This window comes from Pygocentrus nattereri, chromosome 28 (genome assembly GCF_015220715.1).
Source record: "Pygocentrus nattereri isolate fPygNat1 chromosome 28, fPygNat1.pri, whole genome shotgun sequence".
In the NCBI taxonomy this organism is placed as follows: Eukaryota; Metazoa; Chordata; class Actinopteri; order Characiformes; family Serrasalmidae; genus Pygocentrus; species Pygocentrus nattereri.
The window spans coordinates 18,548,371-18,692,549 of NC_051238.1; the positions used below are offsets into that span (position 1 = coordinate 18,548,371).

General features: G+C 39.1%; 4 protein-coding genes across 10 annotated transcripts; 1 reads left to right on the top strand and 3 right to left on the bottom strand.

Annotated features, from left to right (window-relative positions):
- Nucleotides 1–1,582: 1,582 nt before the first annotated feature.
- ampd2b (adenosine monophosphate deaminase 2b) lies at nucleotides 1,583–38,657 on the bottom strand. 2 transcript variants are annotated; one of them, XM_037535898.1, is made up of 18 exons: nucleotides 38,433–38,657; nucleotides 18,654–18,775; nucleotides 17,285–17,415; nucleotides 16,237–16,305; nucleotides 16,029–16,137; nucleotides 15,383–15,569; nucleotides 13,014–13,155; nucleotides 12,761–12,850; nucleotides 11,541–11,670; nucleotides 10,892–11,086; nucleotides 10,402–10,533; nucleotides 9,005–9,168; nucleotides 7,905–8,031; nucleotides 7,348–7,511; nucleotides 7,004–7,124; nucleotides 6,512–6,685; nucleotides 4,303–4,413; nucleotides 1,583–2,750 (listed from the first exon to the last, which is right to left on the bottom strand). In XM_037535898.1, exons 1-18 carry the CDS (start codon nucleotides 38,515–38,517, stop codon nucleotides 2,535–2,537), a joined length of 2,469 nt encoding a protein of 822 aa, XP_037391795.1. In that variant the 5' UTR covers nucleotides 38,518–38,657; the 3' UTR covers nucleotides 1,583–2,534. The 2 variants fall into 2 exon arrangements, with proteins under 2 accessions (XP_037391795.1, XP_037391796.1); XM_037535899.1 differs by lacking the exon at nucleotides 38,433–38,657 and adding an exon at nucleotides 29,351–29,418.
- Nucleotides 38,658–48,394: 9,737 nt separating this feature from the next.
- Nucleotides 48,395–54,979, top strand: gnat2 (guanine nucleotide binding protein (G protein), alpha transducing activity polypeptide 2). The gene is made up of 8 exons (XM_017721999.2): nucleotides 48,395–48,770; nucleotides 51,571–51,613; nucleotides 52,318–52,459; nucleotides 52,643–52,800; nucleotides 53,327–53,455; nucleotides 53,865–53,994; nucleotides 54,356–54,509; nucleotides 54,756–54,979. The coding sequence occupies exons 1-8, from the start codon at nucleotides 48,653–48,655 to the stop codon at nucleotides 54,944–54,946; spliced, it is 1,065 nt and encodes a 354-aa protein (XP_017577488.1). The 5' UTR covers nucleotides 48,395–48,652; the 3' UTR covers nucleotides 54,947–54,979.
- Nucleotides 54,980–56,876: 1,897 nt separating this feature from the next.
- Nucleotides 56,877–76,839, bottom strand: gnai3 (guanine nucleotide binding protein (G protein), alpha inhibiting activity polypeptide 3). The gene is made up of 9 exons (XM_017722000.2): nucleotides 76,168–76,839; nucleotides 68,991–69,033; nucleotides 68,614–68,755; nucleotides 68,345–68,502; nucleotides 65,913–66,041; nucleotides 65,658–65,787; nucleotides 64,406–64,559; nucleotides 62,629–62,841; nucleotides 56,877–59,513 (listed from the first exon to the last, which is right to left on the bottom strand). The coding sequence occupies exons 1-8, from the start codon at nucleotides 76,283–76,285 to the stop codon at nucleotides 62,651–62,653; spliced, it is 1,065 nt and encodes a 354-aa protein (XP_017577489.2). The 5' UTR covers nucleotides 76,286–76,839; the 3' UTR covers nucleotides 56,877–59,513; nucleotides 62,629–62,650.
- A 6,397-nt stretch (nucleotides 76,840–83,236) lies between these two features.
- Nucleotides 83,237–96,297, bottom strand: gpr61 (G protein-coupled receptor 61). Of its 6 annotated transcripts, none has more exons than XM_017722004.2 (3): nucleotides 96,070–96,297; nucleotides 89,985–90,018; nucleotides 83,237–86,722 (listed from the first exon to the last, which is right to left on the bottom strand). In XM_017722004.2, the coding sequence occupies exon 3, from the start codon at nucleotides 86,445–86,447 to the stop codon at nucleotides 85,068–85,070; it is 1,380 nt and encodes a 459-aa protein (XP_017577493.1). In that variant the 5' UTR covers nucleotides 86,448–86,722; nucleotides 89,985–90,018; nucleotides 96,070–96,297; the 3' UTR covers nucleotides 83,237–85,067. The 6 variants fall into 6 exon arrangements, with proteins under 6 accessions (XP_017577493.1, XP_017577491.1, XP_037391510.1 ...); XM_017722002.2 differs by having other exon boundaries at nucleotides 89,964–90,018; XM_037535613.1 differs by lacking the exon at nucleotides 96,070–96,297 and adding an exon at nucleotides 95,714–96,055.
- Between the last annotated feature and the right edge of the window lie 47,882 nt (nucleotides 96,298–144,179).

Consider the following 144,179-nt stretch of genomic DNA (forward strand, 5'->3'; position numbering starts at 1 on the left):
TTTTCTCAGGCTGAATGAAGAGTGACTTACACAGTCTAAAATGAGTCTTTAAATGGTAGTCAGGGCTTAACAAAGTAAAAAGTAGCTGTTTCAATTTTTAATATACACCTAGACAAAACATTTATTTAACACGTTTATGGCACTTTAACATTGTATATGTACTGTTTGCCTTTATTATGTTCCCCTTCTTTTGAGCAGACTTGCTTTCAGTTTTTTCAAAGAAATCTGCAGGGTTATTTGTTCACACCACCGAAGTTCAGTCTTGCGAACTGGTTGCATTTCTTGCATCTCACCATCCAAATACGCATTCAGTGATGTTGAGGCTGGACTCTGAAGTGGTCAGTCCATTCTTCTGAGAACACCAGCAGCTTCTAAGTTTGATTCGCAACTTTGTTTCTTTTCTCAGTGAGGGCTTCTTGACAGCTTCACATCCTTCAGATTCAACGTGTTGAGTTCTCTTCTCACAGATCTGAAGCAAGATTGCAGCTTGACTTTCTCCTTTCTCAAAAAGATGAAAGCTTTAAGTACTGTTTATGTGATGGTGACACTTTTGCTTTTGGTGGGCTACCAGGTCTTGCACACTTGTTAGGAGTCACATTTTATCTTTTAATATCTTTTAATATATTTAGCTTTCTTTTTCACTTATTTTCTTTTCTCATGCAAGGTCTGTGTGTGTGTGTGTGTGTGTATGTGGGTGTGGGTTTGTTTGGGTGTGGGTGTGGGTTTGTCTATGCCATAGTTAAGCATAAGACCGTACAGCTTAACTATTATATTTGAAAAAGCTGTTTGTAGGCTATTCTTCAGTGTAACTGGAGCAGAGGTAACCCCAACCCACCCACTTTGCTTCAAACACACCTCAGCCAGGAGTGAAAACTGACTTCTAAATCCAGGATCAAGTACAACAGGAAATAGAGGCAGAGATGTATCCAAGGGGTGGCCATGGGTTGCCAGGAATGAAGCATGGCTCCCTTCTGGGCACCCCTGTCATGGAAAGTGAGATCATTTATGATGCAATATCTTTTTTTAGTTGAATACATGCAGGTATTGTAGATTACCTTATACAGTGCTGTGGGGCTAACCTTCTATCATTAGACTAACCTGCATTGAATGCAACCTAAATAAATAAGTTTAGTTGACTTGATTGAAATACATAATTTCCTCATTAATGACTAAAACATGTTACATCAACACAGTTTTGTTTTTCTTTGTTTACTTTCGGCAGTTGTTGTATTGAAGTAATATTTTATTCATGTGGAAATGATGGACAGCATAAGTAATGCACAGAGAAAAAAACACTGTCATTTTAATACAGTAATGCTATTTTATTTATTGATTTTTTTTTTTTCAATCTGCCACTCTAATAAAATCTCTGGGTCTTACATTGCTACTTTATTCTAAAAGTTCTCACTATGCCCCTGACTAAAGGTCTAGTTTGGCTAAAGGGTTGGTGGGTGTGAGACAATGTAATGAGTGTGAGATTTCTGACTAAAGTCTTCATGTTTCATTGTATACAACAACGTCAAAATCATGAACAATGATAAATGATAATGCTGGCATATAAAGATGGCAAAAAAATCCCAAATCATCTCAAAATCTTTTAATCAGGAGATAACAGACCAGAGGAAAATAGACTTGACTTTTGATATGAAATTCTCATTTGCAATAAATAGCAATGCAATCACAATAATCCAAGTGCACACATACAAAAAGAACTGATTCGAATGGTTAAATCCACCAATAAAACATACAGCATCTTCAATAATAAACACAGAGCACTACCAGGTCAAATCAAGATAAGAATACAACACACATTTATAAATGAAAGATGAGGGAGGTTTGTTTGTAATGAGGTTGAGATCACAGACACAGTGTAGAATAGCAGCCCTGCTGCATGGGAGCTTCATCCATGCCAGTCGTTATAAGTGTCCACAGTACACTGTACAATGTCCATGATCCATTAACTAAGTCTCTATTCAAGCTCTAGTCAGTATTGGCAGCAACTGCCAGACCAGTTTTATCATGATAATGTAATAAAATTGAATTGGAAATGCAATAAACAAACAATAACAACACAAAACTGCAGCAAAACAGCAATAAGTACATCTGCCATGCTTGCTGGTAATCGGCTTGGAAGAAGTCCTGGTGTTGCTTTGGCAATTCCTGACTGGAGCTTTGACCATTTCTGGAAAACTGACCACTAATTGTTGACAACATGAGGTGTTTCACCTTGAGGAATGACATTTGTGCAGGTAGTACTGATGCTAGGTTTAGTTATATAGTTCCGAGCCAACGCTGCATATGCAAAATGTAATTTCCACACAGTCTGCACAGAACTTACCTAATTCAAATGTGTACAGCATTTCTGCATGTGTAAAATACTGTATATTACATCACCACGGTTGTGCCTCTCAGTTTGCTTTTGACTGTGTTCATGTATTGTATTTTAATAATGTTGAAATGATGTACACATTTTAATCAGGTATGCTCAGTGCATTACATCACTTCAGTGCAGCCAACATTCATCTCTAATGTGCCTACTGTTCACTCGGCACTGCGCTCATGCACAGAGAGCCTTCCTCCTCAATAGTCTCCAGCTCCTCGCTACTTACTGCCTGTGTGATCAGATTCAGCTCCTCACACATTGTCTCGAAACGGTAGGCCACGCGAATGTCCGGCACATTGGTCCTGCGGATGTCGTTCCCTTCCGGGCCTTCTTTGATGTAGCTGGGGCCAAGCCAGTAACTCTTCACCTAAACAGAGAGGAAGTGCATTATATATACAGCATGTATCTTATATACAAGTAGTGTGTATTTACACAGTAGCTCTTGCATTTGTATTATCACTGATAATATATTGATACGTAGTTTGGTGTGAAAATCAGATTTACCCAGTTTTCCCTTTAGCCTGAATCTCCCAATGTAGTCGATCACTCATTTTATGTCAAAAGCTTGCTTTTTTGGTTTTGCATAGTAGATTTGTGACCACTAATTTGCAAACTGCATACCTAAATCACCACACTTGCCTCAAACCATTGCCGTAGAGGTGGACAATACAGGTGGACAATACAGCAAATCTAATATCACAATACTTCATGAAATTTTCACCACACAAGATGTGTCACATTATTTTTTTTTCAGTGAACAAAGAAAAAAGAACCAGTAGTGCTACATTTTAAAACATTACTATGAGAAACTGTGAACATAATGATTTTTATTCACTATTTTTGCTTACTGTGTTGCACTAAATCCAATTAACCAAGATGAGATTTGCTGTTGTTACAATGAAACATGCAGTTGGCCAGTTTTCTACAAGTAATTATATTCCCGATATGTTGAGAAAAGCATATTTTATTGTACTGTGACATAATTTATCAGAATAATCATACACATTGTGGTATTGCCCAGCCCTACATCGACGTATGCAAAAGTTTAGGCGCCCCTGGTCAAATTATGTGTTTTTTTTTTAGATTTTCTTAGCTTTAATAAATATACAACATACTTGTGCACATTTTAATATAGTTATAGGATAGGATATTTAGGATATTTAATATTTTGTGGTTTATTTTTTCTTGCAGAATGTTAAACTAAATAGAATCTGTGCAACAACATTTGCTGAATGCCAGATTTAAGTGTGTTCTCCGTGGAGAATGTGTTCCTCTTAGAAAATCAACAGAACATGTCATTTGGTCAGGGATGGTCAAACATTTGCCTTGGACTGTATGTGGTTTCTGACAATGTGGGGCACACTGTTATTTAGGACTGAATGATTTGGTAAAAATATCAAATTGTGTTTTTTTTAAACAATATTGTGAATGTGATTCAGAAGTGATTATGTTCTTTAGACTGAGCTTTGGGTGTTTATTTTTCATGTCATGTTTATTTTTCATCTGCATTTAAGATAAAGAGAAAATTGAGCAAGTTTGATTTTCACTAACCTCTTGCTTAAAAATGTAAGCCAACTAGCTTAATCTATACCCTGTACATCCCCTGGTTGCCAACCTCTGTACATTTTTACCACACATGATTTAACTTATTAGCTAATTATATAGCCCTCCTGGAGCTTAAGTGAGTCACCAGTAAAAATACAACAAAAGAAGAGAATGGAGTCTTTAGGTTTGAGAACCAGTGCTATACATCAAAACTCTACATGCCATATGCTATGAAGGTGCCATGATGCACTGCACTTTCATGTACTAGATAATTGTGCACTAATCATGAAAAAGATCATTCTTGTTGATTTAGGTGATGGGAATGATAAATGTTGAGTAGGTGTATGTGACTTTGTGTCAGAGTGAGTCGGCACCTTGTGAGAGAAACCACTCATGAGGACGCTGTTTCTGGCCAGTTCACACATATCACATGAACTGAGCTTCCACACCTGAGTGGCTATGCTGTATTCCTCCATCAGCGGCTCCTGCAAGACACGTTTGTCTAGTGAATATAGGCAATACATCCATCTATCCATCCATTTTCTAAGCCGCTTCTCCCACAGGGTTGCGGGGGGGGGGGGGGCATTTGGTCATATGGTCATTTTTAACGTTGAACATTTATTTTTAGGATCTACTACAATGGATTTACATGCTTCAAAAACACTTTTCTCACACTGTATATCTCTATTCACCCTCTTCCTGAGATGCTCTGTTAGAGCTCCTCTTCCCTTAAGGCATTCCACACCCCAGTGTGCTCTGAGCAGTTCTGACCCACACATTCTGTCTCTGTCTTGCTGTTTGCAGATAGACCCTTCTTTTCTGAGCAGCTAGAAACACCAGTGTGATTTTTTTTCCAATGATGTTGGTTGTGTCGAATCAGTTTGAGTCAGAGTCACATCCTGAAAGTCTTCTCAACATGGTTACCTGAACAAACTCTTCCTGGCCTCTAGTAGACAATATGTGTTGTGCGTTGCTGTGTGTACAAGATTGTGTCATTGTGACAAATGAAAAAAGAGCTGCAATTCCAATGTAGAGTATGAAAATAGTTTCTGTGGAAGAGAGTTTTATCCCTCTGGTATTTACTTGAGGTTTGCCACTTTGCAGACCATTTAAATCGCATAGCTGTATAACACACTAAAGGAAAGTGAAAAAACAGAAAAAGCACAACAAGCTTTCATATCAGCACTCAAAGCCACTCAAGCCCTTCAGTGGTTTAAAGGGGAATTCAACTCCATATTCAATTTCTTTACATTTTTTACTTCTGATTCGAACCAAAAGTTACAATGTTTACATTGCAAGTATTGGCATTTTATTTATAATTCAAAATAGTCTGTGAACCTACACGTCTTTTGAGTTTTTATGTAATACTTACAATGGTAAAATAGCGGTACATCTGAATTTTTCTTTTGTTTCAGACATAAGACAGTGTATTTGTTTCTCTAGACCAAAACACTCCAAATGACTATGGCAAAAATTTTAACAATCAGTCGAATTTGCCTTTAAACCAACATTGCTACCAAGGATTTCCAATATATGCTTTTAACAATCGCTTGAAAATGAAAAATTTCAACATATTGTTTAGGCAAAACTTACTTTTCATGAACCCTGCTGAAAACACGAAAGCTGAGTGTTGTAAAAATACCCAATCATTTTACTCAAAAGATTTCAAAAGAAGTCAAAGAGTAAAGAAGAAGGCAAAGAGCCTGCCAACAGGCCCTGGTCTGATAAAGGGTTAAGAGACAGGTTCAGCTGAAAATACAGCCATTGTTCCTGGTTTGACTGATGAACACAAATGGCAGTGTATCTGTACACTGTTTCTTTGGAGAGATGCCACAGAAGAAACACACTTTGCTTCCCAAAGAACCTTTCAATTAAGTGATTTCAAATGAGTTCTTTAAAGAACTATTCGCCCAACATTCTTTAAGTAATCCAAAGTGGTTCTTCTACGTCTTCTATCTCTCCAAAAAACTTTTTTTTGAAGAGTATACAAACACACTGCTGCTTGTGTTCATCAGTCAAATCTGGGGCACGTTCAATCTGAAAACTCTGCGCACCGCTTTGCTACAGTTTCTGGGTTGAACGACATGTTTTATCAAAATGGTGGACAACGGGCTTTGAGGTACGTTTTCTCTCATTTGATGTGTGAAGCAGCGACGTATATATAAACCCCACCATATTAAAAAGGCAGTGCACAGAGTAGATTATAAGAACGTCCTCTACAAATGCAACTGTGGCAGCATAGTGTACATAACAATCAAAGAGGCTAAAAGACATTTATCATAGTTTTTTTAATAGAATATGCTAGAGAGACACCAAGTACAGCCTTCTCAGCTGCCACAGTTTCAACACAAGAGACTGTCCAACAGACCACCATTTCTGTTTAAATAAACAACGTGGTACGTTTTGTCGGGGTTGAATGCAGCCCTGAACATACCGCAAACAAACTCCACTCAAAGAACTGCTACTATATTTTGAGCTAAGTCTCTTAAGTAAAGAATCTGAAATTTAAGTGACTGTAAACAAGTTTCTTCAGGGTCTAATATCTAGGTAGACGTACTTGTTGCTAGTTGAGAAGGTGCTCACCTTTGTGAAGTGGAACTGCAGAGGGTCATCAGTAGATAAGGAAACCATGAGGCCTCTGGACAGGTACTCAGGCAGCGGGTTACGATGGTAGCTGAGAAACAGGCTGTTATTGCTGAGAGGAGACATGGCAATGCCAATCTGAGCCAGATAATACAGATACTGTAGCACTGGAGCCTGCAAAGAAATACAAATATACACTATCAAGACAAAAGTATTGGGACATCTACACTTTTCACCTACAGGAGCTTTTGTGACTTCCTATCTAAATCCATATGCATTAATATGGAGTTGGTCCCCCCTTTGCAGCTAGTGCATTTTGCTTGGACAGAGAGACCACACTGGTACATGTGCACGGTTACTGGAATATTGGACCTGCTCACAGGCTCGTAACACTGATAATGAGTAAAATCATACAATAAATCATCTGAAAATTCTTTTTAAATGCTGTCATCTCAGTAGAAATGAAGCGTCCTGAACAGGTCCTCTTCTTACCTTCCTGAGCAGCAGCCCATGACAGATGTTCTCAGAGAGCATGAAGCCGGACACCAGATGGTGGATGGGTCCTGCCTCACCACAGTGTGGCCTCAGCACAAACGTGTTAAAGTTCCTTCTCCTGTAGGAGGGTTAATTTGTGAACACCATCACGTTCACAGTCACTGCACAATCATATATGATGATAAAGACAATTTTATGTATCAGTTAGCATTGTGTGAGCTGCATGCCTTAATTGTCACACACTTACCTCAAACATGCCTTGGCTGATTGACTACATTTAGGGAAATTGTATAAACCATTGTTTTATCAGCTTTTGTGGGAAGCAGTGCATCAGAACTTACCTGCGCAGGTGGTTGAGCACAGTCATGTTGACGTACATGTAGTACAGATAGTAGGAGTAAGGAGGATTATCCTCCTCTATCCAGTTGGCAGGTAGAGGACTGTCCAGGTTAAAGATGTGCTGCTCTGGTTTGGACTCGTCATCCACGCTGTCAAAGCCAACCACCTGAAGGACACTGCAGTATTTAGTCTTAGAGCACTGATGCGGTGATTTGTAAAAGAAAATGTGGTTGCCATGTTGTAGGCCAAACCACTGTAGCATAACTGTGGTTAGTCTAGATTTTTTTTAACAGTGTTATACCCACAGTGTCAGTGATGAAGCTGCATGAGATCAGAGGTAAATTGTGCCATGAGAGATGACCTAGGAGTAAAACACACATTCTACACTGCTTTGTCACAGGGTGAAATTTGAAATAAAATTAATTCATTCACTGACTGGTGAACGTATCACACACTTCATCATGTCTATAGTTTTAGACCAGGCAGTAATGGGATCTGGTTGGACAATGTCTGATGTGTATTGCTGTATAAAGCACAGTGCTGTCAGTTAATTACGTACATGCTGCAGGAAGAGGTGCAACTCTGGGTGGGTACGAGGGTTGATAGTTACTTCAAACAGGGGCAGAAATATGTTCTCCAGCATCTCCTGGAAATTGCAGAGCTGTTTTTTTGTGTGGTAGACATCACTGCAGAGAAGGAACAAAGGCAACCATGTTATCAAAAACCTTGCCTTGCATGTAAGTAAAGAGTGTAAGAATGTAAGTAAATGATCTACTATTGTCATCATTTGATTTTACATTTGCTCTCTAAACATCATGCTAGAACCTTCTTTTTAAAAGTGAAGACGCATGATGTGGTCGTAAAGATTCCTGTGAGATCTGACCCGATGCTCCTGACTTTTAAATGATTCTGTTTCCTGCATGTTTTTTCTGCTAACTTTAAATAAAAGCTACTTCTTTTATTTTAAAAAAATGTATGTAGTGTTACTTAAAACTGCAGAAAAATGTCAATTTAATCTGATCTACACTGTTGAGAATACCCTCTACATTTAATTTTATATACTGTGGATATGTATAAATTTTACAGACTATTCCCTGGAAATTGTGAAATAATAATTCAGTCAGAGGCGTCAGATTTCATGGGAGTTTTCATACCACATCATACGTCTTTACACATTAAAATCACACACACAGAATAAAACGAAGGTTTGGCTTTAGGTCTCAAATGCATCATCAACATTACACTGATGAAGATATGATGACAATAGTAGATAATTCACTCACATCCTCAGAGGACACATTCCTCACAGAGTTTTGAGTTCTGAGTTCTCTTTCAATACTGTTTTAATGTGCTCATAAATTTCAGATTCAGATTTATTTTAAAAATGTATGAGGGTTGGAAGTGGTCAGTATAGTGTAGTGGGTAACACCGCTGCCTGCCAGGCTGCAGACTAGGGTTCAATCCCCCAGCTGTACAAGAACCCCACATTATACCAAAAAGAGTACTTGGGCAAGCAGCTCTGGATAAGAGCATGTGCCAAATGCCATCAATGTGTGAAAACTGTTTACATTTATTTTACACATATGCATAATATATGCAATGCCCTTTTGGCTTTGTTGCATGCAAAAGCATTTATGTCGAATCACTTGAGGCACTCACAATAGCCGAGGCACCTGGACAAGCCAGCGGACGTTGTCGGAGTAGACCTGGTGTTTGACTGCCCACTGGGCCAGTTTATCCCACTCGTCCCTTGAGCGGCCATAAATGGAGAGACGTAGCTCAACATTTTGATATTTACTTTCCTCAAGGTCTGCCATCACCTCCTGAAATGCACCGACAAGTCATGGTCAGCAGAGGGAGACAAGCAATGCAGACGGACCACACAGACCACACTGCATGTAACAAAACATCACAGAAAACATGATATACATACAAACACACCAGATATGGCGTAATTATGCTTGATATTATTTAGATTATTTAAAAAGGTTAGAAATCTGTAATATAAAAAATCTATTATCTGCTCACAAAAACACAAGCTATAACCTTATCTAGTTCTATAAGAATCTATCGATTATTAAGAGACACTTTTTAAATCTTACAAACAGGGAAAGTTCACCTCTGCATCTAACCCATCTGTGAAGTGAAACGCCACATACACACACTAGTGAGCACACACACACACAGTAGGGGGCAGTGAGCACACTCGCACGGAGCGGTGAGCAGCCCTATCCACGGCGCCCGGGGAGCAATTGGGGGTTAGGTGTCTTGCTCAAGGACTGGGGACTGAACCGGCAACCTTCTGGTTACAGGGCCAGTTCTCTAACCTCCAGCCCATCTGAAAAAATTAACTGAAAAAATATAAGCTGTTTTTATAAAAATCTATCTAATATCTACTGAAGAAATGTATGCTGCAACTGTATACAAAAGTATGCGTGCCCGAGTGAAATTATGTTTTGTTGATTTTCTAAGTAAAAAGAAGTTACACATCCTCTATAGACAACACACTGCTGCACAGATTAATGCGTGATTACTGTGATTACTATTTGTGAATTTAACATATTAAGTAAGTTATCAAGTAAATTACCTAGTTTTATTCAACCTAAATAAATACTACTTGCTACTACATTAAGTAGTTTTTTTTAGGTTGTATAGTGTATGTAAATTGTGCTGTAATATTTGTAGGCAAATGCCATATTTAAGTTTGTTCTCTTGCTAAAATTATTATTATTATAAAATTATTATTAAACATAAGCTATTTCACTTACCTTCTAATGATACATAAGTTACTTGTAGGAGGAAGGTATGTTATTTACTATGCAATTTTACAATTCACCATAGCCTTTACGTATTCAGTGTTATCCAGTAAAGTTATCAAAGACATTCTACCAAACATGATGAAGAAAAGTATAACAGAAACAAACATCAGTGAGAAGAAGCAGCACACAAGTGCACAGCATCTCCTCAGCTGAAATGAGCTTTCATGCAAAACAACAAAAATTCAGCTGTGATTTGGTTGCGTCACTGTCCATTTACAACATAACTGCAAAAGATACCTTGATAATATGTCCAAAGTATTTCCCTTCGATATGGTTGTCTGTTTTGATGAAGATCTCTCGGAGGATCGACTCTCCAATGGGGTTGTATTTGGCATTGAATTTGTCAAAGCGATGGAAAGTGTTGCGATCCTGATCAGTGAGAAAGAATTCAGACATCTGGGGTTAGTTATATCTGTTTTGACATTGTACTGTAGCTAGTCAATGTATGAAGCCCTTATCTGAAGACAGAGGAGTGGATGTGTTTCCAGCAAATCATCACTGTCCAAAAAACAGTTTTTTGATATTTATTTTTCTACATTATTTGATCAAAGCAGCTGCCCTTTACACTGTGTGAACATTTCATGATGAAATGACCAATAGAAATACTCCAGAATTACTTGGACTAAAATCCCTTTACACGTCCTTGCCTTAGGTTTTCCCATTTTCAAGGTGACTGTTTTTTTTAGACAGTGATGACTTGTAAAATAAGCTCAAAGGAGTTCCTTACTGCATGCATGTCCAGTGTGTCCACGCTGAGGTCAAAGGCCGTGAGGTTCATGCTCTCAAAGACTTCCATCAGCGTCTGTTCTCGTCCTTTCTCCACATGGACAATCTCCTTAGGGTACTTCTTCATGGCTCTCTTAATAAAGCGCAGCAGGTGCTTCTGATTCATGCAAGATGAAGCATGGATATGAGTGTCCACCTGAGGAGAGAAAAGACCAGATGGGATCAAAGATGACAGGGTAGGTATCACAGTTAACCCTCCTAAGTTTATAGCCTCAGATACTTCTTATTACATCTGGTTATTTTTTCATAGCTCAGTGAAACAAGCAGAGAAATTGTGAAACTATCAAAACAGTATGTTCTAATTGTTCCATGCATGGGACCAAAACAAATTTTGACAGTGCAGACTCAAACTCGTGGTTTCCAAACATAAATGTAATAACATTGTAATTACTTATGTAATTACATATAATCATTTATCATTTACTGTAAGTTGAAGGTACATACAAAGAAAAATAAGACCTGTAGACTTCTAAGGGTTATGGGCATTGTCAGGAATTGTATACTGTATAAACAGTTGTTATACAGAAATTAGCACTGGTTCATTTAACTTTTACAGACAAGTGACATATGAGAGAGATAAAGAAGCTGACCTTGCGTATATTGTAGAAGTCTCTGTGAGGAACCTTCTTCTGCGCTGCCAGTTCCTTCATCTCATTTAAGAGGATGTGCATCTGAAACTTTGAGCTCAGGTACTGCAGGCGACGGTAGCAGAAAGATTTCCTGTGGCCAACAAACAAATGTCAAAAAACCACATCAAACTTAAAGACCAACCAGTAGTCCTGAGTATGGCTGCCAGAGTGGTTGATTTTAGATCAAAATCTGAACTGTAAGAGAGCAACATTCAAATTGTAAGAGCTGCAAATTTAGTATAGTGCATATGATCATTACTGTTGCCTTAAGGTGGGGCAACTAAACAACCACATGATGTGTACAAGACAGCTGCAAATAACTAGCAGTCAGGCACAGCATGTTCAAGTCTCAAGCCAGAAAAAGTGGATGTTCTGCTCTTTTTGGCCGAAAAAAATAAGAAAATAAAATTTATATTGTAGAGGTAACATTGATCAGAAAAACTGCAATTAGATATTTGCACCAAATCATTCAATCTTACTCCTGATAGTTTTATTATACCTTTATTAAATCAATATATGTGAATATATATATATATATATATATATATATATATATATATATATATATATATATATATATATATATATATATACACACATGGTACCAATTCACAATAAGGGTTTATGAACAGCTAAAAAATTGTTTACTAATGGTTATTAATTAGGTCATAAATAAAAACAACAATTTAATAAACAGTTCTTAGCAGTTACAACATATAAATTAAAAGGGAAACAGTGAGCTATTATAACTGATCATTATGAATAGCTTATGCCGTTGACAGGTTAAATGCTGACTGATGGAGAAGACAAAGTAAAAAAAAAATCTGCAAGATCTGAAGTTTAACAGTAGAGAAGCATGTGAGTTCATTATATGGCAAGCAACAGATCACCGTTTCCCTTTTTATTTATGTGTTCTAACTGCTTATTAACAATTTAGAGGTGTTTATGATGCCATTAATAATTGCCAAAAAAACTCATTTGAAACCATTCCCAAACCTTTAATAAAGGGAGCCTTATTGAAAAGTTGTACCACATCATCTCCAAATTTTAGGCTTTATTTTAATTTTGAAAATTCCTCAACATTTTATCATCAGTTCACCTCAGTCAGTCTCAACTGAACCTAGAATGCAGCTCTGCCCTTTTCACCCCAAAGTTCAACCTGAGGTCTGTGCATCACTTACACTGGTCCATTAATGATGAGGGCCATCATGACGTTCATGTCAACGATATACTCCTGCAGGTCAGGGTAGGGTAGATCCAGCTCCGTGGCCCTGGCAATGGTAAGGGCATTTGAACAGTACAGTACAGTTTTTATAGCAGATATTATAACAGTAGATTACATTAACAGTACTGAATGTGATCAGTGCTGCTGTGGTATATTTGAATATGATTTCAAATGGTGAAAATGCAGAAGGCAGCAGAAAGATTTCTTACTTCTCCATGTTGCTTTTGTGAGTGTACACATGTACAACACCATCCATCATCTTGCAGCTGTAGCCCATGTCTGGAGGTAGGCTAGCAGGGTCTAAGCCCTCATAAGGGTGCGTCTCTGATACAGGAGGGTGGACTGTAGCATCTGGGGAAAAATATAATCTTTGGTGTTTAGCTGAGAATGTATGGCATGTTCAACTGGCAACTTTCTTACATTACACATGTGCTTTTAAAAAGGCCTATACAAGCCCAAACTCAAACAGAGTTTATTTTACATGACCATTTAACAAACTCTCTTTATCCCTTACCATTAAACAGGATGTTTTTAATTCTCATGCATTTAAAACCGATTTTTGTACAGTAAATAACCTCTGTTCTGATCCTGACATCCTGAAACTTCTTTTGGATGTCAGGATCCTTTGGAAAGCTGCTGAACAGTGCAACATCTATTTGCTCTTCTAACATATTATGCATATTATCTGCAGTAACGACACTGCTTACCACTTCAGTTTTAATGGGTGGGCTAAACTGCTGCTAACTTAATGTATATGTGTGTGTGATAATATACATATATTAACAATATAGTAGCTGTAAACACATCTAACACACACCCTAACAAAACATGTGTATGCAACTTTAACATTCATTCATCATATAAGCTGTATATCCTTCTGGGTCATGGGGGCTGCTGGAGCCTATCCTAGCACAGAGTGAACAGAAGGAATGAAACCTCCTGGACAGGTCACTAGCCCCAGACACACAGACATACACAGTCACACACACTCACACCTTGGGGTAATTGAGTATCTCCAATTAGCATGACTTCATGTCTTTGAACTGTGGGAGAAAATGGGAGCACCCATAAAAAAACAATGCACACACATGGAGAACTTGCAAACCCTGTTCACTCAGCCATGGAATGGAACGCAGACCCTTCTTCCTGTTAATAAGTCTTGTATGGGGATAGGGGAATACTGCATAATATTGTGGAATATTACTTGCCAATTGAATATTAACATAATGGCTGCTACGTGTGGTCCTTTGGGCAAATCTTTTCTGGCCCTTCCTCATGAGAGAGGATGCCCAGGACATTGAGGGCATGCTGGTAACTGCAATAAGATGTTCCAAAAATGATGCGCCATGCCCTCTTTAGGACACGTTCTATCTTTATTGATAAGGTTTGAGTATGTCCAGCATGCCACACAGGCACCGCATACCCCAACACCAGTCTAATGCAGCCAATATATATGGCTACTAAGTTTGCCCAACCATGAAGCAGTTGATGTACTTAATAAAAAACAACTTTGTGCAGCCTCTTGCTGTCATAGAATTAACTTGCTCATTCCACCAAAGATTGTGCTGGATGTGTCCAAGTACTTTGAACTTAGGCATCACAGAAAGAGGAATGTTATTCATTTGAAGAAGTGATGTGGGTGGTGGATTTTTACTGAAGGTTATTTGCATGGCCACATATTCCTTTTCATTAAGAAGCATGGAGCTGTTTGTGGACCAGGTGTTCAGCTCATCAAGCACATCTTGCAGGGTGGAAGGCTGCAGCAGTTGGCTGGACTCCAGCTGGCTCATATCATCTACACATTTCCAGATTGAGCTAGGAGTATTAAAAAGAGCATCATCCATCAAAGATTAGGACAAGAGAAAGGATTGATTCAAGGAGAGTTGCCTGGGCCACTAGTGCACTCTTTGTGTTCTTATAGAAAATTCTGTAGAGTGATTATCTGAGCCTCACCACAAGCATTTCTATGCATAAATGTCCTGACAAGTTGTACAAATGACAAATAAACTTGAAACTTGAAACTTGAAATCATAAATCCACTGGATTAGTTCAACTTCAGACTCTACTACCCTATACTGGATTTTACTGACTACAGTGTTCTGTTAAACTCTGTTAAAGGCCTTAAAATCTGCAGACACCAATGAAGCAATGAATTGTCAAGAAACAAATGTAATGTCCTTGAGCAGCCACTGAAGGGCAGAATATTCAGCAGCTCTTGCCTACTGGGAAGTTAAAAAGATGATCCAGCTTTGCAGGAGTTTAGGGATGACCACTGCTTCTTTCCACTGACTAGCAAAGAGGCCCTCCCAAAAAGAAGAACTCAAAATAGTGCTTAAGGGAACACTGATCTCACAAGCAAAATCCAGGATGTTTTGAGGGAGTGCATCTGGGCCAGAAGCCGTACCAACAACAGTATGCTGTGAAACTGTGTCAGTGTTTATATAGTACATTAAACTTTTATTTTGAAATAGTGAGGAAAATATTTTTTTCCATCATTGAACTCACATCTATAGTATTAGTAGTCATTACTGTTATCATTAGAAACAGTACTCATCAAAGAGTGAACTACTTTCTTTACCTGCAGTTACGGCGGTCTCAGGCACCTCCTCATACACGTTAAGGTCCAGCGGCCTGTCGCCCAGCTCATGCAGGTACCGCGCTGTGGTCCTGCAGAAACTCTGTAAAGACAGAGCCATGTACTTCTCTCTGATGAACAGAGCCTTCACCACACACTTAGCAGCATCCAGCAGGTCTGTGAAGGGAACCTGGGGAGAGGAAGTTACATCACTTAATCGTTGACAATATTGTAAAGTAGATTATATCAGAGGCTTAACTAAATCTTCTGTAAATGAGGGTTAGGGGGTGGGAGCTATGTAGTGTAGCTTTGTTTAGCCATTGATTCACCATTAATCAAGCATAGTGCTCTCGTCCGCTGGAGGTTTCATAAGTAGCATTTTGTTTTGATGGTCCACTTCTTTAACCTACATTTAACTAAATATCTATGAAAACCAGTTTAACTTTTATCTAACCCTAAAATGAACACTCACTCTAATCCTAACCTGAAACGTAACCCAAATCCTAGCCCTAATGCTGTTGATAATCACTGATAGTTTAATAATTTGAGCATTTGATATGGTACAGAAGATGAAAAGTCTAACTAAAACATGACAATTTTGTCATTTTCTTCTTCATCATACAAGATGCAGTTTTTCTCTCTCACTCACTCCACATTTCTCCTCTCCGGAGATGGCGACTCTCTGATATTCTCTCTCTGGTATGAGCTCTCGTTCTGGGTACATATCAGTGGGCACCTGGTTCTGCTCCTTCAGGTACCTGAAGAAAGAAAAGAGGTGAAATGAGAGCTTCTCAACAGGTTTCGAGACACTTTTGAGTAAGAAGCGAACACAAGTCAAGGAGCATCAGTTAACTCACTCCAGATCCGTGGCACTGTCTGTCTTCATAAACTCCTGCTTGGCTCGCAGGAGGATGTCAGGCTCAAACCTGTGAGACGAGGACAGAGAATGACGTTCCTATGAATTTCAGACTACAGAAAGAACAAACCTAAAAGGGGAAGAGATTTGAGGAAGAAAAAAATGGGGATTTCAGCAGGCTCTGATGTTCAAGTCAAAATTAATTTTGAAGGGTTTTAGTCCAACATCACCTCGAGAAGAGAAGGAACGATTCCTTATTAGGAAAATCTTTTTTTTCACCCTGTTTTCCCACGTGGAGCACAAGTACTGTAACCATTTGACTAAATGGCCAATTACAAAATGTGTACAGCTCAACATTTGTGGCCTTTATAGACAAATCTGTTCAGGGAGTGCTTGCATGCTTTCTAACAGCTTTATAGAGCACTTTTTTGCTATTTGGCCAAAGAAACAGTTATAAAAAACATACATCCAGTCAGAGACTCATTATTTTAATCAGAACTTATCAGCTGTCATATGGTCATTGTGACCATGCAAAATATTAAATATATTTTATGTCAATAACATGCAGCCTGAATAGATGATGGGAAATATAATTGTGTCTTTCACTTGTTTGTTATTTTCATAAATAAGTGTTTTTATATTGGTGCATTTTAAAAGACTTAAGTTGTGCATCACTACTGTTGTAACAAACCAATTGGTAACTTTACAGGAGAAGGAAAAACATGCTGTACTTTCAATGTAAGTCAATAGAACCAGACTTTTTTGGAAGTAATTCTGGGCCATTTCTTTAGGTCCATTCTTCATTGAACTTACACACAATGTAAAGGGCAACAGATGGTGTTGTCAAAAACTGTGTCAAGTTGTGCCAAAACTGAAAAATGTACCACAGCCACTCAGGAGACAATAAAAAAGGAAAAAATGAAGGAATGGATGGATGAATAAAATAACATTCTTATTAGCATGCTGTGTGTTGGAGTTGTGTCTGCATGCTGTGGTTGTGTGCTGTTATGAAGGGCAGTGGTGAGTGAGTGAAGGATGGACTTTATTACTTCACATCCTGGCTGATCTGTCGCTCCAGTCGTTGTCTGCGCTCCTCCAGCTGCTCTATAGGACTGTCCTCAGGAAACTCATACGGAGCGCTGCGCATTTCACTCTCCGCCAGACTGCGCGAGAACAGCTCCTACACACACGCACACACACACACACACACACGCACACGCACACGCACACGCACACGCACACGCACACACACACACATACACACACACACATCCAGCACAAAAAACATTCATACATAAACATAATTAATAAATATTCATAAATAATACATACATAAACATACAATAACATATTAATAAAACTAATATCTCTACATTTATCAACACATAAATACTTATATATAATATACATATAAGTAAACACTTCTATGATTACAGTTTTAATCTAGCAGTAAAAGTGAATGTACACTCCCTGCTAACATTTTTGGCACATGTAGATTTTTTAAAAAAAAATCTACTACAAATGAGTAAGTATTTTTGTCAGCTTGCAAACCTAAGCATATTCAAGACTAGCTGGATTTATTATACATGGAAATATTACATGTATTACATATATAACAGTGCTATCTTGGTAATAATGTCAAACCCCACACTGCATCTTGTGATGTCAGCACTCATCAGCGCTCAAACGATTCAGCTGTGTAAACAGCCTCTGGGACAAATGATTTTCAGTATGTGCTTTTAACAATAAGGAAAAGAAAAAGGTCAAATCATTATTTAGGCAAAACATCCACTGCTCTTCATACTAGTGACATGCCGAAACGGGAATCGTAGGCCAATGCCAGGACCCAATCATTTTTGTGTACAGTTGTATGCAAACATTTGGCCATCCTTTTGTTGCTCACATTCTTAATGAAAATAAATTAAAGAGAACCCACTTAAATGTGTCATTTCTCTGCAAATTGCAACGCACAATATCTCTTTATTTGAGTTTAACATGTTGAAAAAATACATAAAATATGCCATAACTTCTGCACAGACAAAATTTTAGGTCACAATTTTTTTCAGTATATTAGATTAATCAAATACACTGTAATTGTGCTTTAAATGTGCAGAAGTGTGTTCTGTGTAGACGGTGTGTTAACTTATTTTCACTTACCAAATCAACAAACTTGCATTCAACTGTGTATATCTGCCTAAATATGCCTTCGAATCACAGAAAAATATAACATCTACTTCTGTAAGCTCACAGAAGCAGTATAATGAATAAAATGCAGATATTTCAGCCTTTTAGCCCAGCATCACCTACAAGCTTTCCTCTTTCACAGTGCAGTAAACACAGTGTAGCAGAATATTCCCAAAGTATTAGTGAATAAGCAAAGTGTCCCCACACTTTTGACACGTATGTTGTGGCAATCACCTCGGCAATTTCTTTGTATTTTCCATCCATGGAGGTCCGCAGGTCAATGGGTCCGTGTTTGGAAACTGGGATACCAGGCAAGGAATACTGAGAAGTTAGGAGATGACGGCCACCACGTAGATCTGCCAGCAAGAGAGAGAGAGGGTGAGAGAGAGCGAGAGAAAGAGAGGGAGAGAGAGAGAGAGAGAGAGAGAGAGAGAGAGAGAGAGAGAGAGAGAGAGAGAGAGAGAGAGAGAAAAACATTACTTGAGAACATTTCCAGTATGTCCAAATTACGGTATGACAAACGTGTGGAAAATAAATATCATTCCTGCTTTTGCAGTCATTCCTGTTGTCCCACAGAAGGGGTGGAGAGACAAAAAGGGTCAGACACTGCAGGCCAGCCAAAGCTCAACAGCTGCTTGTGTCTCCAGCACAATGGAGCATTTGGATGGAAGAACATTACTGTGTTTGTGTGGATGTTCTGACCACAGACTCAGGAACTGCTTGGTAGGCATTTACTAACCAACCAAGCCAACAGCTCTAATTCTCAACATCAAATCTGATGATGGGGCAAGATTTGTTGTAGATGGTCAAAACCATTTGCATCAAAATCCAGTACTATGGCCTAAATTCCACATTTCAAAGCTGCATTTTCAGTAAGCTACTGCTTACATCCAAGATCCATGTTTGTTTACAGGTCTATTTAAAATCAAGGCGAATTGGAACATAGCACATTGTTCTTTCTGCACTCTGATGTTTCCAAGTAAAACACAGTATTGGGGGCTCTTTGAGCTTGCAGAGTGTCTTTGCTGGATGGTAGGTGGGGGGTGATACCAGATAATACTGGTTAATATTATTTTTTGCTTTTATTACATTTATTACCATTTATGACATTCAGAGAAACAAGAATTGTGTCTTTTAATGATCATATTTAATGAGCCCTTTAACCAAACATAACGTGTATATAATGTGCTGGGAGAGACTTGATCAATCACAGCACCAGGTGAGGCTTTCACATTCACATGATCCAACAAATGTTTGGTCAAAATAATGCAATAATGCAGATCCTTAACCATGTTACATGATGAGTTATTCATTGTGCTTTATCACACTACAATATGAAGCAGTATCGCTAAAGTAAGGTATTTCGTCTATATTCAGTCCTGGGTTTGAACTTCTCCTCACCCCTCTGATCACTGCTGCCCTTCTGTGTGATATCAGCCTTCATACACTGCACTGCATAATCAACTATTCATGAGCCTCATGAATATTACAGTAGTCTGCACTCGCCCCTGAGCCACTGAGACACAGGAGCTGCTGCCCACCAACAAGCACACACACACACACACACACACGTATTTACTATAGATAGTGCTGCTTAAATGCTGGGTATAAATGCAGCGATATGGGAGTATTGGGTCGATGCTGATAATTTTCATGTACATATCTTACAATGCCAATAAACATTTATAAAATGCTTTACATATAAATGTAAATTGCATTTATAACATGTATGTAACATGCATTTATAAAACTGGGACTACAACTACCTGGATTAGCATGAGCAATATCACATGTATTTCTGTAGGATTCAGGTTTAGTTAATTACCACAATTATTAAAAAAACTATTACTAAACCTATTATTACTAGTTTTAATTTTTTCCCCTTTATTTCTGTAGAAGTCAGGACTACTGTAGTTAATTGAATCTATTACTAAAAAAAAAGAACTAGCATTGGTAAAAATGACAGTTAAAAAAAAAACAAGAAAACTAAATAAAACTATTATGTCCACTGCAAAACTAAAACAAAATCCAATTATTGAGAAAAACTTTAAGCTTTTCTTTTTCAGTGCAGGAATGAGAGCTTAGAAGTGTATTTTGTCTGACTTATTCAAACCTTAGCACATATACATTGACTCTGTGTTCATAATACTAATAATTAAAACTTAAACAAATAAAAACTAAACTACAACTATTATTTTTCAGAAAATATAAATGAAAACAAACCTGTTAATTCACCCCTAAAACAAACTGAAATAAAACTGAAATCAGCAGAATGAAAAACAAATAAACACAAAAACTAATGAAACTTTCAAAACTATAATAATCCTGGTGGGGCTACAAATACAGTAAAATTCATAAAATTTTAGCACAGCTAAAGTCTGTTCCTCTGGAGTACAATGAAGACCTCATTAAATATTCGTTTGAAATGTACATTTAAATTATTGGTCTGATGCTGAACTGTTTCTGTAAGCGATCATGTGCCAGCGCTGATTTAGTTATCCTACTGCTGATGCTAGAATGCATATGGATTTATATATGGGAAATATGAGAGGGAGGATTTCTTTTCAAACCAATATCAAGTAATACTAAGGCTATTCCAATTCCTATAACTGACGCAATATCAGTATGTTTTTGTGAATTCAAAAGAATTGGAGTTATTGATCTGCCTATCCTCAGTTTATTTGCAATGATACAACGTAAGTACACAAAAATGGTATTGAATGAATTGAAAAGAACAGATCCTGTTATTTTGAATAAAATCAAAGACACAACATGGCATGTTCTACTACTAATTAAAGGGAATTCCAACCCATTTTCAAAATTTCTGCATAATTTAGTTATTGAGATGTATTAAAATAATGCAAATTGCTTTAATGTGAAATGGTTTATTTTAGAGAAATGTACCATCTTACAGTGTTTTTTTACAGTGGTGGTGACTGGAACCAGGCATCTACAACACAAATGTTTTATTGTGTTTATAAAATTTTATGTTTAACCTACATATGTCCTCTGAGATTTTATATGTAATGTTGATAATGTCATAAAAATGTCTCAGGTACCATAATTTTAATTTTTTTTAAATTATTTTACCATTATCAGTATTACATAAACAAGATCAGAAGACGTATAAATTCACTGATAATTGTAGACAGCAAATAAAACGGCTATATTTGTTTTGCAGACATTGCGACCCTGGTTCCTACCACTACTGTACAGAAATCCAAGTTGGTAAATTTCTCTGGAATGGAGTATTTTACATCAAACCACTCTGAAGGACTTTGTTTACATCTCAATCACTGAATTAAGCAGATTTTCTTTTAAAAAAAAGAGTGGAATCCCCTTTAATCCCTGCATTTTCCTATATGGCAGTGCAGTTTCCAGTGCAGCAGGTATTAACCTCAAGCAGATTAGGGCAAACTACTGGGACTGTAATCATCCCAGCCCATCACTGCACTGAGCTTTAGATGAAAACATTTGCAGCAAATAATGGTGTTACTGCAGGGCGGTCTGAAAGAGTCTTTTAATACAGAAGAACAGTGGAACTCCACCTTAAGTGATTTCCAAGAAATTTAGCAGCTTGCTTGAATGAGTCATATCTTCTCCTTACTTCTTACATGTCTATAGTTTTTATGCCAAGTCCTTAAACTCTATAACCCGTGCACTTCTTCTAATAAAAGAACACTCAGAAATAAAGGTTCTATGCAGATACATTTTTTGTTCACCAAAGTACAAACAATGTAAATCTACCCTCAAAGATACAACAGTGGCTTTAAGGTCCAAATGTGTACTTTAAATATTTTGTTTCCAGTGTAAAATACATGTTTGTGTCTTTTCATAACCTAATGCTTTAAAACAATAAAATTAGAACAATAAAATAAAAAGCCTGGAGACAAAATGGGCTGTGTGGGGTCAATTGAACTTAGAATAGAATACTGAAATATATTATTGAAAATTCAATAGAAAGTATGATTTCAATGGATTCTGGTACAATTATGTTCCCTGACTAAAGGTACTGAGTTGTATCCTTGAAGTACCACCCCAGTGACGAGAGGGATACTGCCCAAGAGGCATCATTTGTATCATTTTTTGATATAGAATATATAGATATAGATATGTGTATAGAACTACAATGTACATATTGAGACTTTTCTACCTAATAAGAGGCCTAGAGTTTAATGGGTATGTCAGAATTGCCCAGGCCGCAACCAGCTAGAGCCAAAGTGATGAATAATTTAGTCATTTGGCCAAGCTAACTCCTACTTGTTGCTATAACCATATCCCTATAACTGAAAGTTTCAATCAATAACGCTATAGTTGATAACAATGAATGATAGTGACTGGTCACTGCTACTATATTTCAAATGACATCACGCTCATTCATGACTATTAGCTTTCATGTAATATTAGCAACATTAGCATTTATGGTAGAACAACTTTAACTACATTCTTAACATAAATAATCATAGATTCAACTCTGAGAAAGGCTTGTGACTCAACTTTGACTTAAACACCAGTGACTCGGACGCTGACTCAGAAAGACTCTAGACTCGTCTCACTGCACACAGTCGATTATGTTTCATGTGAATGAATTTATTTACTGCTGTAAACTGAATAAACAGCAAAGTCATCAAATGTCTGTTACTGTGCTTATGCTCAGTTTATTTTATGTCAGAATTTCAGACTTGGGACTCGAGACTCGCCTTCGATGACTCGGGACTTCATCAAGACTTGACTGTCTTGACTTGGGACTTGACTCGGGACTTGAGTGTGAAGACTTGAGACTTATTTGTTACTTGCAACAAGTGACTTGTTCCCACCTCTGGTAACAAATAAAGATATTACTAATTAATATTATTATTATACATCCAGAATGATTAACATTCACTAAGAATGCAGTTAAATCTACAAAACTTTTTTATATTATAGACTGCTGTGCATAAAAGCAGTGGTGCTGCAATATGGAAATAGCTGAAACTGTACAAACCGACTGTGCTGTTGAGAAGTTATGCAGAAAAGCTCAGTGACCAGATTGCTCACTGTCAGGCTGCTCTGTGCTGTGCAGTTGTGCTCTGTGATTTAATTGAACACGATTAATGTTGGGGTCATGAGGAGAGCACTTAGCTAGTTAAAACGTGGGGGCTGAATGTATGGGCAGATGGAGAGGATAATTATGACATTGACAGTTCATTATCAGAGACCATGGGGAGACAGAAGCACAGTAGGTGGACACAGATTGTCTCTCTGTCTAGCTTTCTTTCTTTCTTGCTTTCTCATTACACCCTCCCCCTCGCATTTTCATACCGCCCTATAAGCTAAATGCATTATTAGTTAACACAGGCCTATTATTACGCCTCCAAAGTACTCTCACACATTATTATATCATTTTCAACCCTGGGATAAGGGACAGTGGGGGAGTAAGAGTAAGAAGAGAATGCGTATGCTGACTGCAGAAGGCCAGCGTAGGGCTAGCCTAACGCCACAGACAGATGAGCCTGCTGGGTTATGTCTAATCTCTTAATGGCTGCTATATTTGGAGCCTCGGCCTCCATGGTTACGCAACACCCATCCTCTTCACAGGATCACCACACAAAAGCCAGAAATGAAAAACACACTTCACTCACTCCGACTAAGCCGGCTGTGGTCCATAAACATGAACAACAGAGGCTAAAAGAAATGGGATTCTACTTCAGAATCAGACCAGGACACTAACATAAACCAGTTTAGAAGGATGGTCTGCAGCAACCTTTGATGTGAAAATGCAGGTTCACTGGCTGGCCTTTGAATAGCTTATGAACAACCAAACATAATAGCTCACGTCTTACACATTTATTGTACTTTATTGTTTACCCCTGAGGTCCACTTATTACAAATATTCCTTATAATCAAACAGGCTATTTGATTCTAATGAATATTGAGGTAAGATGAATGGCTGCTCTGTTACGTCACATTAGAAAAGCAGTAAAAGATGAAACACTCCTTGGGACTTCAGTATGAATGGGCAGGTCTAAGCTGCTGTAGGCTTAATAGATGGAAATATGTAAATAAGTTGGGTCTTGTGACACCAAAACTAGACAGAGTATGTGAGGAGAGGAAAGGAGCAGGAGGACTGGAGAGAAGTAGACATATTGGGGAAATGGGACAGCTGATTCCTTTCAATGTCTCTACCACTCATGTCATGTACTGATGAGCTGAGCCAATCACACTGCTGGCTTAAAAGCCTCTAATACTCCTGCATCCAATCACAGCTACTACACAGAGATACATCTGTGTGGTTTTCTACTCCATACTTTTTTATTTTGTTTTACACCAAGTACAAAATTCATAACACCAGATAATATATTAACACAAACAACACAGAATTAAAAGTCTAGCAGGATTGCTTCATGTTTGTCAGTCCTCTCTGGGTGTGCATGCAGTTTTAAATCTGTAAACAACTTCCTGTGTAGAACACACTCGTGTGTCCTCTGTTGGAAGATCGGAGGGGGTTTGGAGCAGGGTTTTTTGCACTTGGAAAGCAGGTAAAATGGTGTCACAAAATCTGTTTTCAGGTCATGGAGGTGAGGAGGACAGTTTCTGGTCGCAGCCTATACCTTAAGTGCTATTCAGAAGGGATTGGTTTTCCATGGCGAGGTAGGGTAATGTAGTTTTACCACAGGACGTATGTAATATTAATGACTGATTCGCACTGTATAAGAAATCTTAGTATAAATTAAATGGGTGGGAGTTACCCTGCTATATAAGACCCAGCATAGACCAGCATAGCTTTTGCTTATTTTAAGAAATATGCTTGAAACTAACAAAACTTCCAATGTATGTTAATATGTAAAAATAAAATGATTTAACCCCTTAAATGGTTTGCATTAAAGTTCCTGTAGTTTTTAAATAATAAGTCTTATTATGCAATCAGCCTCGGATCATTATTTAAGGGGATAAAAGAAGTAAAATGTCTGCAAATAAGACAGACAATCTTATAATAAGATGAGAATAATCTCAAATTGAGAAACAATAGACATGTCAGCTAGATTTAAGATAATGTCACTTGCCAAGATATCATCTTCAATAAGAAAAAGTCATAAACCTGAAAAAATATTTTTTTTAATACTATTTATTTTTGGCATTGCACACTCTTCATGCGCATCTCCAGCATTAATGGATTTTAAAAATGTGTTTTAGGCCAAAAACCTTATCTCAAATCTATCATAAAACAATGTCTCAGGTATCAGGCAGAATATTCAAAAACATTTCATGTAACAGCTTTTTGTGAGGTAGCAATAAACTCTTCAGATTTCTGGTTCCTATCACCAACACTGTGAACAATTCTGACTCGGCAATTTTCCCTAGAAGGAAGCATGTGACATCAAATTGCCTGAATGACTTTGTTTACATGTTAAACATTTAATTGGAGATTACTGCAATTAAGGTACTGAGATGTACCCTTGAGGGTCCCAGCCCAGTGACAAGAGGGGTGCTGCCCCAGAGACAGTTTTGCACCTTTTTTCCTGAGAGTGTACAAACCAATTAATATTATACAAACTGCATGGGTAAATTATTATGTACTTAGCAAACAGGGGTGTAGCCAGATTGTTTACAATGGCGAGGCCAAGTTAGATCCAGTATTTTTAATAAGATGGCACACTACTTGGAAAAAACTAAATGAAACTGCAGTTGATAACGTTCCTCTGAATCTTATATTTGGCATACATTACCAAAACAACTATTTCTTAACTAGTTAATCACATTTTTAAAAACAGCTGAAACTATTTTTTTGCTTTTAAAAGGTTCGGTTTAAAATATTAGGTAACACTTTACTGCAGGGTACTGTTCATAAGGCTACGTGACAACTACATACTGACAGAACTCTAAACTTCACATAATCTCTCTATCTATCTCTGTCTATCATAACTCTATACTTATATATACTATATAAATGTTTATAATAGCTTATTCCATTAGGTATCATTCGCTATTAAAGTTACATTCACCAATTTTGATGACTTAGCTAAAGTTGGAATTTACAAACACTTATGTAGGCTTATGTCACCTGACAATGCAAGCTTATACAGGTGGCATGAAGCCTATATTGCTTGTATACTCTTAAAACAGATGTGTTAAAAAACAGCACATTCTGTCTCTAAATAGATACATCAGTTTGTTCAGTTGGAGACACACATTTTGTGATTTTAAGACTGAATGTTTTTGTCATTGGTTGAAACCATGTCATCCACTTCACAACTTTTATTTTGGTGCCTTTACCTGTGTTACCCTGATGAAAATAGTTTAATAGTGGATGCCTCTTTAAGCAAAACAGGGCTTTAAGAAGAAAATGATTGGGTAAGAAAATGATTGACATGCTAGTGGTCAGAAAATTGTGTGGCAGTCTACTACCCCCTCCACTATTAACATACTGTACATTTTCTATACCAGAGCATCTGGTGGGAAGATTAGAAAGATGAACATGAGGTTTGGAGACTTTGGTGTTCAAAGTAGAAGCTGTGACTGACTTCAGTTTAACCACTGAACAAGCCATGGGCCCTAAATTTAATTACACACTTCTATAACCTAAGAATAGCCCCAGTAGTTTACACTGAAGTCCCTGTAGTTACTGAGTAATACGCCTTTGTATGAAACAAAGCTGGAATGTTAAGGGTCCTGGATCAGCACTCATACTGTCAAAGCCACAATGCCATCCTGAGGCTAGGAGGGCAGTGGTAGTGTGCTGTCATTCTGAATCAGTCCAACCACTCTGCATCACTGTGGTGCCACTGTGTTATTGTATTCTTCCACACAATGGAAAAAGTTATTACTCAGATTCTCCATATAATCCAGAGTCCATGGGGCCTACACCCTATTTTTGCCCTGATGAAGAAGGTGCTTAACTATAGGATTGTAATGCTTTCTCCCTTAGTGTAAAAATAGAATCTATAGCCTTTGGGACTCAAATTCTTACCATAATATGACCACATCCCTTAAGCTTTACACTATTTTTACACTGATGGCGAAAGTACCAAATCCTCTTCTTAAGCTTGAGATCCTCTAATGGACAATAATTCAGAACAAATTGAACCTGACCCCGTCACTTAATTTAAAAACATGAAAACATGCAGTTTATATGCAAAAGGTATAAATAAACAGGTTTATAATAAACAGCTTTTTCCATCACTATTCCATGGAACCACATAAACAGTGGCCTACCATTCAGCTTTGATGCGTTTACATATATTCCAGGCTGTCTGACCTCAGGGCTGCAGGTGACTTTGGCTGCTAAAAGTGGCTTATTGATTCACTGCACTCCAATTTATCATCAGTATGGTTGACATTTAGCTCCTCTGTTTCTCCACAAAACGCAAACAAATCCTCCCCAAAGGCGTCAGTGTGAAAAACTGCCCACTGTTGCCCTTAGCAATCTGCAACTGACCAATAGCTTAGCTTAGCACTGGGAGCGCAGCTTGCGTGAGATGAAAGCAGTTTGTTTTGTTGGTTTTTCTGGAATGCTTTGTAGATTGTAGATTTTTAACATGGTAGTCTTTAACATGGGGTCAGAATTTTGTAATAAATATAGATTAATGCAAATGGTCCAAAATTACTTTGACATATATTAAAAGCACAGAAAACTTTTGCTTTCACGTATCATTTTTGCGATATTTGTTTCTTTCTTTTTTTTTTTTTAACCAGTGACAATATGAATTTTTAATGATTCTTTAAGGCAATCAAATTTATAGTTTTCCCCTGACCCTTAACATAGTTGATTACTTAAAAACTAAATTTGACTACTTGAGTACTTGAGTCAACAGCGTGTTGCATAGCACTAAAAGGTGGATAAAAAAGCTTCCATTATATGTTCTCTTCATTGAAAACTAAACTAGAGAAGCAAACTTTAGACATTAGCTATGTCTTGACTGATTGACTAAATTTCAGTTAAGGGGTGCCAAAGGCAAACTGTGCCAAGTAAAGTCTGGTATCTGATTTTTATTTCTTTATTTTGCACCTATGAGGCTAATGTAATAGAAGTCTACGTCACCGAGAAAATATATGGGGTGACAAACTTCCATTACTTATGAGCAACATTAGTTTTCTAGATCCAGCATGAAATTAAAGAAGCAAACCTTGGCCACCTAGCAGAACTTGACTGAGCGACTGCATTTAGGGTAAATTGTGTAAATTCTTTTTTTTGGGCCAAACAGTTTCTTTATTAATTTGGCAGACAAATGGTGATACTTTATACTGCTGCAGTCTCAAACATCAGCCAGTCCAGCTTTAGATCTGTAAAGATGTAGCACCATCTGTTCTTATGTGAAATTCGTACACACAAGCACAAAACAGGGCAGCACTTAATCTCTTTCCTCTCAATCTGCATCATTGTCATTCTCCATTAGGGCTTCTACTGTGTTGTCAGCAAGTGATACAGTGCTTGCCTTTTATTATACTCATAACTCTACTCTCATCACCTTCACAGAAAGAAAAGAAAGAGCACAATCAATACACATCACTGTGAAATACTCTCTCTCTCTCCCTCACACACTAAACTATATATCCCCAGGGAAGAGCATGAGCTGACAGCATCACAGCTGAGGGCTTAGAGATGTAGAAAATGAGGAAAGGGGGAAGAGAGAGGGATAAACAGAGAGAGGGGGGGCAGAGAGAGATTGTTGGAGAGCAGCCGTCTCCTCAAGGCCTCAACGACCCCAAGATGGGCTATGTTAGCCACTCAGGGAAGGCTACTGTACACAAGTTAACATGGTTGGGGGTGGGAGTGAGAGAGAGAGAGAAAGAGAGAGAAAGAAAGAAAGAAAGAAATAAAGAAAGAAAGAAAGAAAGGGAGAGGGAGAACCACAACAGACACGCACTCCAAAACAAACACATGTCTACAATAAAAGACGCAAACATTCCATTTTCACTTCCATCCATCCATCCATACATCCATACATACATACAGTAAACACAGCTGATGGGGCCGATGCACTCCACTCCCCCCTCTCTCCTCTTCCTGCTTCCTGCCAGCTGTCTGAGGCAGCCTCTGTCTCCCCCTTCTCATTTAAATATCTCTGACACACAGCCAGACTGTACCACCTGAGCTCTAAGCCGGGGGGAGCGAGACAGCATCTTTAGGAAGAATGGCCTCTTGCACTGCCTCACTCCCCCTCTATTCTTCCTCTCCATGATGCATTCTCTGATGACTGCAGTGCATGTGAAAATGCTGGAGCTTGTGTTTTCAAACACACACACACACACACACACGCACGCACGCACGCACACACACACACACGCACACACACACACACACACACACACACACACAGATCTCCTCGAGTGCAGGGTGGAGGTCAATGATGTTTGCTGGTCAACAAAAACATTTTACAGCAGGACATGCCCCTCTGATCCCCAAGAACCATCATCTGCTGAAATGCAATACTGTTCAGCTTTCTAACAGAGATCTTACAGTGAAGTATCTTATTATCTGAAATATTTATTAAAACAAGTCAGTATTAAACAAACCCGTTAATGAAGGATTATGTTTTCTGTCCACACTGATTTATCTTGTTTATTTTTTTACAACTACAAGCCTTTTGTCTATTTCTTGGCAACGCATAATGTCATTTGCACTGGTTTCTCATTTAGTCATACTATTGACAACAGTTTTCAGTATGACCATGAACAAAAAATATGACTGTTAATCGTTTCAGCGATTAATGACAATGCCTAACGTTCCGATCGAGGATAATCCAGTCAAAGAGAAACATTTTACATGTTATAAAAATGAACTAACTGCCTTTCATAGATGCCTGAGTAAATGATCATATTACAACAATGGAGCACCTGCACCCCCACTTTTGTTTGGGGTGGGGGGGTGGGGGCAGTTTTATTCTGTGCTTTCAAATGAAACAGTATCTTTATTAATTTGGCAGACAAATGGTGATACTACTGCTGCAGTCTCAAACACCAGCCAGTCCAGCCTAGCGGTACAGTAGCAGGCCTCCAGCGCAGTTCATTTTCTACTGCAGTGTTTGAACAATGCTGCGCAAACGCCTCAGCAAAGACATTATTATCTTCAGATTCTATGAAGTGCCAAATATGACAAAAGATGCACAAGGAAACACGAAGAGGAATGAAAGTTTAATATGTGAATGAAATCAAGGAATTGCGTGACTATATCTGTGCAAGAGATGCTGAAAGTTTGTAACTATGATAGACAGATTTTAGCACTTCTTGCTGTTTGGCTTGTAAGACAGAACTGTACTAATTCCACAGCAAACTACACCTGCTATATGTATATTATTATTATTATTAATAATCTTTCGTTTAGTGACCAGGTTTTCCTTTTCCTTCTCCTTCAGTTCGAGCCCATTTGGTGTGTGTTTAGTGAAGGCGTTTCTCTACTTTCTGAAAAATGAGTACTTTGTGTTCAGTGGAACTCCCTTATATGTTCCCTGTTACTATGGAAACCAGTCTTGCCCCCACTGATCTACAACACACACAGACTGGCAGTGACTAAGTAGCTAGCATGCTCTCTTCCTCTTGTATTCGAGTAAACCAAAGTGCCGGTCCAGACTGTTTATAATCAGTGAAAGCTAAGCAATAGTAGTGGTTCAGATTCATCAGTAGGTCACTGGGTAAAAATGTGTGAGAAATGTTGAGCGTGAGAGCCTGAGAATAGACTGAATTGTCAGGTCAGTCAGTTCAGTCACCAGCAAAGTGAAGTTAGCTCTTGTCTTGCCACTATCAATGTAACGAGTTAACTAGCTAGCTTTTTAATGCAGTCCAGTTTTAGCTAACAGCATTAGCTGGCTAGCTAGCTATAACTACTTTTTTAGGATGATTGTCATAGAAATAGTGTCAGTAATTAATACACACAATCTATTAATTCCCTCATATGTGTTCCAGCAAGATGAGATGGAAAGAATGAGACAGAAGAAAGAAACAAGGGTCAGATGATGCTCGCAGCATTTTTTACCTAAAAGCGTAGCTATGTTCAGTCAGTGAAATGAAGATCTTGCCAACATCAGTGCTAGTCTACTGAGTTAGCTTCCCAGCTTTTGGATTTACCATAGATTTTATTATTAATAAGTCAGAAAGAATAATTAATAGACTGAGTCAACATACATGGCCACTCCTGCATGTTTCAGGAGTTAGCGAAATGAGCAGGACGAGACATCACTGAAGTTTGCAGCTGTTTCAGTTCTAAAAGATAGGTCGCTACATTCTGATAACAACAGCTCTCATGCTGAGATTGAGTAGCTTCAGGTGTTTCTGAAGGTGGTAGTTAATCATTGTTTACATGAACTACACAGGCGAAGACACTAAGAAGGCCAGACAGGGTACATCATGTGCAGGTGAAACAAATTGGTAAAATACCCTTAACTTAACATTGAAATCAAAAAGAAGCACCCCTGCCTTCTCTCTTTCTCTGTGTGTCTCCTCTCTCTCTCTAGCAACTAGGGCTGGGAGTTGATATGATGGCTGCTTTACTTTTGAACATTTATTCAGGATTAATGCTTGAAAGCTTGGAAGGTGAATCGTTTTACACTGGCATGGCTTTGCACTGAATGCATAAACATAAATAGCAGTTTGCTAGAACAATCAATGCACTCAATATAAATACTAACACCCTTTCCCCTCTCTGTCTTGTTTTTTTTTTTTTTTTTACCTGAGAGGGTATTCCTGCACTTCAAAAATATGATGCATGAATGAATAAAGGTATAAGTATTATGTGATTTCACTTTTTAAAGAAAGCTTTAAGATTAGCTGGTGTGATGCCATGAGTCAGTAGCTCTTAAACAGAGGTAAGAAGCCTTTTATGTGAAAATTGATCCCCTGTTCAAAAGATCTGAAGGTGTCTAATCCGAGATCAAAAGGCAAAGTGTCTCTCATATCTTAAAAGGAACTAGGCCCACAGACAGACAACAGGCAGGCACAATGTGCACTCGTTCTGATGAAGTGGTAGGCATCCCCCTGGAGAGCACACACTTTTATCTGCTCTACTTAACCTGTAGCTGATGTCTAGTGTGCCAGGTGGACTGCTGAATGTTGAACAAAGACCTGAACTAAAGCTTTGCAAAAATGTTGCAGAGCCATCGCACAGCGATGCAGTGGTGGAGTGAGCATCAGTTTAAGTGTTCTCTCTAATACAAGTTTATCGGCCTTTCCTTATGATGAAATTATTCTAGACTTTGTCTAGATTGTTTTTTAAGATTTTAACTTTTAACTTTCTATGTTCACTTTTTGCTATTTGTAAAGAAGGCATGAACTGTGGTGGCTAGAGAAAAGATGAAATGGATGATTCATTAGGCAGACTATATTAAGTAGAGAATAAGAGTAATAAGTGCAGAGAATAAGTATCTACCAACTCCAGGATTTTTAACCTGAAGCAGAATTTGAAATCTTTTGAGTCTTTGGCATTTTGAGTCTATATTAATTTGACAGTAGAATTTTCATACTTTTCCAAAACATTTTCTGAATTTCTGTACTTTTCCAGAGGATTTTCACTTCTACAAACTCGCCAGTGTTTACAAACTCATGAGAAACTGCTACCTTGATTTTCATTTACAGACTTCAATTCCAAAAAAGTTTGGAGACATTATTATATTATGTATGTATTTTTGTAAAGGGGTATATTTACCATTGTGCTACATCACATTTCCTTTTGAAGACTGAAGAAAAGCACTGATCCAGTTTTAAAAGCTACATTTCCTGCTTTTCTTCCATTATGCTTGTCTTCAGCTGTGCTTCAACTGTAGGGGACCTTCACTGTCCTAATTTGCACTTCATGATGTGCCACACATTCTCAATGGGAGACAGGTCTGGACTGCACCCAAACTATCTGATTACACAGCCATGCTGTTGTAACGTGCAAAATGTGTTTTGCTGTCGTCATGTTGAAATAAGCTTGGACACCACTGAAAAGACTTTTAGAAGGCAACATATGTTCCCAAGGCTTTGGCCCAGTGTGCGAAATACCCCCTGGTATTTGGGAAGTCCCATGTTGGCTGGCTACTCACTCACTCACTCACCATAGCAGCACTGATGCTTCAGTGGCAGCAAAATGTTTGGTTTAACAATTCATCCTCTCTTTGGTAATGTGCTCTTCCACACATAACTGAGAACTTACACAACTCCTCTTCTGTCTTCAATTGAGTAACAGTTCACATTTTCACCAACCTTTTGGAAATTTGGCAAGTTTTCAGATTTACGAATATGTTACAGCATATTGTAAGGTTTTTCACCATATCCCACCATAGTTACAGTTGCTAGGCTAAGCTAAGGACCAACTGGGTAAGCCAGCGCCACTCTGAGGCAGGGTAATGTTGCATCACTAGTTAGTTAAGTTGGTAAAAATCTGGGCAGTGTTTTTATTTTTTGGCCCAGAGAACACAACATTCATCTTTCTATAAAGATTTCAATCTGTAAGACTGACCTGTCATACAATAATACACATTTCCACTGTGCATCAGTCAATTTCAGATGACCAGTGCTTTTTGACAATGTTTTTTCTGAGTATTTCTGAACCCATGCAGCGATATCCATCATGGAAGCATGGCAGTTTTTAATGCACTGCTATCTGAGGGATTGGTGGTCATGGGCATTCAGTCATGGTTTCCTCGCCCTTAACAACATAGAGATCTGTCCAGATTTCCTGAATCTTCTGACATTATTCACTGTAGAGGTGACATAAAATCCTTACAACGGCTCGTTGAGGAATCTTGTTTTTAAACTGTTGGGTCTGGGTCTTTGTGTCTGGGAAACCCACAAAATAAATATGTAAATATGCAAGATCCTAAAATAAAATCAATGTAAAAAACATGAAGTAATAGAATGTTAAAATTCAGTGGCAGTCAAAGACCCTTATAATGCACAGCTAACACTGTGAGCACTTGGAGCTTCCACCCTGCTAATAACTCCATCTAGTGGACATCACCACATATCTTATCCACATGAGCACAAAGTCTAGTTTATTCCTAAAATCTCTTAACTGCTCAATAATGAATCGACCAAACCTTAGCACTGACAAAAATAAGCAAAAATGATTGGTCACATTTTATTTTGTTGGTTAGTTTTAGAAGCCTGTGGGATAACAAATTAGCTTTTAATTATTTGGGTATATAAAATCAGACAAACAGATATTCCACTGAAGTAGAGTTGTCACCACTGATTATATAAGTAATCAAATAATTTAATCATTATTTTGTTAATTAAACTCAAGTAGAGTTTAAAAAGAGCAAAACAAAAATAAATAGACTAATCAGAATGATAGCAAACCATGCAGTTCTTCAAAGATTTGGAAATATTCTGTGAAAGATGCTTAAATGAAAAAGTCTTCATAAAAAATGAATAACTTTAAAATGCGTAAAAATAAATGTCAGACTTTGTTTCTTACAAACCCAGATCCAAAAAAGTTGGGACAGTGTGCAAAATGCAAATAAAAACAGAAAGCAAGGTTACTTTGACCTTCATTTAAATGAATAAGTAAAAAAAAGACAAAATACTTAATGTTTTACCTTTTAAACACCATAATGTTTTGTAAATACATGCTCACTGTAAAAGTGATATATCTGCAACACGTTTCAAAACATGTAAGACTAGAAATATAAAATCTTCCAAAAATCATGCTTGGGTATAAAAGGAGTATCCAGGAAAGGCAGAGTTGGATAGGTTGAGGCTTGCTTCTTTGCCAAAAAAAAAAAAAACAGTTTAAGAATATTGTTTCTCAAGGAGCATTTGCAAGAACTTCAGGTATTCAACCCTCTGCAGTGCAAAATATCATCATATGATTTATGGAATCTGGTGAAATCTCTGTGTGCCAAAGGCAAAGGCCAAAAACCAACAATGAATGCCATAACCTTTGATCCCTCTGACAACACTCCTTTAAAATGTACATGTTTCTATAATGAATATCACCACAAGGGCCTGGAAACAATTTAGAAAACCCTTTTCAGCAGACACAGTTTGTCTACAAATGTACTACGCAAACAGAAGCTCATATCTCTAATGGACTGACACAAAGTGGACATGTGTGCTGTGGTCGGACCACCTTTCAGATCGTATTTAGAAGTAATGAATGTTCTCCAAAGATGAAAAGACCATCCTGAATGTTACCAGTAGCCAGCATCTGTCATGGTCTCGTGGGGTGTTAGTGCTAATGGCATGGGTTGTACACATTTTGGAGCAACATATTCTGCCATCCAGATGACATCTTTTCAGGGACGTCCCTGCTTTTTTCAGCAAGACAACACCAAGCGACATCAGGCACATTACAACAGCAGCATGTCGATATAGTAAAGGAGACTAGGTGCTAGACTGGCCTGCCTATATTTGCATTTGCATCATCATGCCAAAAGTACAAGTAGTTGACAAGATTTACGTTTAATCGTTACCCCATCCTGAAAATTACTGTGCAACATTTATTATATGAGTAAATGTTTGCATGAAACCTGACAGATGGCCTACTGTTGCTTAGCGTACAGGGAAAACACAGATGACATCATAGCAGTGTTCATTCGAACTATGACATACATTTAAATGCCACACCTGAACACTCCCATTAAACATTTTATCAATTACATATGGTGCCTCCAATACTAATGGTAGTATGAGATTCTACTAAGGTCACATCAAATAGACTATTTTAACTGCACTAAATTGAATGACATTTAGGTTTGATTCTCCATTAAAATAAAAATCCACTGGACTTGGTGAGTTATGCTTTTGACAGCATTTCACAGCAGCTGGTTGGTGTCTACTGAAAGCAACCATTTTGTCCACCTTGTTCCTCGTTTCAGCCGTGTGATTCACTTTGTATTTCCTCCATAGACGGTCGTAAGGCCATTAAGATGTCAGGCTAGCCATGCTGTAATCACACATTCGGGAGGAACCTCCTACGCAGTAATCAGTGCTTCATTGTTGATTGTTCAGTGGGTGTTGATTGCCTAAGTGTTTCTCTAAACAGTTTCTAGGCATTTGGAGGTGTGAGCAGATTCTTTTGGTTTATAATATTTGATGAACTCTGTGAAGCTTGAAACCTTCTACATAACACTGAAATTACCATGCCATAAACATGCCATGGCAGCTACCATATGCTGTCATGAGCTGTTAACAGCGTCATTTCCAGTTAGAGGTATTTGTCATGACAGATGATAAAATGTCAGGGACTGATCTTGGTCTTGTGAGGACCCCCCTTAAAAAAAACAAAAAACATAAGCAAACAAACACAAAGACCTGAAAGATGAGATTAAACAATATTCCATGGTTATATGTACTTTACAAACCCTGGAATTTTGTTTATTTTTTGTTTTTTAAAAAGTATTAATTTGTCTTATTGACATGTGATATCCTATTGTGTCTACATTGCATTTTTTTGTAAGAGCTAAATTGTGATTTTTCTTTTTCTTCAAAGCAAAACAAAGTCATCAATATCACTAAAACCACTACTATATACTGTCTAAAACATCCACTTAGAAGAGCAAAAATCCCAGTAATAATAATAACTATAATAACTTGAGGGGCCTGAGAACAGATAACATTTCTTTTTTCATTTAAATGATTGTCTGTTGTACATATCCAAGGGCTATTAGTTCATCTAATCTGCAGTGAATGGTCTGAAGTATTTGGGCCCCCTCTAGTGTTGTGGTCTGAGACACTCCTGTTCAGTTGTCCATCCTTGGATGCTGTTACAGCCTGTGTCTAATTTTTGCTAAATGTACTATAGTTAGCTGTCATGACATCAGCATTTATGTTAGTGGATATAAATTATTAATCTGAAAACATATGACAGCTGCCATGAGATTCTATAGCATGGTTATGTCAATGTTATGTAGCAGTGTTCAAGTGATTCTTTTTTCTTCTCAGTGTTTATCTTTTTAGTAATGCAGAACAAAAAAACATTTGCTTAGCTTCACCAGTCATAATCAATTTGAATCAACAGATTTAGTCTTCTTCAGAGTGTGAAAATGAGGCACCTGCTCTGTGTTGTGGATTAGATAATCACTCCACCTCTTTACCAGCACTGCAGCGTGATCAGATAATTCACGCCTCGGTGCTGCAGACAATTTCGTTCACGAATGCAACCGTACCCAGACCATACTAAGCCTAATACACTTTAGACTTACCCATGGAAAAGAACAGACCCCATAGCATATCTTCATGTTTTGGGGACAAGGGCAGTAGTTACTACAGCATTATAAAGTGTAGGTCTGTATGTCTATGTTCTAAGAAATGTTTGCATTTTTGATGCCTAACTGGTGTAAGAAACCACAAAAACAGAACATATGAACATCTTTCTCTTCTCCTCTTTCTAAAAAGAGGGCTTGAGGGACTATATCTTACGCAAACCTTGTGTAATGCTCACTTGAACAGTCGAGGCTCTTGTGTACAATGTTTATTTGACCAGGTAAGGATTTATATTGTATTTTCAATGAACATCTGAAGACCTTGCTGTGACAGCCCAGGTAATACAAACCTGTGTTTCCGGCAATCACATAAGCATGAAAGTACATGTCAAAAATTAGTCATTCATGATGGCATGATTTAGATCATGTCAGCACCTGAGAAGGTGTAGATAAAAGCAGGAACTCTTGCGTTGCTACCAGGAGCTGCTCAGCATGTACAACCATTTGTGAAAGCTTTCTCAGGAAAACATTTATGACACATTGTGATAGCCACCCTTGGTTTTGTCTGCTAGTTTACTTGATTATGTTATGTTATTTCCCTCAGCAGAAACAGGGCAGGGAACATTCTTAATGGGCCAGATAGCATTTGCTTCCTCAGTAGAGCCCATCTTTTGCACTAATCAACAGGTCTGTTCTCTGTCATGCTAAACTCCATAGACAAGGCCTGTTGTGACTTTACCAGCACAGCGCACCCTTACATGCTTACTTTCTCTAAATTCTTACATGTAAAATAACAACAGTTCCTGCTCTGGGCCTCTACATACAAACTGTGCTCATGCATTCAGACGTCTTATGAAATACATGCAGCTGTGTAAAAAGCATCCCCTAAATGCAATCGGTCAGTGCTGAATCTTACCTGCACTGGCGGTGTACTGCAGGCTTCCCCTCTTTCTGAAGGGGGACGTGGGTTTCTGTTTACCTGGGGGCAGCTTCGACGACATTTTGCCCTGTGTTTGTATGGAGACAGCTGAAATGTTGGTCAGCAGGCACAGAGGAATCCTCAGCAAGAGAGGAACAGAAGGAGAGAGGGAGAGAGAGAGAGAGTCCGCAGGGGATTTCAATGCAGTAAAGGGGGGGGAGTGGGGGTGTTCCAGAATGAGAGAGTCCCCCCATTCCAGTGTTGTGGAGGGGCACTGGCTCCTCCCTCGCCTCCCTTCACCCACTCAAAGGCTGGCGCATGCTGCAGGCATGCTGTCACTCCCCTGTTTCCTTGGCAACCACCGAATCAGGTTGTACAAACCGCCCTGAATTAGAATGTTACTGCGAGTGGTAGTAGGCGCACTGGCTTTTGAGCAGTAGATGTGTACGAGAGCAGGAGGTGAGCATGAGAGCACAAAAGCAACAAGGCTGATGGCAACACTCTCAGTGTCTGTCTCACCAGTGACAGTGCGGTCATGCGGGAGGACGTGACAGTGAACATTTCCTTGACTGCAAGCACACATAGCAGGACGCTGGCACAGAGCTGACCGTACAAATTAGTCGGCCAGAAGTGATGGCCTGACTTGCTGGATTTATGGTGTTACCAAGGTGGATGGCATGTGATTTGAGCCACAACCTATAAGATTAGAATTAGTCTGCAAAACTGCCTGGTTTGGTGCACAGTCAGGCATCCAGTGCTGAGCGTGTGCCTAGTCTTTTAGCATATGCACACATGACATGAAACACGCTGGGCTGAGTAAGGAGGAGAGGATCTGAATAGAATGAACACCTTCCTGAAATTTAATGAATATATAATTTACACACATCCATTACAAACATTTATTCAGTACACCTACTTTGTATCTACACTGTCCATTTTATCTGATTCCCTTACCATCTGGTGGATTTTGGAGTTCTACAATTACAGTTGGTAGTTCATCTGTTGTTCTGGATCATTTGTTAGGCTTTTTTACCCCATTTATGAACGATCAGGGCCCCCAGTGAAGAGGTTTTTCTTGGGTGGTGGACTATACTGCTGATGAAAATCAAGTCTGCTCTGTTTTGTTGAGGTTCAGGCTCTTTCTTCTTCAGCATAAGGATCTTTATCCATCAGTCATTTTAGAATGATTAGATGTGTTGACATTGGTCAGCGAGCTTATGCCACTTGGTTTGCTCATGCTGCTCACCTCCACCATATGAACAGACTATTTCCTCAAAGGTACAGACTACCTATAAAAAGGAAATCTAAAGAAAATGGACAAAAACCATACCACCTTTTTCAATCCTCTTTGTATTAATGTGATATCTCCATTAAATCTCTATTATCTGTACTTTCAGTATTTGACACACTATGCTTCATATAAAACAAATGAGTTTTGATCAGGGCAGAGCTTGTGTGCATCTACAGAAGATGTGGTTATGAAGAGTTGAGCACTTTCACTTTTCATTATTCATGTTGAGAAGTGTTTGGTGCAGTGCAAGAACTAAACATCAAGGCTGCAAAGATTGTTTTTTCTGCAGAATTGGGCTAGTTTGAAAATGCTGTTGCAGGTGAAAATTGTACAGGTTCTGGGCAGCCTTTAAGCAATCCTTTGGATGACGATTTTTGATGGACCTGGCAACCCTGCCTACTGCAGGTAACAGTAAAAATACAGCATAAAGTCTGAGGATTCTTTAAAAAGAAAAAGAGGTATGATAGGCAGAGTTGAAAAATGTTAATGTTAATGTTAATAAAACTGAACAATAAAACCTTATAATCTTATATTATATCTCTATTTTATTAATATTTAGCTAAACAAAAGGTAAAAATAATATAAAAAGGCAGGGCTGCATCCCCAAAATGAGAATTGCTAAGCTAATTAGTTATTGCCAGAGGTGTTGCTAATTCTACGGTGATGTGTTAACATCATGCCTGATATTCGAAATATTGATTGGCAGGAGCTGCAAAGAGTTTTGTTAGGAAATAATATGCTTATTAAACAGCGAGAAACCCCAATAAAGCTACTGTATAGTAAGTACTGAGTAGCTCATGTCTTACAGTTTTCTTGAGGATAAAGGATGGTTAGGTTAGATAGCTGTTTTCCCAGAAACTACAAAGAATTGACGACTGCAGAGCTATTCAAAGCCACCGTTCCTTTTGAAATTATTTTACAATTCATCCACTGCAAATGAGTTAAACAAATGGGGAAAGTCACTAATATGACTACAGCAATTTAAACTCTAATTACAGAGTATTACATTACTGAAATGCATTACTTTGTAACACGATACCCCCAACATTGTGCAACACACACGTCAATACCATGTTAGTGTCAGTGCAGTGCTGAGAATGATCCACCACTTAAATAATACTGACTGGGTTGCTCTCAGGAGCTCACTGAATTTCAGCACAGCACTGTGACAGGATGCCACCTGTGCAACAAGTCCAGCTGGGAAATTTCCATACTACAAAATATTCCACAGTCAACTATCAGTGGTTTTATAACAAAGTGGAAGCGATTAGGATCAACACTAAGTGGTAGACCACATAAAATGACAGAGTGGGGTAAGAGGATGCTGAGGTGCATAGTGCACAGAGGTCGCCAACTTTCTGCAGAGTGAATCGCTACAGACCTCAAAACTTCAAATGGCCTTTATATTAGCTCAAGAACAGCATAGAGAGCTTTATGGAATGGGCTTCCATGGCCGAGCAGCTGCAGCCAAACCTTACATCACCAAGCGCAATGCAGAGTGCAGAATGCAGTGGTGTAAAGCGCTGCCACTGGACTCTAGAGCAGTGGAGACGTGTTCTCTGGAGTGACAAATCACACTTCTCTGTCTAGCAGTCTGATGGATGAGTCAGGGTTTGGCGGTTGCCAGGAAAAGGGTACTTGTCTGACTGCATTGTGCCGAGTGTGAAGTTTGGTGGAGGGGGGATTATGGTGTGGGGTTGTTTTTCAGGAGTTGGGCTCGGCCCCTTAGTTGCAGTGAAAGGAACACTTAATGCTTCAGCAGACCAAGAGATTTTGCACAATTTCATGCTCCCAACTTTGTGGGAACAATTTGGGGATGGCCCCTCCCTGTTCCAACATGGCTGCGCATCAGTGCACAAAGCAAGGTCCATATATATATATATATATATATATATATAAAAAATAAGGCATCAGTTTGAAGAGTTAAGGGTGAAAAGGGTAAATGCACTGAATTGTTTGGTTATTGACCACTTGACCACTGCTGACAATTAGGTCTTTTTTGTGCTGTGAGCCTGAGAGGGGGAAGATCAGAGATATGCAGATGCCAGCACATATGGAATCTCTCCAGTTGTGTTTAGCAAGGGCCGAACAAAGGCATTATTCTCGCTTGTGTCTGATTGGACAGCCAGTGGCAGTGACAGACTGGCTGAAAAAACATTGGCTGGGCCAAGAGCGTGAGAATTAACATTCAGTTCCAGGACCAGAGGGAGAACATGCTTCACCAGGCAATAGAAAGAAAAACAGGCACTTAACAGTATCTATGAAACTTGGAATTTACTTAATAATATGATATAAGAAACATTCTGCACTGACTAGCCACTTAATTAAGCTTACCTCCTTGTATCTACACTCATTGTTAATTTTATCAGGACCACACACCAGTATTACAACTATTATCATCTATTACAGATTTCAGCCCATCTGTTCTTTTGCATACTTTATTAGCCTCCTTTTGCCCTGTTCTTCAGTGGTCAGGATCCCCACAGGAAAACCACAGAACAGGTACTATTTGGGCAGTTGAACACTCTTAGCACTGCAGTAACACTGATATGGTGGCAGCGTTTTAGTGTGTGTTGCACTCATATATGTGGATCTGACACAGCATTGCTGGTGTAGTTTTTTTAAACACCTCAATGTCACTGCTGGACTGAAAAGAGCTCAGCAACCAAAAATACCCAGCCAGCAGTGTCTTGTAGGCAGCATCCTGTGACCTCTGATGAAGGACTAGAGGGTAAGTAACACAAACTGTGCAGCAGCAGATGAGCTATTGTCTCTGACTTTACATCTACAAGGTGGACCAACAAGGTAGGAGTGTCTAATAAAGTGGACCGTGAGTGGACAGTGTTTAAAAACTCCAGCAGCACTGCTGTGTCTGACCCTAAACCTAACCCTACCAGAGCAACACCCACTAACAACCACCACCACGTCAGTGTTACTGCACCAACCAAATAATATTTGCTCTGTGGTGGTCCTGTGATGGTCTTGAGCACTCAAGAACAGGGTGAAAAATGGCTAATAAAGTATGCAGATAAACAGATGGACTAAAGTCTAGAATTGTAGAACTTGAAAGTGCACCTATATGGTAAACTGACCTTACAAAATGGGCAAAGAGTGTAGATACAAGCAGGTTTGCTTACTGAAGTGGCAGGTTGGGGTACTTCTATAAGCAAATGCTGTTAGAAGTGGGTAAAATCACAGGAAATATTGCAAACGAAAATGTGCAGAAAAATGAAAGGAAAAAAATACTCTAAACAGTGACGTTCTGAGACACAGACACTTCTGATCCAACAGTTTACTCACTGAGAAACAAATAAGCGTGCAGTTATAAATATGAAGCGCTGCTGAAGCTGTGGCTCCCTCTTGTGGAAGATATAAAGGGAAAGGAGTGGAATAAGAGAGAGAGATTGATATGTAGTGTAACAGTAGTGGAACAGGTCTTAATGTGCAGTCTATGCAAGGACCATCATGTCTTGACATATCATTTTCATCACACTCTTTAGCTGCAACCATGCCTCCAACATTCTAACCTTGAGGGTGAAACATTTCATACATGACACATTACAGTGAAAAAGAGCCAAACCCACAGATTGCTATAAAGGCAGTTCATTTTTGGCAGGAACAGTTATAGCTAATAGAGGTCCCTGACCACATAATGTTACTGCAGTAGAATAATTTGTAAAGGTACATTCACTCATTCAGAAACTTGAGACCTAATCGGATAAATCTACATAACCAATGGCTTTAATAAACCTACTCAAAGCTCTGCTTTCAGGACATTCAAAGTTATGGGGTTAATCAGGGTTGCATCTAGTTATAGCAGGGTCTATTGTATTTGACTTCAACTGATGCAAACTCATAAAAATGATAATGTGCCTGCAAGCTTTTTCAATACTTCAATTCATGAGGCATAAAAATGAATTCTTATTAAAATTCTTTGCATGGTTCTTAATAATAAGAGTGTTAGATAAGTATATAACATATTAATGTAGTATTCTATTATGAATGAAGGCTGCATCAATACCAATTCTGGTACCGGGTAGCGCACATACTGTGCTGATTTTCTCATTCTCTTAAAAATTCACCAATACCAACAAAACAATACCCACAGATACCAGCTGTGACATAAGCTGAGTGTATACTGCTGCGCTAATGAACAAACAACTTCAGCTGGCAGTGAAGGAGGGTCTGAGGATCTGCTCACACAAGTGTTACTGACTCTGTGGAGGTTGGACACAAAGTTGCTGGTCCTTTTAAACATTCTGCCCTGGCCATGGCCCTGTTTGTAGCACAGTGTTAGCAACAATGCTCAGTTTCTCTCAGTGGTGAACAGTAACTAAGTAAATGTAATATGTTACTGTACTTAAGTCGTTTTTTTCATGTATCTGTACTGAAGTATTGGGCGACTTTTTATTTTCAGTCCACTACATTTCAAATATCTTACTTTTTACTCCACTACATTATGCAAAATCTCTAAAATCTCTCGTTCCTTTTTGTTTATGTGTGTATAAAAACGTAATGTCAAAGCAGAAGAAGCGTGAAGCAAGAACACCAATCAGGGCACAGGGGTCACTTTGTTTTGAGCCTGTTTTGACCCAGTGCAGCACACGGTTCAACGTCAGCGCAGCAGCGTAAAATTTTGGGAGAGTCTATTCAACCTAAATGATGGAACTAACCTAACTTTGTGTAAATAGAGCACAATATAGAAATATGTCCACATATTCAGTCGTGACAGACGTGTCTTTTTTCTGAGTTTATACAAACATGAATTCATTTTATAGTATAGTTTAGTTTTTGCTAGTTTGTGTTTATGAACAGAGACCTACAGATGCAATATAGTGAAGGAAAACTAATTTGTGAACCTGTGATTAAAGAAAGTTTTTATTAAACTTTAACTTGTAACTAAGTTGCAAATAAATCTGAAGCTGAAACTTTGCTTGTTTGTAAAAAGTGATTAAAAAAAAAAAAAGAAGAAAATTTGATTTGAAAAAGCTGCTGGTGTTCTCAGAACAATGGACTGGTCACCCCCCAGAGTTCAGACCTTAACATCACTGAATTTGTTTGGGATTACTTGGATTGTGATAATCAAAAAAAAAAAAAAAAAAAAAAAAAAAAAAAAATGCAACCAACCTCTAAGACTGAACACAAGAAATGTGGAAAAATATCTATGCAGAGTTCTTTGAAATGGAAGAACAGGAAGAATGGAATCTGCTAGAGTAGACTAGCAGTAAATAAAAAAAGAGTAGACACAATAAAGACTCAGTGGTGGTGAATACTTAGCTTTTGAGCTTTTTTTCTGATGCTGAAAAAAGATTAACTTGCACTTAACGGACATTTTTTGGGGAATTAAATAAATGAAGGATGGTGTTTGACTTTTGTATGGTATTTCTACTGAAAAAGAACTCAGGTGTCACTAGATATTGTTTCTTGCTTCTACAATAAGCACCATTTGAAATACAGGTTGAAAGACTGCAGAAGCTCTATAGAGACTGTCACCTGCCCAGCATTTAAGAGAGCAAACAAAAGCCCCAGAAAGTCCTGGAACTTGGCTGACCTAAAAGGGCAATGTTCTGGGGCTCAGCTGTTACCCAAATTGCTGAGATCTATATTCTGCTCGCTCCATTTTTCCAGTTCTCAAAGCTACAGCCCCTTCCTACACTCTCATCCAAAACGAGGAAGGTAGAAGCATCTGCCATCATAATTAGCCTCTTTGATTTTCCTTCCTCTATGTGGGACTCGGCAGCTAATCTTGTCAACAGCTCAGCAGCCATGATGTGGTGCGAGAGGCAGGGCTGGGGTAGAGAGACCTTAACAAGATTGGCTGTGAGGAAGAGAGGAATACCGTGGTTAGTTTGCTATATTCCCCTGTGAAGCATTTAAGGATTTGAGTCTCCTGCAAGCTGTCACAAGCAATAAGACTGCTTACAGAAAGTGACGTCGCTTTAAATCTCACTGTCAGTGCTTTGCTGACTTCAAGCTACTGCCCACAGAAAAAAGGGATTGGTGACTCCAAACTCAAGAAAGAAAGCTCCTTGACAGCTATGGGTGTCGTAATTGATGTATATCAAGGGAAAAGCTGTAACCTGAGATAATTTGCTTTTCTATTCCCAGCATGAGGTCAATGTGTGCTATTCTGTTTTTAGGCATTGGCAGACAATCACTTGAGAGACTCTCCAATCAAAGCTTTAATGTCAGGACACAATTTTTTCATCGGAACATGAAGTACTCAATTTATAGTAGAACTATAAAATTAATAACACACTAACGACACAATTTAGGCCAATTTTGTTTTCTCAAATATCCTTGATTGCATGTTGTGACATATCAGACATTCTGATATCACTGCATGTTGTAGCTGACTATGGATGTGTGAAAGTCTGCAGCACCACAAAATCTGCTCAATAGTTTGCTCGTAAAACTGTTATCATTAGAAAGGAACTGTAGAAATGAAGCTTGGTCTTGTTACAAATAATGCAACCTGGCTTAAATTGAACGGATCAAGAAACAACACAACACTAGGGCCAAGAAATACATTTACACCCTAAAAAGTAGCATCTGATTGTGTGACATACAAAAAGCTGGTGGCTAAAAGCATCTCAGCCTATCTAAAGCTGTATAAATAAACATATATTACATTTTAAATGAATGTAGCCTGATTACCATTCTAAAATAAGCTCTCAGTTAGTGTTACAATCTCATGTTACACCAGTAAAGGCTGAAGAAAACCTGATATGCCTCCATAGTTCAACATAGGAGGCCCTAAAAAGAAAGGAAAAAAGAAGAAGAAAAAGAAATCCAACTTATAATACTGTGCAAAAGTCAGAGACCTCCCTTCTTTTAATTAACTTTAAGTCAAAACGTAAAAAGTACAAGTTATTCATTCTTCCAGGCGATGTTTCTGACAAAATTAGATATAAGATACTTGCATTAGGAAGGCAAAAGTCAAAGTAAGTGAAAAGCCATTGTTTTCTGGACGCCAGGCGTTAACATCATTGAATATGTTTGGGACTACGAGCAGAAAATACAACCAACTTCTAAGACTGAACCTTGGAGGTGTGGAAATTATCCCTAGAGATTTCTTTAAAACTGAAAGCAAGTCTCCTGTAAAGAATGAAAGCTGTAAAGGAGACAAAGGGTGGTGACAATAAATACTGAACATTTTATTTTATATTGTGTGTGTGACCGCTGTGCTATTGTCTGTTAGACATAAGTCTTCTGCTTTTTCCCCTCCCTAATGCTGAAAATGAACCTTTGACTGTTGGCCACTGAGTTCTACATGAAACTGAAATGAAGCATTTCCTTGCTTTCTTACTCACTTTAGCCAAAATAGTATGCACATTTTCCATACAGAAATGGGAGCAGGTGCACAGAGTTCCTGAATAATCACTGTCAATAATAATTCACTGTCAGCAAGCAAAACGCTAGTGCAGTACTTGTAACGCTAGAAAATGAGACCCACTAACCTATCCAATTGCCCTCCATGTATAAGGTTACATAACCCATGAACCTAATTCCTTGCAGGGTGTACATGTGTATATATTTAAAGGGGGCAGCTGTACACACACACACACACACACACACACACACACACACACACACACACACACACACACACACACACACAAAATACCTTTCATGCCTTCACCTTGATGCCTTTCTGAATCTGAACAAAGCCAAAGAATTTACTCATTGATCATGTTTTTAATAATACAATACTTATTATGGCACTAGCACAAATCTACAGTTGCATTTTGACCTTTATGAGAGAAGAATGATTGCATTCCCATATTTATTGCTTCTGTGTAAAACAGAAAGTAATAGGCATGGGTGATATGGCAAATATTCAACATCACAAAACTTCAAATTTCATCATGACATTTATCTTTTGAAGTTTGATAAGTTGGAAGAGACCAAAATATTCACATTCCAAAAATATTATCAAAAACAATGGCTTGTATTTAATGTTTCACATACTGCACTGTATTAAATCAAATTAAAAAGGCCTAATTCGGCCTTCTTTGCAATGAAACATGTTGATCAGTGTTCTTTAAGCACTGATAACATCTAAGATATTATCAGTATATTAGACAAAATCTAAAATCTGAGAATATTGTGATGTAATATAATTTAACACGTTAACTATAACTATCTTCATACTGCCCACCCCTAAGGCATAATCTCCTTTAGTTCACATGAGAGGGTTAGGATAAGGACGTACTAAACATGACCTCTTTACCACCACATTGGTCAACCCAGTCTTCAAGACCAATGCATCTTCCAACCATATACCTGCAGAAAGCATACTATCACCCACAAATTGCGCAGAACATTGTGGTTCTGCAATTGCATTAACCTCCAGGAGACTTACAGGGTTCTGTCTTGACGAGAGTGTAGATCTGACATAATTGGATTCAGAGATCCATGCATATGCTCGTTGACAGATGACCATCTCCATAGTTATCTTTGGTCTATAAAAGCTAAAAACAACCATCTAAAATGTCAGGTGCAAGGTCTCCCACAATATCAGTGATACAGGACATACTGGACTTTCATCCTTATTTTAAAACCTTCACTTATGCCCTGGTTAGTCAAGCTAATTGGATTGGCTGGTTCACACAGGAAGATCAGTAAAACCCTCCCCAATCCTGAACTAAGGCATTAGGCTTGACAGGGAAGAATTAGAGAGGATAGACCTGCAGCTCGCTTTTGGCGTTTCAGCACTCTCCATCTGATTGTTCGCCTTGAGGAGAGTCGGGGCGCATCAGCCTCAACTAAAGCAAGTTTACGGACACTCTGCAGAACCATTTCCTTGACCAGGTGATCAGGAGCACCATATTCGTATCCATTTCGCCGCCCGCTAAAGCGCAGGGAAAGCCGGCAAAATTTTTATCCTTCAGGAGCTTGACAGGGAAGGGGAAGAGGAAGAAACATGGGTAGCGGAGCAAGTGCTGAGGATAAGGAAATGGCCAAGAGGTCCAAAGAGCTGGAAAAGCAGCTCCAAGAAGATGCAGATAAGGAAGCGAAGACAGTCAAGCTCCTGCTGCTGGGTAAGCACTCCAGTCATCAGCAAGACTCTTGTCACTTTAATGTCCATTAGGACTGTGATTAGCAATTCTCTCGTGAAGTCGCTGCTGCAAAAGTTCCGAAACGTACTGAACTTCAGCTGCTGACAGATCTTCTAAAGGTCTGCATCCCATCTGAATACTTGCAGAAAAGAAAATTTGGCTTTGAGTCTTTTACACATTTTCTTGATATTATCTTCTCAGTCAAACATCCTCATCAGCGCGAGCAATACTTAGATATTTGAACAAAGAGTTTTTGGCTGTTTGGCTTGTGTTCTCTAAACTGATTTTCTGAAATGCTAATGGAGGGGAAGTTCTGTAACAACAATTGGGTCTAGTCTGATTAAGTTGTACCGAGTTGACTGATACAACAATTTGAAAGGAGATGCATTGAGTAATATTCAAAGATGTTTTACTTTAACAAGTATCCATTTTGCAAGCACACACCCACTAATCTTAGTCCTGGACCTTATATAATTTTCACTGGAAAACCACCAGGAACAAGCATACTTTAGTCTTGGCTTAATCTTGAAGATCAGCTAAAGATACTAGTCGCACAGATTGTGCCTTAAACAATTTGTAAGCAGTGCAGCTCGCTTTCAGTAAGGATTTAAACCAACCAGATGTCCCCTAATTTTCACATATTATTATTCACATTTGCCATTTTGAGAGAGGGTCTGTTACTAGCATGGTTATCTCATGAGTATAACAATGCATAACATTAATTACCACAATGATTCTGTTCCTCCAACACATGGTGCAACACATGGTGCAACACATCACTACAGTTAAAAGAGGGCAGGCAGTGGTATTACCTGTCTGGAATGTTTCATAATTCTATCAGAGGATTATAAGCTTTTAGGGTTTTAGAGGACTTATAGGAGATAAATATTGTCTAACCAAAGAGATGCATATAGGACCATAAAGAAAGCTCCTTTGGCTTACTATACATCTCACAATAGTTAAGGGAATTATAGTTGAGCTAATTACCCAAACATATTTTCACACTACATTATTATCAAAATGTTTATACAAATTAATATATACCGACTGTGTTCATGTAAATGACATCATACTACTTTAGTTTACCCGTGTTCGTTATTCATTGTTCTTGTTGTTATTTGTGGATTCACATTTGCTTCAACTGAAAGTTCAACTGAATTGAGGGTTTTATTGCTGTAAATTTTTTTTTGTCTTTACAAACCCTCCACAATGATATCTGCTTAAAAGATCGCAACCTGAAGGCCCATGACATTTGTCAGTGAGAACAGAATCCGATTACTCTGATGATTTAAGCCAAGATCCTCTTAAGCTTCCGTTCAGCCAGTCTCACAGAAGTCCAGTGTAAAACAAAGAGACCTGTGACAGTCAGTATTCCTATCACTCATAAATATAACTGTTTATCAAATTAGTTGTCAGTTTGCCGACTACGAATTTCTGAAAATACAAAAAGGATGGAGCATGTAGAAAGCTGGCCTAAAAAGGTGCCAAAAGGGTTCTTTGTGTGATGGCATAGAAGAATCACTTTTCAATGGGTGGTTCATTAGAAAGCCATAACTGTAAATGAGAAGTGAGAGGGAAGAACCTTTTCAAAGTTAAAGGTTCTAGAAAGAACTTTTATATTACATATATAAAAAGGTTCACAGATCTCTTTTGCAAATATGGTTCATCAGGGAACTGGAAGTGTCTCTTCTTTGGCAGAATCCCTTCTGGCACCCTTTTATTATTTAGATATTGAACTACATTAAAATGGTGAAACGCTGATTCATGGTCAGTACATAGTCTCTTATAAAAGGAAAAGCCTATGCTAGGAAGATAGCCATGAGGTCAGACTTTACCTGTTGCCCTTATAATCCTCTTTGAGCTCCATTTCACTACCATTGTGCAAATGTTTACAGCCTACCTTATAATTGTAAAAGCCCTTATTGTATAAAAAGTAAAAAATCTTACAAAGTCTTACAAAAAACGAGAGATGGTGCTTGGAATAAATGTGAGGAAAAAAAAAAACATTGTCCAGTAGTATGCGTCAATATAATGTTTTCTAATTAGAAGATGAAATTAAGCCTTGCAGACTAAACACACAACAAAGCTCACATGGGATTTGTGTGACTGTCTTTGGATTCAAACTAAGTCTTTCCGATATCTGTTGACTTCATAGCACCAATTTCTTTCTCTACTAAGAATCTGTACAGAGCAGCAGCAATGGTTCTTAGAGTGTGAAAGTCAGGTAGTATAAAGCTGTTCCCCAGCTAATCTGGACAGTGAACTAAGCCGATGAGCAATCAGAATGGCACCAGCGATGACGCAGGTCCACTTAACATATCACCAAGACTGCTGTTCACTCAAGAAGTCATGTCAGAGTGACTGTTGCCCGGGAGATGCTGCAGTCCCGCCCCTGACCTGGCCTGACAGTGACACCCAAAAGAATCAGAAAGTCAGTGATCTCTTGAGACGCTTTCAGTACCACAAATCCAATTAGGTCATTTAATAAGCAGGTTACGAGTCTTCCTCCTGACCTAAACATCACTGGCAATCCAAAGGTGCTTCCATTAAAGGCTTACCGGGCAATTAATGCTGACCTTAAAATGGTCATTGTTGTGAACTGAATGTTCAGGAATGTAAATGTCAATGGAAGTAAAATACTGCACATTTAGGTGTACAATAATTTACGTAAAACGGTTCAGACTATGTATTAAGAGGTCAGCCATGACTTGGAAAACAGAAGATTATTCTGACCTTACTTTGCGGTTTGATGCTTCTTCATTGTCTGATTTTCTGTACGCAGGTGCTGGTGAATCAGGGAAAAGCACCATTGTAAAGCAGATGAAGTGAGTACATTTACTGAAGTAGTGCTGAAACAAAAAGATAATAGTATACACTTATTATATACTTATCATTTAAAGGTATATTTATAAGCAAATTCTATTTACTGTATAGTACAGTCTGTACATTCACATTCTGTTTTACTATTACTATATCAAAAGACACATAACAAAAGTGGAAGCTTTGTAATATTTATCTGCCGCCACCAGACGGCAGTAAATAAGTTTATGCTCAACACATAATATACAAATGTGAAAAGAATTATTCACACAAGGGAAGTGAAACATATATATGCTAACAGACCAATAGAAATAGTCTAAAATGGCATCTTGTTACTTTACTTGGTCTCAAAATGTCAATAAATATGTCCCTAAATAAGAATCATGCAGATCACACATATGCATGTAATTTGGTACACCATTGCAGATGTATGGACTATTTTTAAGTTTTTAAAAAACATTTAAAAATTACAAATATTACAATTACTAAATATTACAGATTACTGATATTGACCTTTTTTCACTTTTTTAATCAGAAAAAAATGAGTTTGTTAGTTTTAACTTTTGAAATGCTTCATCTTACTGATTTCCTCATAAACTATATCTTTAACACTAGACATCCCTGTTTTCATTCCCCCCACCCAAAAAAGCATTACATTTTAGTTATTTAAATTTACATTAGAACTTTACACATGTTTGCTCTTCTACAGAATTCTGCATCAAGGTGGTTATACGAAAGAAGAACAAATTGCGTTTAGAGCCATCATCTACGGTAACATCCTGCAGTCAGCTCTGGCCCTCATTAGAGGCATGGAGATGTTGGGCATCAACTACGGAGCACCAGCATCACAGGTTTGTATCTCCAGACAATTTACAAGCAAATAGTACAATATAAAAGCAAACATAGGGCACAAAGTGCCACAAAACAGTGACAAAGAAATAAACACATTGCTAGCACAGCCATTGAATATAATAAAAAATAACAATCTTGCATGCAGTGGTTTCATGTTTCCCCCTTTCCCTTTCATTGTGTAGGAAGATGGTCAGAAGCTGCAGAACCTGGCGGACTCCACTGAGGACGGAGCCATGCCCCCTGAACTGGCAGATGTTATCAAGAGGCTGTGGAAGGACACAGGGGTGCAGGCTGCCTTTGAAAGAGCATCTGAGTATCAGCTCAATGACTCTGCTGGCTAGTGAGTCCAATATGATGTTGACTTATACATCCCATTTTTATTCTGTCCAAATTTCAGTCCATTGCTCATATAATTAAAACTTGTCAAATGACCTGTAAGGGGAAAAAATAATTTCTGTATTTAAAATAACAACAGTCTCCTACATCTTAAACAAACACAATCCTACTGGATCGTAGAGCTTTGCTCAATATACTACAATGGTTCCCAAACCAGATCTAACGGCCCAGATGGTCTATATAATTACTTAAAGCCAACTTTAAGGAAAAACTAGGCGTGCCCTGAATACCAGGTTGGGGAATCACTGTACTACTTAATTAACTTCACATAATGATGATTATGCATTTGTCTGCCTCATTGCATATTACTGGCTAATTGCTAGTCCCTTCTAAAGATTTCTAAACTGGGCATATGAACCCTGTCACCCTGACCACTGCAGAAAAGAAGCAGCTCACGGACCAACACATTCTTTGAAAAAGTGACATCAGTTAAAAGGTTATGTCAGTTAACCCAGATGTATATTTTAAAGCTACCTGTGCGACATGGATAGAATCTGCAAACCTGACTACATCCCCACGGAGCAGGACGTGCTAAGGTCTCGAGTCAAGACCACTGGTATCATTGAGGAGCAGTTTGGCTGCAAAGAGCTGCACTTCAGGTAGGCCACATAAGAACTGAGTAATTGTTGAGGGCACTGATTTCTTCGTGTAACACAGCAACTAAAGGGATGCTTCCTAAAAGAATAAAAATGGAAGCATTGCAAGTATCAAATCAACACGAGGGTTTACCACAGTGGTTCTGAAACCTGGTCTTCGAGTAGCCTCTGCCAACACATTTTAGTGTTTTCTCTGCTCTGACACAAGCACATTCGTTCAAGAAGGGTTTGTTAATTAGCCCATATGTCAGGTGTGATGTGTTAGAGCAAGGAAAGTATCTAAATGTTCAGAAAAGGGGAGTATTCCACAACCAGGACTGTGAACCACTGGTTTAACATAACAGTAACTGGTTCCCATCTCCTTCCAGAAGTAATATTATACTGACCTATGCCTCTTTTGACCTCTTTTCAGGATGTTTGATGTGGGTGGCCAGAGGTCTGAGAGAAAGAAATGGATTCATTGTTTTGAGGGTGTGACCTGCATTATCTTCTGTGGAGCTCTAAGCGCTTACGACATGGTGTTGGTAGAAGACGATGAAGTGGTGAGTACCTTCACTTGCCCCAGAAATCGAGTCCGAGTTTGAGGTTGTAATGAACGTTTAAAAAAAGATCATGCCTCAAATATTATACTCTCTGAACCAAAGAAAGAATAGCTCGGGACCAGCCCGAAGTGGCCTCTTTCTGAGAGATGATTAAGCAGGGCCTGTACAGTCCCTCAACGTACTTCAAGTAGTTAACACTGCCGCTTCTGTGAAAAATCAACGTTCTCGTGCAGAGGACAATCTATGCCATTAAAAATGGCTAGAGTCAGAGCCAAAGCCACCTGTACCTGTTTTAACACGTGTCTTTGAGGGAGAAAGGAGGGATTCACCAACACATTTCTGTTTCGTATTCAATTTGCAGAACCGCATGCATGAGAGCCTCCACCTATTCAACAGTATCTGCAACCACAGGTTCTTTGCAACAACCTCCATTGTGCTTTTCCTCAACAAGAAAGATCTCTTTGAGGAAAAGATCAAGAAAGTCCACCTCAGCATCTGCTTCCCTGAATATGATGGCAAGTACAGACTTCTCTTTCAACACTGTTCAGTAGGAGTCTCTTGGATCCCTGTCTTGTTGAGTTTTATCTGCTTTTTTGTCTTTGATCTATGTTCATTTTAGCTAGATGATGTCCATCATTGCTGACACTTCATAGTAGTCAAGTATAAGCACAGTTCTGCAGGGGCATAAGCATTAGGGTCAAACATGATCTTTTGAGTCACAGCCAGTAGTTTTTTTTAAATGACCATGTCTTCTCAAACAGGTCCGAACACATATGAAGACGCCAGCAACTACATCAAGGCCCAGTTCCAGGACCTAAACATGAAGAAAGGTGTAAAAGAAATCTACGCGCACATGACCTGTGCCACTGACACAAAGAATGTTGAAATCGTGTTCAATGCCGTAACAGATATTATCATCAAAGAGAACCTTAAGGACTGCGGTCTGTTCTAAAGGATGCCCTCTTTTTAAGGTAAGTGGATATAATTAAGAATAAAACTAGCTTGTTGAGCAGTTCTGCTTATTAGAAGCAAGAACCTCAATAAACGTACAATAAATGTATAAACATTCAAATAAATACACTAAAATTAACTTCTCTCCCATTTCTGGCCTATTCTTCTAGAACCCCCCCCCACCCCCCCCCCACCCTTCCATCCTTGACCTGAATAAGTGGTATCGCTCTGGTGATTCAGCCAAGGCGATGACAGAGGACTCACAGATGGCATGACAGTGACCTGTACACTAAGGGCCTCCCGGAGGTCAGATGCCCCTCCCAGCTAAATGATATTCTTCATGAATTATAGTCTCTCTTTTCATTCACCATCATACCGAAGCAGCAAGTCACCCTCAATCCAAACAGTCAAGGATCTATCCGTTGTAGAGCTAAATAAATCATCTGTAAATGTCCGAACTGCTTTAAAGTCACTAGGAGGGGCGTTTGAACAGAAAACGAAGAACACGATGTTTTCAAGCTGAAGCTGCTGGTACAGACACCGAGTAGATGCTTTCCTCTGTTATAGTGTCAAAACCTGCCAGATATTTTCCTTTGTGTGTCAAGGACATAAAATGCTAATTTAACCCAGTCTAAGTGCAGCCATATGGTTCTGAGACATCATTGCATGACAACATTACTTGGACTAGCAATACAGCTGTTTTGTTTTATGTAATGTACAGATTAGGATTTCAGTTTCTTTGGAGTGACAAGTAACTTGCATTTGTAACTCAGATTACAAAACCACCTTTGTTTTCAGTGTAATCAGCATGCTAAAGACTGTGAAATATTTTTTTTCCCAGAATAAAATTACTAGGGGAGTGTATTTTGTAAATAAGAATAGCAGAGTGAATCTCTATTTCAGAGAAGATATCATATAAATATATATGAAGAAACTATGTATTTATGAAAGTCAGTAAGAACAAATACTCTAGTGGCCTGTTACTTTGTTTTGAATCCGAGGAAATGTTCTGGACTGTAAATGTAGGAACCTGAAATAAAGACTTGCATCCATCCCATGGGCTGTTGGTGTCATCTTATTAAATAAAACATTTTACATTACACAGATTATTTTTTTAGTTCACTACTGATACATTAAAATACATTACTGATCAATTTTAAAAGACCTTCAAAACTGAAATAGATGCTATTAAATATATGTTTTAAATACTACTGATAATTACAAGTTCAAAGCCATTTTGTTTCTGCCTAAACACCACAGAATGCACTCTACAAATTCAATTCAAACAAACTATTACCAGTAATAATTTCTGACCACCCAAGGTTTAAGACCTTCAAAACTGAGCAAGATGCTCTTAAATATTAACAGCTGCGTTTAACGCTACTGATAATACTGGTCTAGTTTAATTTTTATTTATACTTTTATCTTTATTATTACTAATACATCCTGTTTTCTGCTACTGCATGTATTTGTTGCATTTTTATTATTTGCTTATTTTCTATTGTGAAGCACTTTCAGTTGCATTTTTAAATGTATGAAAAGTGCTATATAAATAACGATTATTATTATTGACAACAATATCAAAACATACATGGATTAAGGTGTATTCCTATCTAGTCTATAGGGTCACCAGTTTTTGCACATGAAGCCCTTTTTTAAACCTAATTTAAATGACTTTAAATCATGTTTTTGTTGGGACACAAGGGCGCCAAAACATCCTCAAGAATACTTCTGAATTCTCGGTCAAGATATTTACATGTTACATGTATAACAATAACCATAGACCCCAATTTGATACCACACCACAGAATGTGTAAACTACAAGTACATATCTGGTTAGCTCTCACAAGAATCTGACAGAATCTTTCCTAAACCCCCGTCCATCTAAACGTAACTCAATCATCTGTCAAAAAAAAAAGCTCGTGACAAACTTTGGATTTTCTAATTCAGTGTTTTAATAGATATTAGTGGCCCATTATAGAAAAAGGACACAAAAAGCACTGTGTTTAAAATGCTCTTCAAGCAGTAAAGGAGTAGAGTGCTGTACAATCATAAGCACCTGCAGTGTAAAGGAGACTAGCTCAAAATCCACCTGTGAAAATGTGACTCATATTTCCAAAGATGGATAATAATACTATTGTGTGCACTGCATTATACTGAGTATGTGATTTTGGACAAAATTGAACCTGTGCGAAGCAGACGGCAAGCTACAGGCTCAATCAAATAACATGATGGAACATGTTCGCCAGTTTAAACGTGCACATTACAAAACACTTCATGTTCAGTCAGTATGGTTTACAGGACAAAAATCCACAGGATTAAACAAAGCATATACAACAAAAGACCTTAAAGGTGAATTGCACCTTTTCATTTCTGGGCCATTTATAACACTAATCCAATGGAAGTAGGTTCACCTCTCAAATAGTTAATAAAAAATTTAAATGTTTTAAAATTACAGTTTTCAAATATATATTCTATGCTTTAGCTTTTGCTGTGGAATTCTAGTGTGGCATTGTGCAAGTGTAACTCATGAAGTATTCTCTTTTTGGATTCTGTATTTAATATTACTGGTAAGAGAAAACCAGTACAACTGAGTCACTTTAGGCCATTTTGCAAAATGAGTAAAAACTATTTATATAAAGATAAACACATCTGAGATACTGACAAACACCCGGGTAGGTTATAAAGGGCCCAGCAGTTTAAAAAGAGAAGAAATAGAGGAAATTACCTTTAGAATATCAAGCCGTGAAAGCAATTTCTCCTTCCATGCAAGTGTCACAATTTCTTTCTACAATAATTATTACAATGGTCTCGGCCTGCGCGTTAAAGTCCCAGTACCATGCAGTCTTGGATTTATTTAACAACTATCCACACATACTTATTGTGAACACATACCAAATAATAAAATATGCTTCTCATAAAGTGGTCCATTTCTAGTTTGTCAAAAAGAAACGGAACAAAAGGCAAAAATAAGCAAAAGTATTTAGCTACAACTTTCTTTCTAGTGATGAAGCAAGTAAGAGCGATCAGAAACCTATGCCAAACTTCAAACCTGAAATACTGAAGCTGCAGTCATGATGAAACAAACGCTCAGCTAAAGTATACAGCTTGATGTGTTTCGGTTTCACTGAAACCGAATTCGAAAAAGATGGAAGAATTGAAAGCTACATCTTAATGTCAATAACTTACATATACAACTGTTGAGAAAAACAAGATGTGCTCTAGAGCAGGGGTCCCAACCTTTTCAACACAGACCGAACCGGTGCCCACACCACTTTTGATATACCATTGAGGGTGGGAGGGTGTATTTGTGTGCATTGTTTACAATGATGTAAACAATTAGCTCAATTGCCTCATTCAATATATTAAAAACTGTATTATTATTTAAAGGCCTGGCAATAGGCAAACTCAATTTTCCTCACTCAATTGAAAGAAAACTGGTGTAACATAAAAAAATGTTACTGTTTCAAAATGTACTGTTCACTCCCTCAGTCTATACAGCCCATATATATAAGAACTAACTTGCAAGTCAACCTGTTTTCAATTAACAGCTGTTGTGATGTTACAGAAAACAAAACATTTACATAAAATAGTCTATTCTGTCTACTGGCCATTCACACTGAATTTAAAAAGACTTTCAGGGAGGACTGCTTTTTGAATGAAGCACAACACATGACAGTCAGTCAGAACAGAGAACATTTACACAGATCAGTGTTAAAGGCACAGTAATGAAAACAACCTGTTGTCCAAGATAAAGAGACTGGAAAATAGTCATGTAAAATGAATGTCTGGTTCTGGTACAAATGTCATAAGTGGACATCAGAGAAAATAAGAAAACACAGGTAATAGGTAGGATATAGGCCCTTAAAAGTTCATTTATGGACATTATTTATATCAACAATTAACCATAAATAAAAAAATACTAATACTCATTAATTACATTAACAATAATATTAATAAATGGTGGAGGTTATCAGTTAGGCTAATAAACTCCCCACTGCTCTCTGCCATACTGTACTAAAACAACTCACGGCTCATTGGTTGGGAACCTCTGCTCTAAAGCTGTGAAATCACAGTTATGTAGCGGATGATACTTAGATATTCCTCTTTTAGAAAAAGAGCTGATGCATCTCAAGGAAAACAAATTTCCAAGGTGGTAACAGTCTAACAGATGTGAACATGTATGTTGATGCTATCCATTGTTTTTTGGATTTTTAATCAATGCGTGCATAGAACTACTTCATATACGTTGTATACTGTAATACCCAATGGAAACTCCATGGCTGAAGTGAACCTGGTAATTAAAACATGAACAGAAAACACTCACCCATCTTGACCTCACTATGTTCCAACAGGGAATTAAAGACAGACATAAGGACTGCCAATAGATGTGGGGGTATTAAGAGAGTTTCTCCAAAATGCACAGTAAGAACTACGGTGTATATGCAGCATGGTAGCAGCAGTCTGTATCTAGTCATCGTCCCCCACTGACTGGAGTCCAATACAGGCAGCACCAGTGACATCCATCCAATCAGGCATGCTCCCATTAGTCCCACTCCGTTCAGTGACTAAAATGATAAAAGGAAAAGAGAGGCAGTCAATTGAATTCTTTGAGAAGAGCCTTTGAGAGCCTCTACATCAGAGGAATACCATATAGCACATACAGCACTGTTACAGTTATCCATCTGTTAACTGGTTTCTGAACTCAGATAAAGCCTCATCAACAGCACTAAACATCAGGGGTGTAAATGGGTGTCCTCTAGACACGTGCTGGTATTTGGTCATTTGGTATACTGCAATACATGCTCAGCAATGTTATCGAGGACAAATGCCATTATAATATCATCAAACAAGTAGCAGCTTCACTCGCTGTCAGGATCTGATCACATGAGGCAGATCAGGGCAGGTAAACATGCATAGCGCATGCAAACATAGTACGGCAGAGTGAAGAGAAGTCCCAGAACTTTTTTTCCTAGATCCAGAACCTCATTCAAAAAAGGTGAAAATTCAAGTCTGTCTGGCATGGAGGAGGAAAGATGCAGAATCTCCTGAAGACATGTATGCTTTCAGTCATATTCTGTGTAAAGGAAGTAAATGGTTCAAAACCACAGTAAACACATCCTACAGAACAAGGTTTTGTTTACTAAGCATTTCAAAGTGAAGCTTAAAGAAATGTAAACTGGAAGATTCACAGACAGTACAAATATGTTACCTAAATGTCTGTTAAAAGCTGTGCACATCTATCCGTAGGCTAGATATGTGTAGCATTAAACCATGAGCTTGATGCTAATTTAACATGGGAAAAACCATTGAGGCTCTAGCTGAAATTAGCACTCTCTCAGCAGTGTTTTTTTATCATAACAGTACTTAAAAAGTACAGACTTCCACATTAAGCATGGTTATGACTGACGCACATTTATGACTAAATAATTAAAAATATTATAATTATTTTGTAGAATACTTCATAGTTCTCCAAAAGGGCTACAGTGCAGAGGTTTTCAGCACCAGTCCTAATTGTAAAGAAAATATTGATAATCTATGATAATTGAACATTGAGCGATAACTGAGAATTGAACATTATGTGGAGTTTTTAATTAGTTAATTTTTTTATAAATGATATTTTATTGCACATATGGTACATGCTAACCACCTACCCAGAAAAAGGACTGATAATGTCATTTAATGTTATTAAGCTTTAAACATTTAGCTTTTTAAGCTCATAAAATATTGCAATAACATTGTAAACTGGGACAAAAGTAAAGAAAAAGACAATTATAGTAATATAAAATGTTTACATCAGCACAAGCCTAGTGTCCTTATAATAATTAAATCTGATTACATTGATTTAAAAATCAAATTTTAATTTGATTTAATTATATACAGCAACAGGGTTCTTGGGCTGAGAAATAGTGAGCTGCAGTAGAGAATCCTCACTAAAAATAAAGAGGGCCAGGTAACTGTGAAACAAATCGTAATCGAATACATGTAGCGTTACGTAATCAGGATACAAAAGAAACGTAACTGTATTCTGTTACAGTTACAGTAAAAACGACTGATCTTTAATCAGATTACAGGTAAATTCTAAAATACATATTTAATAATATGTCACAGGACTCGTGAATATTTAAAGAGTATTTAATTTGAGGGAAGGAAGGGGGTCGGCTGCTGTCAGGACAGCTTTCTGAAGAACCCCTTGTCTGGTAGCAGGTCAAGGTTTTTATTCAGCCAATCTACATAAAATTTCCACACCACCAGATTCTACAGCAGCAGAGTGATCTGACACTAAACTCTTTATTAGCATTTGTTGCTACATGGAGCTCTACAGTTCGACTGGACATGAATCAAACCTTTGAGAAACTTAACCTGACAGGTCTACTTGCAGTCTAAAACATGAAAAGAGAGCAAATTAAGTCTTGAGGGCAGTAAAATTAGTCTCATTTTCACTTGTATGATTCCTTTCTTCAGTACTTTTTGAATGATGCACACAAAATGTTAATATGTGTAAATTATCATTAGTTACCTAAGACGATCAGCTCCACTTAAGTTTTGTCTGAAATTAAAGTCTTTCAAACGTGTAGAACAGTGATTTGTACAAGCTGCTGAAACTGCTAAGAGCTGATTAGGTGGTGCCTACAAAGTATGATCATCAAAGTCCAAGCATGATGCACGAACATGAAACCTTACAGACTAGTACAGCCGTATAGTACATAAAACACACAGTGGCCAGTCAGCGGTTTTAAAATGACCTCTATTTATTACTACTGTTGATGTGGTGTGTGAACAAGTTTTACTTGTTCCCCCGTTTTTTAGTCTAAGAATGTTTAGTCTTAGAATAAAGTTTAGACATGTCTACTCAAAGCTTGATTTCTAAACTTCAACAACAAACTGTACTGTTACACAAATTCTTCATTTTAATGTTTTAAATATTTCCATAAATTGCTCCAATTAGATCTGGGCAATTCTCACAAAAATGTGAGACCACTGACTGTTTCTGTGAAGCACAATATTTAAGTCACCTATAATCTATCATTCTGCTTCATAAGACAGTGTGTTTTTTGTGTTTGGTGTGTGTCAAGTTAAATTCTTGTTAAAAAGACTTTAAAAAAATATATTTTTTCCATTTTCTTTATTTAATTATATGTCTTTAATTAAAAACAAGTAATCGAAAAGTAACAGGAAGTAATCCGATTACATTAATAATGTAATCCTTTGGATAAGGTTATGGTTACATTTTTGATGGGTAATCAGTAATCTGTAACAGGATACATTTTTAAGTAACCCCTACAAAACAGTTCTAACAAATGAATGCAATTACACAGTATCTACGTAGATCTTCAAATAGTACATAGTAATTTGAACGAAAATTTAACATTATTTTACCCCTAGACTTATTATTCAGAAACTACTATTAATGATTTGGTAACTGCAATGAAACAAACATGTAAGTTATGCAGTTATAAAGTATGAGGAAGGGACATCTGGACCCATTTTCTGGTTTCTTGGTATTTAAGGGGTTGAATATTTAAATATTTAAATAAGTGCATAACTGTATTAATGTCTAAGTAGGTGCAAGCTTCCTCTGCTTTTTGGCTGACAATGTCTAACACTACTTCTCTCATGTTAGTCATTAACCTGCTGTAGCTACAATAACTACGCCGGGCTACTATGAGCTGTTGAGCATACCTTGGCACTAAAACATGATGCTTCAGTAGAGTCCACACTCGATTAAGTTGTTTTTGATGATGACATCAGTGACTGCATCAAAGACAAACTGCACATTCTTGGTGTCTGTGGCACAGGTAAAGTGGGTGTAGATCTCCTTGGTGTCCTTCCGCCTGTTCAGATCCTCAAACTGGCACTGAATGTAGGCTGCTGCCTCCTCGTACGTGTTGGAACCTGACCAGAGAAACCCAGGAGATTTGTCATCATCAGAGATGCGAAGCATGAAGAAAATATAAAGCATTACTGGTCCTGGAAAACAATGAGAAATGACACAGGTAAAACATATAAAGACAGCTATTTCAGTCTTGGGCAAGAGCCAAAGGAAAGAAACACCTGAAATATCGGCTCCAAGGCATTTCCCACAGCTGAACTGTCATAACATTCATCTAATTACTATTCCGACCATAGCTCCACCGATGAACTAACCATCCAAGTAACTACACAAGAAAGCGGTAGACATCCCTTGCCTGAATTATCTGTGGTGCTTCCTTGTCTTGACAGTGTATTTAAAAGTACACTCAAGTCAGGTAAACTGCAATAAATCTTTGATGTTTACAAAGATGGAGTGAAATACTAAACCATCCCCAAGGAGAAACACTGCAAGTACAAGCTTCCATTCGAGGATGAAGGATGATGACTAGCAGACACAAACAGACATTTTTCCACAGCATGAAGCAGCCCTAGGATCTGCCTTTTACCACAACACTTAAAACATGACCATGGATATTTACCCCTTATTTTATTAGTTCTAACAAGCAATAATTCTTCATTTTTTCAGGCAAGGAATGAGTCGGTCTAAACTGGCTCATAACAGAAACTTACTTGCGACTGAAAGAATAGGAATTCTGACTGAGGCCAAAGAGTGCTGACTGAGGTTTCAGTGTATGTCAGAGTTAAACAAGCAGGTTCCAGCACAAACAGTGTGATTTTAATACCATCTTTAATCTTTTTATGTAACATTTACTTCCATTATATATTTGTTGGAGCTCAGATCGAAAATGGTATGCTTTCACACTGCACACAGCAGCCTTGGATTTAAAACAGGAAAACTTTCATTTGAGAGTTATTATTAACCTTGGCTTAGAGAAATATTTCATGAATAAAACGCAAATTGGAACTCGCAAAAAACATAACATACTGAAACGATACACTTTATGAATAAAAATATTCAGACACCTCTTCTAATTAGTAAATTCACCCACTTTAAGGCGCACTCACTGCTGACAAGGGTAGTTCAATAAGAATGGAACGCTCTGGTGTAGCTGCACACGAGCATAAGGTCGTCATGCATGCTGCCAAGTGCCGGCTAGCTCCTCAGAACTGGACTGTGGAGCAGTGGTACTGCGTTCTCTGCAGTGATGGAGCACCTCTGGAGTGATGGGGAGCAGGGCAAACTCCCTTGTTTTCAGAAGAAACATTGGATGAGCAGAGGTCTACAAAATCTGGACATACAATGTATTATAGTATATTCTATTTTGAATTCACCACATTGCATTACCACAGAATTTTCATATGTTGAATAAGCTAAAAACTTCAGAATTCTACTTATTGATGTCATTTGAAAATTACTCCTGTTCATGTCAGTGTAATTTTCTTTGCAAATCGTTGCTCCTTAAATTCTGAGCAAATCATACAATCAGAAAAAGTAAAAGTGTCTGTAACCAGCCAAGGCTTGCCATCATTTTAATTATAGTACCTTCAAAATGGTATTCAAAATGGTAACAAACCCCACACTCACCACAGTATTCAGGGTAGCAGATAGTGAGAGGACTCCTCCTGATCTTCTCTTCAAACAGGTCCTTCTTGTTGAGGAAGAGGATGATGGACGTGTCAGTGAACCACTTGTTGTTGCAGATGCTGTCGAACAGCTTCATGCTCTCATGCATTCGGTTCTACAGACAAAGATATTTTCGTAGAGAAAGGCTGAGTAATGTCTCTAAATTATTCCTGATTGCAAGGGCAATTCACAACACAGTAACATCACATGTCAACAATGCTTCCTGAATTTTCTGGATCTTCATGGAACATATGTTTAGTTATTATTAAATAAAGTACTTACTGAAAAACACATGGATAAGGTGCTTATTGACAGGTGAGCATGTTTGTATAAATATTTCTGCATAACCACATTAGATTCCCAAAAAACAGCAAATGTCAGACAGCAATTCACAAAATACATGCTTGGCACACAGGCGTACACTCAGACACACAATGTACACAAACAAATCTGTGGACCATAAATACAATTATGCGCTTATGTATGATATCATTTGTATCAAATGTTCTATAGCTAAACATGTAATGCTTTAAAACATAATTTTTTGGATTATCATAATTTATGGTTACCTTTAGAATAAGAATAAGTCAAGATCACATTTTTGTGCCCTGAAATATAAATTGGGTCTCAAAAAATTTAATGTTTGGACACTGTGTGTTATCACTGGTTAATTACTATATACAACAAGCACTCAACTGTAGTATGTAAATAGTACAACCACATTCGATTAGATTTCAAGAAGACTGTAAAACTCCAACAAAGAGAAAAATCTCACTTGAATGTCCATGTTTAATGTTTATTATCTTGATGCTAATTTTACACAGGGATTCCCACAGATGTGCTAATGGAAATATTATGCAAGCTGTAAAAATTCATGTAAAAAAAACTTACTTATTAAGCAAATTAAAATAGTTTTTGGATTAAATATTGGCATATTACATATTACATTTAGCAAATTAATAATCACAGCAGCATCCCATGGTTGCAGCATGGCTTACCCAGGATGCTGGGATACCAGCATAAGCCTTGCAATGTGTATGAGTGCATCTAAGATATACACTGTACTATAGGTGCACTGTAGTTTTAATCCCCACATCTTATCAGGTGTTTGTCAGCTGGTCCAGCTGCAAACTAACAGACTAAGAACTCTAGATATGAGTTTGAGCTAAGTGTAGCTGCATGAGGTGTAACAGTTAGAGGAAGGAGTCAGTACCATCTCTTCATCCTCGGCCAGCACCAGGTCATAATCGCTCAGCGCCACGCAGAAGATGATGGCTGTAACGCCCTCAAAGCAGTGAATCCACTTCTTTCTCTCAGAACGCTGACCACCTACGTCAAACATCCTGTTAACACACACACACACACACACACACACACACACACACACACACACACTTATACATAAACATTCCCATTCACAAGTTACAATAAGTAAGGTAATGTTAGGAACAAAGAGGGTTTAACTAACTTGAAATAGAGCTCTTTAAAGGTAAAGTGCGTCTCTACGATGCCAGTGGTTTTGACTCGAGTCCTCAGCACATCTTGCTGCGTGGGCATGTAGCCCTGCTGGGATATCCTCTCCAGATCATTTAGATAACTGAGGGATGGGAAATCATTTTTAGTACATTAATCACACTTAGAAACCTTATAAATATACATATTATATAATGTTTTAAAGGCAAATGATTCAAGTCATTGAAGGTGATGCAAATGATTAAGGTTACGACATCACAATAAGTTATTTGTAACTACTACTCAAAAAAAGAAATAAATTGTTGCTCTCAAAACACTGTTGGCAGAGTAGACAGCCAATATGATCCTATGAAAACACCCATTTAACCTTCTCATGGCAGCTTGCACATCCCTCACAAATCAAAAAATACTAATTATCTACTATGTAAGGGCTGACATTTTGGTGAGATATGAAGAGATCAGGACCAATGGCTTGATATGAGAGAGAGGGAGGAAGGGAAGAGGAGAAAGAGAGACAGAAGAATGAAAGAGTTGTTATTTGTAAGGGTAGTAAATTGAAAAATTAGCTTATACATTTTTTCCATTACTGCAAATGTCATCTGTCAGCCAAGACATGTTTGGGGTCTAAAATGTGCTTTATTCGCACTAGAACTATGAAGAAAAGGTAGCTAACAAGCGATGGAAGCTTATACCCACCACCAATTACAATTATGTAAACATGCCTAAATCAGCAGACACGTAGCCCAAAGCATGTTGCCTTGTTAAGTACTTTCAACCAGACTTGCTTATATGGATTCTGACACTGACAAACTATTATCCACAAAATTAGATAGGAATTTTCCATAAAAGGACAGAAAAAATTCCATCTGATCTAGATGTGAGGCGGACTTACTGATTTTGATTTTCATAAAAAAACAGTCTGTCCTAGTCAGAAACCACAAAAGCAAGTCTTCTGCATGTGATGATTGTCATGCATAGTACTAACTGGTGGGGTATAAGTTTCCATTACTTGCTAGCCACAATAGCCTCGTCACTTCAGTGAAAAACTACAGAAGCACATTTCAGACATCAAATATATCTTGGATGAAAAGTTAAATTCTTTTGCAAATTACATTTTTTGCCAGTACATTGTTCTTGAAATATGCACACTGCTGCAAATGATCACCTCAGCACAGGTTAAAAGTCTAGCTAGTTCTCTAGTAAGTGCAAAAACAAAGATGGAAAAAAGGAACACTAAGTGAGGAAAAAAGGAAACAGTGAGAGTAAGGGAAGAGGTTAGGCTACTTGTCTTCTCAGCCGATGACATGACTGCTAAACACCTAATCTCACCATTCACCACAGACCAATGCTCTGCTGGAATGCTGCCAAAATAAAGACCTGCTATTCACAATAGGAAAGTTCCTAGCTCCTGCTTCTGCAGCACATCATCTCTGAGATGAACTTGGCATATAAATGTAAAAGAATGTATGAATTCACCCAGTGGTTAGAACTGTTCTCTCCTGATTATTATAACTGGAAACACTGCCGGCCATTCCAAAGCCAAAAACAGGGCAAGAACAAACCAAACCAAAGTTTAACTGGAACGGTGGGGATTGAGAATAGGAAAAGAGAAGAGGTCTGGAATGTAGCTCTGAAAGCTCAATTCCTCTTCTGAAGCAGCTAGCTGAAGACTCCCAAACTGAAATTCTAGAATGCTGCACTTGAGAACAAGATAGATCTTGTCTCAGTCAACGTGAGTAACTCCTTATCATCTGCAGAGATGTCTCAACTTGACAAGAAAAAAATGAAAAAAGAAAAAGATCTCAGCTCTCACTCAGTGACATTTCAATGCATTTCAATTAGCTTTCAGATCTTAACTGTTGTTGTAAAGACAAAGTTACTGAACCAATCAAGACTGCTTAAGCTACATCACATCAACCAAACTAACCCAAACCACATCATAAAGTGTTTGGTTATTTTTCTCTTGCACAAACTTCATACGTAGCTGTTATTTATTGTTACTGAACATAGTGTAACTCTCAATTTTATACACTGAATAATATTAGTGTTAGTGCTCAATCTGGATGGTATATTGAGCCTAAAAAAAAATCATAGGCTTATATCAGGTAAAAAAAAAACAAAAAAACTGACAGCTGGCATGTGACTTTTTGCCACAACACCCTTTTGTTTTGAAGTGTTTTCCTTAAACTCACAGCATTTCTTCCCTCCATAATTTGAACACTGAAAATAGCTAGCTAACTCTCTAACTCTCAGGGTGGTTTGCGCTGCTATAAGTGAACAGCTAGACTTCACCCTCCCTATCTGACAAATAAAAAAGGTGCACATCACAACGTGACGTACCGAAATAGCAATCTAGTAAACCAGACTAACGCTATTGTTTCACATGAAACCATGCGGGATGTCTTCTGTTTTGGAGTGTGCCCTTACTAGGAGGCCGAGTCATTGAGCTGGTATTCTCTAGACCTGGCAAAGCAGCTCTGGACTCCACCATCCTTCCACAGTCTGCGGATGACTCCGGTCAGCTCAGGAGTCATGACCCCTTCCTCCGCTGTACCGGCCAGCACGAATAACTGACGAGCGTCATCCTGGAGAACAAATGGAAAGTGTCAAAATGCTGCATTGTAGCTTGGCTTGCACTTAAAAGCCACATATGCTGAGGAACATGATTGCTTCTGTTTCAGGGCAAGAAAACTCACTGCTCTCGCAGGGTCGCCAAAGTCAATCTTTAAACGGCCCATGGCCCTGATGATAGCAATGATGGACTGGATTGTGTTGCTGTACACCACCACTTTGTACTGCTTACACTCTTCATCTGAATAGCCATCTTCATGGATGATCCTGAGACAAAGCCAATTATGTTATGGTTATACGAATATTAACCTTAATGCATGCCCACATCATAAGACTTTTTATTCAATAATAAGTATTACTACAGAAATGAGTGATATAAGTCTGGTCCATGAAGGTTAAAGTATTCATGGAACCAGTGATAGCAGGAAATATGATTTTAGCCTTATTCTTAGATTTGTCATTAGTCGTTTGAAAAAGAAGAAGAAGAAAAAAAAAGACTCACTTCATCTGCTTAACTATTGTGCTTTTCCCTGATTCTCCAGCACCTGGGGAAAAGAAAACCCAAAAAGAAGCAGATCGTCACACAAAGGATTGGCAATCTAGTTTGATAAATACAATATATCCCTCCGGCCCTGGATCACATGCTCAGGGTAAGGTCTGCCGAGAATGAATAGGATCTTTCAACTTGAGTCTCCGACATCACAAGCCCAGCATGAGCAGGAGAATGAGGTGGTCTATTTTGGGTTGTGATTGCCATTCGCAGAGATTAAATGCCAGGCAGATGAAAGGTTCGTCTGATGTTGGTATCCTGAACCCCACTGCTCCTGAGGATATGACAGAGATAGTGCACACTGTACATAGATCTTTTATAACCAAGTCTAATCACTGACTCTAAAAGCTAATTTCACATTTAGTCTGGAAGAAAAAAAAAAAAAGAGATATTTGACATAAACAAGCTTTTAGTGAATCGAGGGCATAATGCACAGAGATTTTCAATTTCGTGCCTGTATGCATCTACGATATGGGCAAGTTTACGAAGTAATTATGTAGGCAAACACTATTAATGAGATTTAACAAAAGAAATGGCACATCTACTGTGACACGGAACATGGCTTGATTTTTAATATGATTACTTTGCTGTAAATACGAATGTTTGATTTCATACTGTTGGAGACATAAAATCAACTTAAAATTATTGTTACATATTGTTATGTAACATATTCATTTTGGCCCAAACATCAACTGCCTCCTATGCAAACTACGTGATGGCATTAACCCCATTCTGTAATAAAAGTTAATGTACTCACAGCATACTGTACTGAAATATAAACTAATGTGTATTGAGTATTACATAGCATTAAGCTTGTGTGTTTCAGGAAGGCCATACAGGGCTACCATTAATAAATCATATATACAGAGTGACTCTCTTTGCCTCCTCCCCATCCCCTTTAGAACCATATGGCATAATTTATTCATAGCAGCATGTGGTCGTACCTGACATATAGCAGTTGGTTAACAGGGTAACACATCAGTATATTTTTGTGTTGGTGCTAAAACTAAATTGTCACAACTTCGCAATGTGACTGTTTTGTTGTACTATACTTCGTAAAGAATGAGAGATGAACTCGTTTGGAAAATTCCTCTGTGAGAGCCTACAATATAAACATGCTGTCCGCTAAGTAAAGCAGTCCAAATCACCGCCTATATCTGATGACGCCTTGGCACAATTCAAAGGCCATGGGTTACTCAGAAAAAAATTGAAACAGAGTACAGGAGGGCTGTTAGTTCTATTAAAAGAGACATCAATACAAAATAGTAAGAAAAAGAAATGGGACATGAAAAGATTGGGACATGAACATTAACTGCTCTGTCACATTCATTAAATAAAACTACTAAAACAACTAGAGGCATAATTTTAGCAGAACTGACAGCAAATTAGATTTTCTTCCCTCAACACCCTGGTAAAACTGTTTCAAACTTAGGATAAACAGGTTATGATAACATACAGTGCTGTGCAAAAATCAGAACCACACCTCTAAAGTTCAGTCTTAGAAACTAATTGCATGTGCACCGAGTTGTCTTCTCACAGTGGATGCATAAACAAACACCTGTGGATTGTTTCAGATCTGAAGCAAGAGTGGAGCTTGATTTTCTCCTCTTTCTCAAAGATGAAAGCTTCAAGTACTGTTTGTGATCGTGACAGTTTTGGTGGTCTACCGGGTCATTTTCTCTGCATCTTTTAAGACTTTTTAAACAATTTTTACTGAAATAGAAAATTTGTACTGAATGGCCATTTGAACTGGAAATTAAATGAAGGGTGAATTTCGCACTTTATGTATATAAATATTAGGGAAGTTAAGAAAACATGGCTGCACAAAAGCCTATATCCTCTTGAGTTCTCAATACATTTAAAATAAAAATGGATTAATCCAAAAATCTACTGATATAGGTCACTCAAAATTTCAATAAATACACTGTGTCCTAACACGGACACAACCTTTCTTTAAACTAAAGATATCTAGAATAGAGCCTTGTAGGCACATACCATAGTCCATGTGTTTTCCCCATTGAGGAACATCTAAATCCTGCTCAATTGAGGTCACAAAGACTAGTACAGTACATTGCAAAAGTTTTCCATCACTACTCTATGATGGAATAAGACCTAGGCATAGAGCCTAAGCAAATCATTAGGCAGTCTACCTACATTTTTCAGCCACATGAGGATATAACCTGAATCAGAAATAAAAGTATTATAATATGAACTATATATAGAGTCTTCCCAAGACTCTGATGTGCCACTGCACATATGGTTTCTTTACATATCTGTGGGTCAAAAACTCTATTCCAAGTTCTATTATAGAGTTCTTTTTCGTATAGCATAAACTTGTGGGAGGAAAATTCCCTTGCTGATGACAGAGTTTGTGGGACTGTTTAAGCAAACCTCTTTTGTGAATTCCGCATCCAAGCAGCAGAGAACTTAACTTCAGGATATGGGATATGGAGGAAAGTACAGGGATGCCAAGCATCTATTCTACAGTAGTAAGAGCATCAGGTAAAGTTAGGCATTTTTTGTAATTGATAGCCAGCATAAATCCTGCATGAAGCACACAGACACCCATCGGAGGTCCCTTACTGTAAGTGAGCGCAGTGGTCACAGTACATTAATTTCCATAAACATCTGTGAATGGTTTGAATGGGCGTGTGAATAGCTTCATAGCCCCTGTAATTACATGGTGAGTGCCAGTGGCATTTGCATTGTGGTTTAGGCCCCTGTTATTATAGAGATCAGCTGAGGAATTCGGCTCAGTTTGATTTACGTTGCGCTATTACAGTGGAGAGTTCTACACAGCAGCCCAGAAGACCCCTAGGGCTGGACAGAGGTAAGCCTAATATCCTCCTATGGACCACGAGAGAGCAATATACTCCTACGAACCATGCAGGAAGAGGCTGGTCAAAATGTTGATGTTAAATTTATTTTTGTTTGGTTTATAGCACAGCCGACAAAAACAGAAACCGGCTATTTATCAGAGCACAAAGCTTTAACATGTCTGTAAAAACATACAGCATTTTCATAAGAACAGACTGTGAGCATCACTGCAGGATCTGAAGTCTAAAACACCAAAGTCTGAAAGACTTGATGTGCCACAAAGTGAAAGAGAGACACTGCACAAAAACAAACCCCCACCCCCTATTTTTAGTATAAAATGTAATGTATGCACCACATTAAAGCTAGCATGAACTGTTCAAACGTAATTAGATAAGCAGAATTAGTGGGTTATACTGGGGGAGAAAAAATGATTTGGATTCTTTCGAAAGGCTGGATGGAGCTGCAAACCACCCCACATACTGAGCACGGCACATTAATTCCAGTCCAGCGGTAAGACTTCAGCGGCAGCAATGGGCCTGAAACTGCTGATGTCAGGAGAGCGGTGGGGCGCACAAAAGAGGGAAGCACTCCCCAAGAGTTGTGAGAATGAACCCATTCCCACCACCCTGCTCTGAAGACTAGCAAAATCAAATCCTAAACTGACTCATAACAAAGACATAAGTCAGTATCTGTTACAACACAGACATGGTCTTTGCTGCTTTGATTTGCATTACCTTGCTGATTTCAACAGAGATTAACGAGTGTTCACATTGTTTAAACAACACACCAGATTTAAACAAAGAATTAGTGTGCAATTGTGATGGCACCCAAAGCCCATTCCTCAGGAGAGCTGATCTCAGGCCAGCTAAATCTCAGTCCTTTAGGATAAACATTTGGACAGTGCAAAGGCCCTTATTTATGAATCGCATTCTGGGCTAAACGGAGCGTGCAATATCGGGCTCATTGAAAAGCGAGCCCTGCGTCCAGCACACAGCGGTCTCATGTATTCAGAGCATAAGCCAAGCGCCCTTACATGCTCCAATAAGCTGCACAGTTTAAACAAGAGCCAAGGAACTGGAAAAAAAAGCTCACAATGTTCCTGTTTTTTTGACCAGTGGGTGAATCTGGACCTCTTCAGTGTTACAGGACTGTTCAACTTTGAAATGAACTGATAACTCTGTATCTGTATTACTGAACAAGTTACAAACATCAAATGGCACCACAGCAGAGAACGGGACAATGCAGTACTAAGAACTGCTAACACTGTGACAAATACACAGCAGCATAAACACGGAGTAACTCCTGCAGGTTAGGTAATCTTTACATAATCTGCATACCACAGGAAAGAAGAATGCAGTTCCAAGCTGCTCACAACTTGTCTCAGCTGAAGATACATTTCTGGGGAAAAACAGGCTGTCCAACAATGAAATGTCACATGAGCATAGACAACAAAATTGCTATGAACATGGTTAACGCAGCAGGGGACGCAGCTTCCAAACATAATTGCCAGAGAAGTAGCATCTATTTCGAACCTTGTTGCTTGTACTCGTATGTGCTTTCTGCACACTGTTAGAAATAAAGGTTCAGTGCAGGTACATTTTTCGTTCATGGTACAAACAATGTATATGTATAGGTACAACAGTGGTTTTGAGGCTTTTTCCCTGAGGAAAGTACATATTTGTATCTTTTCATAACCTAATGTTTTAAAACAGAACAATAAAATAAAAAGCCTGGAGATGAGACGGGCTGTGTGGAGTCAATACAACTTAGAAAATATAATTTCAATGGATTATGGTACAATTACAGTTAGGCCCAGAAATATTTGGACAGTGACACAGTCTTCATGATTCGGGCTCTGCATGCCACCACATTGGATTTGAAATGAAACAACAGAAATGCAACTGAAGTGTAGACTTTCAGGTTTAATTCAAGGAGTTGAACAAAAATATCCTATGAAACGTTTAGGAATTGCAACCATTTTTCTACAAAGTCTCCTCATTTCAGGGGCTCAAAAGTAATTGGACAAAAAACTTTAACATAAATAAAATGCTCATTTTTAATACTTTGTTGAGAATCCTTTGCAGGCAATGACTGCCTGAAGTCTGGAACTCATGGACCTCACCAAACGCTGGGTTTCATCCTTTGTGATGCTTTGTCAGGCCTTTACTGCAGCTGTCTTCAGTTGCTTGTTTGTGGGTGTTTCTGCCTTAAGTTGTCTTAAGCCACTCCTAACATTTCTGCTATCTCTCTGATGGATTTCTTCTTTTTTTCAGCCTAACGATTGTTTGCTTCACTTCCACTGAGAGCTCCTTTGACCGCATGTTGTGGGTTCACAGCAACAGCTTCCAAATGCAAATGCCACACCTGTAATCAACTTCAGACCTTCTACTTTTCTAATTGATGATGGATTAATGAGGGAATAGCCCGTGCAGCCCATGAAATAGCTTTTGAGATAATTGTCCAATTACCTTTGGTCCCTTGAAAAAGAATCAGCTACATATTAAAGAGCTGTAATTCCTAAACCCTTCCTCCAATTAGGATGTGAATACCCTGAAATTAAAACTATGAGTCTGCACTTTAAGCTCTTGTTGATTATTCAACTGTACCTTGAATACGTTTTGGTAAACAGCTAAAATGCCAAAACTTGTGTCACTGTCTAAATATTTCTGGGCCTAAGTGTATGTTCCCTGACTAAAGGTACTGAGATATACCCTTGAAGTACTACCCCAGTGACAAGAGGGGTACTACCCCAGTGACAGTTTTGTACCTTTTTTCTGAAAGTGCAGTTTTGCAAATAAAAGCACTTGAGGTCAACAGAACTTACAAAATCTTTAGTGTGAATTTATTGCTGAAGCAACATATGCTGTCCCAGTCAGGATGTCTAGTTGATCAAAATCAATCAATCCTAGTGGAAAATGTTGTGAGTTAAAAATAAACCTGATTTTTCAGGTTTTCATGCACTGACAAATGTACATTTTCCCATGCAATACTTTCCAACATAATAACCCAACTGCAGTACATTTAGGCCTTTTTTGCAGCCCTAGTGCATCGACGTGTACACTATACTTGCCTTCTGGTCAACCTATTGTTCAAAATGTAAGCAGAAATAGAACATCATGAATATTCTCACATAAAACCGACCTTGCACCAAAACCTGAAATAAAGAGAGAGAAGTGATTCTAGTCCTGTCCATCTTGTAACCTTCCAGTTAACCAAGCAAATGATGGACTGCTACATTGTGGTTCTCCAAATTATGGCGTGTGGCCTCACAAGCAGCGCTTTATTGTAATTTAGGAAGGGAAGCCCACTGCTATCATTGACAACACTACAGCTATATTATTAGTTTGTGAGCGTTATATATAGCTGAGGTCTGACACTAAAGAAAAACAACAATGATTTGAATGACAGTGATTTACATCAACTCGCCTTGTTCATCACATACACCGCTTGCTCTTGGTCAATACTGTTAAATTAACAACGGTCCAGTTAACTCCTCTAATAGGCTACTGACCTAGCAGCTAATAGGCTACTGAATAGGCCCCCCCCCCCCATATAGTGGGCCTATTCCACCATCCTCATCCGTATCAACTGAGCCGAAGGTATGGCAGTTCACCAGCTTGCTGTCCAAGAAAGATGAAGTGTTGAGGAAATGGTTTGAAAACCCAAGATGTGCTCTTTTAAAATGACCCACTCCCTGTGACCTGCAATGAGTTTCCAGGCTTCAATGATTTCCCAGAAGATTTGCTTTATACAGACAGTAGTCACAATCAGTGGCTTCATTGATACAACTTAGAGGTGGACGATATGGCAAGAACATTAAATCACAACACTTTGAGATATCTTTATGACACACAATATGAATCATTATATTTAGTTTCATTAAGATGTAATAAGTTGGAACAGACAAAATCCACCCTGTAGTGATACATATAAAAATGCTATAAATGACAAAAAAAAATAAACCTATAACTACAATTATTTTTATTTAGTGTTTTACAAACTAATTTGCTCTAAATCCAATTAAACGGGCCTAAATATACTTACTCTGTATGAAACATGTAGACAGTCAGTGTTTTTTTAAGACTGATATCCACAATAGCCCAGAAAGGCATACTGCCACATAATTTAAGGAGAAAATATCGTTATACTGCCAACCCTTAATTCGACTCACTGACTGCCATCATGCCTGCACTGAACACATTCAAGCTACATTTCAGCAGTTTCTACCTGACTAGAGCTAACGGTCAGTCGGTCCGCATGGCATCCGGCCTCACTGAACCGAAGCACACGAGCATGTTAGCGTCTCACTCACCGAGCAACAGTAGTTTGACTTCTCTGGATGCCTTCTCTCCATCTTCCCTCAGATTGCGATCAATCTCTTTACTCCTCTCCACCGCCGCTTTGTCCTCTGCGCTTAATGTGCAGCCCATGTTCCGCCCGCCAGCCGCCTGCTCGCTGCTCCAAGGTAGACGCGAAACGAGTGAAAAGTGGTCGCAGCACCAACGTTGCAGTTCTCGCACAACAGCGAAGCGTGTCACAGTGAAAAAAGGCGTTGGCACGGCTCCTCACATGGGAAGGAGAGCAGGGCGACGAGCTGCCATGCAGCAGCAGCAGCAGCGAAACACACCAGCAGCTGCCGACTGAGCACACCTCAGAACAGAGGCTGAGGACACACGGAGCTCAGATGTCCGCGAAGACGGGCAGCTCCGGGGAAACCGCATGTGTTGGCTCGTTGGAGAAGATCCAGCAGCCCAGCTGCGAGTGAAAAAAGTGACCAATGATACGGCTCTGCACTTCACAAGCAGCGCGGGGGTCGACAAACGAGCTGAAAGCCCAACTGAGAACAGTTTAATTCAGTCCAAAGGACAGCGCATGTATATAAATAAGTTTTGAACAGATGGGTTAATTTGTTAAAGAAAGTTGGCTGCTCGCTTCAGCTCGCCTTCAGATCGCGCGCTCCGTCCACACTCGACGGCCACTCGGAAAAATGCAGAAAAGCGTGAGGAAAGGCTTTTTACCGAATGCTGGGAAATGTAGTCTCCTCTGAGACCGAGCGCCACATTTCTACCTGTCTTTTAAGACGATTATATGCATATTTACAAAATCTAAATCTATAATCTATCGATAAAATCTACAATGGCATAACATTGTTTTAATGTCTTAACAACATATCAGTGGTCAGTAAATTATTAAATTAGCAAGAATTAAAAAAAACATGAAACAACTTGGTATGCGATATATTTTGACTTATTTGTTTAAATGGTGAAGTCTTTTACAGAAAGTGAAGTCTTTTACAGTTTTACAGAAAGAAGAATTAATATTTGAATATTGTATAATTCAGCATTAATGGCTGTAAACAACTGAAAAACATTTTTCACTCTTTTGTGCAATAATTCAATCTACTGGTTTTGCTGAGCTAGTAGCTATTGGCAGCCTAATTTCAAAGAAATCACTTGGCCAACTGTGCATACAGTTTTCTTTGCGCACTTGAAACTATTTTAATGTCAGTCTGAAATAGAAACGGACCATTTTCCTTGGTAGTTAATGTTAACTGGTTCAGTTCATCAAATCATATTAAAACTCTTAATTTCCTGTAATCTTCTCACAAAATGTGATGACTTTTCCCATCTGCTATAGTGTCTTCTGATTTTTGGTTACATCATCATGTACCAGTGGGCAGGCAAAAATCACATTAACCAATAATATCATGTTTCACCTCCCACCACCTCCACTTATCATCCAGCAAAACACCCTGCTAGCTCAGAGATCCACGGCACAGAGGGAATGTGTTATGATTTCGGATTCATATTGACTTCAAACTACTGTAAAAACGTCAGATTGGCACTAAACTCAGCAGTACAATTCTGCCCCCCTGTGTTCTGATTGGCTAGTTGAAAAGTTGCTCCTGTAATAATATTGTACTGTTTTCCTTCTTACAGTCTAATAGGCTAGTTCAACGTCCAATCTTGCAATCTGATTGATCAAATGCATTTTCAGTAGTGTAATCTGATGGGCTGATTTCCCTCCCCTGTATTTTTAATGGATAGTTGATTTGTAGAGCCTGGAGTCTTAGTTGCTATTTGAAGTGTTCCTCTGGATACATGAACACAAATCCTGTTAGAATTATTAATCTTGTTGTCAAGTCAAATTTTTTTGCCCTATGATGTCATTTACTAGTTGAGTTTTCCCACATGCATTCGGATTAACGTTAGCCAGTTCAATGATCCTTCCTGGGGTCTAAGTGGCTAGTCAAATTTCCTGGAATTGACTGGGTAATTAAACTTTGCTTCTCACCTTTCTTCACAAGCTGCTTATCCTGGACGGGACAGGTTCAGCTGAAGCGTCGGTTGAACTCACATACTCGTACAGTTTACTGCTGCTAACTCAGACTTTGGGAGCTTGGGCGTCAGTTTGTGTTTGAAGTGCTGGGGACAAAAATGGAGTAAGAAGCTAGGAACTGTTGCATGATCAGGGGGAAATAAACTCAGGATGACAAACCCTGACAGTTCAGTCACACTACTTTTGAGGTGCTGCGCTGATCACGTGTTCAAGAAGCATCACATCCTGTAGCATGTAGCTCACCAAAGCATTGCTCTGCGATTCAAAAAGATGCTTTGCCTGTCATTCATGACTGAATATGCCTGTAAGTTACTGCTGTAATGGTGGATGCAAAGTGAACTAGCTAATTCAGTTACTGTTACAAACATCGGACACAAGCCAGTGCTAACATACAACTTTAAGTTAGAGTGACATTAGGATAACACACACACACACACACACTGAATCTGAAATCTTTAAATGTTTCTGATGGTTCCTGGTGGCATTGTTTGTATTCCTAATGGGTTAACATCACAGTGTAAAGGATTCTAATGGTTTAACATGAGTATCCTGGGACTGAGTCCAGATGCATTTGATGGTTTCCTAATGGAATCTAAAAGTGCTCTACAGAAACCTAGTGGTTTCTAAAGGTAAGCATTAAAAATGAAAATCATCATCCTAATGATCTATTTTGAATAAGGAAGTCATTATAATAAGATAGAAAAACAACACCACACCATAATCCTCCCTCCACCAAACTTTACACTTGGCACAATGCAGTCAGACAAGTACCGTTCTAATGGAAACTGCTAAACCCAGACTCGTCCATCAGACTGCCAGATGGAGAAACGTGATTCATCACTCCAGAGAACACATCTCCACTGCTCTAGAGTCCACTGGCAGTGCTTTACACCACTGCATTCAAAATTTTGCTTTGTGCTTGGTGATGTAAGGCTTGGATGCAGCTGCTCGGCCATGGAAACCCATTCCATGAAGCTCTGCTCTGTTCTTGAGCTAATCTGAAGACCACATGAAGTTTGGAGGTCTATAACGATTGATTTGCTACCTCTGCGCACCACGTGCCTCAGCATCCGCTTATAATACCACTGACAGTTTACTGTGGAATATTCAGTAGCGAGTAAACTTCACGATTGGACTTGTTGTACAGGGAGCATCCTATTACGGTACCACACTGGAATTCATTGAGCTCCTGAGAGTGACTCATTCTTTCACAAATGTTTGTAGAAGCAGTCTGCAGGCCTAAGTGCTTGGTTTTATACACCCGTGGCCATGGAAGTGATTGGAACACCTGAATTCAATGATTTGGATGGGTGAGTGAATACCTTTGGAATACATTGGTTTCTGTCATCACCACTGTGAGGAACTCCGTTTCTGTAGTTTCTCTAGTATAGTGAATTATACTTCTAACCACTCTGAATGACTTTGTTTACATTTTAACCATGCAATGATGCAGAAATTATGAGAAAACTAAAACTATTTTTTAAAATAACATTAGGTTAAATCTACCAACTCAAAAAGAATATAATAGGGTCAGTACAGTAGTTTTGTTGAGATATGTCACTGGAAGTAAATGAAGACTATATATATAAATGAGTCTACTTTACTTGTAGATAGATAGATAGATTTCAAATAAAACATTGTTTTACCAAATATCTTGTGTATGTAACATTACTTTCATACAGAAAGGCCCAGTCAATGCCTGACTTGTTTCTGTGGGAAGTCTGGCAGACTAGACTCTGCATTTGCCAGTAAAACTGTCTGATTAAAAGACTCCACATCGATCCAGGTATACTGAGATTATTTTTTATATTTTAAGGTATTTATAATTGTTTTGAAATTGTATGTTTCTTCAGTGTAGGCCAGTGAGACAGACATGTTCACGCACCAGGGATACACAACTCTACTCCTGAAGGGCCAGTGTCCAGCACGGTTTGGTGATTTTCCTGCTCAAACACACCTGTTTCAGCTCATTTGTTGTTTGTCAGGATTAATTAGTTTGAGTAAGAGAACTATGAAACTGTGCTGCACACTGGCCCTCCAGGTCCGAAGTTGTGCACCCTTTGCTGTAGACTTAACATTCAAAATACATGTATCATGACGTACACTTAAAAGCACAGTGGACATATTTCATTACGTTCATCAAGCGGAACTGTACTGGAAAGAGCCTATTGGAAAAGACCTCTACATATACCCTACATGCAAACAGTCCCTCCGCCAGAGAAATGTCGCTGAGGATAAGTTACCATGGAAACACCAAGTTCCTCTATGGTTGGAAATAAATCCATGCTCCACAGCTCAGCCGAGGCTGCATGTGTCAGGCCTGCCTGTACAGCTTGTAGAATGGGATTAAATTTTCAAAAACCTTGAGATTGTTAATATTGTAAAAAGGTTTTTCAAAGTTAAGGTAGAATGAAGGCTTTATTCAAAATGCATTAAAACCTCAATTACCAAGGCAAACAGGCTTCAGACTTGCTATTAGGCCAGAGTAGTTGAACACTTGCATTATAGATGTAGTTTATTGTACTGAATGTAAGCATAAGATTATTTTTAGTGTGAGGAAATCTATCACACCTATCAAGCTTACATCCCATATAGACATTTAAAAAATGTATTTTTTAATAGACATTAATAGACAGGCCTAAGCATTTTGTGAGACACAGCTGGTCTTGCATGTTTTTTCCAGATGTTGTCAAATCAGTAGCGAGGTGCAGTTTTAACCAATACTGAAAATGAGTCACAAAGCTTGACAAACACCTTTATCCCCTGTCTCAGCTAAAAGGTCAGAGTGTTTGAACTTCACCACTAGGGGCCTCCCTCTCACCTACTCACCTACCAAACATCAAAGCACAGAAATGTGAGTCAGTCTTTGCCAGTATGTGTGTGGAGTGGCAGTCGGGGGATAATAAGAGGAGGCTTACAAATACCACATTCACACTTAACCCCCTGAGTTGTAATCCTAATAATGATCTTAATTTGAACTTTTTAGATGAAGTCTAAGGCTTTGGTAGCCAATGCAGCAATATCACTTTAACTGCTTGGGACATAACAGCGACACCAAATGGCCTCAATAGCTTTACTGCAATAAAAACATTCAGTAATCTGCATATAGAAAAGTGTACGCCTAGTATGATACAGTAAAAGACTTGTAGAAGAAGGATACACACTATGACATGACTGTAGCGTTGCAGCAGGGCAAAATAAATGTTGGCTACTTCCTATAGCATAACATGATTAACTTTGCATTTTCATTGTTAAATTGTTTGTAGAGTCAGGAGATTAGTGAGTGAATTCCAAATATCACCCTGAGTTGAAAAATGTGAATAAGGCATGAGAAATAACACAACAGCATCCCCGATTTCAGTGTATATGCAAGCAGTATCATGTTCAATACCGTGTCAGTGAGACTCCTTGGGTTCGTTTCCTTGGGCAGAGTTATTTCATATTATAGTACAACGTTTATTTTCTGTTGTTTGCACCCAACAGAAATTATTAGTGTGTGGTAGTATCTTAAAAGCATGGAAAAGCATTTGCATGAGTTTATTGGAAATGAATAGCCTGCAGTTCACATTTTGACATGTCCAATATGTAATGGGTACCCAATGGGTACTATGTTATGTTATGTTATGACAATTTTTACAAATTATTGACCGTATGTTTTAAGGAAATAAAAATATGTTTATGTCACAGATTGCTCATATCTTGATTATTGTAGGCTAAGGTTGCAGTGACAATTAGTGCTATTATGTTAAATAATAGAGCAGTGCTGGCACATCACAGGAAAATTAGAAGTCTCATACCTCAAAATGACTTCTGAAATCTGCCAATGTATTTGTAATATTAAAGGGCCCATATTTTGGGGGAAATGTGAATTTTCACTTTTTTGAAATAGTAGTTTAGTATGTAAACATTGTTTCAAAACATTCTATTCACTACCCAGTCCACAACCCATATTTCCATCTAGAATGAATGTGAGACAGCCGATCAGTACAGAGGTTATTTGCATGTATCAGTCCTAAAGGCACAGTAACAGAAACAGTGTGGAGAGTAATTTTTTTAAATTCAGCGTAATTAAATCATGATGTAAACAGACTCGCTATGTCTGAATTGCTGGCAGTGGTGGTGACAGGAACCAGATGTCCAATGTGTTTAATGCCCCTAAAAGCTCCCTCACAGAAACTACAAATTTAAAAATTATTGTTCATATGGAACAAGTTTATATGAAAAAATGTTTGTCTATATGGAAAAAAATTGTGTTCTTTGATGGAGAATATGTTGAATATGGTTTTATGTTGAATCTTTTTTTTAAAAGGTTTCTATATAGTGTTAAAAAAAGGGTTCTTCTGTTATTGCATGCTTGACATTGTAACAATAGAAAAACCCTTTTTGGTTCTATGTAGAACCATTTTCTGTCCTGATGAACCCTTGAAGAAGTGTGTATTAGGATTATGAATACATAAACTGATACATGAGTCATTGTTTTATGATATTTTTGGCCTGTAATCTATTTTTTAAATATATTAAAGGAACAGAAATACATGCAGGCCATTGTAAGGAAAAGGAGATGTACTCAGACAAATGTAGGTTCACTGATCATTTTGGATAGTAAATAAAATGTCAATATTGGTGTTGCGACGCCTGGCTCCTGTCATCACCACTGTAGAAAAATCCATGTCGGTAAGTTTCTCATAAATGAGCCGTTTCACATTTTTTTACACTTTTATTACAGAATTAAGTAGAAAATTTAGATAATGTATGAAAAAAGCAGTGGAAATCCCCTTTAATTGTGAGAAATAGCGAGACTGAATATTGTCGTGTAAAATTGAGTTACAGCTGTTTTTATTGCATAAAACCACAAACATCATGTGTGGACTTCAAGGGGAAAAAAAAATCAGGAAACGTAGGAAATGGGCCCTTTAAATAGACAGAAAGAAGCACATTCTGACTCCTAAGTAGTTTTTCTGTCACTCTTTGAGGTGATAGAGAGAGGGAGAACTGAGATGGTATGGTCTGGTTAGCAGTAAAGGAGGGCAAAAGAAACTATGAACATGTATAAGTATTGCTTTTATTGTGTGCTGTAGCCACAACAAGTTGAGACTGCTTATGGCAAAACACAATAGTTCTGTACTGCAGGGAGCAGAGTCAGGTTTACCCCTAAACAACGGCACATTCAGGGTGGGCAGTGTCTATTCGCAATCACAAGAACCGCTACCTCTCTAGTGCAAACCAAGCTACAATACTGCTCACCTTATGAGACCATTGGCATTTGATTATCCAGTAGCAAAATTTCTCCAGAGCAGACGGCAGCTCAGTAAAATATCTATTTGATCTTTTATTTGACGTTTCTTCATGGCACAATACTCTTTAAAAAGGCTAACCACTCAGAAAATAGTACCATACAGTTAGGTTCAGTTGAAATGCTCTTCTTTGTTCTTTAGGAGCTGTAATTTGTTTGGAAATTCCCTCCTTTCCTCTCAACAGACATAAACAAACAAATAGTTGTAAAAACTTAACTTTAGAGACAGTTAATTTAGGTCAAGAGAGTAAAAATCCTCCGTAAGATTTTGTCCCAACTGCCTGGATTCTAGTTAACAAGGGTGTTAGAACAAAATTTGTGGAAGGATTTGAACTTTCTGGACGTGAACGACCCACCTCAGCTTAATTTTATTAGGCCTCACATTTCAATTTGATCCAATAAAGTTAGCATACGTTTGCCTTTGCTACCTCAACATGAAACACATTCAACATATTTTCAGTTCGCTATTTTAGTGTAGTGCCTGCTGAGCACTAGAGAACTCTGTGAATGAACTTTTCCAGAGATTAGGGTAATGAAATGACTGTATAATGAATGGAAAAGAAAATGTTTAGTGCACATTCTATGCTATAAACCCATTCAGATGCTGTAGGAAATCTGGCTAAATATTGCAACTGGTATAAAAGAGATGGCAAGATCTTTTTTGCCTATGGGGTAAATCGGCAGCTGTATTGTGTTGTGAGCGTGGGTGGAGAGCTGAAATGAACTGACTCTTTCAGCTCAGTAATTTGTAAAGCTAAATAAGATCTTAGAGCACATCTGTAGTGACCCATGCTCACAGCTGACCCAACGTGACCCTTTTTATCTGATTGTTCCACCGTTCTGATCATCAGGTGCTTCATAAAGCTTAAAGCCTGGGGGAGTAAACTGCACTAACCATGTCACAAGGTGTGGAAAGCGTGACTTAATATGCTGAAGCGATGTTTATTTTTTCTGTTACAAAGTGTGTCCCTCTCTAAATGGCCCAAGATATAAACTCCTTAGATATTTATCCATCAGAACATTTTGAATTATCCTGCATCAAGTGTTTCTCTAAGAATCAATTTCTGGTTCTTTCTTTACATCACACAAACTCTTCTACGCTCTTACCATTCAGTAAAGCCCAGATATTTATCCCTGCACATATTTAGTGCTTCTTTCATCCATACTCCTGTATCAAAATGCAACAGACAAGGATACATCAGCCTCCTTTGTAAAAGGATTACAAGCCTCCTTTGATAGTCACATAGGTTGTCCTACACTCCTAATGCCACAGTTTAATTAAGCTAGCAACGGCTGAATAATATAACAGGCTAACCCTCATACTCTCATAATTGGTGGGCCAATAAATAAAGGATTATTAAATAGGTGTAAAGATGAGATCATTTACTGTCAGCCTCACTTGGAACAACTGTTGTTTATCAACTGAGTTCTTCCAGAGAAAATGCTTTCCACAAAATTCTGCAAACTGAATAACAGCCTCTTTGACATAGAAATTGTTGAGCAAAGTATCAAAAAGAATTAATAACAAACATGGTAACAATAAAAAGATAAATAAAATATATATTACACATCTTTAAATATTAACCCTGCAGCTCAGGTCTCGTTTTGATACAGTTGTCTGATATTTTGAGATCATTCAACTGTTGCTGCTCAATGAACTCTGAAGTCTCTTCCATGATCTGTCCGGGGATGTGGAAGTCAGCGGAAGGCCTGCGATGAGTCGAGAGAGTGTCATCATCTTCCTGGTGGGGGACGGAGGTGCTATGCGAGTTCCTGGGCCCAAGGTTGCAGCCTGTGCCCTGGAGGAACTGCATGAAGTTCTCTTCAATAGAAGCCTCCCTACTGGGCAGCTGCTCCTCTTCATGTGGCCGCCCCCACTTGAAAACCCAGGCCATGTTCCTTGCCAGTTCCTCCCTGATCTGCCGGTTCAAACAACCATAAAAAATGGGATTGGAGGTGAAGCAGAAATAGCCGATCCAGGTGACCACATATTCCAGCTGAGCCAGGGATGCAGGTGAGGAGGATATGATGGCAGAGTAGAGGTGGAAAGAGAAGTAGGGGAGCCAACAGCCTAAGAATTGACCCCCGACGGCCACTAGCACGACTGCAGCCTTGCCTCCGCCAAAAGTCCTCTGTGGTGTATTGCGGGTGCCTCCGAGGCTGGCCGCTGTGCTGGAACGGCTGCTTAGGGATTCAGAGCGTGGCCGTGGAGTTTCAACCCATGTAGGTATGGGACCTTGCTGCATTGCTGCCACCCTGGCCACCTTGAACATGTTACAGTACACCACCAAGATGATAAGGACTGGGCACAGGAAGTATATGAGCGTGAAGAAGATCATAAACACTAAGCGGTGAGAACCCCGGTTCATCAAATGCAAAGAGCAGCATCTTGGTTCTAAAACAAGGTTCATTCGGGCGTCATCCTTCTGCAGCGTCCATCCCAGCAAGGGAAGTGCAGACATGAGCATAGCTTTGATCCATATGCCGACAAGAACTGAAACCACCAGTCCCATGGTCATTTTAACCTCGTAGCGCATTGGATGGACAACATAGTAGTAACGTTCCACGTTGATGGCTGAGATGGTGAGAATAGCAGCGCTAATTAGCCCAACACTCAGACAGAGGTATGCCTGGCAGACGGCTTCATTAAAGAAAGCCTTCTCCGTGAGCATCCCCAGAGGCATCAGCACTAGAGCAGCCAGGAGATCCACCAGACAGAGGTGGAAGACGAAGACAAATTTGTGCAGGCGCGGTGCCCTGGCGATGACTGTCATGATGGCCAAGTTGCCCACCACAGCCAGTATGTCCATCAGGACCATAGAACAGAGGGCCAGCATCTGGAGTAGAGCACCATCACTGGGTAGGATCACTCCTGAGCCATTGGACTGGGTGATGTTGGGCTGCCATTGGCTGGCATGAGACAGGTTCCACAGAGTGTGGGTGGAAGGAGTGGGATCCATGAGAGGACAGGATAAGGATAATGGGCAGAAATTACATTCATGGGCTTATCACCCATCCTCTCTTACCAACTAGCAGCCCAGCTACAGGGCTTAGTGGGGTCTGTATTATTAGTCTTATGGCACAGTTACGTAGACACAAGCGTATAGCATAAATGGTGCCATACACCTAGTCACCTCCTTTCCACACATCCTTCTACTCATCTCCATGCTTGTAGAGGCTCCATCCTAGTGTCTTTTTATCAGACGAATAAGAGATGTTTGTCAGTGTCCAGGACCTGCAACAGAAACACACGAAACTTACATGAGCACTTTACTGAATGTGCAAATTGTCACTGTCAGAACAAAACCTTGTTTCTCCAAAATGGTAACTTTATAGAAGAAGACATAACATTTGTAGCTTTTAAAAAGTAAAGCTGGGTATTCGCTACATGCTTTTTAGCCTGATTTCAACTCAGATTTTCAGAATCACAAGTGATTTTCACAGTCAGAAGTGAAGTTTTCTCCAGGTCTATAGTGTAAGATGGTCAGTGATGTATTTGAATAAGCCATTCAGGCAACAGCCAATGACAGAGCTTGGAGATAGAAGAGACGTATGCAGACCACAAGATAGAGGAGTTGCTTGTTGAACACAGGCAAAGACAAGTCTTTACATTGTTTATAGTGTATGGACTTGGATGCCATGTTATCCTTTTTACGATTTCTCTCTTCCAGCTCTCACTATGACATCTGTGCTTCTCAACCCCATATTCAGTAATGAGGCCCAGACCTCCCTTTCCCCCAGTCAATTCCACTAGCTCCCTGGGGGGGATTCCGAGGCGCTCCCAGACCAGCTGGGCGATATAGTCACGCCAGCGTGTCCTGGGTCTTCCCCAGGGTCTCCTTCCGGGTGGACTTGCCTGTGACACCTCCCAAGGGAGGCGTCCAGGAGGCATCCTAACAAGATGCCCGAACCACCTCAACTGGCTCCTCTCGAGTCGCTCTACTCCGAGTCCCTCCCGGATGACCAAACTTCTCACCCTATCTCTAAGGGAGAGTCCAGACACCCTGCGGAGGAAACTCACTTGTATTCGCGATCTTGTTCTTTCGGTCATTACCCAAAGCTCATGACCATAGGTGAGGGTGGGAACGTAGGTCGACCAGTAAATCAAGAGCCTTGCCTTATGGCTCAGCTCTTTCTTTACCACAACAGACCGGTAAAGAGCCCGCATCACTGCTGACCCAGCACCAATCCGCCTGTTAATCTCTGCTCCCTTGTACCATCACTCGTGAACAAGACCCCGAGATACTTAAACTCCTCCACTTGAGGCAAGAGCTCATCCCCGACCCAGAGAGGGCTCTCCACCCTTTCCCACCTGAGAACCATGGCCTCGGATTTGGAGGTACTGATCCTCATCCCGGCCCCTTCACACTCGGCTGCAAACCGATCCAGTGAAAGCTGAAGTTCACGGCCTGATGTCCTCAATAGGACCACATCATCTGCAAACAGCAGCGATGTGACCTTGAGGTCACCAAACCGGACACCCTCCATCCCCTGACTGCGCCTAGAAATTCTATCCATAAAAATTATGAATAGAATTGGTGACAAAGGGCAGCCCTGACGGAGTCCAACTCTCACTGGGAACGAGTCTGACTTACTGCCGACCATGCGAACCAAACTCCTGCTTTGTTTGTACAGGGCCTGAATGACTCGTAGCAAAGAGCCATGTACTCCCGAAGCACCTCCCACAGAATACCCCGGGGAACACAGTCGAATGCCTTCTCCAAATCCACAGAGCACATTTGGACTGGTTGGGCAAACTCCCATGAACCTTCCAGAATCCTGGAGAGGGTAAAGAGTGGGTCCAGTGTTCCACGACCAGGGCGGAACCCGCACTGCTCCTCCTGTATCCAAGGTTCAACTATAAGCCGGATTCTCTTCTCCAGTACCCCTGCATAGACCTTACCAGGGAGGCTGAGGAGTGTGATTCCCCTGTAGTTGGAACACACTCTCCGGTCCCCCTTTTTAAAAAGAGGCACCAAAACCCCAGTCTGCCAATCCAGTGGCACCGCCTCCGATGTCCATGCAATGTTGAAAAGGCGTGTCAGCCAAGACAGCCCCACAACATCCAGAGCCTTGAGGAACTCGGGATGGATCTCATCCACCCCTGGAGCCCTGCCGCCAAGGAGCTTTTTAACTACCTTAGTGACTTCGGCCTCAGTAATGGACAAGCCTATTCCCATGTCCCCAGACTCTGTCTCCTCACTGGAGAACGTGTTGGTGGGATTGAGAAGGTCCTCAAAATATTCCTTCCACCGCCCAATGACGTCTTCAGTCAAAGTCAGCAGCACACCATCTCCACTATATACAGTGCTAGTGGCACTCTGCTTTCCCCTTCTGAGTCGCCTGACGGTTTGCCAGAATCTTTTCGGAGCCGACTTAAAGTCACTTTCCAAGGCCTCACCGAACTCTTCCCACACCTGGGTTTTTGCCTTGGCAACGACTGAAGCCGCAGATCGCTTGGCCTGTCGATACCTGCCAGCTGCCTCTGGTGTCCTACAGGCCAACCATGCCCGGTAGGACTCCTTCTTCAGCTTGATGGCATCTCTCACCTGGGTTGTCCACCAACCTAGGTGAGAGGTTTGAGGATTACCGCCCCGACAGGCACCAACTACCTTGCGACCACAGCTACAGTCAGCCGCTTCAACAGTGGAGGAGCGGAACATGGCCCATTCTGAGTCAATGTCCCTCACCTCCCCCGATATCTGGTCAACGTTCTGCTGAACTTCATTGTGGATGCAATAGCCTGTGTTTGCCCCATGACAAAAATACAAGACATTCTGTAAAAGCCTAAAATGTGTGTAGAACTCTCTGTTATCGAAACCTGTTAGAATTTTAATAGTCGTGTACTGTAATTCCATCTTAAGTTATTGTAACCAGGTTTTATTAGATGCGAAGCAACTCATTGACCCATCATGTATTCACTCGCACATGTTTAGCATGTTTTCCACGATGTAGCGCCATTAGCAGGCAAGTAGATATTGTTTTTGTAATGCATTGGGCCTCATTCACGAACCATTCTGAATAAGACATTTCTACTTAAAACCCACTGACGCAGTGTTTTACGAAGATTCTGATATTCAGCAATGGTTTCTTATTTGGGATTTTTTCATAGGTAAGAACAATCTATACACACTTGAGCACAAAGGTGCGAGCAGTTTTGGAATTCAAGAACACGTCATGAATGAAGATTTTTTCTTAGGACCTTTCTCAAGAACAAATTCAAGAAAAATATTAGGACCTTATTGGTGAAATAGGCCCATTGCTGTTAAGTGACACTTAAGTGTCTATGTTTAGTAATAAGTAGTTCTGGATAATTTTTTTAGGTCTGTTTGCCAGGAAATGTTAATAGGATATTTAAAAATTGATTACAAAAAAAAATGGATTACAAGGTTTTGATCTGACAGTGATGATGTACACTTTGCAGTGTGTTCTTACACGAAAACTGATTAAACAAATTGGGTTCATTTTTAAAATACCTCGTTTTTTAATGCACATACTTGAACAAAATCCCTGAAGATCACAGATGAAAACCTGAGAACCAAAAAGAATACCAGCATTAATTTAACTGTAAGAATGCACACAGTTCAACTCACCATGTTAAACTGATACATGAGCAAATGTGACCGACTATTTCAAATGTGTTTGTGCTGCAGCTTTTGAACTGGATATTCTGCTGGGAGCTGACAAACTTGCTTGTACTCCCGGTACTTCACTGCAGGTCTGATTACATTGTTAGCTGTTGCCTGCATTCTGTCCTGATGTTTACAGTCTCAGACTCTCCATGTGTAACCTTTCAGTACCCTACTGAAATGAGATGAAAGAAAAAAAAACACTTCTTCACTCATTCCATGTTTGCCCACCAAAATTGCCAGTCTCATGGGCAATGTGGTCAACGACGTGACTAGAGCTCAGGGAGATTTCTAGACTAATCTGGATATGTTAGGCTTTCTTTGTTTGTAGATATAGGAACTGTATTTCAGCCTGAGGCCAAAGGACACAGTGATCTGGAGATTAATTGATATGACTGTGTACATGTGCTCCTTGGAGGTCTTAATGAAACAAAACCTACTGCATTTTGGGGGTTGTCCTGCTATGTAAAGCAGAAAACCATTTAAGCAAACAATGTCAGTTGTACCCATAACAGTCAGGAAGCACTGGTTCATTTATAGATTTTTAAAAATCTGTATGTAATTAAATCATTAAACAGAATAATACACAGTAACATGAAGATCAGTTTCTCTAGAATGGTGGTAATAGGAACCGAACATCCAAAGCATTTAATACCTCTAAAAGCTATGTGACAAAGTTATTACATGAATGGGTTACAAATGCGCCGCCTGAAGCCTGAGATGATGTTTCTGAAAAAAGGTATTGGTTTCAAATGTGTTTTATCAATCCATTCATGATGGAGAAGTACATGTCGAGGTAAAATAATACCCAAAGAAAACCGATTTGCTGCTGTTTTCCAATTAACAACATTACATATAAACACCAAGAAGACAAATGTAGTTTTATGGGTCATTTAACACAGCAGATAAAATGACTATATTTGTGTTGAAGACTAGGAGATGCATAGACTAATCAGCTAGTCGTCTCCTAAAACCTCTAGTTGGCGCTGTAGACAGAAGTCAACTAGTTGAGCATAGTGCTTGAAATACAGTGGTACTAAAATTGCAGTGAAGAGGCAGGAGGAGAGAACCGAAATCTGTTTTTCTTCCCAAAGTACTTTATCCATCCATCCATTTTCTAAGCTGCTTCTCCGTTAGGGTCGCGGGGGGTGCTGGAGCCAGCAGTCTTCGGGCAGAAGGCAGGATACACCCTGGACAGGTCGCCAGTCCATCGCAGGGCAGACAGACAGACACAGACAGTCACTCATTCACACCCAGGGGTAATTTAGCATGTCCTGCATGTCTTTGGACTGTGGGAGGAAACCGGAGAACCCGGAGGAAACCCACGCAGACAATATGCAAACTCCACAAAGAGACGACCCCGATCACCCAGCCGGGGAATTGAACCCAGGCCCTCCTCGCAGTGAGGCGACAGCGCTACCCACCACGCCACCATGCCGCCCCCCCAAAGTACTTTATTAGTGTGTAAATACTACAAAGAATTAAACCAATTCCACTGCAAGCTGCATAAGACTACTCTGAAATGGGCTCACAAGTCAGGCCTTCTAGGCTTGGAGAACTATGATACTAAAGGGCTATTTGACTGACGTAAAACATCTGGTCACATTTGGTGTGTGTCTGTGTGTGTGTATGTGTGTATACAAACTCTATATGTGCCTATATGGAACCTTTTTGAAAAGGGTTGTATACAGCATCAAAAAGCGTTCAAAAACGTTTGTATAGTAGCAGCAGAATGCAAAGAGCCTTCAAAAGAGCCTTCAAAAAGGTTCTATATATAACCATTTACAAATCATTCTCTATCAATCTGAAGAACCATTTCACAATGCAAAGAACTCTATCATGCAAAGGGTTCTTTGAGTGTTCAGAGTCCTATATAAACCCTTCAAGAACCGTTGAAGAACCATTATGTTTAAGAGTGTATATATATTTTGCTGCTGTGGAACAAATCTTGCGTCTCCAAAATGGTAACTTTACAGGAGAAGGAAAAAACAGACTTTACTTTTAATCAAAGTCAATGGAACCAGAATTTTTGTCCAAGTAATTGTGTCTGTTTCTTTTGGTCATCAGAAAATTTACACACAATATAAAGAGAAGCATGTATTTTCAAAGTATGTCAAAAATTGATAAACAACAAAAATGGAGATACGAGGTTTTGTTCCGAGGGCAGCAATGTATATATATATATATATATATATGTATGTATATTTAGCCAGTTAAATTCTCTGTGAGAATTGAGTTTCTGTGAGTGGTGGTACTTTTAGCATGCAGTTTACATCAGACTGTCTGTGTGCTTCTGTGGTCGGCTAGTAAAAACGTATAGTTGTGCAGCCCCTATTGTAGACATTGTGACCCCTGGTTCCTGTCATCACTGCAGAGAAATCAGTCAGTACGTTTTTCTATAACTCTGCATTTCACAGCAAACTATTCTATATGGCTTTGTTTACATGTCCACCAATTGAATTATGCAGAAAATTCGAAAAATCAATGAAGCTCTCCTTTAACTTCATTAATGCTTACTTAAATATCCTCATTATAGCTTTTCATCATTTAATATACATTGTTATGTTGAATTTTATCAATACCACCCAGCAATAGCCTGAAATGTGTGCGGGAAAAGTGGGAGAGTGTTTGTGGCGAAGTAGAGCACCATCTGTAGTTAAGTGGACAACTATTTGAGAAAACTCTGTAGTTCAATCATAGGCTAATGGCAAAAGCACTACACAGTAAGACTGCCATCTTGACCCACTTTGGGCTTGAAAAGATGGGCACTAACCCATTACGTTCACATTTACTGAACAACGACTGGCACTGCACACTCAGACTGTGAGACCTCAAAGCACTGATTCCTAAAAGGTGATTAAAGTGGACCAGTCTCCCTCGGCTCGAGTTAACCTGCCATAGTGCTTTCTGCTCTTGTGTGACAGAGACAGCACACAGCAGTACATCAACGTTATATAAAATCACTGTTTCAAGGCATCATAAAGCAGAAAAGCATGTGCACCACAGCCCAAAGGAAAAAGAGCTTGTCACAAGAGTCCCCCGACAATTGGTGTGTAATTGCAGACAATTCTGGATGCCCTCTTGAGTTAGATTTCTTCAGCCCGACTATAGAGCTCCACACAAAATGTACTCCCACTTATTCACTCATTGTCATCATAGATGTCTTAAATACAGTCTATAATGCTAACTTTGGAGTTTCTAGAGACATTTTTGGGGAAATCTTGGAATTAGACATTTTGGAAGAATTTATTAATATCAACAGTGTTCAATGTCAGCATACCACTCAATAATGTAATATATGGTATAGTTACTTACATGGTACTGTGTATAATTCAGAGACACCCATTTTATTTATTGAATGTCCAGTCAAAAATTTCCATTAAGTACAAGTTATTCATTTTTGAGCATCAGAAAAAGCAGAAAACATATTTAACAGAAAATTACACATATGGCTCAACAACTAAATATAATTTTCAACTTTTCAGCATTTAGTATGTCTGCTGTTTATCTTTATTCTAGCTTTCATTCTTTTCAGGGAACCTGTTTTCACATTTTTTGACACCTCCAAAGTCTTAGAGGTTTTCTGCCAAGCAATTTCAATTACGACTTTCAGTCCATAAAACCTTACTCTATATCTCCACATCCTATTTTCAGTGTTTTTATGCAAATTTTCCTTTTTTTGCTATTTTCTTTTCTCAGTATCGGTTTCTTGACAGCTACACATCATTTCAGACTCATAGTGTTGAGTTGTCTTCTCACTGTAGAAGGATGGACAGATGGATTTTTTCAGATCTAAAGTAAGAGTGGAGCTTGATTTTCTCCTCTTGCTCAAAGACGAAAGCTTTAATGACTGTTTATCTGATGACAGTTTTGGTGGTCCTGTTTTGAGCTCTAGATTTGGAAATTCAGAATTTTTTCTTTGACTTTCCCTTACTTTACGTGCATGCGGATTATCTTCCTCAAATGCACAAGAAAGAATTTTGTCAGGCCCTTAAGGCGTGTTTGGGTGTAGTTGCTGGTGCTGTTAGTGTCTCTCTGAAGGAGGAACAGCGTGTCAGTGGCTCCTATGGGAACAGTTTTTTGGGAGGACACTGCTGTAAGTTGTTGGTTTTAAGGTGGGAAGGATGGAAGAGTTAAAGTGGTAGCACTGTGCACAGAAGTAAAGATCAGACGAATGAAATGCTGATAGAGTTGATATTATGCTTAGTGTTGAATGTGTTTTTGTTGTTTTTCTGACATTTAAAAGCCATTTTGAGAGGAAATTAAATAAATGGAAAGTTGGTCTCTGACTCACGACATATTACTACAGTACTACATATGTCTTCATATATCATTCTGGCATTTCTGCTTTCAAATGAAAATAATGTATGCAAAAGCATAACTGATTTGCATCTGTTGAAAAATTAGGAAATATGATATTTAAGATCACTGTTCAGGTCACAACAGGTAAAATTGTATACATTTAAGCCATAGTTATTCTGCAGTAAGGAACACAGATATGTTCCGAATGTATATATATATATATATATATATATATATATATATGCGGAATTAGTTTTGTTTAACAAAATGCAGCTTCAAAACAAAGCTGTGTTTTTCTGAGCTCTGTCTCTCTGAGCGAGTAAGAATGTCCCTGCCTGCCAACTGAGAAACATATGACTCTATAATATGCACATGACTCAGTAGTTACTGCAATGAAAACCGGCCCTGTTGTTCGAAAACTTCTTTACCCCTTTCTTCTTCCTCACTTTCCCCCTAGGAGAGTTGCACGGATCACTGTCAATACAGTACTGTATATGTTTCTTTGTGGGGCTACAGTCATTATGAACTGGCTGTCATCTATAGAGTGTTCACGAGGATCTAAGGCCTGCACGCTTTAATTCACATTGAAATATACTTGTTTTGTATCCACCACAGAGAACTACAGTGTTCTCTGTCTCTGATCCTGGACAACCTCCATCCTGCATGTTATATTGTTTTCCTGCTCTAACTGACCCACTTCTACTCAGAACGACCTTAAAAACTTGCTGGTTACTTTAAAAATAAAGGTTCCGAAATGCTTCTTGGCTTGGATGTTCAGTTCTAAGAACTTAGTAGCATAGAACCTTCATTACTTTTAAAAACAGTGCTTCACACTCTCATTTACAATCTCTCAAGAAGCAAGCGTCTGAGGAATCATAGAGAGAAAGGTTCTGTACCAGTTCTTGTATGGTATTTCTGCAAAAAAATGCTTTTCAGCACCTTTATTTATTGAAAAAAATAACTGGATCAGATGTGCAAGAGCCGAGGGAACACTGAAGCATGCAAGGCTGCTGCTCTAAACGCTTCTGCTGTCCTAGCCGCAGCTAAACGGCAAGACAGTTCAGTGGAGACTTCCACTAATGATCAACAGACAAGTAATAAAACTCACAAGCTTTAACTGTCAGTTATACTGCACATCCAGACACGTAGCACTTCAATGCAAATGTGGAACTTAACAGGTTTACATAAATGTGGTCACATGAAGCCTGTTCCACAACAAGACTACGCAAATCTCCCTCCATGACACGCGACTACTGAAAGTGCTCCAGAGCAAGTTCAGAGGAGTTTCATGTTACCTTGCTATGACTGTGCAAAAGCTGCCGGAGCGTTCTAGAACAGGTGAGTTTGGGATGACGGCAGTCTGTCCTCGTCAAGCAGAGCAGAGCCGTGGCAGGTTGATCAAAGAGCGAGGGGAGGGGTGGAGGTGTACCTCCTCAGCCTCCAGAAGGTTGCTATGGTGTAGCGGTCCAAGAGGCAGGATCTCCTTCAAAAGCTCCTAATGCTAGTGGCGCACAACAATGAGAGGGAGAGAGAGACCGAGAGAGAGAGAGAGAGCCCGACTCCTCTTCTCACCTGGCTCTTTCATCTCTCTGCCCTCCCTCTTTCGCTCGCCCGCCCCCACACGCGTGTGCACACACACACACACACTCACCCTCACATTCTGCCGATCCTCTGCTCTTAGCTGTGCTTCAGGCAGGTCCAGGTGGTCAGGTTGCTGCTTGAGCGGATGGAAAGGAAAAAGCAGAATGCTCTCTAGCACACGCACACACTCACACACACACACACATGCGCTCGCTCTCTCACTCTCTCTCTCTCTCTCTCACACACACACACACACACACGCACACACATCCACACATAAACATGTGCTCTCGCTCACACGCACACAGGGCAACTGCAGTGTGGAGTGGAGACAGGGATGCAGGGAGGCAGGCAGGCGGCTTTTCGCTCAGCGCAGGGTCCTAGTGGCCCTCGCCGGTGTGCACACAGACCCTGTTTACACTGGGTATTAACATCTGTCTCGAGTGAGAGGATCATTGGTGGAGATGTACAGCAGATGCACACAGTACACATATATATATATATATTTACAAACTTTCATCAAGGTGTTGGAAACCTCAGAGATTTTGGTTGGTTATTTGAGCTCCTGTTGCCTTTCTATCATCTGGAACCAGTCTGCCCATTCTCCTCTGACCTCTCACATCAACAAGGCATTTTTGTCCACACAACTGCCACTCACTGGATATTTTCTCTTTTTCGGACCGTTCTCTGTGAGCCCGTCTGGCACCAACAACCATGCCACGTTCAAAGTCACTCAAATCACCTTTCTTCCCCATTCTGATGCTCGGCCTGCACTTCAGCAAGTTGTCTTGACCACCTCTACATGCCTCAATGCATTAAGTTGCAGCCATTTGATTGGCTGATTAGCTATTTGTGTTAACAAGCAATTGAACATGTGGACCTAATAAAGTGGTTGGTGAGTGTGTATATAGCATAGACTGAATATATGCTGTATAGTCTATATATGGTCAGATTTCATGACAGGAGAAGTACTGCACACTAGTGCTGCAGTACTAGTGTTTTTACTAAGTCTTTACTAAGAGTCTTTATTAAGAGTCTCAGTCTCGACGTCGTTTATACTACATACATGTTTGCAGTGACAAATCTTGTTCCTCATAATGGTACATGACCGACAGCAGCATAAAGCAACACAAACCTTGACATATTGACAACATTACTGGCTACATGGGTGACTGAGGAGAGCTTTTGCAGTGTAAATTGTTTATTTAAGGTGGATAAAGGCAGAAGAATGCTCTATACTCTTATTTAATGTTGTGCGATGCAAGGTTCGTCGGGAAATCAACAGTGAGGCATTTGGCATCCAAGGCTTTATGCTGGTAACTTTTATTACTTGTCCAGTGGTATCTGCGGTATAAAGTGTTCTGCACACACAAGACACGCATCTGTATGCCTTTACACAGCATTGGATTAGTTAAGAATTTTCACTCTCAGTTTGTTTCCATGCTAGAAAGCCATGTTCCCTTCCGTAATTATCCCCAGGTTTCTCATGGTTGTCCCCAGATGTTCTTAATATGAGTTCACACCTGGCTCTGCAAAACTAGATAATAATTTAATAATTTTGACTCTGTCTCATCTCTGTCTCAAAGTAATGTGAAAATTGTTCTTGGGAGTATCGTAGTGCACTGCTTCCATCTGAGGTAACTGGAAACTGAACCTTTCCGTGATGGCTTAACTGGGTATTATTTCTTATCCTGAGAGCACATTGGAGCATTATTATTACTATGTTTTCATCTAATAATAATAATAATAATAATAATAGTAGTAGAAGTAGTTTAGACTATATACTATTTAATGTTACATTTTACAAAATATGTTGTAAAAATATAATATTTATCTTTTAATGTACACTAATAAGCCAAAACATTATGATCATTCACAACTGAAGATTATCTGGTAACAACGGCACAACTCAAGTTCTGGTATATATTACGATAAGCAAACAGTCGATTCTCATGGTTGATCTGTTTAGATGTGGTAGAAATGAGCAGGTATGAAAACCAGAGCAATTTTGATAAAGGCCACATCTTTATGCGTCAGATGACTGGATCAGAGCATTTCAGAAATGGCTAGGCTTGTGGTGTGCTTCTGGTTAGCAGTGGTAAGTATCTGCCAACAGGGACAAACCATGAACCGGCAACATAGTGTTTGGTGTCCAAGTCCCATTGATGTGCAAGGGCAACAAAGTCTATAGGGTCTGCTTCAAGAAGGGTTACTGTGGCACAAGTGGGAGGAATGTGTCACAACACACAATGCATCATGTGGGGCTGCTTTGCTGGTCAGAGTTTCATGCTAACCCAGGTCCACTGTCAGAAGCACCTACAATGGACATGGGAGTGTCAGAACTGGACCTTGAAGCAAAGAAAGAAGGTTGCCTGGTTTGATGAGTCCTGTTTTCTTTTATGTCACATGGATGGCTAGGTACATGTCCACGGTTTCCCTGGGAATAAAACAAGCTGATGGAAGGAGTTTGATGCTTTGTCCAATGTTCTACTGGGAAATTCTGGGTCTGGGCATTCATTATTTTCCAGCTAGAAAATATTGAACTGGACAAGGTGCCTCCCCCAGGTTTATTTCAGACCTTCAACTTTACTTAGCACGGTCCACCTATGATTAAATCACTCAGAACAAATTAATGCCAGGATTAAAAGGGCCACATTCTCAAGGGGTAAGTTAAACTCCTCAGAGAAAGTTGTAAAAAGACCAACAGTGGAAATAAACCCATGTTCTTCACAATACGCCACAACACTGAATCAGTTTTTACCCCTATAAATAAGGCCTTGGTAGCTAGCCATCGTGAAATCCTTCAAAAGCCTGTTCACAAGGACCGGCTTATGTGCAGTTCTCTGGACTCTGCCAGAAAAAGGGAGAGAAAAACAGATATGCTAATAAAGGACATTATTAAACATGAATAGCGAATCAGGCCCTGAACAGCCTTGCAGAGCTGAACAGACGAGCGGGCCTTGTATTTATCCGTATCAATCTGCATCACAGATTTATGAGGCTGTTCAACAGATTTTGTCATGAATGAATGGATGCTTTTGCTTTGGCTGTAGCTGATATCTGGGATGTGTTTGGAGGTAATTATGTTGTGGGATTTGGCATTAGAAACGTTAGATTTCCAGATAAAGAAATCTTTTGGTGAAATCAGGGATCAGCAGACTCAAATCTGACCCTGTGCCAGTGCAGATAATAATTATAGTAATAACTAACTTACATAACTTTCCTCCATTAGTCTCACATTTGCTACCATGAAAAGAAAAAAACAAAACAGAAATAGGAGGCGCTTATCATCTATGTGCATCATAATCAGAGCAATAATAATCCTTGCTTGATATCTGCTTCATTATAAGTCCTTTACCTATTTGAATTTGACAAATCAGATTGCCCATGCCTGCTCATGTGCTCATGCTTGCTCATGTGTGCTGATCCATGTGCTGAAATCAAATGCACATCTTTTGCAAATGACTATTTTTTCATTGCTCTGCCCATATTATCAGCAGGTTGTGCTGCAGGAATGATGTGAGTGTAAAATGTTAAAACAGGCAGGTAATGCAGACAGTAGAGCTCTGATCTGAGAAAAGCAAACTCTGGTGTTGAATTCCTTCATTTGATTCACACCATCGTAAAAGTGTGTTCCCACCAGCAGCAAACTGAAGCAGGGTTCAAGCAGGCCAAGATTCATGATTTCTGGTGGAATTCGATTCATTTGTTTAGTACGGACCTGAAAACGGATGGAGTGTTCACACATCATAACAGACCAAACTTAAGGAAAAGTTTGAAAGGTCCTTACCAAACGAGATTGATGTAAAACAGCCCTTAGCTTAGAATTAATCAGACATACGTTTAGTTTATTCGCACAGTGTAGTAACACAAACTGTGGTCAAGTGCATTAGTTTGTGTATCACTGCTACACATGAATTCGTGAAGGCTTTACTCAGAGAAAGGTCCGGCATCCCAGCTGGAGATTGTGATTGGTTCTGCTAATTAGTTAATTTATTTATTTTTTATGTTATATTGGGAATACGTATTAAGAATACAGAAAGTAAGCATCTGTACTGAGTCCAAGTTACATTTACCTTTTATATTTACAATCAATGCACAGTATGTAGCAAACACAACTTAACCTCAACCTAGAACCTAATCCTACTTCTCATAGGTTTTTGACATGTTACCAAGAGGACCGGTCAAAATAAAGTGTCACCTCTAAATATATTCTGAATTTATTTTTTTAAATACTTTAATAGAATACTTTACTTAATACATTTATGATGGTGTATTCTTCCAGTCCTACTTTCTTTTACCCAAATCTGCTTAGAACAGCCATGGTGGAGAATCACGAGGTAAAGGGCCCACAAGAGATTGTTTTTCTTAACTATTTTCATCAGAATAGTCAAAACATCCCACTATTGTAAGGGTATTGGTATCTGTTAATAGCAAGTGACCTAGCTGAAAAATCAGTATGATCTTATGAATAATTGATTGATAGTGCACTAAGACTTCAAGACCTGGTTATACATGTATTTACTGTACAGCATTTCGGTCACATCAAAGCCTTTTTAAGTAGGTTGTGTGCTTATCTGTATCAGTCTGCATCACTGATTTACAATTCTGTTGGATTTGGGGCTAGCACAGTCAGTATAAAGTCAAGATAAAGAAGCCTTTTGAAGAATCAGTCTCAAATCTGACCCTGACGCCACCACAGAAAGTAATTAGAGCAATAACTTAAACTGCATAACTTTAGTACAATGCATGACCTGCAATACACCATATTTCCAAAAGTATTCGCTCATCTGCCTTCACACGCATATGAACTTGAGTGACATTCCATTCTTAATCCACGTTGTGTAAAACATAAATAAAACCAGAATACGATGATTTGCAAATCCTTTTCAACCTATATTCAATACAATACACTACAAAGACAAGATATTTAATGATCAAAAGGATAAACTTTATTGTTTTTTGCAAATATTCACTCATTTTGAATTTGGTGTCTGCAACACATTCCAAAGAAGTTGGGACAGGGGCATGGTTACCACTGTGTTACATCACCTTTCCTTTTAACAACACTCAATAAACGTTTGGGAACTGAGGACACTAATTGTTGAAGCTTTGTAGGTGGAATTCTTTCCCATTCTTGCTTGATGTACAACTTCAGTTGCTCAACAGTCCAGAGTTTCCATTGTCGTATTTTGCACTTCATAATGCGCCACACATTTTCAATGGGAGACAGGTCTGGACTGGAGGCAGGTCAGTCTAGTACCTGCACTCTTTTACTATGAAGCCACGCTGTTGTAACACGTGCAGAATGTGGCTTGGCATCGTCTTGCTGAAATATGCAGGGACGTTCCTGAAAAAGACGTTGCTTGGATGGCAGCATATGTTGCTCCAAAACCTGTATGTACCTTTCAGCATTAATGGTGCCTTCACAGATGTGCAAGTTACCCATGCCATGGGCACTAACACACCCCCATAACATCAGAGATGCTGGATTTTGAACTTTGTGCTGATAAAAATCTGGACAGTCCTTTTCCTCTTTGGCCCGGAGGACACGACGTCCATGATTTCCAAAAACAATTTGAAATGTGGACTCGTCAGTCCACAGGACACTTTTCCACTTTGCGTCAGTCCATCTCAGATGAGCTCAGGCCCAGAGAAGCCGGCAGTGTTTCTGGCTTTTGTTGATATATAGCTTTCGCTTTGTATGGCAGAGTTTTAACTTGCACTTGTAGGTGGAGCGACGAACTGTGTTCACTGACAATGGATGTCTGAAGTGTTCCTGAGCCCATGTGGTAACATCCGTTACAGAATGATGTCGGTTTTTAATGCAGGGCCACCTGAGGGATTGAAGGTCACGGGCATTCGATGTTGGTTTTCTGCCTTGCTGCTTACTTGCAGAGATTTCTCCAGATTCTCTGAATCTTTTGATGATATTATGGACTGTAGATGATGAAATCCCTAAATTCCTTGCAATTTCACATTGAGAAACGTTGTTCTTAAACTGTTGGACTATTTGGTCATGCAGTTGTTCACATCCTTGCTTGTGAATGACTGAGCCTTTCAAGGATGCTGCCTTTATACCCAATCATGATACTCTTGATACTCTCAATCATGATCTGTTTCCAATTAACCTGTTCACCTGTGGAATGTTCCAAACAGGTGTTTTTTGAGCATTCCTCAACTTTCCCAGTCTTTTCTTGCCCCTGTCCCAACTTCTTTGGAACATGTTGCAGACATCAAATTCAAAATGAGTGAATATTTGCAAAAAACAATAAAGTTTATCCGTTTGAACATTAAATATCTTGTCCTTGTAGTGTATTCAATTGAATATAGGTTGAAAAGGATTTGCAAATCATCGTATTCTGTTTTTATTTATGTTTTACACAACGTCCCAATTTCATTGGAATTGGGGTTGTATTATGTCGGGCCACCCTTTGCAGCTATAACAACTTCAGTTCTTCTGTGAAGGTTTTCCATAAGGGTTAGGAGTGTGTTTATGGGAGTTTTTGACCATTCTTCCAGAAGCACATTTGTGAGGTCAGCACTGATGTTGGACGAGAAGGCCTGGCTTGCAGTCTCCGCTCTACTTTATCCCAAAGGTGTTCTATCGGGTTGAGGTCAGGACTCAGTGCAGGCCAGTCAAGTTCTTCCACACCTAACTCACTCATGCATGTCTTTATGGACCTTGCTTTGCACACTGGTGTGCAGTCATGTTGTAACAGGAAGGGGCCATCCACAAACTGTTCCCACAAAGTTGTGAGCATGAAATTGTGCAAAATCTTTTGGTCTGCAGAAGCATTAAGAGTTCCTTTCATGGAAACTAAGGGGCCGAGCCCAACTCCTGAAAAACAACCTCACACCATAATCATAAACCACCATATTTTACACTTGGCACAATGCAGGCACAAGTAAAGTTTTCCTGGAAACCGTCAAACCCAGACTCATCCATCAGACTGCCAGATGGAGAAGCGTGATTCATCACTTCAGAGAACACGTCTCCACTGCTCTAGAGTCCACTGGCAGTGCTTTACACCACTGCATTGAACGCTTTGCATTGCGCTTGGTGATGTAAGGCTTGGATGCAGCTGCTCGGTCATGGAAACCCATTCCATGAAGCTCTCTTCACTGTTTTTGAGTTAATCTGAAGGCCACATGAAGTTTGGAGGTCTGTAGCGATTGACTCTGCAGGGAGTTGGTGACCTCTGTGTACTATGCGCCTCAGCATCCGCTGACGCCGCTGTCATTTTACATGGCCTACCACTTAGTCGATGAGTTTCTGTCGTTCCCAAACGCTTCCGCTTTGTTATAATACCACTGACAGTTGACTGTGGAATATTTAGTAGCGAGGAAATTTCATGACTGGATACAGGCAGTCTTCATGCCTTGGTGCTTGGTTTTATACACCTGTTGCCATGATTAGATGATTAGAACACCTAAATTCAATTATTAGGATGGGTGAGTGAATACTTTTAGCAATATAGTGTACATTTTTCCTCTCCATGGATCACCACCTTTTCGTGGTGGAGGGGTTTGCGTGCTTGAATGATCCTAGGAGCTTCGGGTAATGACCGAAAGAATAAGGTTTGTGAATACAAGCAGCCGAAATGAGTTTCCTCCGCAGGGTGTCTGGACTCTCCCTTAGAGATAGGGTGAGAGGTTCGGTCATCCGAGAAGGACTCGGAGTAGAGCCGCTGCTTCTTCATGTCGAGAGGAGCCAGCTGAGGTGGTTCGGGCATCTTGTTAGGATGCCTCCTAACAAGATGTCCACCTGGGAGGAGACCCCGGGGAAGACCCAGGACATGCTGGCGTGACTATATCGCCCAGCTGTCCTGGGAGCGCCTCGGAATCCCCCTTGGAGAGCTAGTGGAAGTGACTGGGGAAAGGGAGGTCTGGGCCTCATTGCTTAGGATGCTGACACTGCGACCCGATCCCCAGAGAAGCGGAAGATAATGGATGGCTGGATGGAGTGTACATTTATATATATATATATATATATATATATATATATATATATATATATATATATATATATATTATGCCTCTTGTTTTGATGTTCAGAGAACAACTTGTTAACTATAACTGTATGTTATATATGTTTGTTTTATTTGAAGGCCAGCTAAATGCTGTGTAAGTGCAGTTTGGTAGTGCTCCTGTGTGGCCAGTTGGAGTGGTTGACATTTGCTCATGAGTGAGTCGTGCCATCGGGCAGAGTGATGTTGCACACTCCACCCGGAGGGCGTGAAGAGTGGATCATCTGGCAGTGATACATCTCCTCTCTCTTCCTCACCACTGCTCCGCTCCTCCAGGGGGAAATTCTTGTGGCTAACAAGTAATAGAAGTCTATGTCACCCGAAGTTGTTTTCTGTTATATGAGCTTTGTAGGCTTAGTGAAAAGCTGAAGAAGCATATTTCACCAAACCTGTCTTTGTAGGGTTGACTATGTTTGAGGTTAGCTAGAAAGTTAACAAATTTGATTAAACCACTCTTTTAAGGGTATTTCAGAGTTAATGGTGGGAGAAAATGACAGTTGACATAAAATTATAACACCAACACCTGCCACTCCTCCTTGACTCTGTCTGTGTGTGTGTGTGTGTGTGTGTGTTGAAGGTGTTGAATAAAGACAGAAATAGCACATACTTGCTCACCCCAGCAGCGCCAATCATAGACGAGGCAAAATACAATGGTCTCCATGACAACCCTGGAGACCATAGACTCTAAGCTGCCTCTGAGAAATAACAGTTCAACCATCTCCCCGCGCGACAGCCGCTTATAAATGACTATAAATGTAACAAGACGAGCCCAAAAATAAACACAAACACACATAGACACTGTCAGTGACTCATACAGCATGATCCAACTACATCACAGGCTCAGTGTGATAAGCTGTTGCTCCAATAAAGATCTCTATCAGTTTAGCCTGTATTGATAATTGTCCTTTTTCTAACACCTGGTCTGATCTTGATAATCTTGGTATAAGGGATACACCTGAATGCAATCGTATTATTGTTACTCAGACTTGACTGTTTGAGAAAAAAATAGATAATGAGGAAAATATGTCCTTTTTTTAACTTGTTAGCCCATAACAGTAAATTACATTTAGCAATCCAAGCCACTTGGACTGAACTGCACTTGCCCTTCATCCACTTTCCCTCATTACATTTCTCTGATTTTATTTATCAGCTCACTGTCGATATCTTAGCACACCAGATGGGGGCACTCTTACCTCAGCACTTAAAGGTGCTAAAGGGAACGACTCCCTTGAGATCGCAGCACAATGACTTTGCTTTAGCTAAATGTGGTCATTATGGGCCAGAACACATATCACAGCATCTCTTTTAGAATGTGTAAATGAATCCTACATACATATCATGGATGTTGTGTTATTCTTTATAAGCTCCTATTAGCAGTATTGAACAATTGCAGCAGTCTCTGGGTCTTTAATAATGCAGAGCTAATTAGAAAGATCTGATCTGTGAAAATGTACATGGGTGGGCATTCACCTTAGTTATAAAGTGGCAGACAGGAGGAGGGTCCCAACCACTGTATTTATTAATTAGTATCCGTAGTTCTAGAGCTGGTCAAAATCTAAAGCTGTGTCCAAAACCACATTCTGCTATACTACCAGGAGGCGCTATCCCACAGATCCAGTCGTTCTGAGGGGCGTGGCTGCGGAGGTGGTCTGTCAACTTTGAGAAGAGAGTGTCCATTCTTAATATCAGAACATATATAATAATTATACTATACTATAATACTTCACTATGTGACAACATATAAATGCAAAGATCATTCTCTTATAAGAAACTTAAATTTGTGGGCCTTGACTCTTGTTCATGTTCATGTCAACATAAAGGTTACCCACCTTACCCATGAGACTTTGCTTCTCATAATGATACCTAGCTCAGTAAAGAGGACTCAGGGGAGTGTGGTTAATGTTGGTGGATGAGTAATTTCTTTGCATGTATTGGACATTTTGCAATTGCATTTTTGCTATTTTCCTTTGTGTTGAACTCAAAATTCCAATAAACAGATTTTGGTAAAAAAAAAATCATCAGCTAGTTAAGTGTGATTAATTGAGTAATTTGTGTTAACCAAACAATAACAAATTGTACAGTTGTATGCAACTGTATTTGAGAATCCCTGGACAAATATTTTTGTTGATTTTCTGAGCTGGAAAAAATTTGACCTCCTATACAGAGAATAAATTTAAATAGGCCATTTTTCTGCTCATTTTCTATTGTGACGGAGAGCGAGGAGGCAGACGCACGTGCTGAGATAAGCGAGATTTATTAAGAGTCATAGTCTTAAAGGTCCAGGTTCACATAGCCAACATGGATAAATCGGGGGACAGACATGACAGACAAACCAGAAGCCAACAGAACAAGCAGAGCAGAACAAACAGAACATCCAACACAGCATATAACACTTCAGACAAAGACCAGCAATGACAAGGGGCAAACACAGGGCTTAAATAATAACAGGGTAAATGAGGGACAGGTGGGAAACAGGTGGAGACAATCAGGGGTGGAGTCATGAAACGAGGGGGCAGGACCAAAACAAACACACATGGAAGACCAAAACAAAAAGCACATGGAGTGGGAGGAGCCAAAATTATTTATTTGCTATATTTAACATATTGGAAAGCATTTAAAATTCATATTTTTTTGTTTGTTTATAGCCTGTTTGTCTAACTTAGAAAATCAACAAAACAATATAATTTGACCTACTTTTGTATGGACTTTCTGCATATGCATTCAAAGATTCCAAAATACTTTTCTGGGAAAATATAAACTAGGACGTTTTTCAAAAGACTGCATTAACAATATAAAACCAATATGTACATAAAAGGGTGTGTCCATCATCCTCTATGCATCAGAGAGGCAGTAGGCACTTCAGAATGTATCATCATCTCATGAAGTGCCATATATTAATCATTGCTGATTCATTGTAAAAGATTTTTTTGTTTAATCAGAGAATCAGTAGCTTATGTCTTATATAATGGCAATAGCTGTCCTTACACAGTCTATTACAAGGCCACAGAAATGTCTGTTTCCGACATTTTGAGTGCACGACTGTAGGGTTTCTGCAGATGATGCTAAAGGCTGTTTTCTCCTCTGTAACAGTGAGGAGAGCGGCTCCAGTCTCTGACCCACTTACAGCTTCTGCAGTAGAGAGAGAAGTGAACTGCATTTCAACACACACACACACACACACACACACACACACACACACACACACACACACACACACACACACACACACACACACACACACACACACACAGATAGAGCACTCAGTCTGATACTTCTCCCCAGGGCATAAAATCTTGTAAGCTTGTTAGCTGATTACTTCTTATCTTAACTTTTCTCATATCCTTCTTTTGCCAGCCTTTGGAGTGTGATGATACAAAATTTCATGATACATATAATAATAATAATAATAATAATAATAATAATAATAATAATAATAATAATAGTAAGAAGAATATCAGTAAAACAGTACAGAGATAAAAACATGTCTGTTTAGGTTTATGTATGAAAAGTTATTCACTTTCACATGACCATTTTTCATTTTCTCTTTATCTCTTAGAATTGAACAAATTGCTTTTGTTATTTTGCCTTTAAGATGCATAAATTACCTCTATTTTGATTAGATATGTTCTATTATCCAGACTGAAACGCTCCTTATAACTTCTATGGTGGTGCAATACGTCTGTAGGGCTGAAGGGGCTGTTATATGTAAATACGTTGGTTTTGTGACCTCACGTGACAAATTCATTCCTGATATTCTCTGGAATGCTTTGTCAGAGTTCAGGAGTGATATGAGAACAGGATCTTGCACCAACTGAGCTGTGAGAGATCCTATGAGTTTGCAGTACACCTGCCTCAGCTGAGTGACTTGATCTGGATAATCTGGATGGACTATAATGCTTCAGCAGATCCGGAAGATATTCCTGGGCTAGGCCATTAAGAGCTTTAAATGTAAATGGGAAGCCAGCATAGACCTGCGTAATATCCTCAAACTTCCTTTTCCCGGTAAGGACACAGGCTGCTGCATTTTCTCCTTTTTTGTTGAAAATCTTACTGACACAACAAGACCACAGCACCTAATGCAGGGATCGGCAACCCAAATGTTAAGAAGAGCCATTTTGTCCTTTCAATAAAAATCAAACCACTTTGGGAGCCACAATATTTTATGTTCATTTTTCCATATTGGCTGTAAATATGTCTCAGTATAGGGCGGCACGGTGGCATGGTGGGTAGCGCTGTCGCCTCACAGCGAGGAGGGCCTGGGTTCGATTCCCCGGCCGGGTGGCCAGGGTCCTCTCCGTGTGGAGTTTGCATGTTCTCCCCGTGTCTGCGTGGGTTTCCTCCGGGTTCTCCAGTTTCCTCCCACAGTCCAAAGACATGCAGTCAGGCTAATTGGACATGCTAAATTGCCCCTAGGTGTGAGTGACTGTCTGTGTCTTTCTGCCCTGTGATGGACTGGCGACCTGTCCAGGGTGTATCAGGCCTTCCGCCCGAAGACTGCTGGGATAGGCTCCAGCATCCCCCCGCAACCCTGACGGAGAAGCGGCTTAGAAAATGGATGGATGGATGTCTCAGTATGTGCTACTAGCACAGGTTAAATATAAATGGAAAAGCAGACTTTCCTCTGCTTTAGCTCAGCTGTATTTTCTCACATCACGGACAGGAGACTTTTCTACAAAACTAGAATAGTTTCTTGTAAAATGTCCCTCAATGTTCGACCTTGTTAGAATTTTTTTTACTGTTCCACCTTAAATGGTGCTTGAGGTGCCAGAATGTAACTGTTGTACCATTTAAGGTGGAACGGGACAATTCCAAAAAGAATTCAGCCTTGCAGCTTTTTAGTGTTTGATAGTTTCTCTTTGCAGATTAAATGCATCAGGAAAGTAGTAGGAGAGCTGACAAATGCAAGTCCATTCATCTCCAAATTATGTTCATCTTTGCTGTGGTGATCAGCAGTCTGCACACCAACCTTCAGGGTCAAAGCCTGGTGAATAGCAGTTATAGGCTACATAAACTCAAACGTTTAAGACCATTTAAAACTCTGTTAGAACGATCAACAGAGCTTTATTTTAATGCAAAGAAGGATTATTTTATTTTTACCTAAAAACTAATTCTGTTGTGGAGCTGCAACACAGCTGTAAAAGAGTAGGATGTTGCCAACCCCTGACCTAATGAAAGCATAATTAACACAAACAAGCACTATTTTAGAAGAAAAATAAATGTAAATGCATTGCGGTAAATATTTTTGGATGCAGTGCTGGAGAAAAACACAAAACTGAACTGCGTTTAACCCCTTAACAAGTTTTATTACACACTTATATAACCTATAATAGCTCCTTTAGTTTACATAGAAGTCCCTGTAGTCACTGAATAATAAGCCTTTGTATGAAATAAAAATGGAATGTTGAGAGGTTATTTCACTGTGTATCGTCTCACTTGTCTCACCTCCCTCCATAGGAAAAAGGAAAATCAATATGCGAAACACTCAACTTTGCGATTCATCACCTCTTCAAAACAGAAACAATGATATTCTCTTACAAGCCACCAGCATGGCAAAGGCTTTCCTTCAGAAGACTTTAATATGTGCACAGTTATCTCAGGACAGATTTTCTCTTTGTAGAATTACTGTGAAATTGGAGACTAGCAATTAAAAAAAACTGCAGTAACACATCATGTAAGAATGAATAGTTGCTCTTAGTAGGCTTCGTCTCATCTAGCCTGGTTGGAATAGTCTACAAACAGCCAGACAAAGAAATGGGAAGAACAAGATGTGAATAGGTCCATTCCCACAGAAGAGAAAGCTGAAAACTACAGCATTCATCAAACTGCAAGATGAAGAGCATCCAGAGGCCCTAAAGGATCTGGTCAAAATACAAGTACTAACTCTAGACACTATTCAATAACATAATTCCAGGAAGGCATGGCTTCTGACACAGGCTGACAACTATGAGAAGATACTGAATACTCTTAAAGGGTTTCCAGCCTAAAACTAACATTTCATATCTTATTTGTCATGTAATATTCTGTACTAGAGCATTGGACCCCTCAGCCTCACGGGTTTAAAAGAATTCACTATTTTGTGCCATTTTCATATTTTCATCCATCAGTGTTCTGTCAGTTCACACTTAAAAAGATGGTTCTTCGATTTTTCTTTAGTAAAGGCAGTGGTTCTACTGCATCCTTAAATGGTTCTTTGCTTAGTATTATTGTTCTTTAGATTGATGAAGATTGTATTGCATATAGTTTTAAAAAGGTTCTATATAGCACCAGAAGGGGTTCTTATATTGTTAAGCTTGACATTGTAACAATAGAAGAACCATTTTTGGTGCTATACAGAACCATTTTCAAAAAGCTTTTATATAGAACCATATAAAACACAATCTGAAGAACCATTTCACCATGCAAAGAACCAATTAAGCATGCAAATTGTTCTATATAGAATTCATGGTTCTAAACAGTACCACTGTTTTACTTAAGAACCCTTGAAGAACCATCTTTATTAAGCATTTTACCCAGCATGCATTTTACCCAAGATGAATTACTCAGATACATCACACAATCTTTATCAATCCCGGAGCACAACAGATCTTGGCTGCTGGCCACTGATCTAAAGGCTAATAAATACATCTGTGGTGTTAGCTAGTATCAGTGATATAGCACTAACCTCACATGGCCATCAAGCTCTTCAGCCAGCTAGCAAAAAAACATTTTAAACAGCCTCGCCATGCATGCCCACACCAAAGCACTTCCACCTTAAGATACATCTCTACAATCTTACTTTAGAGACTACTGAAGTGCCGATTGGGCTGGGTCCTTTAATAAAGCAGACATGATTATTACTCAATTTAACTAAAAAAATGTAAAAAAAATTTTAAAATATCTACATGATATGACAAAATACAAGACAGCACAACAACAACAAAAGTCCACATTTTAGAGGAACTGTGGGGTAAATAATATATGACATTGCAGGCCCTCTCCCAACAATCTCCGAGCCTTAAGGTCTTCCTTCAGAGCCACACTTCGAGGACATGACGACCTAAGTTATGAAGGTGCACAAGGGTGCGTGGGCTTAGAAGGAAAGAACTGAGACACTCAGCATGACATCACCAGTTTCAGCTCTAAACACGGTCAGATGATCTGCTGTTTTTTCCGTTGCTGCTGCTTAAAAGGTTTAGAGCTTCGCTCTCTGCTCCCAGCTTGATGAAACTGGACATCATTTTGTCCGCCCACAGAGATAATGATCGCAGATTAGTGACAAAGGAGCAAACATAAACCTAATGTGAAGTCTGTGATGCTTCTCCTTAAAGCTAGCTAGCATTAGTGGACTATTCACTTCCTGTCAATGGGCTAGTTTAATCGGGATAGAGAGAGATTGATCGATATACAAACCTGCCAAAGCTTTCTTCTCCTCTTTGAAAAATAATAGCAATGATTTCAGTTCTCTCTCATCGGTCAGCTTTTGAAATGTCATGATTGGGTCTTCAAGGGTCCTTCCAAAAGGTCTGCTCTAATACAGATTTGCTGTGGCATGGCATGCTGATGGACACAGGCCTGCTGCAGCCAGTCTCCATAATGGCTCTAGAGCATCCTTACACAATGAAAAACTGAATCAGTGGCAAGAGAGCATCTTGACAAAACTGGAAAAGAGAAATAGGACACCCCCAACCTATGGGGCCCTGCTGCTGACATCCAAGTAAAAATAATTATTAAGAGACCCTTATTAGTCCCACAATGGCGAAATTTCACCTCCGCATTTAACCCATTCGTGAAGTGAAACACCACATACACACTAGTGAGCACACACATACTTGGGGGCAGTGAGCACACTTGCCTGGAGCAGTGGGCAGCCCAATCCGCAGCGCCCGGGGAGCAGTTGGGGATAGGTGTCTTGCTCAAGGACACCTCAGTCATGTGCTGTCGGTTCACCGATCACCGATCGAACCGGTGACCTTCTGGTCATAAGGCTGGTTCCCTAACCTCCAGCCCATGACTGCCCCCATGCGTAGCCACGATGTATTAACACACAGGAACACGATACTAATGCCACAATTTAGTAAGGCATGGGAATGAGATAATTAAATCGTGGTCATGACTTATTAATGCATGGCAATATCATGACTTTGATTAAACTTTGGTCAAGGCTTAATTATCTCATTCCCATGCCTTACTAAGTCCAATACAATAAGGTGTATTTAGTCTGCTAGCCATCTATTTAGTCTCATAGCTTCACCATAAACCTAAAAAAGAAAAGTCTGGAGATCAATTCATGGGATTGATTAAACATGGGAATTGGGACAGGGCCATAGACTGTCCAAAAAGTCCCACGTTCACTTAAGCATTTGCTGTAATTAGTATGTATAACAGTTGTATGGTGTAGCATTGTATACAGCCAGTGTCTAGTTCTGGATTTGGCAGTGCGAGTGGTTAAAGCATCTGGGTTTTGATTACAAGCGCAGACAGAATATGAACAGCACGGTTGTTATTGTCATTCTTTTACACGATTCCTTGGCTGTGGAAAGAGAGCGAAAAAAAGGCAGAATGAGCAAAACACTTTAAATAGAGCGCCAGTCCAAAACACGAGGTGGGTGGATTTACACTCGAAAACCAGCAGATTCCACCATTCAAACGGAAAATCCGACCGTTATCAATGAAAGCGCGGGCGAGCAGCGGGCGCGCGCGAGTGGGCGTGCTGTGCATGCGGTTTGTTTACAGGCCTCGAGCTCTCCGAGACCGCGCACCTCTCAGGAGAGTTAAAATGGCGCCATTCGGCGAAAAAGAAAAGATGTTAGTAGTCCGTGTTTGAGAGCACGGCAGTGAGAAAACGAGCTCCTCTCTCTTTTTACCCGATGACAGTAATGGAGAGAAAATAAGAGGCTCGGCCATTAGTCCTCCCGGGCGCCGGGCCTGCCTTTCTGCGGCTCTGATCCAAACCAAAAGCCTTGAAAGCTGATGAGAACATTTGCTGTGATCCACAGGAGAGATGGCAGACGGCCTGTGCCGGACAAAGACGCTTCCCTACTCATGCTGTCTCTGCTGAGGTGTGATGCTGCACCGGGTGCTTTTCGCTTGGAATGAAACAAATGAACCCGTAGAAAAAACGCACTTAGGACCTGGCAGTACAAAGAGTGATTTTCAAGCGGCATATGTGAAAACACTGACAGCGCAGAGTCGTTTATGAGAGAAAATATGTGCTTTTAACTCCCAGTTCTTACAGCAAACGCTTCCACCCAGGGGGCGCCAGTGTTTAAAGCTTGCTAATAGACACAGCTACTGCAGCCAGAATTGAAAAAATGCTCCTCTTTTAGTTTGATAGAAAGTTTGTTAGAAAGGTTGCCTCCGTTTGAGTTCCCTTAGTGCAATTATCCATTAGTAATATATTATAATGCCAAAAGTGGCATTATAGTATATTACTGATGTATTAACTCCACTAATCAATGAGTTCAGGTGTTTCAGCTGCACCCATTGCTAACAGGTGTATAAAATCAAGCACATAGCCATGCAGTCCTCATAGACAAACACTAGCAGTAGAATGGTCTGCACTGAAGAGCTACGTGACTTTAAACATGCCACTGTCTTAGGATGCCTCTTTGGCCACAAGTTATTTTGTAAATTGTTATTTTTGTGCCCTGCTAGATCTGCCCCGGTCAAGTGTAAGTGCTATTGTTGTGAAATGGAAGCTTCTAGGAGCAACAGCAGCTCAACTGCAACGCAGCGGTCAGCATAGACAGAGGAATCTCACAGAGCGGGGCTGCTGAGTGCTGAAGCTCATAAAAATCATGTAATATCTTCTGTCACTCACTACACAGTCCCAACTGGAAGCATCATCAGCACAGGAAGTGTGCATTGAGTGCTTCATGAAATGGGTTTCTGTGGCTGAGCAGCTACATGTGACTTAAGATCACAATTAGCAATGGCAAGAATTAGCTGGATTGGTGTAAAGCAACAAGCCATATAGTGTAAAGGTAAGGGGTCGGCAGCCCAAATGTTAATAAGAGCCATTTTAAATAGAAATAAGAGTAAATAGTTAAAATAGTAAAAGAGTAAATAGTTTAAATAGTTAATAAGAGCCATCATAAAAATAGAAAAAAATAGAAAAATGTGTACCCCAGTCATAGCAATAGTAATAAATCATACTTGATATCTTCTGCTCAATGACTAGTTTGATTTAAATGTAGCTGATGCTTGGAAAAAAATATACTCTGAGATCCAGGTGCCAAATCCTAACATATTTCTCTGCTATTGTTTTATTCCTCATCTGATATTATTAACGGCAGCTCGAACTGTACAAACGATATGAGCATCTGTAAAGACTACACTGTTAAAGATAGAGCTCTAATGTGCACTGAGGAAAACGCACTCTGGTTTGAATTCCCTTGTGAATTAGTTCATGTGTGCAGAACTGAATATGAGTTAAGTGTTTACTGAACTAAAGATAAAGTTCAGTGAGTCTTCAACAACAGCGGTAGATGTGAAAGCGAGTATAACAATGTAGCAGTAAGAACTATTCAAACTAACATTTAATGAATTCACATGGTGTAGTAACATAAACTGTGACAGTGCATTAGTTTGTGTATCACAGTAATAAAAATAATAAAACATAACATTTATTTAGCTCTTTTCAAAGACCCAAAGACGCTTAAAGATTACAATTTGGAGGAACGTCAAACAAACCATACAGATGACAACACAAATGACAGAAATACATAAATCACAACACAGAGGAAGAAATGATATGAGATCTAATATGTAGACAAGAAGACAGAGGAAGGCTGTATGCAAGGTTGGATTTAAACAAAGACAGAGAGTTTGACTGTTGAATATATGAAGGGAGAAAGTTCCAGAGACATGAAGCAAGTCTGAAAAAAGCTCAGTCACCAAAGGTATGAAGGTAAAAACACTTTTACCATGAATGAACTGCTCAGCTCACTGAACACAAACTCACGAGGGCTTTACTGGAGAAATGTTCCAGCCCCCAGCTGAAAGATTGGTTCTAATTGGTCCTGCCAATGAGTTTGACTCTCTCTCTCTCTCTCTGTTTGTGTCTATTGGTTTCAATCCAGTACTTAGAAACATAGTGGGTCAAATGCTCACTCCCCCTGATGGTCCCAGTAGCCCTCATGCAACCTGTCAAATTCATACTTCACACAGTCTCACCTCTTCCTCCCTCTTCACTTCTCCCCTTGTTTACTTACCAGTTACTCGCCAAGAGCTAAGTCTCTTTTGCTTCTATTTATGTCACTTTTTTCTTTGTGGTTTCTTGCCAAGAGCAGGCACTGCTAACAGAAAACAAGTCGTTGCGACTACTTCTCCACACAGGATTCAAGCAGCCTCCCAGTGCCGATTTGAAATGAGTGAAAACAAAAGATTCAGCAGGGATGCTTATAGCTTCTGATTTGCACCTCTAATCGGTTGTAAAGAGTCCTGGATTCCCCAGTTTGCTGGGAGTGATTGAGCCACATTAGAAAATCTCCTCTCACACTCATTTCAACCAGAAATTAAAAGTCAAACTTTATAGAGTAACATACGATCTGATTGTACTTTGAATACTCAGAGCTGTAATAACACACATTTTCCAAACACACTTGTGCCACATATATTCTGCAATTTTGTTATTTTTCTGTATGTATTTTTAGAAAATGACATGTATGACATTATTTTGTAAAATGTGTGTATTATTACACACCTACATCTAAACATTAGCAATGTGAGCTCATAAAGATGTTCATTGTTTTACAATTGATAATGCCTGGCAAATACTTCAAAATGCAACATTAGACAAAACTAATTTATTAACCCTCTATTGCACAATGTTGCCTCAGGGCAACAAACTGATTTTCCTCACTTTACAATAACAATATACATATTTATAGACAACAGTAGCGAGAACAATAAAGGGAAGAGTTTGAGTATGTCTATAAAAAGCATGTACTTAGTCATTATCTCTTAGTGGCCACATTTAAACTTAATTTTTAACAATCAGTATATGTTTTTGATTTTCTGCAAATTCTCATTTCAAACATTTGTTTGTTGCCCTGAAGCAACACTGTATGACAGTGGAATGGATTTAGCCAGTCACAAGCCAGGTCTCACCACTTCAGGGAACAGTGGTCTACATATTTATATATATTTCTTCCCATTGTCACCAAATTCTGCCTCAAGGCAACATATCCCAAAAGGATCCCTCCACACATTTTTAATTTTTAAATGTTTTTGAATTTAACAGTCAAGTTATGAAAAAATAAAGGACAATTTTATGCAAGACAAGTGAACTGATTTTTTAAATTGCTCTCATAATGCATGCAGTAGAGGGTTAATGGCTGTAAAAGACAATATGAAATAGTGATAAAAAAAATCCTTTGCCTGGCTAGGTAGAGGTTGTGCCTGCTGTTAAAATGTTGTGAGGGTTACTGGTGTAGTCAGCTTGTCAAAGTCAGAGGTTCAGGTACTTGTTGTGTCCTTTCCTAGAATCATTGCAGCCTTGCAGTTGCTGTGTTCTTGTGTGATAAAGATCTGCTTGAGGTGTGACATTGCAGTGCGACATTGCAGTGCGGCATGGTACATGGGCTTTTATACACTAGAGTCACTGTGACTAATGAGCAGGTGAGGAGAGGCAAGAACATGCCCTCTGGCCGCTGGAGCATCAGTAGCCAGTCTCAGCAGCTCCACAAAGCAGAAACACAGTGCATTCTCTTGACAGAAAGCAGCAGCTAGGCTGTTAAGTGTCACCCTGATGAGCACATTTAAGAAGCAGTAAGGTAGTGAGGAAAGTCACCATTTTACAAGCATTTAGAACATGCATTCCAATATAGTATAATCACAGTAATATAAACAGTATATAAGGGGAACAGGGGGGACAGTTGTATAAATTGAAGTCAGAAGACTATTATCTAATACAATCATCATGAATAAGCTTAGAAAGAGGTTATACAAGACAGCATATTTCAAAGGGAGCTAAACAGCACATCATTGTTCCTTGGTTCAAAGCATAAATCCGGAAAAGGAACTGGGTCAAAGCTTGGCTGCACTCTTGATGAACTGAGCTCTCATCACAAAGACTCAAGGCCACTGGCTGCCTTTGAAAGGTCTGGAACATGTCATCACCTGAACGGTGTAGCTGCTTATACAGCAGAAGCTGAAGTTGCCTCATGCATGTAGGTTTTAAAAAGATGTGGGTAGACATGTATGATGTTGGACATAATACAATATGATGAAATTAGATAAAATGGTTACATCATAGGTGATATCAATGTGATTTTGATATTTAGTTAGTTTGTTTTGGTGAAGCATGCAGCAACTATTGTTTATTTAAGCAATTGAACATGAGATGTGTAGTGGTAGTAATTGCTTTTAGTTAGAGATCAAACCATTTAAACAATCGCAATATCAGGTTCAGCTCAGCTTTTCAATATTTGCCAAATGTGCCTGAATATTGTTTTATTTCAGCAAGTCTGTAACGCATTGCACAACCCATCTTGCTTACTGAACTGTATTGTGTTAGTTTTAGTTTTTTGGCTAGTTGCAATTTGTTTAGCTGTTCTGCTGTCAAAGCTTCTGACAGAATGTGATGCAGGCCGGCGGTCCTGCTTTTCTTAAGAATCTGACCGAATAGGCTGCAGGTTGAAAGAAAAACATGCAATAGTAACTTTACAGAAGAAAGCAAAAACAATCTTAACTTGTACTGTAAGTTACTGTAGAGAGATTTTATTACAAGTGATCTTGGAGCATGTCTACTGGTCCATTCATCAAGAACTTTTCACACATTGTAAAGTATAGCTACCATGTTCAAATGTAATAGAAAAATAAAAATCAAAAAGTGGTGAAATGTTAACTTTTTCTGTCTCAAAAAAAAAGATAAAATTATGCCTTTCTACATATAATATTAGTAACAGTTAGGTGCAGCGTAAAATTATTACTAATTATTATTTGGCTCTGTTTCAGCACATATTTACAAATGATGAAACAGAGCAACCAAAGGTGTTCTATTGTGATTCCAGAATAATTTTATTCCAGCTTCTTTCATTGAACAGATTTTGAAAAAATGAAAACTTACTATTTAGTGCTGTCATAACAACAGAGCTGACATCGATTCCTCATTTGTATTTTCAACTCATTATGTAGTTTTAAGGGGGAGCGAGGAGGCGGACCCACACGCTGAGATAAGCGAGATTTATTATGGGCAAATCTAGGGTCGTAGTCAGAACAGTCCAGGGTCAATGAGCCGACACGTACAGATTTAGGGTAGGACATGACAGGAACCAACACAAACAAAGACCAGGTACAATGATACAATGATACAAAGACTGGCAAACGCAAGGGGCAAACACAGGGCTTAAATACATGGAACAACGAGGGACAGGTGAAAACAATCAGGGGCGGAGTTACACAACCAAAACACGAGCACATGGACAGGACTGGGAGGAGCCAACCGTGACAGTAGTTCATCAGCTGGTTTACACCCCTTACTCGCTAGACCCCCCCTCCCCACCGCCACCACCGCCACCACCACGAATACACATATTAGAAAACAATCAAACAGTAAGTCTGCACACTTACTGGTACTGCTTTTAGCTGCTTAGCTAGCACTTCACCACAAACCACAAATCTCCTCCTAAAGGTCAATCAAGACCCTCCTTCTGTATCAAGTTAACCCAATAGAAATTCAGAATTGACAATAGCCTGTACTTCATGGCTTGTATGAAGAGCCATTCAGCAAAGCTTGTATGCTTGTACTTATCAAAATTAAGATCTGTTTCTGATGAGGTATGTCTTGTAGCACCATTCCTATGTCATTATGTCAAGAAATTACCAATATGAAGAAAATATATTTAAAACCTGTTTGACCTTTTTTTTTACTCAACTTTCTCCCCAATTTAGTCATCTCAAATTCCAGCCGCTAGTTAGGGCTCCCCCAATCACATGATGCTTAAATGCATCATCATTGAAGACTAACACAGGCTTCCTAAACTTACCAATGCTTCTTTTTAAACTGCTGCTCACGCAACTTCATTGGACAGCCTATAGCGCCAAATGCCAGATCTGTTACGTCAGCTAACAGACGCCTGCGCAGACTAGCATCACGTTAAGTGATGGGGGGAGAAAGTGGGGCCATCCTACCCACCCTACCCATCCAGAAAGAACGAGGCCAATTGTGCTTTCTTGCACTCCCAGCTACAGACGGCTGTAGCATCACCAGGGATCGAACTCGCAACAGGGCCAACACTTAGACGGTTGCGCCACTCGGGAGCCCGCTTGACTTTTTTTTTTTAAATACCACTGTTGTATAAAGGCAATGGAACACCCAAGGTTGTGTGTTATCGCAAATAACATTGCGGTACTCGCAGAACCAAATCGCAGCCATGATGTTATTTGCAGTAACACAGTCGCTTATGTGTTCTGTTACTTAAGTGATTAATAAATGTGAACTAATTTTAGTGCAAGGTTTTTATTCCCTGTTTTAGTGTCAGACAGGGACAATACTATCATGCCATGTATGTGAACAGGCTGATGCCACATAATAAAGAAGAGAGATTGAAGATGAGCAAGTGATACTTCTTGTGTTAACAGTTTGACATTTGCAGGGCTGCACAGTGTATTCAGGTGGAGCGAGAGCTGCTTTCTCTATAGCACGTATACACTCTCAGGGCCTCTCTTATGAAAAGGTTGCTATGAGGTGAACACTGTGCTGTTATGAAACTCTGTCTTTTTTGATGACATTGCTCATGTGATTTCATGAGTCTTTAGTCTGGGTTACATTCACATGGCTCTCAAAGTCAAAATATGACGAAGAAAATTTCAATGATGCGCGTACAGTATTGAGCAAAAGTCAGGGAAAAGCAAGAAATGGCCATGATTTACAAGTTACTAGAGGTAATCTGAGTTGAGCAACATATACTAACTGGCAACTTTATTAGATACACTTTGTATCTACACATATTGTAGATATCTGATATAGTATTGTGCCAAAGTCAGAGACCACCCATCACTTATTTAATTTCCAATCAAAATGGCCAATTGAAAACAAATGATTCATTTTCAGGAAATGTTCCTGGGGATATTAGATAAGATAATCCATGATAATCCAATGAAAGGGACAGTCATAGAAAAAAAGTACAAAATGCTTATGAAAGATTATTAAACAATTTAGAGAACATTGGATTCCTAACATCAGTGTAGGAAGACAGTTTGCTTTAGAACCCCGAAACTGGATGTCTGAAATACAGAGTATGGTTTCATGGACTGATGAGTCTTAATATGTTATTAGGATTATTTAGATTGTGAGAAACAGGAAATACACTTCTAAGACAGCACTTTAGAGGTTTGGCAAAATATCTGCAGATTTTTATGAAAGACTAAGAGCTGTAATAAAGCTGGAAGCTGTAATAAAGTCTTCCATTAGTTGATAATGAATAAAAAAAAATGATATTATATTTAATTGTTGAGCACTTGTTTTTCTCATGTTGAAAAGTGAATAACTTGTACTTAATAGCCATTTGACTGGGAATTAAATAAATGAAAGATGCTCTCAGACTTTTGCACAGTACAGGTCACACTGTCATTATATACTGATTAAGTTTATGACACTGCAGTACAATTAATATAAAACAACACAGCTTTTCCAATGCGTTTCACACACTAACGCTGTGTCGCCCTTGCTGGCACATGAGTACACGTATGTGTGAGAGGACAGTAGTGGTCCAGAGGAGGGCGATGGTATTAACCTCAGACAGATGCTGGCAGGTTAATAATAACACTGAGGCTACTGGAGGTTAGAACCAACCAGCTGTTCCCTCTCAGAACACTGTGGACACACTGCAGACACCTGAGCACTCACATTCTCTACACTCACAGAGGCTTCAGTCCCAAACAGCAGCAGACGCTGTACCGAGCTCAGAATGATAAGATGAATAAAGATCCATGAATGGTATATCAGCGATGATCTGCATTGCCCACTACATACATCATGTAATCTGAATGGGAATTGATTTGTAATTTATGATTAGAGGATTAAAAGTAAAAATAAAAGCCTGTTTTCTGTGCTACTATGAAGTATAAAAGGAGGATTTGGCTATGCAATATTCCTGATTGATTCCAGTCAGTACAGGAGACAACAGACATTACAATATTCCAATATTACAATAACAGTTTGACGTTGTAAATATTGTTAAAGTTTCAAAACATATTGTTCCCTCCTCAGTCCATATGGTCCACTGAGGTAAACTAAGCTGTTAAAACCACCCATTTGGAATGAATTGGTTTGGCGATGGCACAAAAATTAAAGAGCCCTTATCAGGAAAAAAACACATTCCCTCACATTTTAAAAATAAAAGAGTATATGGATATTGTTTAAATTTCAGAACACACCATTCACTCCCCAATTCATAGGGTCTATAAACGATTACTGAGCTGCAAAACAGCCCATTTTGAATTGTTTTTGTGATGTCATGAATTCATTTACATAAAGCACTGCTTTAGGACAGCCGTAATAAATCGTAATAAGTTTCATTAACATATATTTCTATTCCATGCAACTGAAACTGCATGTTTAATTATGTTCTAAAATTGTCATGTAAAAATGAATTACTGCTTTTTTTGGGAATCAAGGTGTCAGGAAATAAACCGTTCAAGAAATATGTAGGAAATGGGCCCTTTAAAAATGTGTGATGTCACAAACAAAGTTTAGATTAGCCCATTTAACTCCATTCAGCCCCTTCAGTCCAGTCTGTCTTTGGAACGTACAAAACAGAGCAGCAGCCAGAACCAAAGTGAATTACATATATCAGGAACAGTAACAAAAACAGTTCATTCTAAGAGATAAACATACTCTCAGATATAAGGTATGAAACTGTCCTTGGGCAGTTCCCCTATCGTCACTGGGGTGGTTCCCTCAAGACTACATCTCAGTACCTTTAGGCAGGGAACATAATTGTACCATAATCCAAGATGTATTGACTCCACCCACCCCGTCTCATCTCCAGGCTTATTATTTTATTGTTCTGTTTGAAAACATCAGATTATAAAAAGATATAAATGCGTACTTTTCCACTAGGAAAAACTTGTTTAAGGTATGCAGTTGGACCTTCTAACAGGATATGGTGCCTTTGAATATGATAAAAATAATTATACAGCAATGTATAATGTAAAGAGCCACTGTCTATCCAGCAATGACAGACAGCGAGTGACAGAGGTTAAAAGTGAATGAGCCGTGTGTTTACATCCATAAACTTCCTCTTGCATAGAAATTCTAAGTAGTCCAGTGTGGTAGGCGAGATTAATGGAGAGGCTATGTCTGCAGAGGATGCTGCTAAATCCTTTAAATAATACCACAAGGCCCTGTGGCTGAGCACAATATTACTGCAGATGACTCTGCTCTCTCACCAACGCCCTGAAACAAATCTGTTTAATTTATTTATTCTTTATAGCATTAGGACCAGTGAGAGCACATATGAGGTTATTGCTGCCAGTGTTTTGCTTATCTTCCTCTGAGATTTAGAAAAAAAAGTGCTTCATACACATTATTGTTATTATTAATATTATTATTATTGTTATTGTTATTATTATTATTGGTAGTAGTAGTATTGTGGAGGTCAGTACTGGTAGAGTACAATGATTTATCTATACAATTATTGCTGATGAAGTTTTACATATAAAAAATAAATAAATAAATTCTTAAGAGATTGAAAGCAACTGTTCCCTACATAAGTATGTGCCCAAAATCTGAAAATCCATCACTGATTATGTGAAAGTACTCTACCTAGAAGCACAACATTCTCCCCTAAACAATCTGTGCCCAGATTATGTAAGATCTGCTCGCTATTCAGGGACAGACGGTGTCCATCTCTTGAGCTCTGAGTGGATTCTTTTGGGAATGGATTTTTAAGGACACTGAGGAATATTGTTATTGAGTGCAGCTTAGTGGCAGAAGCCCAGCATATGAACATGGAACATACATTTAGACTGAATGCTGAATGTTACGTAGTAATGGATGGCTCAAAAACCCATCACTGTAATGCGAATGTTAAAACTTCATTTCATTAACATTTAATTAACATCATGATGGAAGACAGTACTATATTTCACTAATCAGCTGTCCTTTTTAATGAGAACAGGAACCCATGTTAAATTCAGTAAGCTTCTGAAAGACCTATGAAATATGTCCTGGGGTTATGGTTTTATTATGGCTTTATTTTGTAAGTATTTTTATTTTGGTTGACCACAAGAAATGTCTTTAAATTTTAAATTTAAAAATGTCTCTAAATTAAAAGTCAGAGGTGTCAAGTCAGATTTTGTAGGAGTTTATCAGACCACGTCATATGTCTTTATTTATTGGCAGCACACACACAAATCCCCAAAACTTACATAGCGTAGCTATATGTCCAACCACAATCATATCAGCAACACTCAGGCTCATTATTCAACTGTCATCTCCACATGAATAAAATATATAAAATCAACACAAATGCAGTTAGAAGTAAGTGAAAGGTGACTGAAACTGAAAGACAAAACTGACTGTGTTGATATATTTGTTTCTTTGGAATTCATGAATTGTGTAAATGATGTACACTTTTTCATCAACTAAATTCAATGCGTTTCTTTCCTCAGTGGAAGTTAGTGCAAGTGTGCACATCGTTGCTTGTATTTTATTATTTTTTTTACAGAATTTGAAAACACCAGCTAACTTTTTAAAAATGAAACAACCAATACAAATAGCCCAAAGTGTGCGGAAATTATTTGTTTGTTCCTTGTAGAGGATGTGTAAACATATTTTCACTCACAGTCCTGTATCCAAAAAAGTTGAGATGTTTTGCAAAGTGTAAATAAAAACAGAATATAATGATGTGCAAATACTTTAAATCCTTTATTTAATTGACAGTAGTGCAAGTTTAGTAAAATGTAAAATGTATGCCCATTTAAATTTCATGCCAGACATGATTGCCAAAAGAATTTCACAGATTTGTCGGACCACAAGACACTTTTCCAGTTTGCATCAGTCCAGCATCATAGTAGGGTTTTAACTTGCATTTGTGGCTGCAGTGATGAACTGTGTTCACTGACAGTTTTCAGAAGTGTTCCTGAGCCTGTGCAGAGATTTCTACTGCAGAATCATATCTATATTTAATGCAGTGCCAGCTGAGCGCCCGAAGGTCATGGCCTTGCAATATTGGTATACTGCCTTGTCCTTTGCATGCAAAGATTTCTCCAGATTCTCTGAATCTTCTAATAATATTATGTACCATAGATGATGAAACCCCCAGGTTCCCAACTTTTTGAAATGTGTTGCTGGCATATATTTTTTCCAACATTAGATAGTTTGTCCATGAAACATCATTTGACTAGGGAGTCAGGTTTTGTATACACGTAAATATCAAACAATAATGAAATCTGGTTTCAGAGATTATCATAATTCAAATTTTAAAAAAGACTGTGATCCATATGTGTCTAACTGTTAGACTAACCTGCCCTGGATGAATGAACCACGCATTTTTGGGGCTTCACAAATGTATGTGGCTTATTGTGCACTTTATAGAGCACTTAGGCCTACTTGTACAATTCTCCCGCAAATCCACAGTACAAATTACTGGTAATGAGAACATTTAAGTGGTTTGTCATTAGGCTATATGTAATGATCAATAATGTTTTGACGGGGAGAGAGTTTGCTTTGCTGCGCAGACTGGCAGCCAGCTAGGCATCATTTACAGCAATTATGTTTGCTGTGAGAAAAGTGAGAGAAACAGCCATGATCTCTCCTGCTATTGAATAAGATTTCTTATAAGTATTATAACTTATAATAAATTATAATCTTTTAATTTAGGTTACAAAATCTCAAATAGCTGTATATAGAGAGATGAGATAACCACTGGACACCCTGACCTATCAGCAATTCTCAGTTCCTATATCTTTCATTTTTTTAGTATCTTTTATTTATTTACCCACCTTTTCATTTACTCTTTTAATCCTTCACAGTACTGTTCAAAGGTCATAGACCACTTTTATTTATTCAATTTTCAGTCACATAAGTTAAAATGTTTCAGGGGATATTTTTAATGAGATTAGATAGAAGATAATCTTGAGTCTGAAAGGATGTGTAGCTGTCAAGATACTGTTACTGAGAAAAGGAGACACCCAAAAAAAGAGAATAAATTGTGCAAGTGAAACAAAGAAGCTCAGAACAATGAATGTGTTTACATGTTCTTTATAATCTGATAACTGCAGAAAATCAGATTTTGTCAGTAATCCGATTAACATGTATACATGCACTTGAGTGATCAGATAATGGGGAAACTCTGGGTCTACATGAATCAAACAGTAATCAGATTTGTACCTTGCAACCAGCCAATAAACTCATAGAAGAAGACATGATGTAAACGTAATATAAAACTCAAACTTCATGCTGCAGCGTTTTTTTAAACCATCACAACACACACACACACACACACACACACACACACACACACACACACACACACACACACACACACACACACACTTCTAACCCACTTATCCTTCTGGGTCGCAGTGGGAGCTGGAGCCTATTCCAGCAGTCTTTGGGTGGAAGGCAGGATACACGCTGGACAGGTCACCAATCCATTACAGGGCAGACAGACAGACATATAGATTCAAACCCACACTCACATCTAGGGACAGTTTAGCTTGTCCAATTGGCCTGACTGCATGTCTTTGGACTGTGGGAGGAAACCGGAGAACCCAAAGAAACCCAGCAGACACAGGGAGAACATGCAAACACCAATCAGAAAGGACCCTGGTCGCTGTCCGGGAATTGAACCTAGGCCCACACGTGCATCACGAGAAATCCAAAAGTAATCCAAGTAAGAGTTTACATGCGCTGAGCTAAAATCCACCTCTCTTAATCAAATTTCTTAATCAGAATTCTAGACCTTACTCCGATCTGAGAAATTGGAGTATGCTGTTGACATGATCATTTGAATAATCAGAAAATGATCAGATAGAGTGCATGTGAATGCAGTCAATGGTCTGACTACCCCAGAGTGCAGACCTCAGAATCATTGAATGTGTATGGGATTACTTGGATGAGAAGCAGAAAAGGCAACCAAGTTTGGACGTGTGGAAAAATATGCCTAATGGTTTCTGAAACTGAAAACAAGTCTCTTGAAAAGAATAGAATGTGTAATAAGGGCAAAGAGTGGAAACACTAAATACTCAATAAATAAAAATAATGAAAAATGTATATAATTTATATATTAGTAATTTATTGTAATACTGTCACTAATATTTGCAAGTGTGATGTTTTCTTTAGAAAAAAACCTGGCTTCTCTTTAATAGGGTTAAGCTTAATAATGTTTAATAAATTTAATCATGTTGTTATTGTGAGCCAGCAGAGTAAACATGCCTATTTGTATTAAAACTAGCTTTTGAAAAGCTCAGAGCCTGTACACTCTTAATGGGCTGTTTCTTTGTCAGCTGCAGGCAGAGAGGAACAAGACTCATTACATAACTGAATTTGCCAAGTCATTAGCTGAAGGAGTGAGGCAGAAGAGCGCAGGCTTGAATAACATTACGAGGAAAGCATCTGGAGGTTCTACGAATGGATGCTGGCAAGCGTCTTGTAAACTCCAGGCCAGGGTCCATCTGTTTTGGCCTCTGTGTGGCAGCTGGGGTAGAGTGAGAATGCAGATTACAGAAGGAGAACAGCAAGTGAAGGAATGAGAGGACAGAGAGAAGAAGATAATACACTTGATTCTGTCTGCTTTGTTTTCTAATAGCGTGCACGTGAAAGTTGCCTAAAGTAGTGTTTTGGAAGGGCTGGTCTGTGTGAGGAGGAGGTGCTCTGGGATTCACCATGATGACTGGTTCATTACCTGAAAATGATCAAAACATGCTTTTAAGCTCTTTTAGATGGTTTATTAATACATCAAATTTGAGTCACGTTTTTTATTAAAGCCCAACTTTGTATTAAATTTGTTAACAACATGTTAATCGAAACGTTAAGTTACAGAACATGCTCATGCCAACTTAGCTAGTGTTACTTATGTTTGGACAGGACCTCAGAGGCAGAGGTCATAAGTATTGCTTAATATATATAACAATATAGATGTGCGGGACATAATGCTATTAGTTTACTTTTGTTTTTCAGTCATTATAGAGAGTCTGTTTATTTTCACTTACTGCAACAAAATGAAGAGCAAAGGATGAGTAATGTTGTTAACTGTTCATATATCCATATCCTTATATTATATCATATGTCCAGTGCTTATATTTGTACTATTTGCATGTGGATGGTCTTAGTCTGTGGTGTTGAACTCAAAAACTTGGCTTCATTGAAAAATCCCTGTGAAATACGATAATTCCAACATAACTTAAAGGCAGCAAAAACAGCTCAAGTGCTGAAATCCTTCTCATGTCAACCTGTGACAAATGCATGATAGCAGTTATCTAGTTATATGGCTAGCTGGCTAGATAGTGTACAATACATGCAGTACTGTACATGCAGTTGTACAGAAGCAGCAAGAACGGTCAACAAACGCAAGTCAATAGCTTAATAAACTAGTAGAAGGGCATTCCCTCTTTGCATAACCGTGTGTCATTGCTGTCAAAAAAAATAATAATTTGGACCACAGCAACTGTTTTTATACTGTGTCAAAGTTTCATGATGAATGGACCAAAAAATGTTCCAAAATAACTTGGTACACTCTCAGAAAAAGAAAGGTATGAAACTGGGGCAGTAACCCTCTTGTCACTGGGGTGAGACCCTCAAGGGTACATCTCAGGGAACGCAATTGTACTATAATCCACTGAAATCATATTCTCTGAGTTTTACTGACTCCACACAGCCCACCTCATCTCCAGGCTTTTTATTCTATTGTTTGGCTTTTAAACATTAGATTATGAAAAGGTACAAATACGTACTTTTCTCCTGGAAAATCCTTATTTAAGGTGCACAATTGGTCCATAAAACCACTGTTGTACCTTTGACGGAACATTTGCATTGTTTATACCCTGATGAGCAAAAAATGTACCTGCATAGAACCTTTATTTCTAAGTGCATTAATATATCTGTGCAACCTTTATGGTAGTAAAAGTGAAGAGATATCCCTTGGTCATTTCTGGTAGTTTCTTGGCCTAAATACATAAAAATGTAACCCATCGTTAAACATAGATAATTAATAATGGTTTAAATGACATTATGTGGTATATAACATTACCATATAATGTAAATATAGCGACAACCCTGAGTTCTGCAAGGTTGTTAGCAACTTTAAGTTCATTGTTGTTGTTTACAAGAGCTATTGTTGTTAAGTAAAGAAGAGCCCTACATGTTTAAAGCCCTACATGGTCTTACTCCCAAGTACCTGCAAGAACTTGTTTCTCATTATGAGCCATCACGACCACTCAGATCACAGATCACAAAGGCAGCAGATCCAGGGGTCCATGGACACAGGAAATTATAGTAAACTGAGACACTGGTGCTGTCGTCCCGCTGCTCGCATGCGGTCACTCAAGTTTGTGGGCGGTGGAGCGGAGGGATGCCAAACTGTTTCAGAGTGCTGCCGTGTCTGTGTGTCCTTCTGGTTCTCTCCTTTTAGCTAAGCTGTCATAGTCAGATCTGCCGGAGTCATTAGCCACACTCTGTAAATGTTTACATCCCCTGTTTATGTACAAACGGATAGAATAAAACTAATTCCATCTCCATGCTTTCTTTCCGAGTATACAATCACCCATATGTCCGGCCGGACACTGAAGGACCGACTGCCAAGCCCTCCTGCTACCCACTTCAGACCAGCTGCCCACGCCCCAGCTGCCACCACCTGCCTTGGACTAGCTGCCCACCCTACACTGATGTTCTCATAGACTCCTAGCTATTCCTAATACCAATATTACTGCTATTAATATTAGTAGTATAATCACTTGTAGGTAGTCTGACCAGAGGAGGATGGGTCCCCCCGGTGAGCCTGGTTCCTCCCAAGGTTTCTTCCTCAGTTCTGAGGGAGTTTTTCCTTGCCACGGTTGCCCCTTGTCTTGGATATGTCCCAAATTCTATATGTATTTATTGATACCATCAGTGGGACACCGGCGGTCTTAGATAACCGCTGCCAGCAAGCACATGCTAAACTGCTGTCGGTGCATCTGTTCATGTGTCTGTCTGTAACACAGGGGTCCCACAGGGGACGGTGTTAGCACCGTTCCTCTTCACACTGTACACTGCAGACTTCATGTACAACTCACCAAACTGCCACCTACAGAAGTTCTCTGATGACTCGGCGATCGTCGGCCGCATCACAAATGAGGACGACAGAGAGTACAGAGAACTGATTCAGGACTTTGTGGACTGATGTCTGCGGAATCACCTACAGATCAATGCAGGGAAGACCAAAGATCTGGTGGTGGATTTCCGCAGGCGCACACATTCCCCACCAGCAGTGAACATCCAGGGAACGGACATTGAAAGAGTGGACTCTTATAAGTACCTGGGTGTACACCTTAACTGTAAACTGGACTGGTCAGACAACACAGCTGCACTTTACAGGAAAAGACAGAGCAGACTCTACCTGCTCAGGAGACGGAGATCATTTGGAGTGCAGGGGCCACTCCTGAGGACCTTTTTTGACACAGTGGTGGCATCAGCCATCCTCTATGGAGTGGTCTGCTGGGGCAGCAGCATCTCCACTGCAGACAGGAAGAAACTGGACAAACTGATCCAGAGGGCTGGCTCGGTCCTAGGGACTCTTCTAGACCCAGTGCAGGCGGTGGGAGAAAGGAGGATGCTGAACAAGCTAGCATCCATGCTGGAGAACTACTCCCACCCCATGCATGAGACTCTGGCAGCACTGGGCAGTTCCTTCAGTGACCGGCTCCTTCACCCCAAGTGTGTGAAGGAGCGGTATAGCAGGTCCTTCCTTCCTCCTGCTGTGAGACTGTACAACCAGCACTGCTCCCAGTAGACCACACACACATACAATATACACTTACATTCAGAATGTGAACATTCTTCATTGTGCAATATGCTAAGTGCAATACAGATTCCTATGCAACTCTTATTTTATTTTATTTTATTTTATTATTATCTTTATTTTCCTGTAAATAGTCTAGAGATTTAGCTTTAATTTTTATTATTTATAATGTTGATAAGGTTTATACTGTTTCCCATTTCTATTACTGAGTGCCTTACTCCTGTTACTCTGCTGCTGCTGTAATACTGTGAATTTCCCCGCTGTGGGACTAATAAAGGATTATCTTATCTTATCTTATCTTATCTTATCTTATCTTATCTTATCTTCTGTGGCAACTCTACAATACACATTTTCTTAGAATTACACAGATAAAGCTTCCATCAATAACTCACAAACATACTTACTTTACTCTTGACCACATACACCATAGACACAGCCTGTATGTCTTTAATCACTTCCAGAAACCTTCCGTCTCACTAACTCAGCTCAGCCCTATTTACCAGCACTGTAATAAACTCCTGAGTTGAGAAGTATTGGTGGAGGACCTTGACCTGACACTGGACCTTGTTTCAGGATCCTCCATGTGCATCTTAAGTAGACTGACTCCTCATCTATCCTTTCCCATTCACGTCACATGGATAAATAAATGAACACTGAAGTTGATTCACTGAAGAGAAGTCCAAGAACGCAATGAGACACTGAACCTCCAGTGACTCAAACAGTTGAGACCTGGTTTCCCTCTCTTGGTAAATCCATTACTGAATGAAATACAGTATCAGTCAAAAGACGGTACATGCACGAATAGTGAATATATTCATTATTAAATATATTCAAATTATGAAATACACTATACACTGTAATACATCATGCAGTGACCAGTGTTATAGTATAGTATATAGCATAGTATTGTATATAGTATAGCTTCATGAGGAGACAACTCGGATGCTTTCTCAACAGTCTTGAGTAAATTTAACACATGTTGAGAGCTTGTTGGGTACTGAAGACTACTTTTTGAAAATGAACTCATACAGTAAAAGGTAGAAAACATGTAATTAAGACAGTTACACAGAAGGTTCAATAACTAATTATAGTATATATTTTTTTCAGTTGGTATTTTGCCTTCTATTCTTTTCAGGAGATCCGCTTTCAGTTTTTCAGAGAAATCCACAGGGATATTTTTCTACATCTCTAAAGTTCAGTCTTAGAAGTCGGTTGAATTTGCTACTTCTCACAATCCATAATCCCAAACACTTTCAGTGATGTTGATGTCTGGACTCTGGGGTGGCCAGTCCATTGTTCTGAGAACACCAGCTATTTCTTTGCTTTGATTTTCTCCCCTTTCGTCTATTATCTTTTCTCAGTAAAAGCTTTTTTCCACCTACACATCCTTACAGACCCATAGTGTTGAGTTGTCTTCTTACAGGGGAAGGATAGGCAGAAACAGCTGTGGATTTTTTTTTAAATCTTGAAGCAAGAGTGGAACTCGATTTTCTCTTCTCTCTCAAAAAATGAAAGGTTTACACACAGCTGTGGTGGTCTACCACAGGGTTCGCGACCACCAAATATACTGAAATAGTATATTTAGACACCAAATATACCTCCAGACATCTCAGTTGTCCAATTGCGACACTAAATAAACACAGTAGAAACATTCTGCTTTATATTTCACTATTCAGTTGTTGAACATAGTTGTATTGAATTTTCCAAATTTTCTGCATGCTTTCCAGTGATGAATATGTGAGCCTTGGGGTGGAAAAGGTTGAGAACCCCTGGTCTTCCAGGTCTTGCTTGGTTGTAAGGATTAGGAGTTTTCACTGTATATTTTAATATATATTTCACTTCCAGCTTTGCAAACTCTTATTTTCCTTAGATGTTCCTCTTCCTAATGCAAGTGGATTATCTCCTCAGAAATGAATGGCTGTTTTGACTGGAAATGAAATAAATGTCTGGTACTGTATATTTCCACAAACTTGGAAACAAATTTAAAGCATTTAGTCATAAGCCTTTAGGTCACAGGCTTTCTCTGAGGCCTTCATAAGAAAAGACACATGACATTCACACATGAACTGTCCATATGAAGTTTGCATATGTTAGCTGGCCTCCCAGCATTTAATCGTTGTACTGTATATTAGACATCAAATTCTCACATACTCTGTAATGAGTGAAATCTAAACTGAATACATAAAATTGTATATCTGTATTGTTCATGTTATGCACTGCCATGTGAGTGTATAGCATTCACATAGAGAACAAGAGGTCATTTCTTACTTTTGAGGTATGATTTAAGAGTTGACAGCCCTCGGTGGGTGGAGGGGAGGGAGGTTGGGGGACATTAAGCTGATGGACTGCTAAGGCTCTGACATGAGCGATGTGACCCTCCATCTCTTCATGATCATATATCTCCACTCGCTGACAGCTGCTTCCTTATTAAACATCCCCAGCTCAGGTCAGATGACTATGCCTTTTTCCATCTTCCACCACACTGAGTTTCAAGTAATGATGTGGATGGAATATAGTGGTTTGAATACTAGGGACAAATTAAAAGCCTTTGTTTTTTCATGAACAAGTAAAACAAATAATGTGCCAGAACTTTTAATCTAAATAGGGACCAGAGGGCGTGTTCCAACTATCAGGGGATCACACTTCTCAGCCTACCCGGTAAGGTCTATGCAGGGGTACTGGAGAAGAGAGTCCGACTGATAGTCGAACCACTGGTTGTGGATCACTGGGCCAGCTTTTTATCCTTACCCGGATCCTGGAGGGTGCGTGGGAGTCCACATGTGTTTTGTGGATTTGGAGAAGGCATTCGACCGAGTCCCTCAGGGGATCCTGTGGGGAGTGCTCTGGGAGTACGGGGTGAGGGGGTCGTTGTTACGGGCCATTCAGTCCCTGTACAAATGGAGCAGGAGCTTGGTTTGTATAGCCAGCAGTAAGTTAGATTGGTTTCCAGTTAGGGTTGGACTCCACCAGGGCTGTCTGTTGTCACTGATTCTGTTCATAACTTTTATGGACAGAATTTCTCGGAACAGCCAAGTGGTGGAGGTTGTCTGGTATGGTGGCCTTAGGATCTAGGATTTAGGTCTGCTTTTTCCGGATGATGTGGTCCTGTTGGCATCATTAGGATTGTCCATATTAGGACCTCCAGCTCTCTCTGAACCAGTTTGCAGCCGAGTGTGAAGCGGCTGGGTTGAAAATCAGCACCTCTAAATCTGAGACCATGGTCCTCAGTCGGAAAAGGGTGTCCAGGTTGGGAGTGAATTCTTTCCCCAAGTGGAGGACTTTAAATATCTTGGGATTTTGTTCACAAGTGAAGGAAGGATGGAGCAAGAGGTTGACAGGCAGATTGGTGCGGTGTCTGCAGTAATGCAGACCCTATACCAGTCCGTCATGGTAAAGAGCTGAGCCAGAAGGCAAAGCTGTCAATTTACCGGTCAATCTATGTTCCTGGGGAGGAGACCCCAGGGAAGACCCAGGACACGTTGGAGGGATTATATCTCTCGACTGTCTTGGGAATGCCTCGGTATCCCTCCGGAAGAGATGGAGGAAGTGCAGGGGAGAGGGAGGCCTGGGCCTCTTTGCTTAGGCTGCTGCCCCTGTGACCCGGACTCAGATAAGCAGATGATGATGGAAGGATGGATGGATGGATGGATGGATGGATAGATGGATGGATTTTTAATTTAATTTAATTACATTTTTTAACATATTAAATTAAGCTAATAAACAGTAACTGTGCATGAAAATATGCAAACATTTGTTCCCTATAGAGGATATCGCTGCTGTCAGGACAAAACCTTGTATCTCCATTTTTGGCATTTTTCAGTTTTTGACATAATTTGAAAATACCTTTTGCCCTTTACATTGTGAATAAAAGAAATGGCTCAAATTGACTTGGAAAAAGTCTGGTTTCATTGACTTGCAATGAAAGTAAAGAGGGATTTTCCTTGTTCTGTAAATTAGGAGATACAAGGTTTTGTTCTGATAACAGCAATATGTTAACATATTTTCACTTATTTTCATGCATTGCTCACCAGCAGCTCAACACAGTCACAAAATTTCACACACACACACACACACACACACACACACACACACACACACACACACACACACACACACACACACACACACACAGCCAAGTTAATCTTATAACAGAGATACAGTAAAACATATTTTATTTCATTATATTGTTTAAAAATGGCAGACTCAGTTTCTGTTCTGCTGGTAGAAAGGCCACTAGGGGGGCTGCAGAAAGAGGCTGCATGATTCTCCTCTTTAGCCTCATAAAAATATCACAAGCCCATTACATTGACATTTATGCATCATGGCTATGACATTCACATGTTAACATATTCATAGAACATCCTTTCCAGATGACAGTCATAGAAGGAACACTCAAAAATGCATGAGGTCCAATTCTTAATGGGTTCCTATAGCAGACACTGCAGCGTATTAGAGAGCTTCCAGGAAGCTCATAAATTCTCATCCCTGCCAAAAGCAGCAGCGCTGCAAAGCTTGGCACTCTTTACCATAAGCACTGAAAAACACCACTGCTTAATATCAAGAACATCCTCTATAAAGGAACAGATGACCAGGTCATTAGGGAGCTATCAAGAGAAATATCTACTTTCATACAATCTACCAGTGGCAATTGACCTTGCCTGTGCTGCGGTCAGAGAAAAAAGGCTTCTGCCTAACAGAAAGCAGCTTTTAGTAAATACACGCTGGTGTCTTTGAAGCTGGACGATGAGACAAAAGACTGCCCCTCTCCTGCGATCACAGGCTGAGAGTCAGAGCAATTGCCAAGCTTTGCTCACCCAGACAATTTCCAGCCATCAGCAAGGGTAGAGGGTGACTGGGCGACCAAGCGAAGTGCTGGTTTCTGCCCTCACTAATGGGCAGAGATGGGGCTGTTCATCCGGAAAGGAAAACAGTGCACAAAATGTGTAATGGAGAGTGAGCACGTGGAGAGCAGAGGCCTAGCTCGAGCTGCTACGTCTGGAACAATCTGTAGTAGCGGAGTGCTGCTACTCTAGCTTGGATGTTTATGATGGGAAGTTATCTAATACCCATCTGACAGAGTGAAAGATAGAAGTGATGATGAACACAAATGCAGAGTACAAAGGCCTAGTACAAAGGCCTGAGATGTCTGGTAAATTCTGTTGCTTAGCAATGAATGCTGAGGGTCATAAACAAAGAGTTACAGATGTTAGCATAGAGAAGTTCATCATTAGTTGTTACTACAGTCTTAAATATTCAGTTCTAGGGAAAAAAAACTATAATTGGTATAAACCTTTACATTTTGTTGACATTCTTTAAACTTTAATAAAGGTTCTTCACATTCACAACATATAATTTACAGACAGTACTGAGGCAGAAATACATTTTCGTGTAGGCTTGTGAAAAAGTAGGTAGAAAACTAACATCAGCCAGAATGCTGGATTCACATAAATCCAACCAATACTTCCCATCACTAACCAACAGCACCCATCCAGCACAAAGCATGCATGTGCTTACGACAGGTGCAACATTTGGTCAACAAGACAGCATAATTATTAATAAAGTTAAAATCAGACAGCTGAGAGGTACACAGACAAGGAAAAACAACACAGCAAATGTAAAAAACCTAACCCTAACCATTCTATGCTAAAGCATGTTGCCACAGTGGGCATGAAAATATATTTTCTGAAAATGCATGATGAAACCTATACTAAATCAGGTGATAGTTTTACATTGAGTTTATTTCATTTACCTCTGAATGCCACTCTGCTTGTCTCTTTTTCTCTCAGTCTAGGCCAGCTAACAGGAAGGAACACAATTCATACAAATAACAAGATATGATTAAGTGACACTTATTAGTCCCACAACGGGGAAATTTCACCTCCACATTTAACCCATCTGTGAAGTGAAACACCACATACACTGTGAGCACACTTGCTCGGAGCAGTGGGCAGCCCTATCCACAGCGCCCGGGGAGCAATTGGGGGTTAGGTGTCTTGCTCGAGGACACCTCAGTCATGGACTGTTGGCACTGGGCATCAAACCGGCAACCTTCCAGTCACAGGGCCAGTTCCCAAACCTCCAGCCCACGAAAAAGGCTGATTGTCCATATGGAAAAAATATATTCCAATATCCATTTATTCATTTACAGCATTTAGCAGACGCTCTTATCCAGAGCGACTTACAAGAAGTGCTTTGTCAATCTAGAGAAAGTATCTTTGCTAGTTACCAATAGCTTAGAGAGAAAAGACAGTCCTGAGCTCAGATACTGCTAAATGTATTTATCAAATACATTTTTGCGATGTATGAAATGGCCAAAAATGTATTTTTATATTATATTAAATACATTTAAAATGCATTCATTTGTATTTGTTTTTTTTTTTATTGTATGTAGTTTTCACAGAGCTTACAGATATAAATAAACATACCTGAGCTGGGTGAATGGTACTGCTTTTGACTTTGCATTAGCTATATATGTTTGCAATAAGACAGCACTCACATGAAATGTATTTCAAATAAACAAGATATCAAATCATAACTGCCTTTTCACAGACTATCAATACCTGCAACACTCATTTGATAATAATTAACATTAAGATACTGGAATACAAATTCATTTCACAAGGTATTCCAAATCCAGACATTTTTAAATGCGTTTGATAAATATATTTGCACATGTTTATTTTTGTATAGTACATTTCTCTGTGCAACATTTCCCCATACATTTAAAAATAAATATTTATGGTTAATATGCAACATATTCTGAAATACATTTTATTGTTTGGAATGAATTTCAGCATGTATTGCAATGCATTTGAAATGTATTTCAAATATATAAATTTTTTTCTAAATGGGTGCTTACAGTCATTTCAGCTGCATGTGAAACACAAGATCTCTGCATCTCCCCGATAAAGTTACAGATAATTCCAGATCACATTACCGGTAGTTCACTGTATTCTCTTCTCTCTCAGTTGCAGCTGTCTCTCACAGAGCCCTGATCAAATGCAAGTGAACACTAAGAGGAGCTGCCTCCATGAACAAAACACCTGCCATGTTATTGTTCCCTGAGGCACTCTAATTACGCCATAAAGCTCCATTTGTCTTATGTATTTAGAAGCAGTGTATTATTCACATTACCTTGACTGTAGGTGTAGTTGGATATGCTCATTTAACAGCAATCAGTCCAGCTCAATACTCAGTGTTTGGATAGCACACAAAGCCATAGACATGCATTGTGATGAAGGGAAATATATAAGATATTCTACAGCAGCTGGAGCCAGAAACCCTTGCCGTACCATTTCCCCCCACACTGCTGAAGTTGCTGCTGCAGTTTTAGAAAGTAGCAATGAAGATAACAAAGCATTTTCATATGAAACATATGGTATTATGTTATATGCAATTGCTTTTGAAGGCAAATATAAGAAGATATGCAAAAATTGAGAGAATGCAATCGAACCCGTTAGTATCTTGTTGCAAATTGGTTGTCACAGCTTTAACGCATCCATGGTAAGATGTAAATAGCTTTTTACAGCAGTGTGGTTCAATTCTGGCCTGTCCATATTGGCAATCTGTCTTTAATTACAAGGTTACAAAGGTCCCTCTATTATCTCCTGTTACATCGCCTTACCATTCATGTTTGCTTCAATGATGTGTAATGTCCCAGTACCGTTTGCAGAGAAGCAGCCATAGCATGACGCTCCAACCTCCTTGCTTCACTGTGGGTATGGCCTTCTTGGGATCATATGTGCAACACTCCAAGCATAATATCTGAATGAGTCTGGCTGGAGTACATTGTAGCAAGAGTTCTGATTTGTCTAAATGGTAATGTGCCAATTTTAGACGTGAATCTCTGCGCTTCCTTTTTAGTAGAGGACTTTTATGTGGGGTGTAGGATGGAGATGATTGCAGTGCAGGGCATTGCTTACTGTTCTTGTTGCTTTCAGGTTGTCCTGCTGCTCTTTTTGTGTGATTGCTGGCGTCACTTCTACCATATTTATTATTTATCTAAGAATGCATTGTGAAGTCTTGCACCTGTCTGGAAACGATTAGTTGTGGTTCCATGAAATTTCCACTTGCATATTATAGAACCATTACAGTTTAAGGTCTTTGCTATGGCTCTGTATCTTTTTTCCATCAGAGTGTTGTTTAATAATGTTGTCCCCAGTGTGTGAAATAGCCCTTGGTATTTGAAGAGTCACATGTTGGCTGGCTACTCCAGCGTTGGCTGGCTTCTTGCCAGTACTAGATGCAAGCTTCAATGGCATCTCCTTATTTGTCTTCGGTTTGAGAAATAACTGACAATTTCCACCTCTGTCTTGGGAAATAGAGCAAGTTTTTAGATTTACAAATATATTGCGGCATATTGTAATGTTTTTCAGAGGTATCCTGCCATAGTTACAGTTGCTAGACTATGAAGACCCCACTAGGTGAGCCCAGTTTGCTACAGTGCCACTCTGAGGCAGGTCAGCACTGCATCACTAGTTAATTAAGAATACCAAAGAAAGAAGCTCATTGATTTTGAGTTAAGCAGCTAAACAATAATCTTTCCCTGAATTTGTATTTCAGCATCTATTGTTGCCTAACAGACAGCATAACACTATAATAGGTTTGTTTTCAGGGACCTCCAAGAGTTTTGAGACATTCAGGGGATCCCAGAGGTTAACTAGGAGGTCCGGGACCCCAGCCCCATCCCCACCACCCTGTGTTTCACACCTTGGTTGTCACTGAGAACTTTAGGAAGCTCATTCCATGAAATTTTCCTGACTAATGGCAGGATCTTTTGTAATGACAGTAGATACACTTTGCACAAGAACATGTTTGCAGCATTGATATTTATTTATTGTTATGTAATCTTTACACATACACACTTTTTAAGTAGTGCTAAATATTTTTTCTTTTATTTTTTAGGTTACTAAATACAATGATATAAAACTTTACACTACAAATGAACATTCAGTAGTACAAAGCAGCAGCTGAGCAGTGAATGCATTGACTACTTAGTATGTAAAAGTCATACTGGGAGTTAAACAGCAACAACCATAACTATACGTAATACCTGAATATTGCAGGGAACAGAAGCCTTTTTTAAATACCTTATGCTCCTACTGTCTCTAGGGACCTCAAAATGCTGGCAGATAGGAACAGCCCAGATTTAAAGTGAAAATAATGAGAAAGGTCTTCAGTTATATAACTGTAATTGAGTACACTGCTACTGATATATATTTCCTAAGCAAAAGTAAAGGATGGTGAGCCTTCTTGAGTGATTGCTCATTATAAGTCAGAAGGTGATTGTCCCCAAGTCTTTAAAATGTTCTTTTTAAAAAAAAAGTTCTACAGTTTCCACTTGTTGTCTTAGCCAAGAGTGAAGTGAATGCAATAGGTCTGAAACCAGTGAATGATACAACCCCAGAAACATTACATACAGCTATTACTGTGGAAATCTTATATGATTTCTGAATTTTCGCATGACTCTTTTTCAGTCTCTATGCCCTGGATAGCATGGCTTTTGCTACTGTGCTTTTAACACTCATATATGTATGTGTATATATGTGTATGTATGTATGTATATGCATGTATAATCTATTCTGATTGGCTGACCTGTATTGCACCTCATTGAAAAAGCAATCCTAAAACACTTCTGATACCTTGGGCAGTCCAAACTGCTGTAAGTGAAATAGACAGACACAGTCATATGCAAAAGTTTAGGTGCCCCTTGTCAAGTGGCATGTTTTGTTGATTTTCTGAGTGAAAATAAGTAACACATCCTCCTCAGAGAGCACACATCCTTAATAATACTAGTTTAGTGTTTTAGATTAGTGTTTTAGATTAGTGTTTTAGATTTTATGCTTAATTTTTTCCAGAACAATCAAGTCAGTAGATAAACGACAATTGTGCACTAAAATGTGCAGGAAAATGTTTACATTTGTTCCATGTAGAACAACTTATGTCCACTTAGAAAACTGTTCAAACATGTAACTTCAGGGGTTGTTCAAATGTTTCTACACAAAAGTGTATGTAAATGCCTCTTCTTTTGTGACATCACAAAAACAAATTCATTCAATTTGAGCTTTTTTGTGGCTTAAATATTTTAACTTCAACAATATTTACATAATGCATAAAATTCCTCACAAAGCAAAAATAACAAAATGAGGAGAAAAAACTAGAAAAATTGATGTGCCCTAAAAGTAACTGCAAGCTGAGTAAGAACCTCCTTAAGGCCGTAACGATGTGTCGGGCACCCTCCTTCTTAAGCTGTCAAGGCCTGTTGCTTTATTAGGCTTAATTTTTGACGAGTGCCACTGCTAATGCAATCTCAGTTAGCTGTACAAGCAAATAAGCAGAAATGTGATTACAGTTGTTATTGCAGCCCTATTCTGAATCTCTCAATCAAACTCTCAATAAAAATATATTAAGGCCGATAACAAAATTACCAGGCTCGACAATGTTTCCCAACGGTCTCTTCCTCCTCCTCCTCCTCTCTGTCATTAGTGCTTTAAATCTCTTTTATGAATGCTGAGCACTAGCAGTGCAAAACCTTTGCTTGAACTTATTCTGTCTGTGACATTTAAACTGTTTCTCAGCGTGTTCTCTCTCTGCTTTACTGCAGGGTTTTAAACAAACTCTTTTTCCTCTTTAAGTCTATATGTTGGAAGAAGATACACAGTAATCTGACCACTCAACTTGCATGCCACGAATAGGAGTTGTCACATACCGGTGTAAATTAGGTAAATAGCTTGACATGTCACATGTATTAAGGTCCCCTAAAATAAACTCCGGCTGGTTGTTTCATGGAATGAGACGGTGCAGAATAAAAAGCTGACAAGAATGGAATCAGCTTTGTTCCAGAGCTCCATGTGTCTGAACACATCATGATTCTTGCAGACATGAAGAATCACTTCAGTAAATGCAGAAGCAAAAGTTTTCTCATGTTCATCATAATTGTGCAGAAGATGCACTGTTCTGTTGTACATATTTAAACGCTGCAATGCATAATGAATTATGTGAAGTTGAATTTAGAAACAACAAGGCCTTGTGCCCATGAACAGATGTTAAAAACAACACATAGCAGATCTCTATATTTACACGTGTGTGTGACCAGCTCACTTCAACATGTTTCATGTTACCGTACATCCTTTTCTATATTTATTTTCTAGGATTTATTTTTATTATGTTGGCACCTGCACAAAGAGAAACACTTGGTCAATAGTGTTTCCCATGTAAAATGCTACAGGACTGAGCTAAAATATTTTGTAACTAGTCGAAACTAGGCAGGTTGGAAACATTAACAAATCTGGCACTGTGCTAACATAAGCTCAATTACACAACAAACACTACATCTGATCTAGTGCTACCGTTCACATACACATAAAATCATTTATCATCTAAGTGTCGGCCATATCACTGGGAGGTTGCAAGTTTGAACATCAATGATATCAAACATTATGACACACAGAGGGAAACCCTGGGCACAAAAAATACAGTAATTCTTTGTTCTTTTTTATTCAATATAATCACGCTTGTATTTCAACCGTAAGTATTACAGTGCTACTCATGTTTCATTAATAGGTTTTGGATGGAAAATCTTTGAAATGCCCAGGGCAAAATTGGCCAATCAGGAATTGTTTTTCATCTATAGTCTGTAAGTACATAGCTAAGTGCGTTTTTCTATTGGCTAGGACAAGAGCTGAAGAGAAGGCCTAATATGTTAGAATAACCATCAGCATAATGATGAAGTGACAGAGAAATCAAAAATGTATGTTTTGATTTCCAAAACCCAAGACCGAAAACTCTGGAAAAAGGTCACTCTAGGCCAGGGGATGCACAACACCAGTCCTGGAGGTCCACCACAGTTTGGACATTTTCCTACTCAAACATGCCCACTAAAGTTGTTAATTAACAGATTGTTATTTAACCAAACTGTGCTGGACACTGACCCTCCAGGACTAGAGTTGTGCACACCTGCTCTAGGCCTTCTGAAACTCTGACCTACGTCACTGACTGTAAATTCTTGCTGCAGCCTCCTCTGTGGGTTGTTAGAAATGAAAAACAGCAGCAGCAGCTCTTCATCAGGCCTCTCCACTGAGTCACTGTGAACCTGCTACAAGGTAAAATATTTGATAATATGTCTGTCATGTGCTGTTCAAAATAAACATAGAACCTTTTATAGAAGCTTCAGTTGTTTTTTACTCGTATTTTGACATTTATGGTCTGATTTGAAAGCCTAGCTTTACTAATCATAGTTCACCTTTGATGATTTATGTTATGACAGTTTCCAGTAGTGGTGACATTATATGTGATATATATAATCAGATATATTACTGGACACAATCTGTTCATGACAATTAATGACAGCATCTTCCATAATGTTTTCTGGCATGGACATATCGAAGTTTTGTAGTACAATTTAAGTCAAGTGTTACAGATATATACTTTTATTGTAGTGAGCCATGTCACTGGTCATTCCTGCAACAGTTCCAGATTATGACATTTTGTGACATGACATTTTTCCAACTTTACAAGCTGACGAAGGGGAATGCACCATCATTCAAGTATTCAAATAAGCAAAGCCCTGAAACTATACTAAACACAATCTACCTCTGATTTTTAGGCATTCTTCATCCCCCCCAGCTGACTCTAGCCATGCAGACACCCCATCAACAATAAGAGGCAATGCCACCCAACCATTGCTGCACATGTGAGACCACAACAGTTGCCAGGCAACACTACCCCAGCAGAAGTCGGAATCAAACAGGACATTAATCATTTTGAGCACAAACGTGTTGGATTGGCAGGATCTGGTTGACAGGGAATTCTACTAGATTAGGTTACATAAGAACTGTGATTGAAAACAAACAAAACAAACCATGGTGATTCATCTTGAGTTCACGCAGAGGCCAAGGAACAATCATGAAGCAGATGTGTTCATTAAGGGGGCTTGAGAAGACAACTGCTGCTGGCATGGTATATTCTTCTCTTGCTTCTTTTCCCCTCCCTTTCAGGCCCAACCACCATCTGACACCAGCTGTGGTTTATGACCCTGGCAACCATGACAACAAGCTTTGCATTAAAACCTGCCTCTCTAAGGTCTCCTATGATTATCTGTACCTAATAACAGTGATATTGTGACTGGCCTTCTTCCTAAGAAGGGTTATGAGTATGCATGTGCAGAACCTTCTGATGAGAAACTGCTCTGATGGAGGCAAAAATGTCATGAATAAATAAATACATGTGAATCAATGTGAATGAGAGAGAGAGAGAATAGAGATATAATTCGCTCTTAAAGGAGTTCTGCAAGGCTTCTTTAGCAAAAAAAAATAAATGTCTAGTATATACACTGTATGGACAAAAGTATTGGGACACCTTTCTTAATTCAGGTGGATCAAATTTAGCACATAGCCAATAATCTCAATAGACAGACACTGGCAATAGAATGGGTTGAACTGATGAGCTCAGTGAATTTAGACGTGGTGCTGTCATAGGATGCCACCTCCGCCACTCTTCAGTCTGTGAAATTTCTGTCTGGCTACATCTGCCCCTGTCAGGTGTAAGTGCTGTTATTGTGAAATGGAAGCACGTAGGAGCAACAACAGCTTCGCTATGAAGCTGTAGACCACACAAACTCACAGATTGGGACCGCGGAGTGCTGAAGCCCACAGAGATTTGTTTTTGCATGCATGTTATTTTCCTTGCTGAATTATTGTATTGGGATTTATTGTATTGTGTAGTTTCGATTAGTTAGTAGTGGTTACTTTAATAGATATTATGCAACACTTTGGCCAACACTTGTTGTGTTTTAAATGTGCTATAGACATAAAAGTCATTCGGACTTATGCATTCCAAAGGCTCTTTGAGTGTGTGTGGCTGTATATAGAGTCATTAGCTTCACCAAAGAATCATTTTTAAAAGCAGGCAAGTCAAAGAACCCTTTCTGATACGATATAGAACCCTTTTTTTGCTAAGAGTATAGTATACATTTATGTTCAAAAGTTTAGAATCACTTGTCATACAACAACAATGTATATACTTTAGATTAAATCAGAATAAAACTAGACATCAAATGGCAATTCTAAATGTTTTATTCAATATTTCAACTATTTTGGGAACAAGAAGTTATCTACAATGTTTTTATTATTAATAAATACTACACTGTAATTTTCTATTTACGATATTTTTTCTCAAATGATCGTTTTGAAATCGAATCACTATTACAATACAAAACAATATGAATT

Coding starts and splice junctions, on each gene's coding strand:
- gnai3 (XM_017722000.2), bottom strand. CDS start 76,285: ATGGGCTGCACATTAAGCGCAGAGGACAAAGCGGCGGTGGAGAGGAGT. Junction 69,034..76,167: donor AGTCAAACTACTGTTGCTCG/GTGAGTGAGACG, acceptor TCTTTTCCCCAG/GTGCTGGAGAATCAGGGAAA. Junction 68,756..68,990: donor ACAATAGTTAAGCAGATGAA/GTGAGTCTTTTT, acceptor GCTTTGTCTCAG/GATCATCCATGAAGATGGCT.
- gnat2 (XM_017721999.2), top strand. CDS start 48,653: ATGGGTAGCGGAGCAAGTGCTGAGGATAAGGAAATGGCCAAGAGGTCC. Junction 52,460..52,642: donor ACGGAGCACCAGCATCACAG/GTTTGTATCTCC, acceptor TTCATTGTGTAG/GAAGATGGTCAGAAGCTGCA. Junction 53,456..53,864: donor TGCAAAGAGCTGCACTTCAG/GTAGGCCACATA, acceptor ACCTCTTTTCAG/GATGTTTGATGTGGGTGGCC.
- gpr61 (XM_017722003.2), bottom strand. CDS start 86,447: ATGGATCCCACTCCTTCCACCCACACTCTGTGGAACCTGTCTCATGCC.
- ampd2b (XM_037535898.1), bottom strand. CDS start 38,517: ATGTCGTCGAAGCTGCCCCCAGGTAAACAGAAACCCACGTCCCCCTTC. Junction 8,032..9,004: donor GTCCAGGTGCCTCGGCTATT/GTGAGTGCCTCA, acceptor CCTTCTCTGCAG/TGATGTCTACCACACAAAAA. Junction 7,125..7,347: donor GTGCTCAACCACCTGCGCAG/GTAAGTTCTGAT, acceptor ACCCTCCTACAG/GAGAAGGAACTTTAACACGT.